Raw genomic sequence first — 144,179 nt, 5'->3', positions numbered from 1 at the left:
GAGGAGCCCCATCGGGTGATTTCACCAGTACACCAGCTGACTGACGGTTCGTGTGTCCGTAACCAGGGGAGTCCCAGCAGGATCTGATGAGACATGTGTGGGAGGACGTAGAGAGCGATGTTCTCGGTGTGCAGGGCACCGATACGTAGTTCCACCGGCTTGGTGATCCACGAGATGGTGTCAGAGAGGGGTCTCCCATCTACAGAGGCAATCACGAGGGGTTTGTCGAGTGGAGTAACAGGCACCTGGTACTTGTCCACCGTGGCCTGCTGGATGAAATTGCCTGCTGCCCCGGAATCGAGGTACGCTTCGGCCGTGAACCGCGTCTCTCCCGTTGTTACTTGAACAGTCCACGTAACCGGGTCTGAGAGAGTCCCAGCACCTAGGGTGGCCTCTCCTACCAACCCTAGGCTTTGGAGTTTCCCGGCCTCTCTGGACAGGAACGTAGCAGGTGTGTGCCCTCTCCGCAGTAGAAGCAGAGGCCCTTGGCGAGCCGTTCTGCTAGGCGTTGTTCGGACTGCCGCAAACGGTCAATCTGCATGGGCTCGTGGACAGAGACACCAGACGACGCTGACTGAAGTACGGCGGGCTTCTGCGGAGGAGAGGAATGCCGTATCGGACGTCTCTCACGGGACACCTCTTTGGATTGTTCCTGGAATCTGAGGTCCACGCGGGTGGCTAGTGCGATCAGGGCATCCAGGGTGGAAGGAACATCGCGGCCTGCCAGCTCGTCCTTAATACGGCTGGAGAGTCCTTCCCAGAAGGCGGCGGTGAGGGCTTCATTGTTCCACCCCAATTCTGAGGCCAAAGTGCGGAAGCGGATGGCATACTGCCCCACCGTCATGGTCCCCTGACGTAGCCTGAGGAGTGATGAGGCGGATGCGGCGGCACGTCCGGGTTCGTCAAAGGTGGTTCTAAACGCCTGCAGGAAGTCCTGGATGTTAGTGGTCACAGGGTCCTCCTTCTCCCACAAGGGGTTCATCCAGGCCAGTGCCTCACCCTCTAGATGGGACATCACAAACGCCACCTTGGCTTGGTCGGAGGCAAACAGGTGCGGAAGCAGCTTGAAATGGAGGGAGCACTGGTTTAAGAATCCTCTGCAGGTCTTGGGGTCTCCGGCATATCGAGGTGGAGAGGCCAAGCGGAGTTTAGAAGCTTCCGAGGTAGCCGCCACGGGAAGCGTGGCCGTGGACTGTGCAGTAGTAACCTGAGATGCCAGGGACGTGGCAGATGCTTGCAGCGTGTGCAGGCGGGTATCCACCGAGGACATGAAGGCCAGCATGCGGGACTGGGTCTCGCGCTGTCGTACGAGTTCCTGCTGCAAGGTGCCCAGCTGGGTCGCTAGTGCTTCGGCGGGATCCATGGCCTGTTCTTACTGTTAGGGCCAGGTGGACGGGCAGACCCAGGAGGTGGATCCACTGGGCTGAACACCTCACCGAAGGCAAGGTGCCCGGTAGCCGGAGCACAACGGGTAGCAGGACAGTCCGTTCGGAGGAGAGGAGTGTAGAAGTCCCTGGGACCACGGAGTCACTGAAGGTAGTCCGGGTGACGGAGCTCAGGTTCGGAGGCCGAGATGACGTCAGGCAGAGTCCGGAACCGACAGAGTGAGAAGACGGGTCACCACAGGGATCGGAGATGGTATGAACTGACGGGATGGCAGACCGTCACCGTTCGGGGTTCGGGTATCGTCAGGACCGGTTGGCGAGGCAGGAGCAGCTCTAGGAGAGAGATAGGTAAGTATACCACAAGACACAAGGAGACCTGACTCCTAGCTTAGCAAAACACGAAGAACAGGCCCCGCCCACTTGGAAAGGATCTCCCTATATACCCTGTACCTGATTCTTCAATATCCTGTTGGAGGACACTGGCCCTTTAAGAGAGGGTCAATGACCGCGCGCGTGCCCTAATGCGCATGCGCGAGGCCCGGGTGCCAGAAGCCAGAGCAGGGAGCGGTGAACAGGAGGCAGGAGAGCCGGGCTGGAGCAGAGTTGCCGACGGGCGCCGGGAGCGGGGACCGGGCTGCCTGGGGACCGCAGGTGATGGGACATGGAGGCTGTAAAGCGGGGGACGCCTGGCAGAGGAGCCGGGGAGCGAGGCAGGGGAGCCGGAGAGCGTGGCAGGGGAGCCGGGGAGCGTGGCAGGGGAGCCGGAGAGCGTGACAGGGGAGCCGGGGAGCGTGACAGCAGTTTGGGTTCAGGTGATCCAGTGACCAGGACAGATTGCTCTGGTGTGGCAGATTGAACTTGCTCCTGTACCGCCTCCTTTTAAAATCAGCCACCTGAAGAGACCTGGTGTAATGCCCATACTGGCGTCTCGCCGCTGTCCTGTCCCCCTCCTCCGGAGATGACGTCGGTTCTCTCACCTGCTCAGCAGTCCTGCCATGGTCGCCCCATTCTCGGATCATGCTGCTGTCTCCCGGGGCCTGCACACACCACACAAACTTCCTGGGAATACCCATAGAATGTGTGCACAGCCACACCCCTTTTCTTAAAGGGCCAGTGCGCTCTGACCCAGAAATGCCTCTCAGGTCAGCTGAGAAGTTTCAGGTATTTAAGGCACCTTCCCTTTTAGGGAGGTGCCTGGACAATGAGCTAATTATTTTGGTAGTTATCAGGTCCTTAGTGCTACTGTAAAAACAACCTCCACTCAAAAATATTATGTATTGCAAAGTGTGCACAGTACCAACATTCCAAGCTGTACTATTGAAAAAATGAGATTTTTGGCAAAAAATTGCAATTTTTCGAGCCACCCCGCCAACGTCACGGCAAATCTCCTGGGGCAGTCCTAACACTAAAATATTTTTATTTAAAGTGTGCCATGTGGCCTCACATATGCAAAATTAGGACTGCACAGCACGTACCTTGTGCTTTTCAGTCACCGTCTCCATGACTGATTCATGGTTGTGGGCGGGACAGGCCCGAGCACATGCTGCTTAGAATAAATAGCCAGTGGACGGGGTTGGATGGCAAGTGTGAACAGCCACCAACCGCCAAAAATCAGGACAGATGGAAAAATAAACATGAGGTGCACTGCAAGATGAGAACCAACTGGGACCCTATATAACAAGAAAAAACAGCATAAAAACAACCTCCACTCAAAAATATTATGTATTGCAAAGTGTGCACAGTACCAACATTCCAAGCTGTACTATTGAAAAAATGAGATTTTTGGCAAAAAATTGCAATTTTTCGAGCCACCCCGCCAACGTCACGGCAAATCTCCTGGGGCAGTCCTAACACTAAAATATTTTTATTTAAAGTGTGCCATGTGGCCTCACATATGCAAAATTAGGACTGCACAGCACGTACCTTGTGCTTTTCAGTCACCGTCTCCATGACTGATTCATGGTTGTGGGCGGGACAGGCCCGAGCACATGCTGCTTAGAATAAATAGCCAGTGGACGGGGTTGGATGGCAAGTGTGAACAGCCACCAACCGCCAAAAATCAGGACAGATGGAAAAATAAACATGAGGTGCACTGCAAGATGAGAACCAACTGGGACCCTATATAACAAGAAAAAACAGCATAAAAACAACCTCCACTCAAAAATATTATGTATTGCAAAGTGTGCACAGTACCAACATTCCAAGCTGTACTATTGAAAAAATGAGATTTTTGGCAAAAAATTGCAATTTTTCGAGCCACCCCGCCAACGTCACGGCAAATCTCCTGGGGCAGTCCTAACACTAAAATATTTTTATTTAAAGTGTGCCATGTGGCCTCACATATGCAAAATTAGGACTGCACAGCACGTACCTTGTGCTTTTCAGTCACCGTCTCCATGTACGTGCTGTGCAGTCCTAATTTTGCATATGTGAGGCCACATGGCACACTTTAAATAAAAATATTTTAGTGTTAGGACTGCCCCAGGAGATTTGCCGTGACGTTGGCGGGGTGGCTCGAAAAATTGCAATTTTTTGCCAAAAATCTCATTTTTTCAATAGTACAGCTTGGAATGCTGGTACTGTGCACACTTTGCAATACATAATATTTTTGAGTGGAGGTTGTTTTTATGCTGTTTTTTCTTGTTATATAGGGTCCCAGTTGGTTCTCATCTTGCAGTGCACCTCATGTTTATTTTTCCATCTGTCCTGATTTTTGGCGGTTGGTGGCTGTTCACACTTGCCATCCAACCCCGTCCACTGGCTATTTATTCTAAGCAGCATGTGCTCGGGCCTGTCCCGCCCACAACCATGAATCAGTCATGGAGACGGTGACTGAAAAGCACAAGGTACGTGCTGTGCAGTCCTAATTTTGCATATGTGAGGCCACATGGCACACTTTAAATAAAAATATTTTAGTGTTAGGACTGCCCCAGGAGATTTGCCGTGACGTTGGCGGGGTGGCTCGAAAAATTGCAATTTTTTGCCAAAAATCTCATTTTTTCAATAGTACAGCTTGGAATGTTGGTACTGTGCACACTTTGCAATACATAATATTTTTGAGTGGAGGTTGTTTTTATGCTGTTTTTTCTTGTTATATAGGGTCCCAGTTGGTTCTCATCTTGCAGTGCACCTCATGTTTATTTTTCCATCTGTCCTGATTTTTGGCGGTTGGTGGCTGTTCACACTTGCCATCCAACCCCGTCCACTGGCTATTTATTCTAAGCAGCATGTGCTCGGGCCTGTCCCGCCCACAACCATGAATCAGTCATGGAGACGGTGACTGAAAAGCACAAGGTACGTGCTGTGCAGTCCTAATTTTGCATATGTGAGGCCACATGGCACACTTTAAATAAAAATATTTTAGTGTTAGGACTGCCCCAGGAGATTTGCCGTGACGTTGGCGGGGTGGCTCGAAAAATTGCAATTTTTTGCCAAAAATCTCATTTTTTCAATAGTACAGCTTGGAATGTTGGTACTGTGCACACTTTGCAATACATAATATTTTTGAGTGGAGGTTGTTTTTATGCTGTTTTTTCTTGTTATATAGGGTCCCAGTTGGTTCTCATCTTGCAGTGCACCTCATGTTTATTTTTCCATCTGTCCTGATTTTTGGCGGTTGGTGGCTGTTCACACTTGCCATCCAACCCCGTCCACTGGCTATTTATTCTAAGCAGCATGTGCTCGGGCCTGTCCCGCCCACAACCATGAATCAGTCATGGAGACGGTGACTGAAAAGCACAAGGTACGTGCTGTGCAGTCCTAATTTTGCATATGTGAGGCCACATGGCACACTTTAAATAAAAATATTTTAGTGTTAGGACTGCCCCAGGAGATTTGCCGTGACGTTGGCGGGGTGGCTCGAAAAATTGCAATTTTTTGCCAAAAATCTCATTTTTTCAATAGTACAGCTTGGAATGTTGGTACTGTGCACACTTTGCAATACATAATATTTTTGAGTGGAGGTTGTTTTTATGCTGTTTTTTCTTGTTATATAGGGTCCCAGTTGGTTCTCATCTTGCAGTGCACCTCATGTTTATTTTTCCATCTGTCCTGATTTTTGGCGGTTGGTGGCTGTTCACACTTGCCATCCAACCCCGTCCACTGGCTATTTATTCTAAGCAGCATGTGCTCGGGCCTGTCCCGCCCACAACCATGAATCAGTCATGGAGACGGTGACTGAAAAGCACAAGGTACGTGCTGTGCAGTCCTAATTTTGCATATGTGAGGCCACATGGCACACTTTAAATAAAAATATTTTAGTGTTAGGACTGCCCCAGGAGATTTGCCGTGACGTTGGCGGGGTGGCTCGAAAAATTGCAATTTTTTGCCAAAAATCTCATTTTTTCAATAGTACAGCTTGGAATGTTGGTACTGTGCACACTTTGCAATACATAATATTTTTGAGTGGAGGTTGTTTTTATGCTGTTTTTTCTTGTTATATAGGGTCCCAGTTGGTTCTCATCTTGCAGTGCATCTCATGTTTATTTTTCCATCTGTCCTGATTTTTGGCGGTTGGTGGCTGTTCACACTTGCCATCCAACCCCGTCCACTGGCTATTTATTCTAAGCAGCATGTGCTCGGGCCTGTCCCGCCCACAACCATGAATCAGTCATGGAGACGGTGACTGAAAAGCACAAGGTACGTGCTGTGCAGTCCTAATTTTGCATATGTGAGGCCACATGGCACACTTTAAATAAAAATATTTTAGTGTTAGGACTGCCCCAGGAGATTTGCCGTGACGTTGGCGGGGTGGCTCGAAAAATTGCAATTTTTTGCCAAAAATCTCATTTTTTCAATAGTACAGCTTGGAATGTTGGTACTGTGCACACTTTGCAATACATAATATTTTTGAGTGGAGGTTGTTTTTATGCTGTTTTTTCTTGTTATATAGGGTCCCAGTTGGTTCTCATCTTGCAGTGCACCTCATGTTTATTTTTCCATCTGTCCTGATTTTTGGCGGTTGGTGGCTGTTCACACTTGCCATCCAACCCCGTCCACTGGCTATTTATTCTAAGCAGCATGTGCTCGGGCCTGTCCCGCCCACAACCATGAATCAGTCATGGAGACGGTGACTGAAAAGCACAAGGTACGTGCTGTGCAGTCCTAATTTTGCATATGTGAGGCCACATGGCACACTTTAAATAAAAATATTTTAGTGTTAGGACTGCCCCAGGAGATTTGCCGTGACGTTGGCGGGGTGGCTCGAAAAATTGCAATTTTTTGCCAAAAATCTCATTTTTTCAATAGTACAGCTTGGAATGTTGGTACTGTGCACACTTTGCAATACATAATATTTTTGAGTGGAGGTTGTTTTTATGCTGTTTTTTCTTGTTATATAGGGTCCCAGTTGGTTCTCATCTTGCAGTGCACCTCATGTTTATTTTTCCATCTGTCCTGATTTTTGGCGGTTGGTGGCTGTTCACACTTGCCATCCAAGCCCGTCCACTGGCTATTTATTCTAAGCAGCATGTGCTCGGGCCTGTCCCGCCCACAACCATGAATCAGTCATGGAGACGGTGACTGAAAAGCACAAGGTACGTGCTGTGCAGTCCTAATTTTGCATATGTGAGGCCACATGGCACACTTTAAATAAAAATATTTTAGTGTTAGGACTGCCCCAGGAGATTTGCCGTGACGTTGGCGGGGTGGCTCGAAAAATTGCAATTTTTTGCCAAAAATCTCATTTTTTCAATAGTACAGCTTGGAATGTTGGTACTGTGCACACTTTGCAATACATAATATTCCTTAGTGCTACTGTCCCTGCTGCTGTTATTGTGCTACATTCTGCTGCTGGTTCGGATCTATGTTTTAGTGCTATCCTAATCTGCTGCTGCAGTTGCTACGATCATCTACGCCGGCCGGCTACCACGATATCTGCCACTTCAAGTATCCATGCCGTTCGCTGCTACTGCATCCTTCCATCCATCCATCCATCCATACCGGACAAATCTACGACACAGGCTGCTGCTTTTACAGGAGACTGTATTGTATCCGTGGCGCCAGCAGCCGAGTTACCGCAGATCCCCTGGGGCTGCCCTCTGCCCCTTGCTAATCAGCGTGTGTAGCTGCTGCCACCTCTGGTGGCAGTACTGAAGTCTTGGCGGCTGGTCCAGTCAAGGGAACAGCACTTTCGGTCCTATGGACCCACTAAGGCTGTGCTCGCCCTGTGACCATAATATACGGTCTGCAATCGTCTTATTAATGCAGCAACTGGATCTATCCTGGAATGAAAAATGTTGGACCAACTATATGTCTCAATGTTACTTTGGTATAGCGAGGGACAGGGGGCTTGAATGCTGTCCCTTACGCTTAAGGGTCCTAGGCTATCCCTTACCTCTGGATTACTCCTAATGGTGAACCTGGGGTCCCGTGCCTTACTATACTACTGAGAAATACTTCTCTAATACCCCTCTCTTCCCAGGGAGGGATGGGGCAGGAGTGATTATGGTAAACCGATAAGTATAGACAAGGGAAAACCAAAACTCTAACACATTGCACACACACAGGATTAAACAAAGTGAAAAACAAGACCAGAAAGGTAGAAAGAAAATGGAAACAAGGGTTAACTCCACAACCACACACAGCAACAGGTATTACACCAGATAGTTGGTCTTGGGAGGTGTGGTGATCCAGACTAAGATAAACTATAGCTGTTATAGGTAGAAAGATCCAGCCAGCAAATAGGAGGGGAGCAGATGTGATTGGCTTTCCCACAACATGTGATTAAAGGAGACTAACAAGCAGAGATTAACTCTTGCTGGCCTTCTTGCAGTTCCAGCAAAGGAAATAGATTTTTGATAACAATGAAAGATAATTACCTTTCACAAATGGTACAGGACCCCACAAGAGGGGGAGCACTACTAGACCTTGTACTAACCAATAGGCCAGACCGCATATCAAATATACAAGTTGGGGGTTACTTGGGGAATAGTGATCACAAAATAATAAGTTTTCATGTATTCTTTAGTAAGATGTATAGTAGAGGGGCTACAAGGACACTAAACTTCAGGAAAGCAAATTTTAAACGGTTGAGAGATGATCTTAGTGCAATAAACTGGGATGATGTACTAAGTAATAAAAGTACACAAAGCAAATGGGAGACTTTTATGAGCATCCTGAATAGGGCTTGTGCAGAAAATATACCCTATGGGAACAAACATGCTAGAAATAGGAGGAAACCCCTATGGCTAAATAGAGCTATAAGGGAAGCAATAAAAGAAAAACAGAAAGCCTTAAAAGAATTAAAGAGGGTAGGTAGTGATGAGGCATTATATAATTATAGAAAATTAAATAAAATATGTAAAAAGCAAATTAAGTTAGCTAAGTTTGAGACAGAGAGACTCATTGCGAGAGAAAGTAAAAATAATCCTAAAATATTCTTTAACTACATAAACAGTAAAAAACTGAAAAGCGATAGTGTTGGCCCCCTTAAAAATAGTCTTGGTGAAATGGTGGAAGGGGATGAGGGTAAAGCCAACCTGCTGAATGACTTTTTTTCTACGGTTTTTATACAAGAAAATGCCATGGCAGATGACATGACCAGTGATGCCATAAATTCACCCTTGAATATTACCTGCTTAACCCAGCAGGAAGTACGCCGCCGCCTCGAAATCACTAAGGTTGACAAATCTCCGGGCCCGGATGGCATACACCCCAGAGTACTACAGGAATTGAGTTCTGTGATAGATAGACCATTATTTTTAATCTTCTCAGATTCCTTAATAACAGGGTCGGTACCGCAGGACTGGCGCATAGCAAATGTGGTGCCAATATTCAAAAAGGGGACAAAAACTGAGCCGGGAAATTATAGGCCGGTAAGTTTAACCTCTACGGTTGGTAAAATCCTTGAGGGTTTCTTGAGAGATGCTATACTGGAGTATCTCAAGAAAAATAACCTTATGACAGAGTATCAACATGGGTTTATGAGGGATCGATCCTGTCAAACTAATTTGATCAGCTTCTATGAAGAGGTAAGTTCAAGCCTGGACCAGGGAAATGCAGTGGATGTTGTGTATATGGACTTTTCAAAAGCTTTTGATACGGTGCCACACAAAAGGTTGGTACATAAAATGAGAATAATGGGGATAGGGGAAAATATGTGTAACTGGGTTAAAAACTGGCTCAGTGATAGGAAACAAAGGGTGGTTATTAATGGTACGTACTCGGACTGGGTCTCAGTTCATAGTGGGGTACCACAGGGGTCAGTATTGGGCCCGCTTCTTTTCAACATATTTATAAATGACCTTGTTGGGGGCATGCGGAGTAGAATTTCAATATTTGCAGATGATACTAAACTCTGCAGGGTAATCAATACAGAGGAGGATAATTTTATATTACAGGGAGATTTATGTAAATTGGAGGATTGGGCTGAGAAGTGGCAATTGAAGTTTAATGTAGATAAATGTAAGGTCATGCACTTGGGTAGAGGAAATAACATTTATGATTATGTACTTAATTGTAGAACACTGGGTAAAACAGACACAGAAAAAGACTTGGGTGTATGGGTGGATGGTAAACTTCACTTTAGTGGACAGTGTCAGGCAGCTGCTGCCAGGGCTAATAAAATAATGGGATGTATTAAAAGAGGTATAAGTGTTCATGAAAAAAATATAGTTCTACCTCTGTACAAGTCACTAGTGCGACCGCACGTAGAATACTGTGTACAATTCTGGTCACCGATATATAAGAAGGACATAGCTGAACTGGAGAGGGTGCAAAGAAGAGCGACCAAGATTATTAGAGGAATGGGGGGGCTGCAATACGAAGACAGGTTATTAAACTTGGGGTTATTTAGTCTGGAAAAACGAAGGCTTAGGGGAGATCTAATCACAATGTATAAATATATGAGGGGACAGTACAGAGACCTTTCCAAAGATCTATTTACACCTAGGCCTGCGACTGGAACACGGGGGCATCCGCTACGTCTTGAGGAAAGAAGGTTTAATCATAATCACAGACGAGGATTCTTTACTGTACGAGCAGTGAGACTATGGAATTCTCTGCCGCATGATGTTGTAATGAGTGATTCACTACTAACATTTAAGCAGAGCCTGGATGCCTTTCTTGAAAAATTTAATATAACCAGTTATGTATATTAGATTTTATGACAGGGTATTGATCCAGGGAACTAGTCTGATTGCCGGATGTGGAGTCAGGAAGGAAATTTTTTCCCCATTGGAACTTGTTTGCCACATTGGGGTTTTTTGCCTTCCTCTGGATCAACATGTTAGGCTACGGGTTGAACTAGATGGACTTAGAGTCTCCCTTCAACCTTAAAACTATGATACTATGATACTATGATACTATGATACTTCTTCTCAATTAGCACTCAACATGTTGACTCCTGAGTCTGCCTATGTAGATCAGACACTAGAGGAGTTATCAAGTGGAATGTCAGAATCTATAGTCTGAACAGAACCTGACACTGCTATCACAATCGGCGTAGATTGTAAAAATCTAAGTTTCACAAATGGTCACTAAAATAACTTGAAACTGACACAAGTAATTCTCAATGTAAGCTTACTGAATTATCAGCTAATGAAAATAATACATTTCTTTTGAATTGTGGTTCAACCAAAAAATAAATAAAAAAAATAGAAAAGACTGAAATAATTTGACCACAGGAACACGTTATACTAAAGTGTGTCCTTTATTTAGTATCACAGGAGTCTTTAAGTAGTCCATTTGCTGTTTGGCATCAAGGTGTGCACCACACTAATCGTGGACCAATGAAAACTAAGGAAAGAGTTGTCTCATGAGATTAGAAAGAAAATTATGGATAAACATGTTAAAGGTAAAGGCTTTTAGACCATCTCCAAACAGTTGGATGTTCCTGTTACTACAGTCACACACATTCAGAAGTTGAAAGGGAACCTGTCGGGTGCAATATACACTGTAGTAGAGCCACACTCAGCAGTAGGGGATGGATGCAGGAACACCTCACGTGTCGATTTTCACCTGGTTTATTATCAGCAGTCACTATCCATTGACATGAAGACAGCACTATTTCCTCCAGCACAGGAAATACAAAGCAAAATAGAACACCCTGAGTGTGTCCAGAGGCCTGGCTTTTACCTCTGGGACCACACCCCAAAAGTGGAGATATGGTATACAGCCATCCCACCGATCTCTTTAACTGTCCACAAAAAAAACGGCCCAGGTAATACGAATTAACCCTCTCAGCACCTAATGTGCTGGAGTACTACAACCGGGTTCACATCACTGATTGCAGAAGTCGCAGCGACACATATCTCCCCTCGTGCACATCACCAGTGATCACATCACATATTCCCCCCCTCTGCCCAAAGCCAGGGGCATGGGCACCATCAGCCACTAAACAGGGGAGTCGCGACAAGGCATCTGCATTCCCATGTAACTTCCCAGGCCTGTGCTCTACATGGAAGTTAAAGTCTTGGAGGGCTAGAAACCACCTGGTCACCCTAGCATTCTTTCCCTGTCTACTTCTCAACCATGTCAGTGGCACGTGATCAGACACTAGCCTGAATTTACAGCCTAGCAGGTAGTATTTTAGAGAGTGCACTGCCCACCTAATGGCCAGGCATTCCTTTTCCACAATGGCATAGTTTTTCTCACACGAGGAGAGTTTCCTACTCAGGTAAAGCACTGGATGTTCCTCGCCATTTATTTCCTGCAACAACACAGCTCCCAACCCGACCTCCGAAGCATCCGTCTGAGGCACAAACTCCTTTGTAAAGTCAGGTGCCACCAGGACTGGCTGCCAACACAGAGCAGACTTCAAGTCCTGGAACGCCACTTCCGCCTCAGAGGTTCATTTGGCCACCGATGGCTTCACAGCCCTGATGAGATCAGTCAGCGGAGCGGCCCTCACAGCAAACTTCGGTACAAACTGGCAGTAGTAGCCGACTATTCCCTGAAATGCCCTAACTTGCTTTTTAGAGAGTGGTCGTGGCCAATTCTGGATCGCCTCCACTTTATTGACTTGTGGCTTGATTAGGCTCCTACCAACAACATAGCCCAGGTACCTGGCCTCCTCCTTCCCTATGGCGCACTTCTTTGGGTTTATGGTAAACCCCGCCTTCCTCAATTCATCCAGCACCGCCTGGACCCTCTGTAGATGACTCCCCCGATCCGGGCTGAAGATCACAATATCATCCATATAAGCTGCGGCGTACTTCTGATGAGAAACTAGGATCCGGTCCATGGCCCTCTGGAAGGTGGCTGGGGCTCCCTGCAACCCAAACGGCATCCTGGTGTACTGGAAACATCCATCAGGTGTAGAGAAAGCCATCTTTTCCTTGGTTGCTTAAGACAGGGGTATCTGCCAGTACCCTTTTGTAAGGTCAAGGGTGGTAATATACCTGGCTGGCCCAAGCCTTTCAATGAGCTCATCGACTCGAGGCATCGGATAAGCGTAAAATTTTGAGACTTCATTTAAGTTGCGGTAGTCATTGCAAAATTGCCATCCTCCATCCGGCTTTGGCACAAGGACGATAGGACTAGACCAGCCACTTCTTGATTCCTCAATCACACCGAGGCTCAGCATCCTCTTCACCTCTTTTGAGATCACTTCTCGGCGGGCTTCGGGGATCCGGTACGGCTTCAGATGTACTCTCACGTGTGGTTCCGTCAGAACTTCATGTTCCACAACCTGTGTACACCCCGGCAATTCTGAAAAGAGATCTCGATTTTGATAAAGCAACTCCTGACACTGCTGCTTTTGGGCCCTTGACAGCGTCTCTGCCACTGTGACGTCCTCGATATCAGCGTCAACCTTGGTAGCTAGACACGGAGCTTCCACCGCTTCCCTCTCTCGCCATGGCTTAATAAGATTAATATGGTACACCTGGTAGGGCTTCCTTCTACCCAGTTGGTGGATCTTATAATTCACCTCTCCCAGTTTCTCGACCACTTCATAGGGTCCCTGCCACTTGGCCAGAAATGTACTTTCCGCAGTAGGGATCAACACCAACACGGTCGCCAGGGCTGAACTGTCTCACCCTGGCAGAGCGATTATATACTCTTGCCTGTGCCTCTTGAGCCCGGAGAAGACTCTCTTTCATGATGGGTATCACCTCAGCCATCCTCTCTTGCATCTGGGCCACATGCTCAATGACACTCCTATGGGGGGTAACCTCTGTTTCCCAGGTTTCTTTGGCTATGTCAAGCAACCCTCGGGGATGTCGACCATATAAAAGTTCAAAGGGAGAGAACCTGGTAGAGGCTTGTGGAACTTCCCTGATAGAAAAGAGCAAGTATGGAAGCAGGCAATACCAATCTCGGCCATCCTTCTCCACGACCTTCTTAAACATGGACTTTAAGGTCTTATTGAATCTCTCCACAAGGCCGTCTGTCTGCGGGTGATAGACTGAAGTCTTCAGCTGTGTAATCTGCAGCATCTTACACAGTTCCCTCATGACTTTTGACATAAAGGGGGTCCCTTGGTCTGTCAGGATTTTCTTTGGCAGTCCGGTCCGAGAGAAGATATGGACCAACTCCCTGGCTATATTCTTAGAGGAACAATTTCTCAATGGCACTGCCTCAGGGTATCGAGTCTCATAGTCCAGAACCACTAAGATGTACTGGTGCCCTCTAGCGGATTTTACCAGGGGGCCCACAAGATCCATGGCAATATGGTCAAATGGGACCTCTATTATAGGTAATGGCACAAGGTGACTTCGAAAGTGTGAAACTGGTGCAGTTAGCTGGCAGGTGGGACAGGATCTACAATAATTAAGAATCTCCCGATGACACCCCGGCCAGTAGAACCTCTGAAGAATCCGCTCCTTTGTTTTATCTACCCCCAGGTGACCACCCAGGACATGAGAATGGGCCATGTCTAACACCCGGCGTCTATAAGGCCCTGGTACCAATAGTTGCTCAATTATCTCACCTCTCAACTGGGTAACCTGATATAACAATTCCCCATTTACTGCAAAGTGGGGTATCTGGTGTCAGCCCCCGGCTCTTGAGCAACCCCGTTTATGACAGTCACATTTTCAAATGTCCACTTTAGTGTGAGGACCCTCATTTGCATTGTCCCAAAGTTCCCTTCGGAAACGGCCAACTCCGGCATGTCAACCTCCTGGGACTCGTCCTCGTCCTCATCGCCAACCAACACACATAGGTGGAATTCATCCGCCTCCGACTGAAATGAGGTCTTATCATTGAGGACTAACTGTCCTTTATCTGAGACACAGGGTTCCCCCCCCCTTTACTCCACAACTCCCAGAACAAAGCAAAGTCTCGCCCTATTATTACTGGGTGGAACAGATCTTTTAACACTCCAACCTCATGACTCCGACCCACAAGTTGTTTTTATAGTCACAGCGGCCACATGGTAGTCCTTGGCAACCCCATGAATACAGCGACGCCCACCCTCTTCCCAGGAATCAGCTGGTGTGGAAGTGTGTCCCTCACGAGGGTCACCAAACTCCCGGAGTCTAACAGTCCCACTATTCTGGTACCATTTATTTCAACAAGACATGCCTGTGGCCCCTCATTGGGTTGACTGTCCACACTGTAGGCTGGGTATGCATAATAAGAAGAGCGCAGACCCATGCTGCAGTCCATCGGCTCGGTGGTCAAGGGACAACGGGCAGCAACGTGACCCGGTCCCTGGCACCTCCAACAGATAATATTACTGACTGGGGGTTTTTGCATGCCTCCACTTGCCACTTGGGACCTTGGATTCCCCCCTCCTGTGGCTCTTGTACCCTTCTGTTGGGTGTCGCTCCCCCTGAGGAAACCCCCCAATAGGGAAATGGTAAGTCCCGTGGCTTCCCCCGGGAACTGTCTACCACCTGGTACCTCTCCACCAGTCCAACCAGGTCGTCGGCATTCAAGGGGTTTCCCTGGGCAACCCAAGTCTGCATCCGACAGGTTCACTTTAAGCTCTATGGAACTCTTGCCAACCTCCTTGGATGTGGCCGCAAGAGGAAAATTAATGACAAACAGGAGAGACGGATAATACAAATGGTAACCAAAGCACCCAGAACAACTTCCAAAGATATTATAGGTGAAATCTAAGGTCAAGGTACGGCTGGTTTCAGACGTCCGTGTTTTAGGTACGTTTGACATCCATTTTTAACACGGATGTCACACGTACCCATGTTACCCTATTATGTACTCTCACACGGCCGTGTTTTCACACGGACCGTGTGGCTCTGCTATTTCACACAGAGACGGGTGTCACACGGACCGCACACTGATGTGATCCGTGTGACATCAGTGTGACACGTACCGGAGAAAACACGGGTTTTTTTAAAAAAAAGATTTTCTATATTTGCCTGTTCCAGCGATGCTGTCACTGGCTCTGCTGCCTCCCGCTCCTGACCCCTGCTCATTATTTTCATTGATTATTCACCGCAGTGAGCAGCTGGGAGCAGGGGCTTCGCGGTGACAGCGCAGGAGACAGCACCGCCGAGGACAGCATCGCCGAGGACAGCATCGCTGGGGACATCGCTGGTGACAGGTGAGTATCCTGCCAGCAGTGTGTGCAGGGACGTCCAGGAGGTCATCAGATTTCCCAATGAACTCTGATGACCTCCTGATGACACCCCTGCAGCAACTGCGCTACAGCGAGTGTCACAATGGTGACTTCCAGCGGTTCATGAGAGTTCATTGGGAACCCTGATGAGTCCCTGGATGTCACTGCACAAACTGCTGTATTCTCACCTGTCACCAGCGATGTCCCCAGTGATGTCCCCGGCGGTGCTGTCCTCGGCTGTGCTGTACCCAACCTGTCCCCACGATGCTCCGGCTTCCAGATCCTCCGGCAGTGAATAATCAATGAACATAATGAGCGGGGGTCAGGAGCGGGACGCAGCAGAGCCGGAGACAGCATCGCTGGCTGGATACAGGTAAATATAGAACATCTTTTCATTACAGAGACACGTGTTTTACCCGGTACGTGTCACACGTATGCAAACACGGATGTCACACATGTGAAACACGCATGACACATGTGTAACACACGTATAACACACGTATGACCATAACCATGCGTGTGACTGGTACCTGATTAAACACGGACATCTGAAACCAGCCTACAACAGTGTCAGATTGAGCCATCAGTCACTGTCTTAGGCCCCCTTCACACGCACGTGAAAAAAACGAACCGTTTTTTCACGGATGTATTAAAGGGGTGGTTTGCTCCCCGTGTGCCGAGTTTGTGGCACATGCGGGTTGTCCGTGTGTTATACGTAATAAGACACGGAGAACGGAAAGTCCCGCCTTACCTGATTCTTCCGGAGCGGTCTGTGGTGCTGAATGACAGTGTCCGGCACAGGCCACGCCCCGCTGATGCTGCTTCCAGCCCCCAGTGAAGAAGATGCATTGTTCAAATTCACTGGGGGTCGGATGCAGGTGACAGCCGCAGCAGAGACTGAGGGCTGGTGGAGGTGAGTATGTGTTTTTTTTATTTTTACAATGACACGTGTGTTTCTCCGGCACGTGTCACGTGGTACTGCATCCACACTACATCCGTGTGGTACGGGTGCGGGCCGCGTGACACCCGTGCTGCCAGAGAAAAACGGACATGCCGCCGTATGGAGTACACAAACTCACGTCTGCTCCACACGAAGGCACGGGCCAATGACTGAACACGTGCGTCCACATAAACCCATTGATTTTAATGAGTATACGTGTGCCCGTGTCTCCGGAACATGCGGGAACAGACCTAGCATGTACCGGAGGCACGTGCGTGTGAAGGTGGCCTTAGCCGAAGTGGACTTCATGGAAGACAACCAAGGAGAAATTCACTGTTAAAAGCAAAGTATAAAAAAAAGAGACTTGAATTTGACAAAATGCATATTGACAAACCACAAAGCTCCTGGGAGAATGTCCTTAGGACAGATGAGACAAAATTGGAGCTTTTTGGCAAGTTACATCAGGGTTATGTTCACAGGTAGAGAAATTGAACATACAAAGAAAGTACATTGTACCCACTGTGAAATATCAAGGATGGTTTGGGGCTGCTTTGCTGCTTCCAGCAACAGGTGTGTTGATTCTATGCAGGCTACACTAATATATCAAGATTGTCGATGCTTTCTGGAGAAAATGTGCTACCAGTTAAGGCCTCTGCCACACTCACGTGTAATTCACGCACGTGCCGAGAGACACGTATTTCCCCTGCGTGTTGCGTGCAGGTAAGTACGTGTCTCTGGTACGTGCGGGACACGTGTGTTCTACGTGTGCTATCCGCGATAGCACACGTAGAACCGGTAATTATCATACTCACCTGGTCCTTCCTGCTGTCCGCGCTGCTGTCCGTGGTGCTGATCTTCGGCTCCAGCCCTCCCGTCTCCCCGCTGCTGCTGCTGCCAGGCAGTGAAGTGAATATTCTATGAGATTAATGAGCGGCGGTCGGCAGCAAGAGGCAGCAGCAACAGAGACAGGAGGGCTGGAGAAGGTGAGTAAATGTTTTTTTTTTTTTCTCTGACACGTGTGTTTTCTCCGGCGCGTGTCACACGGGACCGCATCCACACTACACCCGTGTAGTACGGGTGCGGGCCGTGTGACACCCGTGCTGCGGGAGAAAACACTGACATGTCAGCGCTTTGAAAAACGCACACACGTACAAACGCACACGGACACACGTTCCGTGTGGTTTTACGTGTGTGTGCCTGCTACCATAGGGTAGCATTGCTGTACGTGTCTCCGTGCCGCCGGTACGTGTAAAAAATGACAAACACATGCCGGCGGCACGGATGTGTGTCACAGGCCTAAGAAATCTTGATCTAAGTAAGGTCTCTTTCACACGTCCATGTTTAAACACATACAAGCCACACGCACCAGTATGGTCATATGTGTGACATCCATGTGACATCTATGTTTGCATATGTGTGACATCCATGTGACTGGTACCAATAAAAACACGCATGATACTGAAATTTAATGTTTTTTAATGTGTAAAAGATGTGCAAAGCCAGAAAAATTATAGGTAGAACAAATAAAATAGAGAGATATTAAGAAAGAACATATAAAATAGATATAATAGCTCAATAGATATAGATATACAGTAGCTAGCTTGGGCAGCTGTTTTGCAGCATTTTTATTTTTAATTGAAAAAATGACATCCCCCCCAATTTTCATATACAGCACAGGAACAGCAGCAGCTGCAGGCTGCAACCCTCAGCTCTCTGCTGTAACATGGCTGGTTATTAAAAATAGAGGAGATCCCAAGCTTATTTTTGAAATTATTTGATTTAAAAACAAAAAAATAATGTGGGGTTTCCTGCATTTTCCTAAAGCCAGCCAACGTGCAGCAGACTACTGGGAGGCTAATATTATTAGGGTGGGAAGGGTCATGGTTATTTGACTCTTACCAGCCTAACAATAGCAGCCCGCAGCCACACCAGAAGTGGCGCATCCATTCGATGCACCAATTCTGGTGCTGGACCTGGCTCTTCCCATTGATCTGGTGCAGTGGCAAACTGGGTAATATTTATGGGGTTGATAACAGCTCCAGCTGGAATAAAGCCCTGGTCTCATGCTGTACAAAGGCTAGTAAGACGTAGTACAGCACAATCCCCACTAGGTGGAAGCAGAGTAGTGAAGGAGAGACAAAGAAACACTGTAACGGAAAGACAGTTGAAGTACAGCAGAGTAACTTCAGCATGCAGTTAACAGGCAAGCCACCAGGAGACAATAGAGTAGTCAAACAGTCAAGGTCTAGCCAAGAAAGTCGAGTCACTGCAAAGGGAGGATCAATATCAAAGTCAGAAAACAGAACTGAGTCGGAGGCTGCGAGATCAGGTATGCAGAGGGAAACACAGATAACAGACAGGAGAGGGAAGTCGGGGACTGGACAGGCAGACGAATGGGGGAAGGCACAAGTCGTGGACACACTAGCAGGGAGGCAGGACAGATCGGGAACACTCACCAGAACCAGTATACAAGCTGCAAGGCAGAAATATCCCTGGCACTGAGCCATATGTAGAGAGGCAATATATAGCGTCCTGGGATCCAAAACGAGGCAAGGGAAGTTAACCCCTGACATGACCAGGCCAGAGCTGGATGTAACCAGCAGCAGAGAAAAGCCGGCCTGGATCATGACACCTGGTATTAGTAATGGGTGCCGTCTAGCAGACACCCCCATTACTAATCCAGTAGGTTAAAGAATAAAAAAGTATATTTGAACAAAACCCCCACGACAACAGGCCTCATTCACCAAATTATTTAAAACAAAACACTAGTGCTTACGGAAAAAGATGAAAGGGGACTGTATCAACTCTAAAACAAATGGGGCTTATTGAGAAGATAGCTAGTCTCACAATTTTGAAAGCTGCAAGCAGTGGACAGGGTCCGCGTGAACCTGTCAGGGTAAAAAAACAAAACGGAATTATGTATATGACTGCTGCAGGCTAGTGCTCCTGTAGATGGGCCTTAAATAGCTGTGTAGGAGCTATCCCTGATGAAGAAGGCCTGAATGCCTTTGAAACGCGTTGGATCATGCTCCTGTTTTGCCCCTTACTGGCTTCTGTAGACCTCAGCGAGTGACGTCACCCAGCTTTCCTTTGTGCGCGGTCACTGGGGGAAGTAGTTTCCTGCCGATACTCTCCTCCACGTGTATCGCGTTTCACCGCCCACATTAGAGCGCCCACTGCTCCCATCAGATTCACGGTGCCTCTAAGCACACTTCTAAGGAAAATCTGTTCCTGTGTATCCAGCGCTTACACAGCTGACTACCACTGTAAGGCAAGTGCACTATACCTGCTTCTCCTGCACCAGGCAGATCTTTAGTCATTTTGTTAAGTCTATAACTAGTCAGAATAACAGCTAAATCTGACACCAGATAGATAATGCCCAATAGTCCAATTTAAACAAGATAATAGCAGGGACTAAAACTTAACTTTTAATTATCAATAAAATGTCAATATTACATAATGATGCAATAAAATTGCCAAATGGCTACAAATTACAGTGATCTCACCCAGATGTTCTCCAGGGGTAAGAGGACACACCAATCCAAAGTTGATCACAGGCGGTGAAGAGTCGGGGCAAAGCGTTGGGAGATAAAATATAAAACCCTGTCGTGCCCCGTGAATGTACTTCCGCCCTGACAAGGGCAGCGCCCAAGTGAGCTGTCTGCCCCGCAACCATACAACAAAAGAAAGCGTTCTCCGGACACGTTTCCCTCTAAGTAACAAGAGTTCCTCAGGGGAGAATCGAGAAAATCAATTGATCAACCTGCAATGGCAGGGACCAAGGGACTAATCAACCTGCAGTGGCAGGGATCAGAGAGGTGAAAAAATTATGTGTCCAGATACAGGGTGGTGCATGGACACTGAAGCCTAAAGCCACTTTATACCCATTTGTTAAAAATAAATAAATTACCTTCAGCTGTGCATGGCAATTGCCCTGCACGATCCTCCACTAGTGCTCACATTGTCGGCGTCCGACGTCACTTCTGGTCACGTGACTACCAGACTTCCTCGCTCCAGTCTGGTACGCATAAGAAGCGATTGGATGAGGAAGACATCAACAAGTGAGGTCATATCCGGTTTACCGGACCTCACAGTTGCATGTCAACAAACCTTCCCCATCCAATCGTCCTGCAGCAGGGGCATATCGTCGCGTGTCATGTGTCTTTCCCTGTTAATGCCCGATGCTCACCGCCCACACACCACAAAACAGTCAGAGTATGTGAGCGCACCGATAACTTACGGTTTCGCCATCAGACGATTATCATGATATATACAGTATACTGGTTATCGGCTTATGGAGCAAGAGAAAGGAGGCTAAGAGAAGCCACCCTATAGATAAAGGGGTTTTTTTTATAAACATATCGGGTTTTATAAAGGAGAGGGGACTTAGATGAAAGTAGACTGTCTGCACAATTTGTAGTCAATCTTAGATATAGAGATGCACCAAATACAGGCAAAAACAATCCCCAAAGTAGCTGATAGGTAATATAAGGTAGTGAACCTAAGATCAGTAATCCAAAATACATACTGCAAAGAAAGGGGGGGAGGGGAAAGAAGGGAAGACTAAATATCATTCCCATATCGGACCATGTTGAAACTAAGGATTCCAAAGACAACAAGGGTCGAGTACCATTCCCCACTTGGGTCTCAGTTAACCTTATAATAAAGTGGAGGCCAAGCAGAGGGGCTCAATTAAGAAATTGGTCAATGGTTAAGACTACCATTCAAACAAGACAAAACACATCAATTGGCTACTACAGAAACAAGAATTAGATGAAACACCCATAATTAATCTGGTCATTGAGGCCATCTGGATAACAAGTCTTAAGGCGAAAGATCATCCTCGCCTCTTTTTGTAATAAAACGCGATCGAGGTTACCACCTCTGGGGGATGGTTTCACCTTCAAAATGCCCATAAAGAGAATGGCCTCCCTGTTCTGACTGTGACGTAAATTCATGTGCCGTGCAATGGGGGTATCCCGATCGTTTCTAATGTCCCCCATGTGCTCACCTATCCGTCTACGGAACTCGCGTGTCGTTTTACCAACATACTGTATACCGCAATGACAGGTAGCAAGGTACACCACGCCTTTTGTTTTACAATTCATAAATTCTCTGATATCCAAGGATTCACCTGTGGATGTACTGGTGTATCTTTTGCCCATCTTGATATTTTTACAGGCAACACATGAGCCACATTTAAAGCAACCATGTGGCTTGTTGGGGATCCATGTAGTTCCCTCACCGGGCGGCACAAAATGGCTATGGGTCAATCGATCACCCAATGACCGATTTTTTCGAAAAGTGATGCTTGGCTGACTCTCCCACCTGAGGAGCGAATTTGTGGCAGTAGGTTTCCTGTAGATTGTTGTCCTGAGTCTACCCTCTGAATCAATCATCACCATTAGATCCAGAAAAGGCAGGCTGACAGGGTCGATGACATAGGTAAAAACCAATCCCAAGGAATTTGCTGTTATACTGTTATATCAGTGATTGGCATGGCCGGCTTCCTCTCTACTGGACCGGACACGGCTAGTTGGCTTACAGAGGCAAAAGATATATTCTCAGAAAAATAATTTGTTCAAAAAAAGTATACTCCATCCTACACGGCTGCTTTCAAAGAGGTCACTAGGACTTATAAGGAACAGATCACTAGTTGGTGGGAGGTACAGAGCCTTGACAGTTATATTAAAAGTGGCATTGTCCCTAGAGGCCTACGCATCCCTCTTGTACCTGCGGCTAGGTGTCGGACTCCTCAATTGATGACAGTGTGGCGCCCCAGGACCTGGTCGCCACAACAGCATTGCCCTCCCAAAAGGGTTAATGCTGAGCCTGGAGGTAATTGGGAGATCTATTGGCCAGTAAGTTAACACTCAACACAGTTCTCCCTCCAGCCAGCAGGGGGAGCTCTGAACCTGGAACTTCAGGGAGCATTCCTTAAGTCTGGCTGGAAGGAGGAAGTGGTGGTTAGTCTGAAGACAGGAGTGAAAGAGTGCAGACGCAGAGTAGTGCTGCCTTGTAAACTGGGGCCTAGAGCTGGGATAGCTTGGCCCAGTGAAGCAAGGGGAGCAGAGAGGCACAGCAGGGACTCGGACATCGGAGTCTGTAGTTGCCAGGGCATAAAATCCATCCCTGGTAGCTGAATCCGGAGGGCAGGAGAGCTGTAAGCCCCTGTCCCAGAAGCAATCTGAAGGTACAGCTGCATCCCAAGGGCCCGGTGTAGACTCCAGCAGAGAAGCACCAGAGAGGGCCTGCGCAGTCTACCACACAGAAAAGGGGACGAACAACAAGTCCCAGCAGCAAGAGGGCAATTGCAAACCCAAAGTGCAGTGTCCTAACACAGCAGAGAAAGATTAAGGAGTAGGCCTCATACTCAACTGGCCAAAGATCACCCCAGGCACTTCCAGGCCGGCCGGATCATCTTTACCATCTGTGACGGTCTCCCTGGACTAAGTTTCTGCCGAGTAAAAGAGGAGAAGGTAAAGAGACTACTGTTTGTGCCTGTTTCTTTCATTGCTGGTCGGCCCTGCACCGTGTTAGTCACGCAGCACCATAGACTTCCACAAACACCAACCGTGCCCCGGGCATTGCTCCACCTGTGGGGAGCAGTACTACCATTGCTGCCATAACATCATCCCGGAGGCCTCACACAGCAGCGGCGGCTTAGTAGCCGCATACCACAGGTGGCGTCACGAACACAAACTTTAATTCAAGCCACATATTCAACTGACACCCACCAGGGCCACGGAGCCGGGCCCAGCCACCACTGACTACCACCGGACTAGTCCGGTCCGGCACCGGGTGTCCCATAGCCCTGGGGTGGGCGAGTCAACTTTGGCGTCACGAACAGGATTTCGTGCCCGGTCACACCGGGTACTGTGCGCCTGAAGAACTGTGTAAAAGACTGTGTACTGGTTGTAAATTGCCGCCGCCATTAGCCGCGCCGAGCGCAGGAAGAAGGGGGGCGTGCCTGACAAAGAGCGCGAAGGGAGCACGCCATCAGAGCAGAGCGCTGTTAACCCCGCGCGACCCGGAAGAAAATTTGAAAAGTGAACGGAGCCTGGTAAGGTTCACTAAGGGGGAGGAAGATGTCCGACTCCGAGGGAGAGCAGGTGGCTGCCATCGCCCAGGGCGCCGCAGCACCGGCCGAAGTAGTCCCAGTCGCCGTCGCCCCAGCCCCCACTGTAGCGCCGGTAATGCCGATCACCATGCCGTACATACCAGGAGCAGATTGGCTGCCGCAGTACTCCGGGGAGTCCCATACCTTGAGTGACTTCAGAGAAAGCCTGCACAGCTTGTTCCGGGTGTATCCTCTGACTGAGAGCCAGAAGGTGGGCATAGTAATGGGACAGCTAGCCGGCGCAGCCCAGCGTGAAGCGAAGTCCTGGCCTGATACAGATAAAGGGACAGCAGCCCAGATACTGGCCAAGCTAAAGAGTACTTTTGACACCCGCACCGCAGCAGAGATAAAGATGAGATTCTTTGGGTGCAAGCAACGGGCCACGGACAGCATAAGGGACTATGCCTTAAACTTGCAGGAGGCCCTGAAAGCAGTTAAACAGGTGGACCCAGAGAGTGTACGTGAAGAAGACAAACTCCTAACTGAGCAGTTCATAGAGGGGCTCCTGTCAGATGCCCACAGGACCCAGCTGCGTATCCTGGTCCTGCAGAACCCTGCTCTGGACTTTGCCAAGTTTAAGGACCAGGCCATCAGGGTACTGAGAGAATCTACACCGAATGACCCAGTACCCCTCCGGCCTCTTGCTATCACGTACCCCGGGGTGGTGCCTGCAACACGAGCCACTGCAGGGGCTGAGGCGCAGTCCCTGGATAAGGATCCCACTGCAGAGCTCAGACAGCAGTTCCAGGAGCTGACCAAGACTGTGGCTGCCCTTGCCAAGACCGTGCAGTCTCTACAAGTGACCCCATCACCTGCAAGAATCGAGTTGGCCTCCAGCCCAGAAGACGTCCCATGGATGCGACAGAGGAGGATTCCGCCGACCCGAGGCAGAGACACAGACCGGTATGATTCAACAGGACAACCGATCTGCCGCCACTGCAACCAGGCGGGCCACATTGCACGACGCTGTCCTTTAAACGGGCCGAGCCTGGGGCCAGGAGCCAACCCCCAGGTGTGAGGAAGCCCGGCTCAAACCCCAGCCGCAGCAAGTATGTGGGAGGACGCCCGGTCCTTCCCATTGTGCTGGATGGGATCCCTTTGAATGCCCTCCTGGATACGGGGTCCCAGGTAACAACCATCCCCCACAAACTGTACAAAAGATATTGGGCTGATTCAGTCATTGACCATGGCCCAGATGATGATTTAACGATTGTGGCCAGTAATGGTCAGCCCTTACCTCAAATTGGGTACAAAGAAGTAACCATTAAAGTGGGGCGGGTGGAATTGCCATGTCAGGGGATGATAATTGTAGATATAGATCGCAAAGAATCTGACCCACTGCTAACCCTTGGTACAAATGTGATAGAAAATTGTATTGCCGAAGTGATAATTTTGTTGCAACAGGCGTCTGAAACTGCCAGCTCCGGGCAGCAGCGTGTCCTACAGAGGGAGATCAGAGCCCTGATGAGGAGGCAGCAAGTAGAGCTAGCCGGAGGAGAAATTGGCAGTGTGAGGGTAAGTGACCCCCTCCCCATTGTAATACCCCCAAGAAGTGAAATGTTGATATGGTGTCGGGCAGCAATAGGCCTCAAGGGTCAGGATTACCATGCCTTGGTAGAACCAGTGTATTCAGACAGTAGGCCTGGAGTCCTGATAGCCAGAGGGGTAGCGGACGTCCGCAAGGGGAGAGTGCCCGTCCGTGTCCTGAATTGTGGGGAGGAGGAGGCCAAATTGCCCCGGTACGCCACTGTAGCAAAACTGTACACTGTCAGTAACAATACCATTAAAGCAGTGGAACCCTTGATCCCGTCCGACCAGGCGGAAGACAATGGCTCCAAGGGGCAGCCGGAAGACTGGTGCCAAAAATTACATGTAGGCACCGACTCCACCCCCTCGCACCAAAAGCATGGGGTTTACCGGGTGGTACAGGAGTACGAGCGGGTCTTCAGCAAACACCCCCTAGATTTTGGGCAGGTGAAAGGGGTTAAACATCAAATCCCCACGGGTGATCATCATCCCATTAAAGAGAGATACCGCCCTGTACCCCCCGCACAGTATCAGTGTGCCAAGGAAATGTTACGGGAAATGAAGGAGGCTGGGGTTATCAGAGATAGTTGTAGCCCCTGGGCAGCTCCACTAGTGCTCGTAAAGAAAAAAGATGGTACAATGAGAATGTGTGTAGATTACAGGCAAATTAACCGCATTACACATAAAGATGCTTATCCACTGCCCAGAATAGAGGAGTCACTAACAGCCTTAAAGTCAGCTAACTATTTCTCCACCTTGGATCTCACCAGTGGGTATTGGCAGGTTCCCGTGGCAGAGGCGGACAAGGAGAAGACTGCATTCACGACACCAATGGGCCTCTGTGAGTTCAATTGTATGCCATTCGGGCTCTGCAACGCCCCAGGGACATTCCAAAGGTTGATGGAGTGCTGCTTGGGCCACCACAACTTTGAAACCGTGCTATTGTACCTGGATGACGTAATAGTCTACTCCAAGACTTATGAGGACCACCTGAAGCACTTAGCAGAAGTGTTTGAATCCTTGTCGAAATATGGCCTGAAGATCAAGCCGTCCAAATGTCACCTCTTGAAGCCAAAGGTACAGTACCTGGGTCATGTGGTCAGCGCAGAAGGTGTGGCACCTGATCCGGAGAAAGTCACTGTAATCAAGGACTGGCCAAGACCCACCACAGTGAAGGAGGTGCGGCAGTTCCTTGGACTGGTGGGCTACTACCGAAGGTTCATTGATGGTTTCACCAAGATAGCAGCGCCCCTTCAAGATCTCCTGGTGGGCCAGCCAAAGCAGGCTAAGAAGCAGAGCCCTCCATTTGAATGGAGCAGCCAACTGGAAACATCCTTTGTCCGGCTGAAAGGGGCTCTCACGGGAGAAGAAATTCTGGCCTACCCTGACTACAGCCAACCGTTTGTACTGTATACAGACGCCAGCAACGTGGGACTGGGAGCAGTTCTGTCCCAGGTACAGGGAGGCAGAGAGAGGGTGATAGCGTACGCCAGTAGGAAGCTTCGGCCCACAGAAAGGAATCCAGAAAACTACAGTTCCTTCAAGCTGGAGTTCCTCGCTATTGTTTGGGCAGTGACTGAACGCTTCAAGCACTATCTGGCATCGGCCAAGTTCACCATCTTCACGGACAACAATCCGTTGACACACCTGGCAACAGCCAAGTTAGGTGCGATGGAACAGCGATGGATGGCCCGGCTGTCTAACTTTGACTTTACCATCAAGTATCGGGCTGGCAAGAAGAATAACAATGCTGATGCGCTGTCCAGAATGCCTCACTTGCCCGAGTCTGGAGAAGACATGGATGAACTCGAAGAGATAGAGTTAACGGCTTTCCATCACCAAGGTGTGTCCCAGTGTGAGCATGCTGTGGGAGTGAAGCGCTCAAGCCAGCACGGGGTCTCGGTCAACCCCTTACTCCACCATAATTGGGAAGAAACACAGAACGGTGACCCGGCCGTGCGATTGGTCAAAGAGAAGCTAGCGCAAGCTGAGACCCATCTTGGCCCAGACGCTCCAGAGGAAGCCCAGCAGCTGTGGAAGGAGAGGGGACGACTGTTCACCTACCAAGGCAAGCTCTGCAAGAGATATGTCAACTATCGAACAAATGAACTTGTCTGGCAGATAGTGGTTCCGCAGAGAGATGCTCCAATGGTCCTAGCAGCGTATCATGATAACGCAGGACACTTCGGGTGGAAGAAGTTGGAGGCCCTACTCCGTGATCGGTTCTATTGGGTGCACATGAGAAAGATGATCGAGAAGTGGTGCCGAGACTGTGGCCCGTGTAACCTGAGGCGGAAAGACGATGCCAGCCAAAGGTCTCCCTTGCAGCCAATTGTCACAAAGCAGCCCCTGGAGTTGGTGGCCCTGGACCACGTGAAGTTAACACCAAGCCGGTCAGGCTATGTGTACGCCCTCACCATTGTGGACCATTACTCTCGTTTCCTGGTAGTAGTGCCTGTGAAGGACCAGACAGCCAGGACAGCAGCTAGAGCGTTCCAGGCATCCTTTTGCCGACCTCACGGCTATCCGGAAAGGGTACTGACTGATCAGGGTCCTGCATTCGAGGCTGAAGTGTTCCAAGAGTTCTGTAACATGTACGGTTGTAAGAAAATCCGAACCACACCGTACCACCCCCAAACCAATGGACTGTGCGAGAAAATGAACCATGTGGTTATTGATATGCTGAAGACCCTACCGCTGGAGGAAAGGAACCAATGGCCAGAAAAGTTGCCAGATCTGGTAGACCTGTACAACCACATCCCAGTGAATTCGACCAACTGCAGCCCCGCTTACCTGATGCGAGCCAGACCAGGCAAGTTGCCTGTAGACTTTGAGATGGGGACTGTGTCGCCTGAGGCGGTTCAAGAAATAGAGGATTGGGATACAGAACGGCAGCAGCGGTACCGTAAGGTCCAGGAGTGCGTAGAGAGGAGCCTGTCTCAAGCAAGAACGAGACAAGAACAGCATTACAATCAAACAGCCCCAGCAACTCCCTTAGCACCTGGAGAACAAGTCCTCAAGAAGAAGCGGAAGGCGCATAAATTGGATGATCAGTGGGAAAGCGAGCCCTACACCATTATCCCCTCCAACTTTGACAATAGTAAGGTATGCCTCATAAGCAAAGATGAAGGCAAGACCTATCAAGCAATTTCCCGAGACCGCCTGAAAGCGTGCCCTGAACGGTGCAGAATCCAAAGAGAAATGGAAGGAGTACAAGGAAGTCCCCAAAGTCAAGAGAAAGAAGGGGAGATGATTCAAACCATCCTTGGAAAGTTCCCCAAAACTTGGACCCGAATAAACAATGCCATAGTGGTACCAGTTTTGACGTTTCCGCAGTTGGTCGAGCCAGAAACGGAAAAGGTTCCGGATCCACCTAAAGAATCGTCCGCTCCAGCACGAGATGACACGCCAGCAGTGGAACAGGAGGATCAACCCCCTGTCAGTGGTGAACCTGTCATACCCTTGGCGACTCTTAGATCACAAAGGCAACCATCACGCTTACCTATGGGGGTTAGGCCCACCTGTAGTGCTGAGATAGAAGACGCACCACGTAGTCAGGGGCAAACACCAGAGCTACGTAGGTCCCAGCGCAGCACTCGGGGACAACCCCCTCTAAGGTATAGGGAGTCAACTGTATAAGGGAAAGAGTACTTATTAGAATGTAAATAGTTATGCAAAATGTCTGTCATGTTGTGTACAAAATGTTTTCTTTTTCTTTGATTGCGAAAATGGACAATTGGGCCACTGGACTATGGGTGGCCAACACCTAAATTGTTCATAGTTAGCACCAGTGTGCTCAACACCCCTGAAGAAAAACCCGTCCGGCGTGCATAGAGTGGGGTCATCAATGCTCTGACGCACGCCCAGAGCCTACGTTGGGGGTTTGAACACGGCGGGTCCCCCATGGAGCAGTGTAATGGACACCCGGCAGGGAGCCACACTGGACTCTTATAGTAATGTTTAAGGTTGTAACGTTAAAGTATTTGCGCCTCCCATAATGGGATGAAATGTTCTAACATGTCATGTTTGTTTCTACAGTCCGGGAGTACTGAATTTAACTAAGGGGGAGTGTGGCGCCCCAGGACCTGGTCGCCACAACAGCATTGCCCTCCCAAAAGGGTTAATGCTGAGCCTGGAGGTAATTGGGAGATCTATTGGCCAGTAAGTTAACACTCAACACAGTTCTCCCTCCGGCCAGCAGGGGGAGCTCTGAACCTGGAACTTCAGGGAGCATTCCTTAAGTCTGGCTGGAAGGAGGAAGTGGTGGTTAGTCTGGAGACAGGAGTGAAAGAGTGCAGACGCAGAGTAGTGCTGCCTTGTAAACTGGGGCCTAGAGCTGGGATAGCTTGGCCCAGTGAAGCAAGGGGAGCAGAGAGGCACAGCAGGGACTCGGACATCGGAGTCTGTAGTTGCCAGGGCATAAAATCCATCCCTGGTAGCTGAATCCGGAGGGCAGGAGGAGAGCTGTAAGCCCCTGTCCCAGAAGCAATCTGAAGGTACAGCTGCATCCCAAGGGCCCGGTGTAGACTCCAGCAGAGAAGCACCAGAGAGGGCCTGCGCAGTCTACCACACAGAAAAGGGGACGAACAACAAGTCCCAGCAGCAAGAGGGCAATTGCAAACCCAAAGTGCAGTGTCCTAACACAGCAGAGAAAGATTAAGGAGTAGGCCTCATACTCAACTGGCCAAAGATCACCCCAGGCACTTCCAGGCCGGCCGGATCATCTTTACCATCTGTGACGGTCTCCCTGGACTAAGTTTCTGCCGAGTAAAAGAGGAGAAGGTAAAGAGACTACTGTTTGTGCCTGTTTCTTTCATTGCTGGTCGGCCCTGCACCGTGTTAGTCACGCAGCACCATAGACTTCCACAAACACCAACCGTGCCCCGGGCATTGCTCCACCTGTGGGGAGCAGTACTACCATTGCTGCCATAACATCATCCCGGAGGCCTCACACAGCAGCGGCGGCTTAGTAGCCGCATACCACAGGTGGCGTCACGAACACAAACTTTAATTCAAGCCACATATTCAACTGACACCCACCAGGGCCACGGAGCCGGGCCCAGCCACCACTGACTACCACCGGACTAGTCCGGTCCGGCACCGGGTGTCCCATAGCCCTGGGGTGGGCGAGTCAACTGCCTGGGAGAAGGAAGCTACAGCCAGTTCTCTCAGGTTGATGAAAATTCTTCTTACAGAGGAAAGGAATAATCTTGAGGCAATTAATAACAAACTCAAGGAACAGATTGAGGTCACGAAAACTTACCAAAACGAGGCTGATTTTTCGATTAAGGAAAATACCCTAAAAAATTCTATCGAAAAATTTCAGTTTCACTTAAAAGAAAGGAAACATAAACAATTTAAACGTGACCTCCAAGATTTTAAAGATAATAAAGTGTATTAATTTATTCCAGTTGAGGGTCCGACATCTAGGGAGCGGGAATCAGACTTATCCTCTACTGAGGCTGAACTTTCGGACACAGAGGGTAGGGGACCCCCCTTCCGGTTGCAGCAGAGGGTTAGACGCAACCGGAGAGGACCACAGAGAACTGATCATCCAAGCTATCCACCGGTACAGACTAATAATCCTTCTTTTTTAGATCGCAATTACTCCCTAAGGAGTCGCGGGGGGAAAGATTAGGAACACAAGTTATGAATTTATCTGATAGAGTCCTTATTCATATCGAGATGGCGGTCCTTAGTAAAGGACTGTCATTTGTTCCCACAAATGACTTTTCAGCGTTTGATTTTATTAAAAACCTAAACCTTTTCGCCCGAAAATTGCGCTGGAAAAAATTCTTTAAATTGAAGGATAACAAAATCTGTACAGATTTGGATATACCATTGGATATGATTGATGACGTGAGACTGTTAGCAGGTTTGGATGAATCTGTTCCATCTATCTCCGGTAAAGGTCCATTCACCTTGTTAAAAAATCCTAGTACGAAAATGCCACCTAATTTTTCTGACGTCTCGACCATTGACATTTTCTTGAACCAAGTGACTAGTGATGTTCTTGCTTTGAGTAGGACCGAATTGAATGGGACAGGTACAGCTCCTTTTCGGATGGAGCACAAGAACAATCTTTCCAAAATTGAAATGCGTGCACTTTGTGATCTGGAGAAAGATTCTACTATTACTATAAAACCCTCGGATAAAGGGGGGAATATAGTTTTGTTGAACACAAATGACTATCGTGATATTTGTCTAAACATTTTGAAAGACACCAGTACCTATTGTAAGGTCTCCGGCAATCCCTTTGTTGTTGCCAAAAATACACTGAAGGATATACTCAATAATGCTGAAATTGATGGCCTGGTTAGCAAGGAAGAACTAGCCTTTTTGATACCCGATTTCCCATTGATGTCTACTTTCTATATACTGCCTAAAGTACATAAGGGGGTGAACCCCCTCAGGGGGAGACCTATTGTCTCTGGGGTGGGCAATATCACACAGAATGCTGGGATCTATATAGACAAAATCCTTAACCCATTTGTTACCTCGTTACCCTCTTTTGTACGTGATAGTTTGGACTTCATTGGTAGAATTGAGGATGTCGTGGTGGGACCTAATACATTTCTTGCCAGTATCGATGTGGAAACCCTATATTCCTCCATCCCAGATCATTGGGGACTTAAGGCTGTGCAGTTCTTCCTTGCCACTAGGGGGAAACAGTTCGATGCCCATAACAATCTGGTTCTTTCCTTGTTGGAATTTGTTCTACATAATAATTACTTTTTGTTTGATGGCTCCACCTACCACCAGCTCAGGGGCACGGCAATGGGGAGCCCTTGTGCTCCCTGCTACGCCAATTTGTTCCTGGGCTGGTGGGAGGATACCACTGTGTTTCAAGAATCTATGACACCCTTCACTGATATGATTGACCTGTGGGTCCGGTTTATAGATGATGTTTTCCTCCTGTGGAGGGGCTCTCGTGAATTGTTTATTGAGTTTGTGGACAAGTTGAATGTGAATTCCTTGGGATTGGCTTTTACCTATGTCATCGACCCTGTCAGCCTGCCTTTTCTGGATCTAATGGTGATGATTGATTCAGAGGGTAGACTCAGGACAACAATCTACAGGAAACCTACTGCCACAAATTCGCTCCTCAGGTGGGAGAGTCACCATTCTCTACCCCTCAAGCGGGGTATCCCTAAGGGACAATACCTACGCTTGAGAAGGAATTGCTCTGATCGGGGCGAATTTGTGGCAAAGGCTGCTGACCTTCGGTCTCGTTTTCTGAACAAGGGTTACCCGGATCGCATTCTAAAACAGGCCTTTAAATATTCACTGAACCAGGACCGGACTAAATTATTGACTCCGCAACGGAACTGTGATGACAAGGTGGGTGTGGTAAGACTCATCACAACCTACACCAAGGGTGTCTCTGCCACCAGACAGATTTTGGAGCAACATTGGGGGATCCTTGGTATGGATAGGGACATTGCTGATCATATTAAATCACAGCCAAGCTTCACTTTTCGAAAAAATCGGTCGTTGGGTGATCGATTGACCCATAGCCATTTTGTGCCGCCCGGTGAGGGAACTACATGGATCCCCAACAAGCCACATGGTTGCTTTAAATGTGGCTCATGTGTTGCCTGTAAAAATATCAAGACGGGCAAAAGATACACCAGTACATCCACAGGTGAATCCTTGGATATCAGAGAATTTATGAATTGTAAAACAAAAGGCGTGGTGTACCTTGCTACCTGTCATTGCGGTATACAGTATGTTGGTAAAACGACACGCGAGTTCCGTAGACGGATAGGTGAGCACATGGGGGACATTAGAAACGATCGGGATACCCCCATTGCACGGCACATGAATTTACGTCACAGTCAGAACAGGGAGGCCATTCTCTTTATGGGCATTTTGAAGGTGAAACCATCCCCCAGAGGTGGTAACCTCGATCGCGTTTTATTACAAAAAGAGGCGAGGATGATCTTTCGCCTTAAGACTTGTTATCCAGATGGCCTCAATGACCAGATTAATTATGGGTGTTTCATCTAATTCTTCTTTCTGTAGTAGCCAATTGATGTATTTTGTCTTGTTTGAATGGTAGTCTTAACCATTGACCAATTTCTTAATTGAGCCCCTCTTCTTGGCCTCCACTTTATTATAAGGTTAACTGAGACCCAAGTGGGGAATGGTACTCGACCCTTGTTGTCTTTGGAATCCTTAGTTTCAACATGGTCCGATATGGGAATGATATTTAGTCTTCCCTTCTTTCCCCTCCCCCCCTTTCTTTGCAGTATGTATTTTGGATTACTGATCTTAGGTTCACTACCTTATATTACCTATCAGCTACTTTGGGGATTGTTTTTGCCTGTATTTGGTGCATCTCTATATCTAAGATTGACTACAAATTGTGCAGACAGTCTACTTTCATCTAAGTCCCCTCTCCTTTATAAAACCCGATATGTTTATAAAAAAAAACCCTTTATCTATAGGGTGGCTCCTCTTAGCCTTCTTTCTCTTGCTCCATAAGCCGATAACCAGTATACTGTATATATCATGATAATCGTCTGATGGCGAAACCGTAAGTTATCGGTGCGCTCACATACTCTGACTGTTTTGTGGTGTGTGGGCGGTGAGCATCGGGCATTAACAGGGAAAGTCACATGACACGCGACGATATGCCCCTGCTGCAGGACGATTGGATGGGGAAGGTTTGTTGACATGCAACTGTGAGGTCCGGTAAACCGGATATGACCTCACTTGTTGATGTCTTCCTCATCCAATCGCTTCTTATGCGTTCCAGACTGGAGCGCGGAAGTCTGGTAGTCATGTGACCGGAAGTGACGTCGGACGCCGACAATGTGAGCACTAGTGGAGGATCGTGCAGGGCAATTGCCATGCACAGCTGAAGGTAATTTATTTATTTTTAACAAATGGGTATAAAGTGGCTTTAGGCTTCAGTGTCCATGCACCACCCTGTATCTGGACACATAATTTTTTCACCTCTCTGATCCCTGCCACTGCAGGTTGATTAGTCCCTTGGTCCCTGCCATTGCAGGTTGATCAATTGATTTTCTCGATTCTCCCCTGAGGAACTCTTGTTACTTAGAGGGAAACGCGTCGGGAGAACGCTTTCTTTTGTTGTATGGTTGCGGGGCAGACAGCTCACTTGGGCGCTGCCCTTGTCAGGGCGGAAGTACATTCACGGGGCACGACAGGGTTTTATATTTTATCTCCCAACGCTTTGCCCCGACTCTTCACCGCCTGTGATCAACTTTGGATTGGTGTGTCCTCTTACCCCTGGAGAACATCTGGGTGAGATCACTGTAATTTGTAGCCATTTGGCAATTTTACTGCATCATTATGTAATATTGACATTTTATTGATAATTAAAAGTTAAGTTTTAGTCCCTGCTATTATCTTATAACTAGTCAGACTATCTTTGTATATTTGTATATTTCCAGCCTGTTAATCCTCCTTTGGACACCACATCTAATCTAATCTGAGCATTACATATTTGGATACCCCGATCAGACAGACCCCATATGCCATGTATTAGCATCACTGTACTATCCTATCTTGTAACAGTATTACCTAATCTTAACCTCCCCCATTCACTGATTTTATTCCCTTTGGCAACATTCAGTCACCCATACACCCTTGTTGCCCTTTCAGAGTCCACTATCTAGGGAACTACAAACCCTATCTCCATCCGGGAACCCAAAAAGGCAAGTTTATATCTATGATCCCACTGTAATCCATTACCCTCTCCCCCTCTCCCTTCCCCCCACTTTTTTGTTCGTATTCGTTTTAAACCTTTTTTGTTTTTGCCATACTAGTGAAACTCTGCATACTACCTTGGCTCTACATTACCTCCTTAAAGTTCACTCAATCAATCTAGTCAGCCCAGGTCACCGCAGGGGTGCCCTCAGCAGTGTGTGTGCGGCCGCGTCAGTGACTTCACGGGTTCATCGGAGTATCCAATGAACTTGATCTCCAGACCAGACCCCAGTGCACCCTCACTACCACGGGTGTCGCGGCAGTAACGTCATGGGCTCATCGGAGATCCCAATGAACTCTGATGAACCCATGAAGTCACTGTCGCGAGACCCTCAGTAGCGAGAGCGTAGCGGAGGTTTCGTCAGGAGGTCATACGAGTTCATTGGATACTCCGATAATCTTGTTACGTCACTGCACACACACTGCTTGCTGGATACTCACCTGTCTCCGACGATGCTGCTGCTTTCAGGTCTTCGGTGCAGTGAGTATGCATGAGCATAATGAGCAGGCCATGAAGCAAATGACAGCAGCACTGAAGACAGCAGCATATATGTATTGAGCCAAAGAAATAAAAGAGAGACAAATTTTATCCAAAATTATTAAGACAAGATGTATAAAAGAAGAGTTTACTAAAGTCAGAATTAAAAAAGGCTATGCACAAAAAATAAATACACAAATACCGTATTTTTCGCTTTATAAGACGCACTTTTGTTCCCCCAAATTTTGGGGGAAAGTAGGGGGTGCGTCTTATAAACCGAATGTACGGGGGGGTGTATATATAATATATATACTGCAGGGTCCGCTCTGGAGCGGTGCTGGGGGCAGGTGAAAGCTGCGGGCAGCAGCGTTAGATCACTTACTCCCACTCATATAATATGCACAGCCGCTGTCCTTCAGCGTGGTGCTGAAACCGCATCGCGCTGATGGGCTGGGGCAGCGGGGCATATTATATCTGCCTGTGCTCCCTTTGATCGCACATGATCCCCCCTATGTTAGATATGGCCCCCATACTGCTGCCCATAGTAAAATAAAAAAAGCTTTACTTACCTCCAGCGCTGATCTCCCGGTCTCCTGCTGCTGTCTGTGATAAGGCACGCAGAGATGATATCACTCTGCCGTGCTGATCACATGACCGGCAGCAAGAACCAGGAAGTGGAGGAGGAGCTCAACCCCACGGAGGGAGACACAGGGATTACAGTGCTGAGAAGGTAAGGAAAGAGTGTTTTATTTTATTATGGGCAGCAGTATGGGGGGCGGGCAGCAGTATGGGGGGCATATCACAGGGTAGGTGTGCCATCTATAGTGGCCATGGGCAGCAGTATGGGGGGCATATCAAACACAGGGGAGATGTGCCATCTATAGTGGCCATGGGCAGCAGTATGGGGGCCATATCAAACACAGGGGAGATGTGCCATCTATAGTGGCCATGGGCAGCAATATGGGGGCCATATCAAACACAGGGGAGGTGTGCCATCTATAGGGGCCATGGGCAACAGTATGGGGGCCATATCAAACACAGGGGAGGTGTGCCATCTATAGGGGCCATGGGAAGCACAGGGGGATGTGTCCCAGCACAAGAGGGCTATATTCAATATAAGGGGGCCATATCCAGATTAAGGGGGGCTAATTTTAGGATGGGGGGCTATGAGGGACACATACCCTATATGATTTGTTAGACGGACACTGGCATTATAAGATGGACCCCATTAACATTAAAAAAAAAATCTCTTTTCCTTCACCAAATTTGGGGGTGCGTCTTATAATCAGGTGCGTCTTATAAAGCGAAAAATAAGGTATATGCAATTTGCAATACAAAAATGTGTGTGTATGTAAAATCTGTATGCCTCCCACAAAAAAGTGCTAAACAGGAATAAATCAATGAAAACTTCAAGGGCCTAAAGGCAAAAATTGGTAGAATTCCATGGCACCTAATTCTTAGACACAAAACGGCACACGAAGGATGGGAAAACGTCCGTAAGGTAATCCTTAATATACAAAAACTAACAATACCTAAAGGGAAGAAAAATGGGAAAGACCTAAAGAAACCAGGATGGATGAACAAAAAATTACATCACCTGCTTAAAAACAAAAAGGAAACATACATCAAGTGGAAAATGGGGGTTATACCTAGGGAAGAATACATGGCAGTTTGCAGACTGTAAGATAAGGAGGTAGGCTTGCAAGAGAGGCCAAGAGTAAGGTAAAAGGATTTTGGGGGTATGTTAAAAGCAAGAGAAAAGTGAAGGAGACCATAGGAGTCCTGCAGAATTAAAAAGGTGAAACAGTTAACAAGGTGGAACAGAAGGCGGAGATACTAAATTCGTATTTCGTATCTGTCTTCTCCCAAAAAAGTAGTCCAGGGGCGTCACACTTGCATTATCAGGTAGTCACAGGGTACTGCACGCTCTTTCCCCTTAGTGCAGTATTCATATACCTCGTGGTTCTGGGTCCCCATCTTACAGTGCTGTCTCCAACAGCAAATAAAATCCTAGGAACACCCTGCACAACACCCACCAAACACACCAGTGGGCGGCTTAAGCGGAATAGGGTCACCCACATAGGGGTCAGGAAGGCAGGGTCAGGAGAGTGTCAGTGAAGTGAAGTGGAGGAAGCAGGGAGCAGTGGCTCCCCAGAGAAGCTGTCTAGGTTGCAGACGGTGGTCTGGACCTAGAGGAGTCGGACCCCTGGTTGCAGGGGATTGAGGCAAGGTGCCTGGACCTGTTGAGTGAATGGTTGGCAGCCTGGTCCTATCACTGGTCTGGGACCGAAGGCACGGCAGGGTACACAGACCCTAGGTCGGGGAGAAGCTTCAGGCAACCCGGCAATTAACTTCCAGAGAGCGGAGCCTATATGAACTGTTCCCACTAGCTCCAGAATCTGGGCACTAGCGCAATGAGGGGGATAGGGCCTTCCTTATACGCAACCCACTGAAATCCCAGGCGTGAGCCCTGAGAGCAGGCTCCCACACTTATCCACAGAGGGGAACGGGGCCCAGCAAGTTCCAGACTACCGGGCCACTACAGTGAATCTAAACTTTGTGCCAGGAGGAAGGTCACGGATCATCAGGCAGCACTGCAGGGGACGGGACCCGGACAAGCTCCCCTTGAGAGGCAGCAGCACCCAGAGACTTGGTTTAACCGGTTGTCATTGTCTGCTTACTGGCTGAGTGAGTACATGAGTGATCTCCCCATCACGGCACCCAGTATCATCTTCCAGAGCCTTGGGGAACAACCCTACTCGTGGAGGGTAACAACACCTTGCTGCCCCATTCCATCACCCCGGGTACTCCCAACAATGGCAGCGGTGGTTCTCCCAATTACCGCACATCACGGGTGGCGTCACAAACTATAATTTCCCTGTAAATATCCTCTTTTACATTAGAGTGTGGCCCCTAAGCCCCAGGGTCCGGAGACCCTCGAGCCTCGAACAGACACTGCTCATGGATCCAAGCGGTTCGATCTGCTCCTGGGGCGGCACACAAGCATCAACAATAATCATGATAGAAGTGATGGTCAATATGTGCCACCCCCGTGCCAGCAGCCGAGCTGCTCGGATCCGGGTTCTCAGTGGCTCGAGGGTCTCCGGACCCGGGGGTCATGTGGCCACTCAAATGAAGGGGGGTATTTACAAGAGACTTTATAGAGTTCGTGACTGGAGTACCACCGCTGCGGTTGGGAGTACCCGGGGATGATGGAATGGGGCAGCCAGGTGGTGTGACCCTCCACGGGTATGGGGGGATGCCCCGGGACTCGGTGTTTTAAGGGGAGTGCCGTTGGATGCAAAGGGGTCACTTGCGTACTCACTCAGTCCATTAAGCTGACACCGACAACTGGATAAACCAAAGTTCTGGACACCGCTGCCAGTGAGGGGAGCTTAGTTCGGGTCCCATCCCCAGTGGTGCTGCCTGGTGAACCGTGACCTGCCTCCTGGCACTAAGTTTACTTCTCTGGTGGTCCTGGTAGTGTGAAACTTGCCGGGTCCCGCTCCCCACTATGGCTTAGTGTGGGAGCTTGCTCTAAAGGTTCACACTTGGGATTTTCTGGACCGTTTTGAGTGGAAAGTCCTATCCCCCTCGTTGTGCTAGTACCCCGATTTTGGAGTGGTTGGGAACTGATCTTGAAGGCTCTGTTCTCCTCGGGTAAATTATCGGCTTGCCTGAAGCTACTCCCCGACCTAGGGTCTACGTACCCCGTCGTGCCTTGGTCCCAGCCCGGTGATGGTGCAAGGCCGCCAGCTGTCCTCCTCGACAGATCCGTGGCCCTTGCCACGATCCCCTGCGACCGGGGGTCCAGCTGCTCTAGGCCCAGACCACCGTATGCCACCTAGATTACTTCCCAGGAGCCCCGCTCCCGACCTCCTCTCACTTTCACTTCTCAAACTCAACTCTCTCCTCTTGACACTCCTGACCTCCCCTCCCCAACCCCCCAGGTGGGCGACTCTATTCCATTCAAGCCGTCCACTGGTGTGTTTGGTGGGTGTGGTGCAGGGTGTATCTAGGATTTGATTAGCTGATGTAGGCAACACCATGTAGTTAGGACCCTAAACCAAGAAGGAGGTGGATACTGCACGGGAGGGCAGATTGTGCAATACCCTGTGGCGACCTGATAGTCCAGGCGCGTCACAAATAGAAATCCAAGTTGACAATAAGCAAAGAATTGATATTAGAACACTTAGCCAAGTTAAAGGAAACCAAGTCCCCAGGTCCAGACAATTTACACCCTAGAGTTCTGAAAAAGATAGCTGAGGAAATAATAGTACCGCTTGCAATAATCTTCAATAAGTCATGGGAAACAGGAGAGGTCCCACTAGATTTGAAAAGGGGCAAATGTGGTTCCTATCTACAAAAAGGGGGAAAAGGAGGATCCAGGGAATTACAGGCCAGTAAGGCTGACCTCTATTGCAGGAAGAATCTTCGAGCAAATTGTCAAAGAACATTTACTTAGGTACAGTGGAACCTCAGTTTACGAGTAACTTGGTGTGCGAGTATTTCGCTATACGAGCAAAGCCTGCTGTAAATTTGTAACTCAGTTTACGAGCATGCTTTGCTGTATGAGCAAATACTCACCGCACACACTTCTGGTTCCGCGCTCTGACCCATTCTTGCAGTCTGCACAAACACGCACAAACACACACAAACACGCATGCACACACACACACACATATTATGCTCACCTTACTTTCCGTTCCATCGCCGGCCTCCCGGTTCTTGTAGTACGCTGGTACAGGATGTGTATCAGGTAACCATTGCAACGATGGAGAAACTTCCGCTGTCAGCTGCTTCTCAAAGGCAATGTGCTGACCAATCAGAGGCAAGCTGCTCCTGCCTTTGACGTCAGAGCTCTGTTGCGATGGTTACCCAATACACATCCTGTACCGGCGAACTACAAAAACCGGGAGGCCGGCGATGGAACGGAACTTAAGGTGAGCATAATATGTGTGTGCGTGCATGTTTGTGCATGTGTGGAATGGCACAATAGGGGACACTGAACAAGTTGTGGAACGAATTGCCTGAGCTTACATTATTTCCTATGGGAAATTTTGCTTTGCTAGACGAGTAACTTGGTTTACAAGCACACTCCCAGAACGGATTGTTCTCGCAAACCAAGGTTTTACTGTACCTGGATGGGAAGGCATTAATCAACCAAAGCCAGCACGCCTTTATGACCAATAAATCTTGTCAGACCAACCTGATTTCCTTCTACAACAAAGTCACTGAATGGTTGGACCAAGGGAATGCTGTGGATATAGTATACCTGGACTTCAGTAAGGCATTCGATAAAGTATGACATAACATCCTCACTGAAAAAATGATCAAGTATGGAATTGACAAAAAATCAGTTAGATGGATTCACAACTGGCTTAATGATCGGGTGCAACGAGTAATACTAAATGGATATACATCATCCTGGAGAATAGTCAAAAGCAGGGTGCTGCAAGGCTCTGTCCTGGGCCCAGTGGTGTTTAATATCTTTATAAAATATCTGGATAACGGAATTATTGGGAAACTCATAAAATTTGCAGATAATATTAAGATAGGAGGAGTAGCCAACACTAGAATGGAAAGAGAGCGCATTCAAAAGGATCTAGACACACTTGAACAATGTGCTGAGGAGAACAGAATGGTTTTCAACAGAGACGAATGCAAAGTCTGTGCTGTTCCTACCTGTTTTCTTTAAAAACTTTAATGACATATCTACTGTTATTTAATTAATGTTATTCAATGTATATACATTCATGCCTGTCCTTTGCTGCCATTTACTGGTCAGACAATTCTGTTCCCCTGGTTCTTTTTAGTCCAGCCTGTGGGAGTGTTTTCAGCCTTACATGTGACCTCACATCCTGACTCCAAGTTACTTTCACTTTTAGTCAGTGCATCGTGAGGAGCACATCTCTGTCCTTTGGGCCTCAGAAACGAAAGGTTTTTGACCAGTAGCGGTCTAGGACAACCATCACAAGACTACCACAGTACAGCCACTTGATCACGGTACTGCTGCACGTTTTTCTTCATAGAGGATAAAATAAACCACCGTTGCTTTATCTCAGCGTGTGTACATTTGAATCCATCTACCCTGGAGCGCTCTGGTCATGTCTGCCGCACCTAGTGGAAAAGAAGGTAAGACTCCTCACACCTCTACCCAATTATCTGCCTTCAATCGCCTCTAAGTGGGGACAGAACAGTCAAACACTTCTTTACAGCCCTAATCAGTCAAAAACTACCTTAAGGGCCCAAAGTCAAAAACTTCCTTAGATCCCAATCAGTCAGAAGACTTATTATCAGCCCAATACCCCGGCTACAGATCCCTAAGGACCTTGTATCCCTCTCTGTAATGTGCCTAAGGGTACTGTCACATTTTAGCGACGCAGCAGCGATCCGACCAGTGATCTGACCTGGTCAGGATCGCTGCTGCGTCACTACATGGTCACTGGTGAGCTGTCAAACAGGCAGATCTCACCAGCGACCAGTGACCAGCCAGCAGCGACGTGCAAGCGACGCTGCGCTTGCACGGAGCCGGCGTCTGGAAGCTGCGGACACTGGTAACTAAGGTAAACATCAGGTATGGCTACCCGATGTTTACCTTAGTTACCAGCGCACACATCTTAACTTAGCGTGTGCAGGGAGCAGGAGCCGGCACTGGCAGCGTGAGAGCTGCGGAGGCTGGTAATGAAGGTAAATATCGGGTAACCACCTTGGTTACCCGATGTTTACCTTGGTTACAGCTTACCGCAGGCTGTCAGACGCCGGCTCCTCCTCCCTTCATATTCAGGATTGTTGCTCTCTCGCTGTCACACACAGCGATGTGTGCTTATCAGCGGGAGAGCAACAATAAAAAAACGAACCAGCACTGTGTGTAACGAGCAGCAATCTCACAGCAGGGACCAGATCGCTGCTCAGTGTCACACGCAGCGAGATCGCTAATGAGGTCGCAAAAACGTGACTCAGCAGCGATCTCAGTAGCGATCTCGCTGTGTGTGAAGTACCCCTAACAGGTCTCGTGCAGTAATCTGCCTGCAACAGTGCATGCCTGGACAAGCCTACCTAAGGGGAAGCTCTCCCATCTGCCACATCCTGAATCGCCTCTGCCTGCATTGTAAAGGAACAGTTTATGCACCTGCTGTTTCCCTCTAGCCATACCCCTTATATAGACTTGCAGTATATTATACCTGATCGCTGCAGATTGTCGGACTGCAAACCCCCAAGATGCGCTAAAACCACCTTGGGAATCTCATCAGGGAGTCCTTACAGAGCTGCACAGTGATTTTCGGACCCCTATTCAAAAGTCACATTTCTTAAAGAGACAGTACACCTTAAATCAAAATGGCCGAAAAAGACCTTGGACAGTTCCCCACTGCTGAAACAGAGAGAATACAACCTGATGCAGTCCATTATGAAGCCCAGGAGGCAGATCCCACGCTTCCAGCAGACCAAGTTGTCCAACCAAGACGCTCTTCCAAACAAACGATAAAGGCCATTAAAAACTACCACACTATGAAAGATGAGCTATGTGAATAGCTGGAAGAACAATGGGAATGAGTCTCCTATCACATGTCAAGTCTTGAATCCTCTTCAGGTAATGCCGCAAGCTTACAAGCCACTATTGAATGGCTGAACACAGCTCAAGAAAGATACAAGAGACTGTAAACAAGGTACATTACCTTTCTAAAAGACTCTAAAATTGAGGCAGCTCTTTCAGACCTAAGCATGTCAGAATCAGTGGACAGGGAAAGAGACGCCGAGGTGCAAGTCGCCATAGACAAAGCAGAACACCTCATCTCTCACCAGCAAGAAACCAGATCACACAGATCAACCTCATCTAAACGTTTTTCTTGATAATCCAGATCATCATCCTCAAGAAGCTCAGCCCTGAGCGACAGAATACTAGAGGCCCGCATAAGAGCAGAAGAATCCAAGGTGAGACATTCCTTCACAGAAAGAGAAGTAGAAGCAGAAGTCAAGAGGGCAGACGCAGAAGCCCTTGCAAGAGCAGAAACATCTAAAGCAGAAGCCCTTGCAAGAGCAGAAGCCGAAGCCAAGAGGGCAGAAGTGGAGGATCGGATAAAGATCACTTAGCTGCCAGTGCCGGCTCCCTGCCAGTGCCGGCTCCCTGCATACGTAGCTGGAGTACACATCGGGTAATTAACCCGATGTGTACTCCACCTACGTATGCAGGGAACATGGAGCCAGCACTGGCAGCGTGAGAGCGGCGGACGCTAGTAACTAAGGTAAATATCGGGTAAAGAAGAGATGTGCTTTCCTTGGTTACCTAATATTTACCTTAGTTACGCTTCCACGCGTCGCTGCTGGCTGGGGGCTGGTCACTGGTCGCTGGCGAGATCTGCCTGTTTGACAGCTCACCAGCGACCATGTAACGACGCAGCAGCGATCCTGATAAGGTCAGATCGCTGGTCGTGATCGCTGCTGTGTCGCTATGTGTGACACCACCTTTAGGAAGACTAAACTACCATCACCTACAACACCCTCCGATAAACAGTACATCACCTCATCGGAGACACAAGTCTTTCAATCGAGAATGTCCCATCCATAAAAAACCACACTCACTGAACAAGTGCAGAGGGTTTAGATCTAACACCTTCAGGAGCGCAAGAAAGTCCTCACCGAGCTTGGGGTATGTTTCAAATACTGCGCATCCCTGGAGCACATGGCCAAGGTCTGTAAATCCATCAAGTGTGAGAAGTGTCATAGTGAAAAACACACCTCAGCCATGCACCTGACCCCAGTCGCTAAAGACACACTGGATGCAGTCATCACTGCTCCCACCCAAAGTCATGGCGGGGAGCCCAAGAATCAGACTGGCACCACCACAGCCATCTCCTGCTCATGCTCAGAGCTATGTGGAGAGGGCCAAATGGAGAAATGTTGTGCCCGAATATGCCTAAAAGGTTTATCCAGAGGGACATCCAGAAAAGGCAATTAAGGTGTATGCCATCATAGACGACCAAAGCAACCGGTCCCTAGCAGGATCCAAATTCTTTGAAGCCTTTGAAGTTAAAGGACCATCAGAACCCTACACCTTGAACACCTGCTCGGGTCGCATAGAAACAAGTGGCAGAAGAGCCCAGGGATTCATCGCTTCTCCTATCAACGGGAAGACTGAAATACCTCTACCAACGCTCGTTGAATGTGACCAAATACCCAGCCACAGGAATGAGATTCCAACCCCAGAAGCTGCCCTTCATCAACCACACCTAACGCACCTGGCTAGTGTTATCTCACCTATGGACAACAATGCAGAGGTTCTACTCCTGCTCGGCAGAGACAATCTAAGGGTACACAAGGTGCGACAACAGTGTAATGGGCCTGACTATGCACCATACGCCCAGAGACTGGACTTGGGATGGGTAGTGTAGCGCCTGGTCCCACCAGACCCCGTGGGGGGCGCTCTCCCTTACATGTGCCCAGTCCCAGCATGGCTCCCACTAGCATTCCCAGTCATAGCCCTAGGCAGCGACAGCCTTCCTCTTACCGGTCCCATGGCTCTGCAGGCGCTGCTCCTGCTCCCAGGCATGCTGCAGCCTCTTCCTGTCTCCCTTCCTTACACAGAGCTGCAGTAAGTGACTCTAGGCTGCGCACGAGGCCATGCCCCCTTTCTTAAAGCGGTATGCCCCGTTTTCTGGAAGTGACCTCAGAGGTCACCTGTTACCTAATGGGTATTTACGTTCACCTCCCCCAGCAGCAGGCGCCCGAGCAACGCTTCCATTAGAGCCTTGCCAGAGTCCAGACCCCTTGTGCTGTTATCTGTTTTCTGTGCATTGATACCTGGTTCTAATCCCTTGTCTCACCGTAGTGCCATCCGTACCATTCCGGCTGGGGACGTCACCGCTCATACCGACAGTGGACGTCACCGTGCCCTACCTACCGTGGACATTATCTGTGCCGTACCTGCTGTGGACGTCACCGCTCATACCGACGGTGGACGTCGCCGTGCCCTACCTGTCGTGGACATTATTCGTGCCGTACCTGCGGCGGACGTCACCTGCTGTGAACATCTCCGGTGCAGTTTCCATGTCCTGCCGGCTGTGGACGTCACAACCTTGCTACACCTGGCCCTACAGAAACTCCTACTACCGGTTCCTGGCTGCCGTGCATTTAGGCCTTCTGGGGAGGCGCCGCACAGTCCCTGTATAGGGGTTCGCTGCTGGTCGCCTTTTCAGGGGAGTCCGGTGCACGGTCCAGTGGGTCCACCTCCGGACGCTCTCCGCTCCTCGGTGAGCGTAACAGGTAGTCATTGGAAACGTGTGCGTTGATCGATCAGGAATTGACTCCTTCAAGACTTATATGTGTGAAGATGGCCGCACAACCCGCTTAACACTAGAAGACCCAGAGAGGGGTCATTTAACATTTATACCTTGGGAACCCAGAGACGGGTCGAATGACCTGAAGGATTTTAGCTAAGTTCCTATAATCACCGTCTTTTGTTCTGTAATTAAGGCCATTACTGTCGCACCACAGGAGGTTGTTGTTTTCCATTGAGTTTAGCCATTTGGTTTCTAGTTAGTTCTATTCAGTTTATTGTATGTCATTTGACCCTCTTTCGGGACTTCAGGGGGAGCTCGAAATTTCTGGGACTTCTAGTGTTAAAGCCATGTCCTCATCACTATGGAGTGAAAGAGAAGTCTCCAGACTCCATACAGCTACCTGACATTGCTTCTTCTCTGCATATCGACAACTTGGGAAGATCAGTCTTGTACAGAATCAAGGACGACGATAAAGTAGCCTTGTCAGTAGAAGACAGAGAATTCATCAAAATAATGGCCTGTGAGTTTTCTAAAGACAAAACCAAGTGGCCTGGACGGCAATGTGAGGAGACCTGTCTCTGGAGCTCTCCTGAAAACACCCGCAATGGTACCTGATACACCGCTATTACCGCTGCCTCAGCCGGCTGACTGGATAGTACGGTGGTGGGGATTTGTCCGGGGTGAGTCTGGTGGATCCGGAGTGGTGCCATGGTCCGTCGCTGGCAGAAAGACACTGGGGGCGGGAAAGTCCCCAGCTCCCAAGATGGTGCCATAAGGGAGGATGCTGAGAAAGCCAATGCAGCCTGTCAGCAGCGGATCCAGGTCGCAGCAAAGATGGCGAAGTTTGCTTGGATTTCAGAGGGATCCCTGCAGCATACAGATAACGGAGGTGAGGAGGAGGATGGGGAAGATGCTGCAAGCTTTGATGAGATGGGGGATGGTGAAGAGCAGCAAGATTGGGCACGGGAGGTGGAGGTGGAGAAAGCTCATAGTGCAGAGGAGGCTCCAAAAAAACCCACTTTAAAGGACGTTTTTACAGTGATGTCTTTCTGTAAACAAGCCCTGAGTACCCTGACAAAACAAGTTAAAGGAATACAGGCAGAGGTGGCTGGCATTAAGAAAGACTTGAAAAAAGATGACCTGAGAACAGGAGCTGTGGAGCAAAGAGTGGGGATAACAGAGGACCATATCACAAAATTACAAAAGTCTGAAAAAACATTTGCACAGCAGATGGCTGAAGTCAGGGCCAGCTCCAGGTTTTTGTGGGCCCCGGGCGGAAGAGTGCCAGTGGGCCCCATAAACACACAGACTCACACAGATACGTACATATACATATTTAGAGACAAACTCACAAAAATATATATAAACAGACAAATCTATACAGTCATATACACTGACATACATAGATACACATCATACATGCAGACAGACACACACAGCTCTGTTGCATACATGCAGAGACACACTTCTCTGCTGCATACATACAAAGGGACAGACACACACACACACACACTGCTGCTGCATACATACATACATATACACACATACTGCTCTGCTGCATACATACAGACAGACACACACACTGCTCTGCTGCATACATACATAGGGACAGACACACACACTGCTGCTGAATACATACATACATATACACACATACTGCTCTGCTGCATACATACATAGGGACAGACACACACACACTGCTGCTGCATACATACATACATACAGACACACACACACATGCTGCTCTGGTGCATACATACATACATACAGACACACACATACTGTTCTGCTGCATATATACATACATACACTTGACCATAAATGGCACTCACTCCAAGGATATATATAAAGAATTAAAAATTTATTTTATTATAGCATATTAAAAACAATAACAAAAAGTAATAAAGTGCACAAATTGTAAAATAGACACCAAAGACAGTATATAATACCCAGTTTGTCTTCCTAAAGGTATACATAGTTTGCCATAACAATTCACAAGGTTGGACCTGTATAATATCTAAGAGTAAAGCAACTGAATACATATCAAATAACCATTAGGGTTCAGAGGTATAATAGTTAAATATAAATACAGCAACCTAATAGTCAAACTACTCTGGTACGCCAGTATCTACACAACCATCCTGAGCAAATAGCTGGAGGATGACCAAATGCTTGCTAAGGGTAAAGGAATAAACAAAAAATCCAGCTCAATGGTCATAAAAATCTAAATCCACCAATACAGTCCCTATTGTGGCAAATACTTAACTCATAATAGAGGAGGAAGACCTGGCCCGACGCGTGTCGCTAAAGCAGCTTCATCAGGGGCAAGGGGTGTCATAAGCAGTAGTGAACATAAGCAGGCATTTTATATCAGTGCACACAAATCATTAAAAACACATGTCCAACCGGTGTGGTGCATGATCCTCCATGGCGTTTACAAACAGGAAGTGTTCAGAGTAAAGAGGAGGTTACCTCAGAGAGTTACTATAGCGCTTGCGCTGGTTTACGCATAAATCCTATCTAAATAATTTGGAGAATAAGGAAGAGGAATGACTCTACGTGCATAGCGCTAAAGATACATACTGCGCATGCGCTGGTTTAAGCAAAATTCGTACGTAAAGTGATTTGAAGAATAAGTAAGTAAGAACATCCAGTGTTTAAAAGCGCTGAGAAGCGATTCAAAGTAGAGAAGCCAGGAAAGCGTTATGCTGACATTAGATGGCTTAAAGTGCAGGATATGTTAAGAAATATGTAGATGCAAAAATAGTATAACTCCCCAGTAGACTAATAGCTACTGAGGAGGTAGCCATATATGCAAATAATAATGATCATTATGAAATAGGTATATAGAACAATGGCAAGAATTATAAATATTCATTTCTTTTAATGATCAGGACTACTAGAGATTAATATAAGTTGTGAGCAGAGCCGACACAAGATCACTGCATAGTCAACAAAAAGTTTTATATTACTCAGATGGCAACCTATCATACACAGAATAATAATACTGCAGTGCATGTATTTATAGAATAAGTATAGAGGTCCATTCAAGATTTACATTGTAAGCTGCAATCAAGTGTATTATTTGAGAGATATTCCTGGACATAAGAATGGATTTATAAAGAGGGGATATAACAAACTAAAAGGCATGCTTGTATGATACCAATAGTACCCATTAAAAACTTCATATATACCTCATATAGGGAAATACCTCCATCATATATATATATATATATATATATATATATATATATAATATATATATATATATATATATATATATATATATATATATATATATATAGTGTACTGGGAATGTTCACAAACTTTTGTCAAAAGATTTTTTTTGTATGTAAACATAGTGAGACCCATAAGAGTCACCCAAGGCACTATATACTGTTAATGATGTCAACTATGATATACAGGACTGCAGATATAAATGTCCCAATCATACATAACCAGATATCCCCATGTAGAGTTATCAATATCAAACAATACCATGTTGCTTACATTAAGGCTGCTTTCACACATCCGGTTTCTGCAATGCGGCACAATCCGGCACTTTGCAGGAAAATCGCAACCGTTTTTTTATGCTGCCGGTTGCGTTTTTTCTGCATAGACTTTAATTAGTGCCGCATTGTGCCGCAAGGCCTTGCGTTCCATCCGGTTTTTGCCGCATGCGGCAGATTTAGCCGATGCGGCAGCTGGATGGAACGTTGCCTGGCACGTTTTTTCGTGCGCCAAAAAAACCCGCAGCGCGCCGCATTCGGCCAAAGCGGCGCATTTTTCAATGCATGCCTATGGCGGCCGGATGCGGCGCGATGCGGCAAAAACCGCATCCGGCCGCCGCATGCGGTTTTTGCCTTTGCGCATGCTCAGTAGCATGCCGCAAGCAGCAAAAAACCGGACGGGCCGCATGGGAAAAACTTATGCAAAGGATGCGGTGTTTTCACCGCATCCGTTGCATAGGTTTCACAGCCGGATTGAGCCACAGAGCTCAAGCCGGATGTGTGAAAGCAGCCTTAGAAACTCTGCATATAAAAATACCAAGAAGGTCCTTACATGCGACTTGATAAAGGCTAACCACTATTAGATCAGAAAGTTATGAAGAACCAAGGATTCTACAGCCCATTCTCAATAGGTCATTTCATCCCAGAGAAATACTCCAAAGGGCCTCAGAAAATAAGCGACGAAAGTCAAAACAGGTAATGCCAATAATACACATCCCCATACTAACTCACAATAATAAGGTAGACAGCATAGGAGATATATATAGAGATCATGCACCACACCGATCAAGGGAAATGGTCAAAATCTGATGTAAGAACAGAGCGTATATTTTTTGGACAGAGGATCAAGATACATCAAAACAACTAGTGTTCTGTCTCCTATTCATTAAATAGGATAAGGGTAATATCGTTTGTTGCCCACAAGAGGTCACTGTTGGCTTTCTTATGTTTTCCTCATACCTCTCTACAGTATTTCTGTGGTTTTGAGCCTGTTGCTTTAAGGAAAAGATACTTCCTTGGACTGCCCCTTTTTCCCTTCCCTTACTGAGTTGGAGACGCAGATGTCTTGATGCCTCCATAGGATTCAGAGGTGCTATGGTTGGCTCCAGTACCTTTTCTTCAATCGTTCCTCCTGACTAATGGATCCCGGTAGGAATCATTGTACTAGACTACATATTTGTGTTGGAATATGTGTACAGTTGTTATGTAGGCACTGTGAAGTGGCAGTGGATCTACTCAGATTGCATAGGGTGTGATACATGCAGAGCAGGTGTAGGGCAGCTTCAGCAGTGTAAATGTTGTGTTCAGTCATATGCATTGCTCTCTATGTTATGCAGATTCTGTAAATACCAGTACTACTATGTATGTCATTCTGTTATTTGTGATATGCCTGTACTGATATGGATTTGTATCCTTTGTTATAGTTTTTACCAATCAATCATCCATTTCTTATGATCATCCACCTATCCATCATCATTTAATAAATAAAGACTTAAAGGCAACAGAGTCTGTTTATTGAAACAGTGGATGAAGGTTAGCTGTATGCCGGAGTCCACACAGCTCACACGTGGACGAAGGCAGAACAGTAAAAACGGGCTGCTGGTCGCAGGCAGCAATTGTATGAACTGTACGGGACAGCTAACACCCACGCTACACGGCACACGGGTATTACAGCAGCCGCCATACAGCTACATAGAACAAGAGCGCAGTCCAGCTCCAGTAAAGATAGCCGGTCGCAGGCTGTAGTACGGGACCGCTAACATCCACGCTGTACCGCATATGGATGTCGCAGCAGCCACCATACAGCCGCAGTGACTAGACCGCAGTACGCCAGAAACCACCATTCCACTCCCACCACGTGGAAGGCCGTCCGCAAATAGACTTTGTTTCCCGCTAAAATAGTCTGCAGCCAAGTGCACAATGTCTGTCAGCCGAGCGTCTTCCCTGAAGACAAGGTCACGGGCAAGCTCTACTAAGTCCTCAATTAGGGAGCTTGCTGCCGTCGCCCGCGCTGAGGCCGAAGCAGCTAAAGTGAGGTCCTCCTTCGCCGAACGGGAAATGCAACTCAAACTAAAGCAGACAGAGAGTGCACGTCTGCAAGCGGAGCAAGAAGCAGAGAATGCACGTCTGCAACTGACTTTAGAAAGACTTGCCGTAGAAAAGGAGACAGCGGCCGCAATAGCCAAGGCAGAGTTCCTGGAAGCGACAGAGCACCCCGAAGAAAGACGCAGCGATGTTCTTAGGCCGGACCTAGACCAGCAGGATCCAGCACAGCGCGTCACAGAATACGTCTACCAATACTCCAGGATAGATGACAGCTCAGATGTGCTTCACCGAACAGACTACGCAGACGGCCAGCCATCCAACCTCGAATTACACCGCTTCAAGCAAGAGAGTGTACAGCACGAGGAGGTTCACCAAAACTACTATTCCACAGGGCGGAAGGTACAACCACCATTTTACCACAAAGAGACACCTTCCTCTCCGGGGAGGTACTATGCTGACTTTCCGAAGGCGGAAACACCCTACAGGTATGGTGATACACCACACAATAGACATGACCATACACCGGCTCGCACCAGCACTGACCAAGCCACCATGGACTTTGCAAAGTTCTTTGCTCGTCGAGATCTGGTCACAAAAGGACTTGTAAAGTTCAATTATCGTGCCGAGAATTATAGGTCGTGGCGAGCCTCGTTCCAGAACACCATAAGAGGTTTGGACCTTTCTTGTAGTGAGGAGTTAGACCTCCTGGTAAAATGGCTTGGTAGTGAATCGGTAGAACACGCCAAAAGACTAAGAGACATTAACATTAAAAACCCACCCAAAGGTCTACACTTGGTGTGGAAGAGACTTGATGAATGCTATGGGTCCATAGAAGTTATTGAAAATGCTTTGTTTAAAAGAATTGATGACTTCCCTAAGATAGGACCCAAAGGCTTTCAAAGGCTAAGAGAGCTAAGTGATCTGTTAGTGGAGTTACAGGTTGCCCAAGAGGAAGGAGATTTGCCCGGATTGGCATTCTTGGATACCGCTAGGGGTGTCAATCCGATAGTGCAAAAACTTCCTTACAATCTACAAGAAAAGTGGGTCTCACACGGTTCACGGTATAAGCAAACACATAACGTGCCATTCCCTCCTTTTGTTGTATTTGTAGATTTTGTAGCTCAGCAAGCTAAAATCAGAAATGACCCTAGTTTTGATTTTACTCTGTCGTGTACCACTGCCCCCGGTGTCAAACCCAGTAGGACACCCGTGGCAGTCCACAAAACTAACATTGTCTCCTCAGGTCCTGCTCACAAAGAGAGTAAGCATCCTCCAGAAGAGAACAAACCCCAGGATATCAGTAAACAGTGTCCTCTACACCGGAAACCACATCCTCTACTAAAATGCAGAGCCTTCAGGGAGAAGTCTCTAGAGGATCGCAAAGGCTTCCTCAAGGAACACAACATCTGCTTCAAATGCTGTGCTGCAACATCGCACACGGCCAGGAACTGCGAAGCTAGCGTGAAATGTGCAGAATGTGACAGCACGGATCACAATACAGCCTTACACCCTGGACCACCTACACGAGTGTTGCCGCAAGCAGAAGAACACGATGGAAAACAGAAGAACACTGATGAAGACACCACGGTGGTTACCTCTCAATGTACGGAGATCTGTAAAGGACTCACAGGAGGAAGGTCCTGTTCGAAAATCTGCCTTGTCAGAGTCTACCCAGCAGGCCGCAGGGACAAAGCAATTAAGATCTATGCGATCTTGGACGACCAGAGCAACAGATCTCTTGCCAAGTCCATCTTCTTCAGCAGTTTCAACATTGCGGGCCCCGGTTCTCCCTACTCCTTGAAGACATGTTCAGGCACCGTTGAGACGGCGGGGAGGAAGGCAACCGGATACAAGGTGGAATCCATAGATGGCCAGACCTGCCTATCATTACCCACCATACTGGAGTGCAACCAGATTCCTGACAACAGGTCCGAGATACCTTCGTCAGAGGTAGCAGCTCATCACCCCCATCTGAAGCGTATAGCTCACCTGATTCCAGAACTGGACTCAGAAGCTCCAATAGCCTTACTCCTTGGAAGAGACATGCTACGTGTGCATAAGGCTAGAGAGTCCATTAACGGCTCCCAGAATGCTCCATATGCGCAGAGACTTGACCTAGGATGGGTCGTAATAGGAGATGTCTGTCTAGTAGGAGCACACAAGCCAGCCTCAGTCAACAGTATGCTCACCAACACACTAGAAAATGGACGTCCGTCTTTCTTCCGACCATGTCACAACAGTCTGTTGGTAAAGGAATTACCAAGCAGTACTCCTCTGCCATGTCCTTTCGCAGTTCCTTCCAACGAAGACCACACTTGTGAGGGCGAACAAGACCACATAGGCTGTACAGTCTTCCACAGGACCAAAGAGGACAACAAAACAGCAATGTCCATAGAAGACAGGATGTTCTTGGATATCATGGACCAAGAAATAACCAAAGACAAGTCGAACAGCTGGGTGGCACCCTTACCATTCCGACCACGGAGACAACGCCTACCCAACAACAGGGAACAGGTCTACAGTCGATTTGTCTCCCTCAGACACAAGCTCAAGAAGTCTCTCGAGGCCTTGACCGATCTTCATGTGAACCGACCATACGCTCCTGTGCCATCCACAGAAGTCAAATCTCAAAGACTTTGTATCTTCTGCGATGCATCAGTCAAAGCAATCGCAGCGGTAGTATACCTTAAAACCACTGATGTGAATGAACAGATCCATATTGGGTTCGTCATGAGTCGGACAAAACTGGCGCCACTCCGTGAACACACGATACCTAGACTGGAACTCTGTGCTGCCGTCCTTGCAGTAGAGCTGGCTGAACTTATCTCAGATGGAATGAATCAGGAGATCAAAGATGCAGAGTTCTACACTGACAGCAAGGTGGTACTAGGATACATCTGCAATGAAACACGACGCTTCTATGTCTACGTCAGCAACCGGGTATTGAGAATAAGAAGATCAACTCGCCCTGATCAGTGGCATTACGTATCTACTCATCACAATCCCGCCGACCATGCGACTAGATCCGTTGCGCCAAGTCACCTTAAGGACACTACATGGTTCACAGGCCCTGCCTTCCTGTACCGAACAACATCCTACATCAGCAGGCCCGATACATTCGAACTGGTGGATCCAGATGTCGATGAAGACCTTCGTCCTCAAGTGTCAGCTCTTCATACAGTGGTTTCAGGACGTCACATCGGATCTCATCGGTTCAGTAGATTCTCAACCTGGAACTCACTTGTTAGAGCCATCGCTTTTTTACTACACGTGACTCAGTTTTACAAGTCCGAACTACCAACAAATCAGAGATGCAGTAAAGGTTGGCATCACTGCAAGCATGCGTTTACTGCTCCCAACCTAGAGAAAGCCAAGATTACAATACTCCATGTTGTACAAAATGAAGCCTACAACAAGGAGATAGACAATCTCGACAAAGGACTACCCATTCCAAGAGACAGTGCGTTGAGGAAACTCGACCCGTTCATTGACAAAGATGGGCTGCTGAGAATAGGTGGCCGCATTCAAGAAGCTAAGGTAGAAGTCTCAGAGAAACACCCGGTAATAATTCCCGGACGTCATCATGTCACAACCTTGCTTATTCAACATCATCACATCTTGGTGAGACATCAAGGTCGTTTGTTTACCGAAGGGAGTCTACGAACGGCTGGACTATGGATAGTCGGAGCGAAGAGAAGCGTGAGCAAACTCATCTTCAACTGCGTTACGTGTCGCAAACTTCGTGGCATGTTTCAAAACCAGAAGATGGCTAATCTTCCACCTGACAGGCTCAGTACTGAACCCCCTTTCACCAACGTTGGACTGGATGTGTTCGGCCCCTGGTCCGTAGCTACAAGACGCACTAGGAAGGTCCATGCCGAAGCAAAGTGTTGGGCAGTTCTATTCACCTGTTTGTCTGTCAGAGCTGTTCATATCGAAGTAATAGAATCTATGGACACTTCAAGTTTCATAAATGCACTTCGACGCTTCATCGCTATCCGAGGCCCTGTGAAGCACATTCGTTCTGATAGAGGCACGAACTTTATTGGAGCAGCAAGAGAACTCCAAATCCCTTCCAATCTAGACATTACAAATGTAGAGAGGTACCTAGGTGAGCAAGGATGCACCTGGACCTTCAACCCGCCACACTCTTCGCACATGGGAGGCACCTGGGAAAGAATGATAGGAATTGCACGCAAGATTCTAGATTCTATCCTCTTGCAAGCAAAAACCAGACTTACCCACGAAAGCTTGACTACGTTCTTGGCCGAAGTTACAGCTATCATGAATGCTAGGCCATTGACAGCTCTTTCTGGAGATTCTGGAGACTCAACAGTTCTTACTCCTGCCATGTTACTTACACAGAAAACCTGTGTCCCAGGAGCTCCACCTGGAGAATTCACCGAGAAAGACCTCTACAGAAGACAATGGAGGCAAGTACAAAACGTGTCCAATGCCTTTTGGGACAGATGGAGGAAACAATATCTCTCCACTCTGCAAACCAGAACAAAATGGCAGAAAGACCATCCAAACATCAGACTTGGCGATGTGGTACTTGTAAAGGACAGTCAATCACACCGAAATGAGTGGCCACTCGGCCTAGTCACCAAACCCTTTCCCAGCAAGGATGGGAGAGTACGCAAGGTAGAGGTCAGAGTGAGCAAGCTCGGAGAGAACAAACTGTTCACCAGACCAGTCACTGAACTTGTGTTGTTGTTATCCCCTCAGGAGTCCAATAGTGGCATTGGTTAACGCCAAGCGGGGAGTGTTCTGTCTCCTATTCATTAAATAGGATAAGGGTAATATCGTTTGTTGCCCACAAGAGGTCACTGTTGGCTTTCTTATGTTTTCCTCATACCTCTCTACAGTATTTCTGTGGTTTTGAGCCTGTTGCTTTAAGGAAAAGATACTTCCTTGGACTGCCCCTTTTTCCCTTCCCTTACTGAGTTGGAGACGCAGATGTCTTGATGCCTCCATAGGATTCAGAGGTGCTATGGTTGGCTCCAGTACCTTTTCTTCAATCGTTCCTCCTGACTAATGGATCCCGGTAGGAATCATTGTACTAGACTACATATTTGTGTTGGAATATGTGTACAGTTGTTATGTAGGCACTGTGAAGTGGCAGTGGATCTACTCAGATTGCATAGGGTGTGATACATGCAGAGCAGGTGTAGGGCAGCTTCAGCAGTGTAAATGTTGTGTTCAGTCATATGCATTGCTCTCTATGTTATGCAGATTCTGTAAATACCAGTACTACTATGTATGTCATTCTGTTATTTGTGATATGCCTGTACTGATATGGATTTGTATCCTTTGTTATAGTTTTTACCAATCAATCATCCATTTCTTATGATCATCCACCTATCCATCATCATTTAATAAATAAAGACTTAAAGGCAACAGAGTCTGTTTATTGAAACAGTGGATGAAGGTTAGCTGTATGCCGGAGTCCACACAGCTCACACGTGGACGAAGGCAGAACAACTAGAACAATTTGATGAGGTCCAAATCCAAGAGTATTATTTCTTTTCTTTCTTCTTTCTTTTGATTTCAAAAGGAGACTTAGGAGAGCACTACATGTTTGTAGATCCAGGGCGTTTATTCAATGATGATAGAACCGAAGAATAACATAAAGAAACCCACATTCTCATAGATGGAATCTAAATTCAAACAAAAGAGAGCAAGGGTTAGGATTTTATAAGGTAAAGCTACAACTGGGGGAATTCTCAGTTAACCCAGGAAACCTGTGAAGAGAAGCTCTTCATTTAAACCCATTGGGGAGACTGATTCCAGGTGACAGATCCAACGTGACTCCAACTGCAAAAGACGTTTTTCGAGGTCACCACCTCTGATATTTGTCACCAAATTTTCAAAAAAAGTTCCTTCCCTTTGGGATTGAGGTAGTATGCAGGGGGAATGCGAAGGGTTTGATGCGAGCTTCGCAGGACATGGGGACTGCCTAATTAGGCGTGGTAGTGGTGTCTACAATTTGAGATTCCAGTTTAATTACTGTTCGCCATTTTACTGTTTTATTGGTTGAGTGGAATATGATTATATAGAGAAAGGGTGGGAGTGGAGAACTGTTGGAAAAGGGCCGAGTTTCAAAATGTGTCTAAGAGGGGAAGACGGGGGAGGTGGGAAGGAATTTAGCAGGGATTATGGACCACGTTTGGAAAACCCGATGCTTCATGGGAGTACTCAAGAACAGGAGGTGACGGGGAGCAGGGGGGGAGGGGAGCAGGGGGGAGCGGGGAAAGAGGTAGGGCAAAGGCAGCATGGGGAGGTACTACAAGGTTTGATGGTTTTACTGGGTGGGATCATGGGGGATAGAATTAATGTGTTGAGTTGGAATATTAGAGGTTTATCAGATAGGTCTAGGAGGGCGGCAATAATTAAATATATTCAAGACCAGAATCCGTCAGTAATATGTCTGCTAGAAACGCATCTAACAAAGGAGACAACACATGTTTTAAACAGGAGATGGGTGCAGAAGGCCTATCATTCCACCTTTTCCAACTATGCAAGGGGTGTATCACTGCTGATCCATAACTCTGTGCAATATGAAGAAATAGAAGTGTATGTGGATAAAGAGGGACAGTGTGTGGCCGTCAAGTGTAAAATATTTGGCAGACTCATGTGTATAGCTGCAATATATATACCACCTCCATATATGTGCACCAAACTAAGGGAGATAAGGGAGTTCTCTGAGAAGGGGGGAGTAATCCCTTTTTTACTGGTGGAGGACTTCAATAATGTGATAGACCTGTACTGGGATTGGAGTAGTAGACCTCCAGGTATTCAGGATAGTTGTATGACTTCGTTTGGCACTCTTATTGGGGAACTTGGAATGGTGGATGCCTAGCGAGTAAGGGGTACTTTACACGCTGCGACATCGCTGCTGATATATTGTCAGGGTCACGTCGGTAGTGACGCACATCCGACGCCGGTAGCGACATCGCGGCGTGTGAAACAAATGAGCGACGATCGAGTGCAAAAACGTGAAAAATCGTTGCTTGTTGACACGTCATTCATTTCCTTAATATCGTTGCTGTTGCATGTATGATGTTGTTTGTCATTCTTGCGGCAGCACACATCGCTACGTGTGATGCTGCTGGAACGACAAACATCTCCTTACGTGCGTCCACCAGAAAAAGAGGAAGGAAGGAGGTGGGCGGCATGTTCCGGCCGCTCATCTTGCCCCTCCTTTTCTATTGGGCGGCGGTTTAATGACGCTGCTGTGACGTCGCTGTGACGCTGAACAAACTGCCCCCTTAGAAAGGAGGCGGTTTGCCGGTCACTGTGACGTCGCAGAACAGGTATGTGCGTGTGGGGCTGCCGTAGCGATAATGTTTGCTACGGCAGCGATCACCACATATCGGCTGTGGGACGGGGGCGGGTGCATTCGCACTCGACATCACCAGCAAATGCTAGTGATATCGCAGTGTGTAAAGCCCGCCTAAGGAATGTGGGGGGTATCATGCTTCTCTTGTTACTCGGCTTCACATAACACCTTGTCCCGCATTGACATGGCTCTAGCTAGTGATCTGATGGATGCAATGATAGGCGAAGTGCAATATCTGACAAGAGTGATTTCGGATCATAGCCCGATTTTAGTGTCTATGCAACATTTACAAGACATTTACAACGCTTCTACCCAGATGTTTTCAAAGCCGTGACTGAGAAAAATAACAGCAGCACCAAGAAACCAGTGCCCAGCACTTCCTGCCAGACAAAGGTAGAGGAAAGAGCATCTCAAACATCATTAACAAGATATTTTGTAAGTGACAAAGTTACTGTAACAATGATAGCAGATATGTTTAAAAGACAGCTCATACAGCTTGTTGTGAAGGACGGTGTACCATTATCATTATTTGCATGACCAGCTTTTACAGCTCTTAATGGAGAAATGGCCTGCAAACTTGGTGTTTCTCTGGAAAGAGAAAGTATTAGAAAATTAGTGATTGAAGAAGCCCTTAAACAAGGAAGATCTTAAAAAGACTCTCAAATAACGCTTCATATTTCTTAAAATGGATGCCTGCACATGTCACAGAGTGAACTATTTTGCCATCAATGTTCGATATGTTTGGGACAACAAAGAAATTGTTACCAAGTCACTGGCAGTAAAAGATACTAAAGCTCATCACACCAGCCAGTTTCTCCAGGCCTTAGTGGAAAAAGTTCTGCAAGATTACGAACTCAAAAAAGAACAGGTTCTTGCTATTGTAACGGACAATGCTTCAAACATAAGTACAATTAAACTGATGAATGAGAGTAAAGGTGGCTTTACACGCTACGAGATCGCTAAAGTGATCTCGTTGGGGTCACGGAATTTGTGACGCACATCCGGCCGCTTTAGCGGTGTCGTTGTGAGTGACACCTATAAGCGATTTTGATTCGTCGCAAAAAACATTCAAAATCGATCATCGGTGACATGCCCACGCTCTTCCCAATTATCGTTGCTGCTGCAGTAACGATGCTGTTTCTCGTTCCTGCGGCAGCACACATCGCTATGTGTGACGCCACTAGAACGACAAACATCTCCTTACCTGCGTCCACCGGAAAAGGAGGAAGGGTGGCGGTTCAGTGACGCTGCTGTAACGCTGAACGAACCGCCCCCTCAGAAAGGAGGCGGTTTGCCGGTCACTGTGACGTCGCTGCACAGGTATGTGCGTGTGACGCTGCCGTAGCAATAATGTTCGCTACGGCAGCGATCACCACATATCGTGCCAACGATGGGGGCGGGTGCTATCGCACGCTACATCGCAAGGCGATGCTAGCGATGTCGCAGTGTGTAAAGCGGCCTTAATGAACAACAGCTGGAAGAAAATTTAGGATTCAGTATGTTTGAGATGGAAGGCCACAGTGCTGTTCATGTAACTGAGGAACAAACCGATATTACAACAGAAGAACAGCAAAATGATACTTTAGAATTGATGATCTTGTTGAAGCTGCTTCAAAACACTTTCATATTCATCACATGCGCTGTGTTGTGCACACGCTGCAGCTCGCCATAAGAGATAGTCTGCAAGAAGGGCATGCTGGAAATCTGATTGGAAAAGTGAGGAAATTGGTTAGTGCCGCCAGAACCTCTAAAATTGATTCCATCTTGAAAAGACATGCTGGGGAAAGGGGCAATTGTCGATCAAGCCACTCGGTGGGGCAGCACTTATTTAATGATTGAGCGATTGCTTGAACTAAAACCATTTCTTATAGATATGGCGAACCCTCAGGTAACCCTAAATGAAGGTCAATGGAGAAAGGTGGCTGAATTGAAGGAATTGCTTAATCACCCATTTACCGTGAGTAAAAAATTACAAGCTGAGGATTTAACTCCTGGCATTTTCACAAGGGAGTGGAAGAACTTGCTATTTTGCCTGTCCTAAAAGGAGGTTTAATCGCAGATGGCATTTCTGCTTCAATTAAACAGAGAGAGACACAGCTATTGGAAAATAAAATTCTTCTGGCAGCTGTTTATGTGGACCCAAGTCATCGTATATTGCTTGATGATCAACAGCTTACAAAGGGAAAAGAAGCTCTGACTGAGGTAGCAGTTAGGATGAGTGGCCTACAGGACTGTCAGGCGCAAGAGGACTTGGGTCCTGACAATGCTATTGCTGCCATATCTTCATCCTCATCAGATGAGGAGTTTAACTTTGACAAGTATTTGGATGACATGGAGCAGGCAAAGCATTGCCGTAAGGAAAATAATTTCACTCCGTCTCCTATAGCAAGCAGATTGACTATATTTCAGCAAAATTTTTCTCTTGCTCTCAAAGAAATAGAAAAATAAAACGGTTCATCAAAACTGACTGTGTATGAGGCAATTCCTCTACACACGAAAATTGTTAAAGATGTTGCCTATGTGGTTACGGCTTTGCCTCCAACCCAAGTTAGTGTAGAGAGGTTGTTCTCTAGCCTTAAAATTATTAGGTCAGATTTGAGGTCATGTATGAAGAAGGAACTGATGGAGGCAATTCTATTTTTTAGAACAAATTTATAGACCGCACAAATGTTATTTAGTATGTTTTTGTTGAAGACTGTTTTTTGCCACTTACATAGTTTATTACATAGTGTTATATATACAGCCTTACGAAAGTATTCGGCCCCCTTGAATTTTTCAACCTTGCCCCACATTTCAGGCTTCAAACATAAAGATGAAAATTTTAATGTTATGGTGAAGAATCAACAACAAGTGGGACACAAGTGTAAAGTTGAACGAAATGTATTGCTTATTTTAAATTTTTGTAAAAAATTAAAAACCTGAAAATGATTCGTCCCCTTTAAGTTAATACTTTGTAGCACCACCTTTTGCTGCGATTACAGCTGCAAGTCGCTTGGGGTATGTGTCTATCAGTTTTGCAGATCGAGAGACTGAAATTCTTGCCCATTCTTCCTTTCAAAACAGCTGGAGCTGAGTGAGGTTCGATGGAGAGCATTTGTGAACAGCAGTTTCCAGCTGTTTCCACAGATTCTCAATTGGATTCAGGTCTGGACTTTAATTTGGCCATTCTAACACCTGGATACGTTTATTTGTGAACCATTCCATTGTAGATTTTGCTTTTTGTTTGGGATCATTTTCTTGTTGGAAGACAAATCTCTGCCCTAGTCTCAAGTCTTTTGCAGACTCCAACAGGTTTTCTTCAAGAATGGTCCTGTATTTGGCTCCATCCATCTTCCCATCAATTTTAACCATCTTCCCTGTCCCTGCTGAAGCAAAGCAGGCCCAAACTATGATGCTGCCACCACCATGTTTGACAGTGGGGACAGTGGGGATGGTGTGTTCAGGGTGATGAGCTGTGTTGCTTTTACGCCAAACATATCATTTGGCATTGTGCCCAAAAAGTTCGATTTTGGTTTCATCTGACCAGAGCAACTTCTTCCACATGTTTGGTGTGTCTCTCAGGTGGCTTGTGGCAAACTGTAAATTACACTTTTTATTGATATCTTTGAGAAATGGCTTGTGCAGTGTACAACTGATTGTTGTCCTATGGACAGACTCTCCCACCTCAGCTGTAGATGTCTGCAGTTCATCAAGAGTGATCATGGGCCTCTTGGCTGCATCTCTGATCAGTCTTCTCCTTGTTTGAGATGAAACTTTGGATGGACGGCCGGGTCTTGGTAGATTTCCAGTGGTTTGGTACTCCTTCCATTTCAATATCATCGCTTGCACAGTGCTTCTTGGGATAGTTAAAGTTTTGGAAATCTTTTTGTAACCAAATCCGGCTTTAAACTTCTCCACAACAGTATCACGGACCTGCCTGTTGTGTTACTTGGTCTTCATGATGCTCTCTGTGCTTTAAACAGAACACAGAGACTATCACAGAGCAGGTGCATTTATACGGAAACTTGATTACACATAGGTGGCTTATATTTATCATCATCAGTCATTTAGGACAACATTAGATCATTCAGAGATCCTCAGTGAACTTCTGCAGTGAGTTTGCTGCACTGAAAGTAAAGGGGCCGAATAATATTGCATGCCCCACTTTTCAGTTTTTTATGTTTTAGGGTACTTTCACACTTCCGTTGTTTTCCTTCCGTCACAATCCGCCCTTTTGGAAAAGAGCGGAATCCGTTAATGGATTCCGCTGTTTCCCATAGACTTGTATGGATGACGGATTGTGCCAAAAGGACCTGCGTTGCTTCCGCTGGGCGACGCTGCGTTGTTTCCGCCCAGTGGGAGGAACGCAACATGTAACGTTTTTTTGAGCAGCGGAATCCTTAGGATTTCACTGCGCATGCTCTCTCTGGCTCCCTGCACCCATAACTAAGGTAAATATCGGGTAACCAAGCAAAGTGCTTTACCCGATATTTACCCTGGCCACGTGTGCAGGGAGCCCGACACTTCCCCGCTCGGCTCCGCCCCCTCCCGCACTCCACTCCGCATGTATATATATACACACACACACATAGACATACACACACACACTCACACTCACCTGTCCTCAGCGCCATGGCCCCGCTCGGCTCTACCCACTCCGCACTCCGCCCCCCGCACACATTCTCGACGGCCGAGCGATCAGCTGATCACCCGGCGCTGGGAGTGATCAGTTTACCCCCCCGTGCTGGGAGAGATCAGCTGATCACCCGGTGCTGGGAGCAATCAGCTGATCACCCGGCGCTGGGAGCGATCAGCTGATCACCCGGCGCTGGGAGCGATCAGCTGATCACCTGGCGCTGGGAGCGATCAGCTGATCACCCGGCAACCGGCTGCTGGGAGCGATCAGCTGATCACCCGGCGACCGGGGCTGCTGGGAGCGATCAGCTGATCACCCGGCGACCGACTGCTGTGAGCGATCAGCTGATCACCCGGCGACCGGCTGCTGTGAGCGATCAGCTGATCACCCGGTGACCGGCTGCTGGGAGCGATCAGCTGATCACCTGGCGACCGGCTGCTGGGAGCGATCAGCTGATCGTTAACAATAGTCTGCCGCCAGTGAAACTGTGTAAAAAAAAAAAAGACTGATTCCGTTGTTTTGTACGATTCGTTGCATCCGTTGTGCTACTATATGCAACACATCCGTTGCATCCGTCACACAACGCAATGCAACGTATACCGTTCAACGCAAGTGTGAAACTAGCCTTACAAAAATTTAAAATAAGCAATAAATATCGTTCACCTACACAATTGTGTCCCACTTGTTGATTCTTCACCATAACATTAAAATTTTTTATCTTTATGTTTGAAGCCTGAAATGTGGGAAAAGGTTGAAAAATTCAAGGGGGCCGAATACTTTCGCAAGGCATTGTGTGTGTGTGTGTATGTGTGTGTGTGTGTGTGTGTGTATATATATGTGTGGAATCTGTATTACATAGTGTATTACATATCTACAATTTATTACAGTTTGTGTGTTCTAAAGTTGTATTCCAATAAATACATTTTATGTTCTATCTAAATATCTTGATTATTATATCATAAAAATGATTAAATGTCTGATCTTCACATTGTACTACAATACATTTTTCACTTAAATATAAGCAATATACAGTATAAACCAAATGTTTGGACACATCCTCTCATTCAAAGAGTTTTTAATATTTTCATGACTCTGAAAATTGTAGATTCACATTGAAGGCATCAAAACTATGAATTAACACATGTTGAATGAAATACTTAACAAAAAAGTGGGAAACAACTGAAAATATGTCTTATATTCTAGGTTCTTCAAAGTAGCCACCTTTTGCTTTGAATACTGCTTTGCACACTTTTGGCATGCGCTTGATGAGCTTCAAGAGGTAGTCACCGGAAATGGTTTTCACTTCACAGGTGTGACCTGTCAGCTTTCATAAGTGGGATTTCTTGCCTTATAAATGGGGTTGGGACCATCAGTTGTGTTATGCAGAAGTCTGGTGGATACACAGCTGATAGTCCTACTGAATAGACTGCTAGAATTTGTACTATGGCAAGAAAAAAGCAGCTAACTAAAGAAAAATGAGTGGCCATCATAACTTTAAGAAATGAAGGTCAGTCAGTCCAAAAAATTGGGAACACTTTGAAAGTGCAGTGGCAAAAAAACATCAAACACTACAAAGAAACTGGCTCACATGAGGACCGCCCCAGTAAAGGAAGATCAAGAGTCACCTCTGCTGCGGAGGATAAGTTTATCCGAGTCACCAGCCTCAGAAATCGCAGGATAAACTTATCCTATGCAGCAGAGGTGACTCTTAATCTTCCTTTCCTGGGGCTGTCCTCATGTGAGCCATTTTCTTTGTAGCGTTTGATGGGTTTTGCCACTGCACTTGGGGACACTTTTAAAGTTTTCCCAATTTTTCGGACTGACCGACCTTAATTTCTCAATGTAATGATGGCCACTCGTTTTTCTTTACTTAGCTAGTTTTTTCTTGCCATAATACAAATTCTAACAGTCTATTCAGTAGGATTATCAGCTGTGTATCCACCAGACTTCTGCACAACACAACTGAGGGTCCCAACCCCATTTATAAGGCAAGAAATCCCACTTATTAAACCTGACAGAGGACACCTGTGAAGTGAAAACCATTTTCCGGTGACTACCTCTTGAAGCTAATCAAGAGAATGCCAAGAGTGTACAAAGCAGTAATCAAAGCAAAAGGTGGCTACTTTGAAGAACCTAGAATATAAGACATATTTTCAGTTGTTTCACACTTTTTTGTTAAGTATTTCATTTCACATGTGTTAATTCATAGTTTTGATGCCTTCAATGTGAATCTACAAATTTTAGAGTCCTCAAAATAAAAAAAAACTCTTTGAATGAGGTGTGTCCAAACTTTTGGGCTGTACTGTAGCTGGGATGATATAGGAAAGCTTGCACTCACAGGGGGTTGGACTCGATGACCCTTAAGGTCCCTTCCAACCCTACCATTCTATGATTCTATAACAAAGATGAATAAACAATCTGCAATACTTGCAATATCCACAAGATGGTAGTATATGTCCAAATGAAGGTGCAGAATGCATGGAAAAATGCTGCCATATAAGTACAAAAAATTGTTTAAAAGAACTGAAGTCCTCAGTAGTTGATACCTTTTTAATGGCTAACTGAAAAGATGGTAATAATAACATCTCTACTGGATAACATGGTACAAAGATATATTTTACCGCTATATAAGTATAAAGCCGGGTTGCAAATGGAAAATCAACATTTGACCATAGAAAAGGTGTTTATCACCCTGAGCAATAGAAGCACTGCACAATGTTAGTGACATATAAAAGTGAACAAAAAAGTCAGAGGATATGAAAGACGAGCTCTGAAAGAACACAAGCAAAAAAGACATGATGGGAAGGACATACAGCTCTGGCAAAAATTAAGAGACCACTGCAAAATTTTCAGGTTTTCTGATTTTTCTCTTTATAGGTATATTTTTGAGTAAAATGTAAATTGTTCTTTTATTCTATAACCTACTGACAACATGTCTCCAAATTTCCAAGCAATACATTTTGTTTTTATTTTCTGAAAATGAGAAATGGTCACAACAAAAAAATGCATTGCTTTCAGACCTCAAATAATGCAAAGAAAACAAGTTCATAATCATTTAGAAACAACAATACTAATGTTTTAACTCCGGAAGAGTTCAGAAATCAATATTTTGTAGAATAACCATGATTTTTAATCACAGCTTTCATGCGTCTTGGCATGCTTTCCACCAGTCTTTCACACTGCTTTTGGTTGACCTTATGCCACCCCTGGTGCAAAGCTTTAAGCAGTTCTTCTTTGTTTGATGGCTTTTGACTATCCATATCCCTCTTGATTACATTCCAAGGTTTTCAATGGGATTCAGGTCTGGAGATTGGGCTGGCCATGACAGGGTTTTGATGTGGTGATCCTTCATCCACACAATAATTGACCTAGCTGTGTGGCATGGCGCATTGTCCTGCTGGAAAAAACAGTCCTCAGAGTTGGGAAGGAACTGTTTTTGCAGGATTAGCTTGTATGCGGCTTGATTCATACGTACTTCCCAAAGTTTAATCTGCCCAATTCCAGCCTTGCTGAAACATCCCCAGATCATCACTGATCATCCACCAAATTTCACAGTGGGTGCAAGACACTGTGGCTTGTACGCCGCTCCAAGTCTCTGTCTAAGGCCCCCTTCACACGCACGTGTCTCCGGTACGTGTTAGGTCCGTTCCTGCACGTACCGGAGACACGGGCACAAGTAGGCCCATTAAAATCAATGGGTCTGCGCACACGTGCGTGTTTTCCAATGGAATGTGTGTACGTGTGGAGCATACGCGTGTCCGTGTGTTCCACACGTAGACATATCCACGTTTTCTCCGGCATCACGGGTGTCACACAGCCCGAATACGGAGTACACGGCTGTAGTATGGATGCGGTCCCATGGACACGCGCCAGAGAAAACTCACGTGTCAAAGAAAAAAATAACAAACCTTTACTCACCTTCTCCAGCGCTCCTGTCTCTGCCGCTGCTGTCACTTGCTGCCGACCGCCGCTTATTATGCTCATTTAATATTCACTTCACTGCGGCCGGAAGCAGCAGCAGTGGGGAGTCGGCAGGGCCGGAGACCAAAGTTCAGCACCATGGACAGCGACGCCAGGAACAGGTGAGCAGAAAGTTCTTGTTCTCTGTGTGTTATCACGGATAACACACGGAGAACACACGTAGTGCCATAAACACAGCTTACGGAGGGGAAAACGCACCTTTGACACGTCCATGAAACACGTGCGTGATTTTCACGGACGTGTGAAGGGGGCCTAACCATTAGACGACCAGGTGTTGGGCAAAGCTGAAAATTAGACTCATGAGAGAAGATTACCTTACTCTAGAAATTTGGCAGATTAAACTTTGCGAAGGACGTATGAATCAAGCCTGTTCGTTTAACCATACACAGTGCTTTTTTTGCGGCAGTACGTGCCGGTACAGCGTACCGGAAAATCCGAAGACCGCTGAGGGAAAGCACCTCTGGCTCTGTCCACATGGCTAATTTGTAAACTATGCAAATTAGCCATGTGTGGAGTGGAAGCACAAGCAGAGCAGCTACTGGAGCTGCAGGACCTGCGATGATGTCACGTACACAGCGTCTGTCTGGTGTGCCAGGGTAGCGGGGAAACCCCCTGTAGGCCCTGACCTTGTGTTCAATCTAAGCTGTCCCCGGCAGCCTGCAGGGGCCCCCGCTGGGTGTATTAACATGACCTGCGGCCGCGGCTCCTTAGACCGTCTGGCAGCCGCCGCAGGTGATAAAAATACTGCACTGGGGGGGGCAGAGCCAAACATGCCTAAGTAAAGACGCTGTTTCCTTGAGCTCCTGTCTACAATCCCCCATAAAGCCGGTTTTTCTATCTAAAAGGGGCAAATCTTCAGCCAAAAAGGTCAAGCCTCACACCCCAAGGTGACCACCCTCTTCTCAAAGCGAGATTGGAGCCTATCTTACCCGATCTCGGGAGACTCGGACGATATCACAGCCAGGACAGGTGTTGGGGCCTGCAGATTCTGCTCCTGTATTAGATCCGATGCCCGAGACTACAGCAGCCCCGGTGATTCGGAGGAGGGGAGAAGCAGCGGGGAATCCCCGTGAAGTAGAGGGACCTACAGGCAGCCCCATGGCAGCGGCCGGAACCAGCGGACGTTTCACACAGAAAGAAGCGGTGAGGCCGGCGGCGCCATTCCAAGATGGCGGCCGCGCACATGGGGAGCGGGCCGACGGTTCAGCAGCAGAGGAAGGGACACCCGCAGCCATACCCCCACCTGCCACACGCCCCGCTGCGACTCTGCAGGGACTGGAGAGCTCCCTCAAACCGCGTGGTAATCGAGCGGTTGCGGCCGGTGAGAGCAGGGCGCACATGTGCTCAGGCGCGGGCACGGACTCACCGCTGCAGCCAAAGGCAATGGAGAAGGTGTCACCGCGCCGAGCAGCAGAGGAGAAGATGACATCATCCCTGCATTCAGGTGCTATAGATAGAGGGGAGGAAGGGGCCGCATTTAACCCCAATAGACTGCCTGTGGGCACCCCACAGGCGCTGAACCTGCAGGGGGAACTGGTGGAGGGGGCCAAAACCAGGGACTGTGGCACCATCTTCAGTACTTCTCCCCTATTAGAGGCCTCAGGGTCCACAGGGAGCCTTGGATATGGAGAGAGGCCACATAGTTCCCTAGTGGCGACTAATTAGTCCTGGGGAATCCCCCAGAGGAAGACATCCCCTACCCATTCAGAGAGCTGTCCACGGGCTCCTCCTGGGTAGAGAGCCTGATGGGCCCAGATGGGGAGCCGGATAGGGGCAAACTGATGCCCGCGATCAGAGGGCCCAAGGCGCTGGGATCCCCCCACTCCGACTTGCGGCAATGCCACAGGCATGGGAAAGTATAAACAACCCCCAAGGTTCGCAGAAATTGATATATGGTCCATCTCTACAGGACTCCTTTTGTGCATACCCCAACATGTCCCATACTGCCGCCTCCATGGGTGAGGAACGTCCGGCATCCTTGGCAGATCTGCAGTCACTGCTACAGGCGATTCCCACCAAGAATGATATAGCAGCGCTGGCCAATCAAGTGGTAGTGGAATGTAAGCAGGAATTTATCCAACTGCGAAATGAACTTTCCTCACTTACTCATAGGGTCGATGCCCTTGACGAGCGGCAATCAAATTCTCAGGTTTCTATTCAATCTATCCAGGAGTCAGTAAAAAAACAATCTAAGCAATTATTTGCCCTCCAACAACATGTGGATGATTTGGAAAACAGAAACAGAAGGAACAATCTACGTGTTAGAGGCCTCCCTGAGTCCATTGCCGCTCCTGATATTCCCGCAGTCCTCCACTCCATTTTTAATAGCTTACTAAAGAGGCCACCTGGAGCCCTTCTTGAACTTGACAGAGCCCACAGGGCCCTCCGCCCTCCAGATCCAGAGGACCCCCGCCCAAGAGATGTCGTGTGCAGGGTGCACTTTTTCGCCGCCAAAGAGGCCATCTTACAGGCGGCTCGGAGGAAGCAAAACCTATCATACAATGGCTCTGCAATCCGCATAATGCCGGATCTTTCACGGCACACCCTAGCTCAGCGTGCTACTCTTAAGCCCCTTCTGGATATCTTAAAAGAAAAGGGTCTACCGTTCCGGTGGGAATTCCCATTCTCCTTATCGGTATAGAAGGACTCGCAGTAGTGGGTCTTGCGTTCCCCAGAGGACTTGCCGGCACTCATCTCAGGCTTGGGTCTGCCTCCAATATCCATCCCAACATGGCCTACCACCCTGCTCCAGTCTTGGGTCCCCAGGGGGCGAGCCGGCACCTCCAGGCCGACCCCATCTGCAGAGCCCAGTGGGGGGCTACCCCCGAGAGGAGAAAGGGGTCGTAGATCAGGCCGTCCACGGCCGACGACATAGAAGAGCCCAGTTGCGGCACCTGCCTTTTTGACCTACAGTTAGGTCCAAAAATATTTGGACAGTGACACAAGTTTTGTTATTTTAGCTGTTTACAAAAACATGTTCAGAAATACAATTATATATATAATATGGGCTGAAAGTGCACACTCCCAGCTGCAATATGAGAGTTTTCACATCCAAATCGGAGAAAAGGTTTAGGAATCATAGCTCTGTAATGCATAGCCTCCTCTTTTTCAAGGGACCAAAAGTAATTGGACAAGGGACACTAAGGGCTGCAATTAACTCTGAAGGCGTCTCCCTCGTTAACCTGTAATCAATGAAGTAGTTAAAAGGTCTGGGGTTGATTACAGGTGTGTGGTTTTGCATTTGGAAGCTGTTGCTGTGACCAGACAACATGCGGTCTAAGGAACTCTCAATTGAGGTGAAGCAGAACATCCTGAGGCTGAAAAAAAAGAAAAAATCCATCAGAGAGATAGCAGACATGCTTGGAGTAGCAAAATCAACAGTCGGGTACATTCTGAGAAAAAAGGAATTGACTGGTGAGCTTGGGAACTCAAAAAGGCCTGGGTGTCCACGGATGACAACAGTGGTGGATGATCGCCGCATACTTTCTTTGGTGAAGAAGAACCCGTTCACAACATCAACTGAAGTCCAGAACACTCTCAGTGAAGTAGGTGTATCTGTCTCTAAGTCAACAGTAAAGAGAAGACTCCATGAAAGTAAATACAAAGGGTTCACATCTAGATGCAAACCATTCATCAATTCCAAAAATAGACAGGCCAGAGTTAAATTTGCTGAAAAACACCTCATGAAGCCAGCTCAGTTCTGGAAAAGTATTCTATGGACAGATGAGACAAAGATCAACCTGTACCAGAATGATGTGAAGAAAAAAGTTTGGAGAAGAAAGGGAACGGCACATGATCCAAGGCACACCACATCCTCTGTAAAACATGGTGGAAGCAACGTGATGGCATGGGCATGCATGGCTTTCAATGGCACTGGGTCACTTGTGTTTATTGATGACATAACAGCAGACAAGAGTAGCCGGATGAATTCTGAAGTGTACCGGGATATACTTTCAGCCCATATTCAGCCAAATGCCGCAAAGTTGATCGGACGGCGCTTCATAGTACAGATGGACAATGACCCCAAGCATACAGCCAAAGCTACCCAGGAGTTCATGAGTGCAAAAAAGTGGAACATTCTGCAATGGCCAAGTCAATCACCAGATCTTAACCCAATTGAGCATGCATTTCACTTGCTCAAATCCAGACTTAAGACGGAAAGACCCACAAACAAGCAAGACCTGAAGGCTGCGGCTGTAAAGGCCTGGCAAAGCATTAAGAAGGAGGAAACCCAGCGTTTGGTGATGTCCATGGGTTCCAGACTTAAGGCAGTGATTGCCTCCAAAGGATTCGCAACAAAATATTGAAAATAAAAATATTTTGTTTGGGTTTGGTTTATTTGTCCAATTACTTTTGACCTCCTAAAATGTGGAGTGTTTGTAAAGAAATGTGTACAATTCCTACAATTTCTATCAGATATTTTTGTTCAAACCTTCAAATTTAACGTTACAATCTGCACTTGAATTCTGTTGTCGAGGTTTAATTTCAAATCCAATGTGGTGGCATGCAGAGCCCAACTCGCGAAAATTGTGTCACTGTCCAAATATTTCTGGACCTAACTGTATACCTTTTACAGTCATTTAAGTTAACCGACGTTTTCATGTTGCCTTAAAGTCTACTCATTGCCCATATTGCATAAGCATTTGATACATTTGCCGGTGTTTATGGTTATCTCTAATGTTTTAAGCATATTTTGAGCTCTGCTCTGTTATGTCTGACTTCTTTTTCCTCTAAATAGGTTGGGATCCTCTGTTTTGCCTAGTGGAGGCGGATATGTTTCCTTGGAACGTTTGTTCAGTCTTAGACTATTGTGCAAGGTCTTTATGCCTGCTGTTCTTTTTGTTTTTCTCCCTGCTACACTTTTCCCAGCTCAAGTCTTTGCTTCTACCTACCTCTGGCGGCCGGGCTGATCGTGTTCGATCCCTTTTCTCATATATCTCTAATATTCTATCCCTTTATAGATGGCGGACCTAACCATCGCTTCTTTTAATGCCAAGGGCCTCAATGTTTCGGAGAAACGGACACAGATTCTCTACCACCTTCATAAGCGGAAGGTGAGCATAGTATGTTTCCAGGAGACCCATTTCAAACAAGGTCATGCCCCCATTATTAAAAATAAGTACTACCAGACATGGGTATCCTCAGATAACCCAGACTCCCGTTCTAAAGGTGTGGCGATAGCCATTCATAAATCCCTCCCACACCAAATCTTAAAGTGCATGTCAGATAGTCTTGGACGATATATTGTCCTCTCGCTGAAGGTGGGGGACCAAACATTCACAATAATCAACGCGTACGCCCCAAATCAAAAACAGGACAGCTTTGTTGTTCGCTTGGTCGACGCCGCAATCCCCTTGAAACAAGGTACTGCAATTTTATGCGGCGACCTCAACGTCACTCCTGACCCCACGTTGGATAATTCCAGGGGGAAATCTAGCATTGCATACCCTACCATTAAACGTATCAAGAAGGCTTTGTTGCGCATCCAGTTGTTCGACACTTGGAGACTAACACACCCGTCGGACAGAGACTATAGTTTCTATTCCCACACACAAGACTCATATAGTCGTATAGACTACATACTACTACAGCACAATGCTCTTCCCTGGATTCAACATACTGGCATGGATAACATACTGTGGTCAGACCACGCACCGGTCTATTGTACAATTGAAATCCCTTCTCTCTCGGCCCCTAGAGGGTCGTGGCGGCTGAATGAGTCGTTGCTGCTGGATGAGCTCTGTGTTACCGATGTTCAGACCTCTATCACAAGGTTCATAGAGGACCACTCACTGGATGACACAGCCCCCCCTTATAAGTGGGAAGCATTGAAGTGCGTCCTACGAGGGATTTTTAGTAAACATGGGTCCCGAATTAAAAAAGAAAGGGCCCAAGACATAGTAAAAGCTCTCCATAGGGTCTCTGAACTGGAGCTCCTCCACAAGCGATCCTTATTGACCGCAAACTTACAAGCTCTTCTACAAGCTAGGATAGAGGTTAAAAAACTGTTAGATTCTTCATATAAGCGCTTACTACAGTTGGGGAAGGGGAGGTTCTATGAGTTTGGGGACAAGCCAGGTAGATTGCTGGCTAATGCGCTGAAAGGAGAGCCCATACTCTCATTCCTTGTATCAAAAATTCACTCGACAAACTACTTTATGCCACCCAGGACATCTCAAATACCTTTCACGACTTTTATTCCAAGCTGTACAATTTACCTGTCGAGTCCCCTGGGTCGAGCGATGGATGTCCTTCAATGCCCTCACCTTTTAAACGTCTCAACAGTTCTATAATTGAAGACCTAGAAAGCCCATTCTCATTGGAGGATATATTGGCGGTGATTCGTGACACACCGGGTAATAAGAGTCCTGGGCCCGACGGGCTTCCCGCCAAGTTTCACAAATCCTTTTCAGAACAGTTAGCACCCTTAATGCTTCTCTCCTTCAATTCAATTTCAGACTCTGTCCCTTTCCCGCCCCACTCCACCATGGCCCATATCTCTCTGCTCCTTAAGGCTGGAAAAGACCCCACGGTGTGTAGTAGTTTTAGACCTATATCACTCCTTAATGTAGATTTAAAAATATATGCCAAGCTTCTGGCAAATAGACTTGGCCCTCTGCTCCCAGACCTGATTCATTTAGACCAGGCCGGATTTGTTCCGGGCAGGGAGGCGAGGGACAATACCATAAAGACACTGGACCTAATTCAACACGCACATACTAAGAAACTTTCTTTGATGTTGCTATCTTTAGATGCTGAGAAGGCTTTTGACAGAGTCTCCTGGCAGTTACTTTCACGGACACTGGAACATATAGGCCTGGGACCAGTTTTTTCGTCTAAGATCATGGCCTTATACCAATCTCCAACTGCTTATCTCAAGATTAATGGTATTCTGTCGAAACCCTTCTCCATCCAGAATGGGACCCGACAGGGGTGTCCCCTGTCACCTTTATTATATATCTTAGTCATGGAATACTTGGTGTCAGCCATTAGGAACAACCCAGATATTCAGGGAATCAGGACCGCTAGCCAAAAGCATAAATGCGCCGCTTTTGCCGATGATCTCCTTGTGTATCTATGTAACCCCCTTATGTCTCTCCCGTCTCTAATGGTGGAACTGAACCGCTTTAGCAGGTGGTCCAACTTTAAAATTAATTTTGATAAATCATAGGCCCTAATTATTTCTTTGCCCCAAACAACAGTAAATGCTATAAAATCAAACTTCCCTTTTAGATGGCCACCCCACGGCAGTATCGGTTACTTAGGCATTAATATCCCATCCGATCTGACCAGACTCTTTTCATTAAATTATCAAAGTTTTCTGTCAAAACTTGAAGTAGACTTAAGCCCGCTTTACACGCTACAATAAATCTTACGATGTGTCGGCGGGGTCACGTCGTAAGTGACGCACATCCGGCATCGTAAGTATGATTGTAGCGTGTAAAACCTCAGTTCAATTGCGATTGAACGAAAATCCGTTCATCGCATGCACGTTGTTCATTCCTCAAAAAATGAACGTGAGGTTGTGCAATGTTCCCGAGGCAGTACACATCGCAGTGTGTGACACCCCGGGAACATTAAACGACAGCTTACCTCCGTCCGCGGCTCCCGCCGACAATGCGGAAGGAAGGAGGTGGGCGGGATGTTTACGTCCCGCTCATCTCCGCCCCTCCGCTTCTAATGTCCAGCTGCCGCGTAACGTCGATGTGACGCCGAAAGTCCCTCCCACTCCAGGAAGTGGACGTTCGCCGCCCACATCGAGGTCGTATGGTAGGTAAGTACGTGTGATGGGGGTGAATCGTCTGTGCGGCACGTTCAACAAATTGAACGTGCCGCACATACGATGGGGGCGTTGCAAATCGCATACGATATTGTATGCGAAATTGCAACGTGTAAAGCAGGCTTAAGCCTCATTGCAAAGAGGTACTCTTTCTTGGTTTGGTAGGATTGGCACTCTCCGGATGACTGCTCTACCAAGACTGTTGTATTTGATACAGACGGTCCCGGTTTATGTCCCGGCAACCTATTGGGCCAGGATTCAGCGCTTATTCAGTCAATTTGTTTGGTCAAAGAAGCGCGCCCGTCTCAGAAGCAGCGTCTTAACAGGACCAAGAACGCAGGCGGAGTGGGGTTGCCCATGCCAGAGTATTGGATCTTTTGCATAGCTCAGGATCCAAACTTTGGGTTTGTCTGGCTCAGGATTTATGCCCTCTGTCAGTGCTGACCCTGCCGTGGACCTGGCCACTCCTCACCAAACATAAGGTTGAGATGTCATATAGCACTAAACAAACCTTGAAAATTGTACACTCTACACCACCACGCAATCGCTTGCTTCAGCCTGGGGGTCCCCTTATACCTCTAACTGACAATCCAAATTTTTTATCGGGGGCATCCTCCAATAATTTTTTGGGTAGCACGAAACAGAACCCCTTGAGATTGAACCAGGTGGCCCTGGATGGAGGGATCCCTCCTACCGCTCTTAGAGATTGTAGAAAATCGTAATTTTAAAATGCGGTTCCACTTTGAATATGCCCAACTCAAACACTTCATTACCTCACAAGATAATGTCCTGGCCCATCCCTCGCCCCAAACACCCTTTGATAAGCTCTGTACCGCGCCATCCGACACACGTCACGCGATATCAAAAGTGTACAAGCTCATAATAAGCGCAGCAGAGTCGTTTCTTCCTCGCTTCTGCGCAGCATGGGAGGCAGAGCTCAATCAGACGTTCCTTGGGAATCAGTGGGAGCGTTGTTTCCACCTGACCCACAGGTCCGTGGTTGCTACCAGGATGCAAGAAACCAGCTATAAAATACTTTCTAGGTGGTACAGGGTCCCAGCATCCCTCCATGCGTGGTGCCCAGAAGTCTAATACCTGTTGGCGTTGTGGAGCGCAGGGGGGCACCATGTCCCACATCTGGTGGCATTGCTCGAGCCTGGTGGTCTTTTGGAGCAAAATACTAGCAGCCTTAAAAGAGGTCACCGGGATCACAGTCCCTAGTCGCCCAGAGGCAGTTTTATTGTACATCTTTAACGTACCGGAAAAGGCCTACAAAAAGTCCCCCTTAGGCCACCTTCTTCAGGCGGCTAAGACAGTGATTCCACGGCGTTGGAAGGACCCTGTCCCCCCTACACTAGATGAGTGGGTAATGGAAGTGAATGTGATCCACCGCATGGAAATGGTGATGGCCCAGTCGCGTGGGCAGACGGTAGAGACAGCCACTAAATGGTTTCAGTGGGAATCATTCCTGTCTGGTAAGAAATTTCTTGAAATAATTTAATCTCCGGAAATTAGGTACTTTGGTCCTATCCCCCTCAGACAACATACTTCACTTTCCCGATACGTCATGATCCAACGGACAATGTATCAGACCCGGCCGACGCGTTCTATTCTTTATCTCTTTTTCCTTTTCTCTTTCTCTCTGACTTTTTCTCCCCTCTTTACATAGTTTGACAGCCACTCTCCTCAACCTCTCCTTTTTTGTTTTTATTTATTTATTTATATATATATATATATATATATATATATATATATATATTTTTTATTTTTTTTTTTGTGGCTTAAATTGACTGCCTATGTATCAACTACCTGCATACTACTACGAAGTCTGCGAGGATGTTGTATCTCATAGACTTTTGATTCGCATCATTTGTTATAACATGGATCTTTGTTTTCTTAATGTATTCTTTTTTCAAAAATTCAATAAAACTTTAAATTGGAAAAAAAAAATACTGCACTGCAGGCAGCCATCAGAAGACAGCACCAGTAGCTACACGGGGGGGCAGAGGGGGCGGTCCTGACCTGGAGGAGAGCACACAGAAATTATGAGCAGCAGCGCGGCAGGGGCAGAACAGAAAGTTCCTTCCTACAGGAAGAAGATGCATGAGAAGAAGGACCTGCGGTGATGTTATGACCATGTGACTGTGTAGGAGGAGCCGGGCAGGAGCTGCTGACCGAGGAAGATGTGAGCACAGTAATTAGGGATGATGGTGGTGGGGGGGATGCAGGGTGAGTGGTATATGGGTGGGGGGGGGTCCAGACTGTGACAGAGGAGTGTTAAGGGATACTATATCTGTGTGGGACATGGGGCTTCAGTGTGTTTTTGAGAGAGGGGTAAATTTGTGGTACAGCCAGGCTGTGAGATATGCAGGACATGGAGGTGCTGGGTGTGTGTGAGATATGCAGGGCATGGAGGTGCTGTGTGTGTGTGTGTGTGTGTGTGTGTGTGAGATATGCAGGGCATGAGGATGCTGGGTGTGTGTGTGTGTGTGTGTGTGTGAGAGAGATATGCAGGGCATGGGGGTGCTGTGTGTGTGTGTGTGTGTGTGTGTGTGTGTGTGTGTGTGTGTGTGTGTGTGTGAGAGAGATATGCAGGGCATGAGGATGGTGTGTGTGTGTGTGTGGGAGAGAGATATGGGTGTGTGTGTGTGAGATATACAGGGCATGGGGGTGCTGGATGTGTATGAGATATGCAAGGCATGAGGGTGCTGGGTGTGTGTGAGATATGCAGGGCATGAGGGGGCTGGGTGTGTGTGTGTGTGTGTGTGTGTGTGAGATATGCAGGGCATGAGGGTGCTGGGTGTGTGAGATATGCAGGGCATGAGGGTGCTGGGTGTGTGTGTGTGTGTGTGTCAGAGATATGCAGGGCCTGAGGGTGCTGGGTGTGTGAGATGTGCAGAACATGAAGGTGCTGGGTGTGTGTGAGATGTGCAGGGCATGAGGATGCTGGGTGTGTGTGAGATATGCAGGCCATGAGGGTGCAGGGTGTGTGTGATTTGGGGGTGCTGGATGTAATTTAAGGGTGCACGGTGTGTGCACCAGTCCCTGCTGTGTGACATGGGTAAAGTCCACACAGTAACCATATATCAGTAGGGATTAGGGAAAGAGGGATAGCAGCAGTCAGAGCATGGGATGGGATTGGGAAAGCTGGGTGCTGAGCTGAGAGAACGAGGCTCTTTTCCTCATCACCCAGAACATAGAAAAGCTGGGAGCTGAGGAAAAGAACCGAGTGTCCAGAGTAACTATCCTGTATCCCATGTGGCTTATCCTGTACCGAGTATCAAGCGGCAGTATCCTGTAACCCCAGTGACAGTGTCAGTATCCAGTACCCCCAGTGTCAGTGTCATTATCCTGTACCCCAGTGTCAGTATCCTGTACCCCCAGTGTCAGTGTCAGTATCCTGTACCCCAGTGCCAGTTTTATTATCCTGTACCGAGTATCAAGCGTCAGTATCCTGTAACCCCAGTGACAGTGTCAGTATCCAGTACCCCCAGTGTCAGTGTCATTATCCTGTACCCCCAGTGTCAGTGTCATTATCCTGTACCACCAGGGTCAGTGTCATTATCGTGTACCCCCAGTGTCATTATCCTGTATCCCCAGTGTCATTATCTTGTACACCCAGTGTCATTATCCTGGACCCCCAGTGTCATTATCCTGTACACCTAGTGTCAGGGTCATTATCCTGTACACCCAGTGTCATTATCCTGCACCCCCAGTGTCAGTGTCATAATCCTGTACACCCAGTGTCATTATCCTGGACCCCCAATGTCATTATCCTGTACCCCAGTGTCAGTGTCATTATCCTGTACCTCCAGTGTCAGTGTCATTATCCTGTACCTCCAGTATCAGTGTCATTATCCTGTACCCCAGTGTCAGTGTCATTATCCTGTACCCCAGTGTCAGTATCATTATCCTGTACCCCAGTGTCAGTGTCATTATCCTGTACCCTAGTGTCAGTGTCATTATCCTGTACTCCCAGTGTAAGTGCCATTATCCTGTACCCCCAGTGTCAGTGTCATTATCCTGTACCCCAGTGTCAGTATCCTGTACCCCCAGTGTCAGTGTCATTATCCTGTACCCCAGTGTGAGTGTCATTATCCTGTACCCCAGTGTCAGTATCATTATCCTGTACCCCAGTGTCAGTGTCATTATCCTGTACCCCAGTGTCAGTGTCATTATCCTGTACCCCCAGTGTCAGTGTCATTATCCTGTACCTCCAGTGTCAGTGTCATTATCCTGTACCCCAGTGTCAGTGTCATTATCCTGTACCCCAGTGTCAGTATCATTATCCTGTACCCCAGTGTCAGAGTCATTATCCTGTACCCCATTGTCAGTGTCATTATCCTGTACCCCAGTGTCAGTGTCATTATCCTGTACCCCAGTGTCAGTGTCATTATCCTGTACCCCCAGTGTAAGTGTCATTATCCTGTACCCCCAGTGTCAGTGTCATTATCCTGTACCTCCAGTGTCAGTGTCATTATCCTGTACCCCAGTGTCAGTGTCATTATCCTGTACCCCAGTGTCAGTGTGATTATCCTGTACCCTCAGTGTCAGTGTCATTATCCTGTACCCCAGTGTCAGTATCATTATCCTGTACCCCAGTGTCAGTGTCATTATCCTGTACCCCCAGTGTGTCATTATCCTGTACCCCCAGTGTCAGTGTCATTATCCTGTACCCACAGTGTCAGTGTCATTATTCTGTACCCCAGTGTCATTATCCTGTACCCCCAGTGTCAGTATCCTGTACCCCAGTGTCAGTGTTATCCTGTACCCCCAGTCTCTGTCATTATCCTGTACCCCCAGTGTCAGTGTCATTATCCTGTACCCCCATTGTCAGTGTCATTATCCTGTACCCCCATTGTCAGTGTCATTATCCTGTACCCCAGTGTCAGTGTTATTATCCTGTACCCCCATTGTCAGTGTCATTATCCTGTACCCACAGTGTTAGTGTTATTATCCTGTACCCCAGTGTCATTGTCATTATCCTGTAGCTCCAGTGTCAGTGTCATTATCCTGTACCCACAGTGTCAGTGTTATTATCCTGTACCCCAGTGTCAGTGTCATTATCATGTACCTCCAGTGTCAGTGTCATTATCCTGTACCCCAGTGTCAGTGTCATTATCCTGTACCCCAGTGTCAGTATCATTATCCTGTACCCCAGTGTCAGAGTCATTATCCTGTACCCCATTGTCAGTGTCATTATCCTGTAACCCCAGTGTAAGTGTCATTATCCTGTACCCCCAGTCTCTGTCATTATCCTGTACCCCCAGTGTCAGTGTCATTATCCTGTACCCCCATTGTCAGTGTCATTATCCTGTACCCCCATTGTCAGTGTCATTATCCTGTACCCCAGTGTCAGTGTCATTATCCTGTACCCCCATTGTCAGTGTTATTATCCTGTACCCACAGTGTCAGTGTTATTATCCTGTACCCCAGTGTCAGTGTCATTATCCTGTAGCTCCAGTGTCAGTGTCATTATCCTGTACCCACAGTGTCAGTGTTATTATCCTGTACCCCAGTGTCAGTGTCAGTATCCTGTACCCCCATTGTCAGTGTCATTATCCTTTACCCCCATTGTCAGTGTCATTATCCTGTACCCACAGTGTGTCATTATCCTGTACCCTCAGTGTCAGTGTCATTATCCTGTACCCCCAGTGTCTGTGTCATTATTCTGTACCCCAGTGTCATTATCCTGTACCCCAGTGTCAGTGTTATCCTGTACCCCCAGTCTCTGTCATTATCCTGTACCCCCAGTGTCAGTGTCATTATCCTGTACCCCCATTGTCAGTGGCATTATCCTGTACCCCCATTGTCAGTGTCATTATCCTGTACCCACAGTGTCAGTGTTATTATCCTGTACCCCAGTGTCAGTGTCATTATCCTGTAGCTCCAGTGTCAGTGTCATTATCCTGTACCCACAGTGTCAGTGTTATTATCCTGTACCCCAGTGTCAGTGTCATTATCCTGTACCTCCAGTGTCAGTGTCAGTATCCTGTACCCCCATTGTCAGTGTCATTATCCTGTACCTCCATTGTCAGTGTCATTATCCTGTACCCACAGTGTCAGTGTTATTAGCCTGTACCCCAGTGTCAGTGTTATTATCCTGTACCCCCATTGTCAGTGTCATTATCCTGTACCCCTATTGTCAGTGTCATTATCCTGTACCCCCATTGTCAGTGTCATTATCCTGTACCCACAGTGTCAGTGTTATTATCCTGTACCCCAGTGTCAGTGTCATTATCCTGTACCTCCAGTGTCAGTGTCATTATCCTGTACCCCCATTGTCAGTGTCATTATCTTGTACCCCCAGTGTCATTATCCTGTACCTCTAGTGTCAGTATGCGATCTGACATATTAGCAGACGCACATTTGCCCTAATAGATGCTCCCTACCCATACCTGTGCTCTAAAATTGTGTAATATGAAAGTAATAAAAAACATTTTATTACTTTCATATTTCCTATGTAGATTACAGAGCCGCTGGCCCCATGGGCGGCGCCTTGCCCTATGGACGTCTGCATACTTTCCGTGGTATCACGCCCCTCATTCTATCCTGCGCACGTTTATACTTACCATTGCGGCAGACTTCTCTTCCGGGTTCTCTTTGTCAGTTTCAGACGCGCACTGCGCATGCGCAGTGCGCGTCTGAAGCCAGCGAGTGAATCCTCCTCAATCTAAGCCGCCGGCGCCTGAAAACACCCCCCCCTCGCTTCTCGCCTCAGAGAGATGCGTACCAGCAAATATTTTTTTACAAAAGAAGCACTGACCATACATATTATATGAGCATTTAATATATAGGTCACTCCCCAACCTTATTAAGAGTGCCAGGACACCACTGTGATACTATATTCAACAGAGAAAGAATGTGGCACAAGTCCAATATTGATAAAATACAAAACTTTATTGATTATACTTAAAAATCATAATAGAGCAAGGAGCCCTCAAGGGGTTAACAGAACTGTGTGCAGAGCAATTCAATGATTACAATCAATATAGACTATGATATACAGAGTGCAGACGGTCAAATATTTTTTAACACTTTCTGCATGCATGTGTAGATAAAAATGCAAACAAGGTGTATACATAAATAGCATTGCTCTATTATGATTTTTAAGTATAATCAATATTATGAGCAGTCTTTTACATGCTTTTTAATATGCCTTTGATATACCTGTTATATAATGCAGTTGTCATCCATATTCACATCGGGCATTTGCCATATATTTTATTTTATTTTTATTTTTTGGTGTGACCTGCTTGACATACTGTATGTATTCCTGTAGATTTTGATATACTTTTGAGGTGTTTATATACGATTTTGATATCTTTATGCTCTTTTTGCAATTTATGAAGTGCCTATAGCTGCCGCCGTTCTCAAGTTAATGGCGGTGCACAGGATATAGGTGGACACACTGTATACCTTTTTGTATATCTTCATAGCATTTTTGTAACTGCTTGTATTGTCACTGCTGTGCTGTTTGTGGTGTTTTATGCACTTTTTTCCATTACTTTCACCTTGCTGTTTTTCATTTATTTATTTCTTAATTTTTCAGATCAATAAAATGTATAGAATCTAAATGTTGTTGGCTATTTTCTTTAATTGGTTGTAGTTACCATATAGCGAACACCATGAATAAAATACCCCCAAAACAATGGGGTTTTTTTGCAATTTTTCCGTACTTTGATTTTTTTTTTGCTGTTTTCCGGTATACTGTATGGTAAAACTCATGGTTTCCTTTAAAAGATCAACTCATCCCGCAAAAAACATGGCAAGAATGACGGAAAAATAAAGTTACGGCTCTCGGAAAATGAGGAGCTAAAAACCCAAAAAAAAAAACGGAAAATCCCCCCGGGGGTGAAGGGGTTAAGCTTTTTTTCTTCAACATTTTACGGCAGTTGACATTTTATTTTATAAGAAATTGTATCATTCAAGACGGCCATGGACAGTACAGCACACCGTGCAGGAAAATCAGCAAAGGCTTCGTCTCAGCACATCAATATTGCTTTTCTCCATCTTCAGGGCATTTAATCCCGGACACCCCCTTTAATCTGGCCATAAATGATATATATAGCCGGGTATCTAGAGGACACAATGTCCAGCCTCGTTGCACACACGATGACTTCCTTCATATAAGGATAGGAAACCCCCATAGCTCGGTGACCTGTGCAGTCATTGGACCACGCCCTCTGCTGGCCACGTGTGCTGCACCTACCAGGACACTTCATGACCTTCCGCTTCCCGCCTTCTCAGCACAACCCATCACCTGAATATCCTCCAATGGTCGCCTTATTGGCTAAATATGGTCCATGATAGACAAATACATCAGCCAATGAACACACCGCTACAGGAACAGCCTACACTGCGTAGCCAATCAGATGCTAGAGTGGGTGTGCCGTACTTTTGGTGTCAGTTGTAGGCTAGAGGGCTGTCGGCTCTGTTGCATGAAACATGGCTCCCAGGGAAGGTACAGAACGGAGCTCTGTAATGGAGGGGATCAGAGCCATCTTGCTGGGGCCCCCGGGAGCCGGTAAGGGCACTCAGGTAAGGCACCGTGCACGGTTTACCTCACACGTCCCGTCCTTTACCTCACACCTAGTGTGCCGGACACCAGAGGCTGCGTGTCGTGACGTGTGCACCTGTGATTGGATGTCAGGGAGCCACGTGTGTCCGTAGCCTGAGCTCTTGCGGTCAATGAAGCGCTGAGGCTCTTATGGGGATGGCGCCCCCTGCGGTGACCACTGTGGTTGTCTGTGGTAACTGATGTCTCGCCCAGTAATTAGTCTCCTCACACTGGAGTAGGAGGCGCTATTCATGTGTAAGCCCATAGTGAGCAATAACTCCATAGTCCACTATACAACGTGCTAACATGGGTGACTGAAGCTGGAGGGCCAGGGAGTGATGCAAAACCATAGTATCCCTGGCTGTGGCCGCTGCAGCTCTGGGATATGGCCACTTCTGTACTCTGCAGTAGGATAGTGGAGGGGCTGAGACCTGACTGACCCGGCGGAGGGCACAATCCTGTAATCAAGGACTATGCTATATATAATTCACGTCATATAATCGCCAGCAGCCAACACTGCCATATGTAGGAGGCACTTGTTCCTCTGAGCGCTCCCTTGTTCCTTATGAGAAAGCTGCTCTTATTCCAGAGAAGTCCACTTGTTATATGTAAATGAGCTGTTAAGATTTAAGGGCCGGACACTGACCTCCCCGAGAATCTGCCTAAAGAGCATATTTAAAATGAAAGGGGAGTTACCAGTGTGAGACATGTGTTGACCGACAGTTTGATCTCATCACATACTGCGCTACAGTGATGTTACGGCTAATAATATAGTAGAGCTGAACTTTGTCTCCTTACAAACACATCTGCAGCAGTACTTGTCCTCCCTGTGCTGGCAGATCTGCTACAGAGCGGTGCCTTATTATAACAGACAGTACAGCAGAGCTGATCCTTGTCTCATTACAAACACATTTGACGTCTGACAGTGCTGTCAGCTTTGCTGTACTGCCCCCTCCCTCCACATGAGGATAGAAGGTGCTGCAAATGTTTTTTTTTTTTTATGTGAGAAACTTTACTTCTATTTTACTGTGTTCGTTCTGATCTCACTGCAGAGCTGTGTGTGATTGAGATCAGTCAGTCAGTACATGTCTCAAACTGGTAGCTTGCCCTATAATTTAAAATAAGCTCTGGTGGCAGATTCTCAGGGAGATCCATGTCCGGCCCATAGTTCTTAATAGCGCATATACATATAAAGAAAAAAAACATGGATTTCTTTGGCATAAGACATCAGATAACAAGGTATCGTTTTATTCCGCTTTCTGTGACCTGCATGTCCTTATACATGGCGTAGGACGATTGAGCCCATTGAGGGTATATGCGCACAATGTTTATCAGGTGCACTCTGTCTGAAACGGCACTAAAAAACAGCAGACATTTTGAACAATGTTAAAACAACTTGCTGTTCACATGTTCTGTAACTTATTTTTTTCAGACTTTGAAAGCTATGAAGTGGCTAAGGCTGGAGCCCCACTTGTGTGTCACGGATCGCATTGCTCGGACTGGCTGGCGGATCTCCTGACAGGAGCGGGTCAGCTTCGTGTATTTCTATGCAGCTGCACGCTCCTGTCAGGTCAGCAGGCTGGTCTGGGCAGTGCAGTGCAATGCGATGCAAGTGTGACTCCAGCCTGACAGGGATAACCTGATCATTCATGTCACTGAAGAGGGGGAGAAACAGTCCTCAAAGATACTCCCAGAAAAAAAACACTTTTTTTTTTTTTTTTTTTACTTCAAAGAGCTATGGATAGACTAGCATCTAAAAGCCACCAAATGCATATGCCATAAATATCAGAGTGTCAATGTAGCGTTAAAACGCATCACTACTCCATTTAATGGGAACCTAAGAATCTTATGCATGCTACCCAATCCATCCGCAACATATATTGGACACTGTGTGATCTCAGCCAGGTATGTTTGATTCTTATGTGCTGCAGTATTCCTGAGAGAAACAGACTTTTTATAGCCATCGGGGACTGAGCTCCATGGCAGACTAGTCGGACAGGTGGCTTCTCTCTGACCGCTGTCCTGAAGTGATAAGTCTCTGCCTACTTACACTGCTTGGGCTGCATGTATCAGATATCACTTTCTCTATACTTTTTCTAGCTATAGTCTTGCGTGGTCCCCTGTTTCGGTGATCATTGGGAGTCCCAGCAGCTAGCCCTCCACCAATTTAGTTTTTATCACCTAACCATAAAATAGGCGACTAATTCTGAGTAAAATAGAACTTTAGAGAGGGCCTGTCATAAATGTGTTCATTTTGTTTTAATCTGGGGTAAATGCTGCTTCTCTGAATTTAGTAAAATGGGTTTGGAGTGCACACAGGAGTAAGGCTTTGTGCACACTGGAAAATGGAATTTTCTCAAGAATATAACGCAAGCACTGAAAGATTACCGCACCCGCGGTAAAAAACCGCGACAAACCGCACCCGAAAACCGCATGCGGTTTGCTGCAGTTTTACCGCGGTATTGCCGCGGTTTTGCCGCGTGTGCTTTATTGCATTCAATGCAATAAAGCACATTGGAAAGAAAAAAGTCATTTCCTTCTTAGCAGACAGATAAATAGAAGAATAGATAGAGAGATAGTTAGAAGGATAGAGAGAGAGACAGAGAGTCCCTGTGAGCACACGCTGCATTTCTCACGGTCGGTAGTGAGTTCACATTACCGGCCGTGGGAAATGCCCTGTGGTTACCTCTGCTGTCTCGCTGCGAGGCTGCATTCATTCAGCGCTGTGTCAGTGTCGGTCGCGGCTGGATGCAAGCATCGCAGGACGTGGATTACGCCGGAGCTGTGTGTTTCGGGAGGGTGGGGGCGGGTAATAAACGGGTGAACCAGGGGCTTTTTTGTGTTTTATTTAAAATAAAGGATTTTTCGGTGTGTGTGTTTTTTCACTTTACTTACGGGTTGATCATGTCAGCTGTCTCATAGATGCTGCCATGATCAAGCCTGGACTTAGTGGCGGCGATCCGCCGCCATTAACTCCTTATATTACCCTGACTGCCACCGCATCACGGCAGCAGGAAGAGCTGGGGACACTCCGGTACTGCCGCATAATGGATGCGACAGTCCCGGTGCAGCTGCGGCTGATATTCTCGGCTGCGGGAGTTAAGAGGGAGGCGGGGGACATTAACCCTGCCCCTCGCCCTCCCCAGCCTGAGAATACTGGGCCGCCGCTGTGTGCTTACCTCGGCTGGACGGTAAATATACAGCGGAGTCCACGTGTTTTGTTTTCTATATTTCCGTTTGATTTCTCTGTGTATTCTATGTGTTCTGTGTGTGTTCTGTGTGTGTCTACTCTGCTCCTCTTCCTGTCATAATGACATCACTTCCCTGCAAACCGCAGGCAGCGATGTACATTACCGCAGGTAAACCGCGAAATACCGGAGGGAATAACGCAGGAAAACGCAATGAACCGCACAGAATTTGCTGCCTGCGTTATTCCCTGCGGGATTTCACGATTACATTGCAGTCAATGGAGTGAAATCCCGCAGCAACGTGCGGAAAAGAAGTGACATGCAATTGTTTTTGCTGCGGGAATCCCGCAGCAAAACATGCAGCTGTCAAATTCCGCATAGTGCGCACAGCATTTTTTTTTTCCATATGTTTTGCTGGTGATTCACTGCAGAGATGGTATGAACATTTTCTGCAGAGAAACATGCAGCAAATCCGTAGGAAATCCGCGGCAAAAACCGGCAAGTGTGCACAGGGCCTAACTGTGAGGTTTCAGGAGGAAGGAGTCCTGAGCCCCCTGTATCATCCAGATATAAGCAATTGTTGTGGAGTGCAGATTCTCTCTCTGTAGAATGCACATTCTTTTAATAATAATTTTCTTCAACCACGTGCAAATTTATAACAGTCTTGTGCATACAAGTGAAAGCACCTTGGCTGATGTTTTGACCCTATAGGGTCTTATTCATACAGTCGCTCTGGACGTGGAGAACAATTCATATGGCTAGTACGTCTTAAGCGGGCTTTACACGAGACGATAGATTGTGCGATATGTCGTTGGGGTCACGGTTTTAGTGACGCACATCCGGCATACCGCACGACGTGGTTTCGTGTGACACCTCCTAGCGACGCAGTATCGCTCACAAATCATGAGTCGTGTACTCGTCGCTAGGTTTCATATAATTGTTTAATTAAAATGGCGGCGGTTGTTAATCGTTTCCGTGGCATCACACGTTGCTCTGTGTGACACCACGGGAACGATGAACAGCAGCTTTACCTGCCTCCCGCGGCACCCGACGGCTTAATGGAAGGAAGGAGGTGGGCGGTATGTTTACATCTCGCTCATCTCCGCCCCTCCGCTTCTATTGGCCGCCTGCCGTGTGACGTCGCTGTGACGCCGAACGTCCCTCCCACTCCAGGAAGTGGACGTTCGTCGCCCACAGCGTGGTCGTCCGGAAGGTAAGTACCTGTGACGGGGGTTAAACGAGTTTGTGCGCCATGGGCAACTAATTGCCCGTGACTCAAAAACGAGGGGGGCGGGTACGATCGATTGTGCTATCGCACAATCTATCGTCTCGTGTAAAGCAGGCTTTAGGCTGCTTTCACACATCAGTTTTTTGGCATCAGGGACGATCCGGCAAAAAAACTGATGCGACGGATCCGGCGAAAAACGAATCAGTTGCATCAGTTCCTTCAGTTTTTTGACAGATCCGGTGTGATACTGAGCACGTTCAGTTCAAAAAACGGTTCCGGTGTCCGGATCAGTTTTTTGCCGCATCCGGCGTCCATAGGCTTCCATTATAAAACACGCCGTACAGCGCAGGATCCGGCACGATACGTTTTTTTGCCGGACACAAACGTTCACTTCAACGTTTCATCCGGCCGCAGGACAAGTACATTTTGCAAAAAACGGATGAAACGCAAGGCCATCCGGCACAATCCGGCGCTAATGACAGTTTATCGGTGAAAAAACGGATCCGGCGGCAACAGATGCCGGATCCGTTTTTTCATGTTTTTGCCGGATTGTGCCTGATGGCAAAAAACTCATGTGTGAAAGCAGCCTTAGAGAGATAAGGGAGACAAGATGTTTCCCTGAGGTAAGTTTACATGGAATGAAGCCTGGTAAGTTAAGGAGCGCCTCTGTACTTAAGTGTTGTACTGGCCAAGCTGTAGGGTTAGGCTGGGGTCACACGGCGAGTAAAATCCGACAATTGGAATGCGATAAATCGCATTCCACTTAGACCAATGTTACTCTATGGGGCTGTTCTGATCTGCTTTTTTTTTTTTTTTTTTCGAGGCAGAATCGCACTGAGAAAAGAATCACAGCATGCTGCGAGTGTCAGCGAGAAATGTATCACTCGCATCCATATAGGTCTGAGTGTGAGTGAAACATCGGACTGCACTCAGATGTCAGTCGAGTGCAGTGCGATATGCGCAAAGGCTGACAATGGAAGATACGGAGAGATTACTCCCTCGCAAGATCAGATCACAGTATAATGACACTCAGCTCACACTCGCAGCTCTCGCATTAGGTGCTAGTATGGCCCCAGCCTTATAGTAAGGTAAATGTAACAGGAGGACCTCAGGTTAGAGAATGACATGTCAGCAGACAGCACCTGTGCTGAGAAAGGCTGGCCGTGCCGTGAGGCTGAAATGGCAAATGAAGTAGTGCGTCTGCACTCAGGTGTGTGCTGGGCAAGCTGTATGGCTATAGTATGAGGTAAAGGTAACAGGAAGCCCTCAGGTTAGAGAATGACAGAAGTCAGCAGACAGCACCTGTTCTGAGAAAAGGCTGGCCGTGCCGTGAGGCTGAAATAGCAATTGTAGGAGTGTGCCTGTGTAGCACCCACGAGGCAAGGGGTTAAGTTGCTCATCACCGGGCAGTTGATGTCGGGTCAGGGGGATGTCACGGGGTGGCCCTTTTGCCCGGTTTCGTGGTCCCGAGGTGTACAATAAAGAAGGGGGTGATAATGGAGGTTTGATCTCATGACTCCACCTGCGGTACGCGGCCTAGGGCATTGCCGCCGCTGCTGTCGCTGTCCTCCGGGGCGGATGGTAATAGCAGCTATGAGGTTTCTGCTCCCCACATGTGGAGCGTGCCCCTGGGAGGATGATGAGGGGAGTAGTAATGGCGGGCGCTGAAGCACAGGGCGCCAGTGCTGGCAAAGACAGGCGGACACAGTCTCTGCAGGTTCAAGGTTTTCTTTTTACTCACAGTCCTGGTTTACCCGGGAGATGCTGGTCACCGCCGTGATGGGCCCCAGTTGATCCCGAATCCGTTGGAGGTTACAACTGGTACAATGGACAGTGGGCCCTTCCTCCTTGTGCTTGGTGTTGGATCCCCGTGGCCTGAAGCTTCTTGGGGACCCCGGTTCTTGAAAAGTGTTTACTCCCTTCCTGTATGCAGGTGCCGCGGGTCTGTTGTGAGGCCTGCTTTGGAACACGACCCCGGACCCTATGTAGAACTGTGCTCCGGGAACTGTGGGGGCCGCAGGGACATGCAATCCCCCTAACCTGCAGATTTTGGTGAACAACCTGAAGTATGATCCACTCTAGGATTCTGCACCCTTCTCTGCGCTGCTCCCGAGGGAGCAATGAAGCTCTCCCCTTGGCGACCGTATTGACTCCTGCGTCCCTCCGGAGCCACTGGTAAAACCCGACTGCTCTCTTCCTCTCCTGCTCGAGAACTCTAACTGCTGTGTTGCTCCTCACTCCCCCTGGTGGCTGTTTCTCCCCCGGTTCCCTGTCGCTAGTGGGTTGCTGCCCCCCATGTTTGGTGACTGCCTTAAGACCCAACCCTAGCCGGTCCCCAGTGGAGAGGCCAACCAGGTTGTGTGTGAGATTGTGTGTGGTGAACCGGTACGGACCTCCTCTGGATTCTGGAAAAGTACTGCACCTTAAGTGAGGTGCAGTACCCTGTGGCGACTGAAGCCTCAGGGGCACCACACCTGCACTCAGGTGTGTACTGGCTCGGTGCACAATTGCTTATATCTGGCTCTCCTGAATCTTGCAATTCTTTTTTTAATTTTTTTTATTATTTTTTTGCTTCTGCACCTTTTTATTCCTCAGAGAGGGCCCTGTATAGAAATCTAGTCTTTTTAGCCAATTGGGTGAAGAAGACTCTCATAAAGAAGAGGACTATATGTACTTGGCAAACAAGACTACATATACATATAGCAAAAGCTACTTATTTAGGCTCAGTAGATTGACAGCTTCTTATCCCAGTGTTCCTATAGCAGCAAACCCACAGGCTGGGCTTGTCCATGTTTTCATTTTAAGGCTATGTGCGCACTAGGCCGTTTTACCCTCGGATTTGCCGCGGAAATTTCTTGAGAAATGTCTGCAATCTTTGTGCAGACATTTCCCAGCAAATCCTATGAGAAAAAAAAAATAGCTGTGCGCACGCTGCGGATTTTTCTCAAGAAATTTCCTTGAAGATTTTCTTGAGAAAATTTCTTGAGAAAATGAGTATGTCAATTCTTTTCCGCAGGTACCTGCGGATTTCTGCAGTACAGCCTGCATAATTAGCAGGGAACAACCTGCGGGAAAATCGCGGCTAATCCGTGGTAAATCCGCATGCGGATTTGGTGCGGATTTTTTCCGGAGGTCCGGAAATCTTCCACTCCCAGAAGTTTCTCAAGAAATTTTCTTGAGAAACTTCACATTTCTAGTGCGCACAAAGCCTTAGTGCCATTTAGGTGGTCCCATCTGTTCCCACAATTAAAGGTACAAGACCTGCATAAGTTTCATCAGTGCCTCAGGTGCCAATCGTCCCCCAGGGCACAGCCTGTGTTCACCTTTTGGTTCTTGACTCTACCTCTGATGTGTAGCGCTCACACCCACACAAGTACATAACTTGCCTCCGCTCTGGTGTCAGTTACGTTAATAGGACCAGGAAGCGTGTGACAACCAGAAGGCAGATTGATTTTCTTTGAGCAGATTGATTTGGCCGAACTGAGAAAAATCAGAAATAGTGTCTATTATAAATGTCCTCCAGTGTAGTAAGTGAGAGGTGACTACAAGAAAGTGTGAGAACATGAGACCTGTTGGGAAACTTGTGAATTAGAGCAAAGGGTTGGCCAATCAGGCTGCATCTGTCATTTTCCAGCATGGATCAGAGTGACCGCTGCCATCTGCTTGGCTGCTGCCGAATCTTCACCTCTTTACCTTTGAACTACTTAGAAATCAGAAAACTGAGCTTCTGACTTTTGAGATATGATGTGTAAAGTTTGTCAGGGCAAGGATACAAGCAAGCCGGGCATGCGTCTGGGCTGTAGTCAAATGTTTGACCTTTTAGAGGACATGACATTAAATCTGGCGCGTCATACGCCTTCTCGGGTTAGTGCACGTACTGCTGATCACGCTATTGTTGTATGCAGTATACTTTATCATTAATGCTAAAGAGGGCGATGCTGACATTTTTGGACTATTTCTAACATGAGTGACAGGACTCAGTATGGTGGCATGTGAATGTCAGAAAACGGCTGCTGTAAGTAGCCCCACTAAGCCACCATTCTGCCCTAATGTATTCCAAAGATAATGTGTTTAACTGGACTTATGGAACATACCCTTATGCTATGTTACATTGGGATTAAACCTCAATAATATCTGTTTGTGAAGAATCACAACTGCCCATGAAGATGAATAGCATGTGATTGTAGCTGCCCCGTTCAGATCAGGGCTACTCTCACAAAAACTTTCTCTTGTTTAAATGACATTCACCACTAATGAGACTTTCTTCAGCGCTCTATTGGGAGACCCAGACGATTGGGGTATAGCTACTGCCCTCCGGAGGCCACACAAAGCACTACACTAAAAAGTGCAAGGCCCCTCCCCTTCTGGCTATACCCCCCCGTGACATCACGGGTTCTCCAGTTTTAGCTTTGTGTGCGAAGGAGGTCAGACATCCATGCATAGCTCCACAGATTTTAGTCAGCAGCAGCTGCTGACTATGTCGGATGGAAGAAAAGAGGGCCCATATAGGGCCCCCAGCATGCTCCCTTCTCACCCGTGGATGGTGTTGTAAGGTTGAGGTACTTATTGCTAGTACAGAGGCCGGAGCCCACATGCTGTTTTCCTTCCCCATCCCCATGAGGGGCTCTGGGTGAAGTGGGATCTTACCGGTCTCCAGGCACAGAGACCGAGCTCCATCCACAGACCCAAAAGAACCTGCTGGATATGGAGCTGAGTATCGTCAGGGACAGGGCCCTGCTACATCAAGGTACTCTGTGTCCCCGGGCAAGCGCGCACACACACACCAGCATTGCTGGGAGTGTTAGTGCGCCGGGGACAACAGCGCGGAGCGCTGGTGCTATTATTCACTGCAGCTTTGCTGAGTGAATTTATGTATTGAAAACGGCCGCACCGGCCGCTGCTGGTTGTTTTTTACATTGTGGCGCGGCTGGGACTTGTGGTGCGCCGGGGGACTTCGGCGTCGGCCGTGCACATAGGACGGCCGCGCTTATTACTCGAGTCCCCGGCTTTGCGGCCTAGCTTTCGTTTCGTTCCCGCCCCAGCCCTGCCAGTCAGAGGAGGGGCGGGACGCTGTACAGAAGCTCAGCGCAGGGAGCTGGAGTCTGCTTTGCATTCTCCAGCCCCCTCTCACTGAACACAGTGAGACGCCGGGTTCCCGCTCTTGGCTGGGGCTCGCCCACGGCCCGCCCCTCTGCACAGGACGGGGAAGAGAAGCCGGCAGCCATTATGGTTTCCACTCTGGGAGAACGGAACCAGTCACAGGTTTTTGGGCGACCTCGCACCCTCTCTTGTGCGGGCGGTAAGCAACTGACACCACTAATGCTGAAGTGGGCTTTTGGGCTGTGTGCTGATATGCTATGCACTGTACTGTACTGTCGCTATTCTGAGCAACAGCAGCAAATAAGCAATGCTGCTGAGGCACAAGCTTTCAATGCTTCTTCGTTTGCATGTGCTGCAGTGTTTACTGTCAGATTGGGCAACAGCAGCAGTAGAGCAATTTGTGCTAAGGCACAAGCTTTCAATGCTGCTTCGCTTGCATGTGCTGCACGGTTTATTGTTATGATATACATTCACTGTATGTCGCTATTCTTGGCTAATGCGCCCAGATAAACAGACAAAAGCAGCAGTAGAGCAATGGTGCTAAGGCACAAGTTTTCAATGCTGCTTGACTTGCATGGGCTGCAGTGTTTACTGTCATGCTTGTATGCTATACATTCACTGTATGTCGCTATCCTTGGCTAATGTTCCTGGATAAATAGACAACAGCAGCAGAAAGGCTAGGGTGCTAACGCGCAAGCTTTCAATGCTGCTTGGATTGCATGGGCTGCAGTGTTTACTGTCATGCTGTATGCTATACATTCACTGTATGTCGCTATCCTTGTCTCATGCTCCTAGATAAATAGACAACAGCAGCAGAAGAGCAAATGTGCCAAGCCACAAGTTTTCAATGCTGCGTGTACTACATGTACTGAAGTGTTTATTTGTACTTCATGCTTGTATGACTATTCACTGTACGGTCGCTATCCTCGGCTAGGCTCTTAGATAGCTAGACAACAACAGCAGAAAAAGACAAGTTGCCAATGCACGGGCTTTCTATGCTGCTTGTACTGCATGTCATACGGTTCCAGGACCCCCAGTGCGTGCAATTGCTCAACCGGGGTCTCTGCTATATGTGGCCAAAAGAACCACCTGTGATCTCTGTCCAGAGACAGGGACGAAGTTGCAGTTTTTCCGCTGATATATTGTCTGTGACTATGACTGACATCTTACAGACTTTGCACCCCAAGCAGACCGTGGGCAATATGGTTGCAATGACCCTGGCCGCCCTGATCTGGAGCATCTCAAGGCGCCAGAGTGATTCCAGGCATCCCAGAGAGCAGGCATCCGACACGGTCGACAGTCCCAGATGGCCTAAGCGGGCTCGCTGGGATTAGCCCTCGACTCCATCACTGGTCAAGGTCCCAGCTGGAGTACTCTCTGTACGTTGAGGCAGACGTAGCTGTTCAGGACTCTGATCCTGAGACCGCTCTCAATCCGGATACACCGGATGGTGACGCTATAGTGAATAATCTTATTGCGTCCATCAACGAAAGGATGGGTATTTCTCCCTCAACTCCTCCAGTGGAGGGGTCAGCTTCACAGCAAGAGAAATCTCTATTTCAGTATCTCAAGCATATATTGAGTACTTGTTTAGCACTCTGACTCCAGAGAAGCAGTCCAGAAACGACACGCTTATCACGATAAGCGTTTCTCCGACCGTATTAATGAGACACGTGTCGCTCCCCCCTGACGTGGTCAAGCGCTAGACCCAGTATCCAAATGTGGATTCCCCAATCTCCATGCTTGCAGCTAGATCTATAGTTGTAGTGGTGGATAGGACTTCACTTCAAAATGCCATTGACAGGCAGATTGGCCTCTGGTTGCAATCTGTCTATGAAGCTATCGGCAGGTCGGTTGCTCCGGCAGTCGCAGCCGTGAAGGCACTCCAAGCTATTTCAGCTAGTATTGCGCAGGGGGTCGCTGTCACAGGTACTCTCGGTCCCAGCAGCGTCTTTAACTCGCAATGTCGGCATGGCGAATCATGCTGTTATTGCTGTCCGAGACTCTACGAGCCGGACGTCAGTGGCACCCGCCAACTCCGTGTTTTTACGCAGAGGCTAGTAGTTGAGAGATTGGAACAGAGGCTGCTTCCAACGAAGTGCTTAACCAGGTTGCCTTTATCTAGTGATAGTCTGTTGGTAAGGGTTGAATGAAATCATTCAACTATCCAAGACGACTCAAAAAGCCCAGAAGGGCATAGATTCCTAGCGGGCTCAATCACGCCCGGGGAAGGCAGCCGGAGGACCCGCTACCAAAGTGTTTTTCCTCATAATTTTCAGCCCTCTCACTCCGCAACCGCGGGGGGGCAGACTCCCCCGCTTTAGCGGCATTTACCTACCGCAGGTCAAGGGCCTGTGAGTGAGAGTCAGTTTGTTTTCAAACTACCGCACCGACCGAGCCGAGGCTCTTCTGCAGGCGGAAAGAGCGGTAATCCCTGTTCCTCTTCAGGAACCAGATACGCATTTTGCTCCGACCTGGTCGTGGTGCCAAAATAGGACGGCTCCTTCCGTCCCGTTCTGGCATTTATACTGCTTAACAAGCACGTGAAAACCAGGCGGTTCCGGATGGCATCACTCCGCTCCGTCATTGCCTCTCTGTCTCAAGGAGTTTTCCTAACATCAATAGACATCAGGATGCTTATCTACACGTGCCGATTGCTCCGAGGCACCGGCGTTGGCTACGAATCGTTAGTAAAGACGAGAATATTTCGTTTCGTAGCCATACCCTTTGGCTGGCGACAGCCCCACGGGTGTTCACCAAGTTCGTGGCAGCAGAGGGAGCAGTCCCGCGCTCTCACGGTCACTCTGTGATCCTTTACTTGGGCAATCTACTGGTCAAGGCACTCTCCTTTAGAAGCATGCCAACACAACCTGAACATGGCGCTGGACCCTTCCCAGAGTTTCGGGTGGGTCTTCAACTTTTCAAGGTTGAACCCAATCGCTGGCATCTCCTGGAGAGTTTTCACACTCTCTCAGCGATAGTGAAGCTTCCGCTGGACAAACAGCGTTCACTACAGACGAGGGGGCAGTCTCTCCTTCAAGGAGGCGCCTCATCCAGAGGCGAGCTTTTTTCACGCAGTTTCATCTGCGTCCGCCTCAATAGCACATTCTTCGCTTATGGGAGGGAAGTCGATGTCCCTACACAGGAACGTGTCACTTTTCCAGATGGTCAAAGACCGTCTTCAGAGGAGTCCACTCTTCAACTCAGTGGTCTGGAGCTCTGGGCAGTGTATCTTGCACTGCAAGCCTTCCTGCAGTGGCTGGAATGCAAATAGATCCGAATTCAGTCGGACTATCCACAGCGGTGGCATACACCAACCACCAAGGCGGACTACGCAGTCGACAAGCCTCCCAAGAGGTCCGGCGGATTCTGCTATGGGTAGAAGACAGAGCATACACCATATCAGCTGTTCATATCCCGGGCGTACAACACTAGGAAGCAGACTTCCTCAGTCGCCAGGGCGTGGACGCAGGGGAATGGGCTCTGCACCCGTTTGTTTTCAAGAAACCTGTAGCCGCAGGATGAAGACGGACGTCGACGTCATGGCTTCTCGGCAACAACAAGGTCCCGATTTTCATGACGCGGTCTTACGATCAAAGAGCTCTGGCGACAGGCGCCTTGGCTCAGGATTGGTCACAGTTCCAGCTACCGATTGCTGCCACACCATCCTCGTCGCCCCAAACTGGCCGGGGAGGTCGTGGTACCGAGATCTGTGGCACCTCACCGTCGGTCGACCGTGAGCACGACGTCATTGCCACCATGAGACGGGCTAGCCAGCCGCGGTCTGCCAAGATCTACCACAACTCGTGGAAGATATTCTTATCTTAGTGTTCTGCTCAGGGAGTGTCTCCCTGACCATCGGCATTGCCTACTTTGCCTTCCCTCCTGCAATCTGGTTGGGAAAGAGGTTGGTCGCTCGGCTCCCTTTAAGGGCAAGTCTCGGCACTATCCGTGTTCTTTTCAGAAGCGTCTAGCACGTCTTCCTAAGGTGCGCACGTTACTACAGGGGGTTTGTCATATTGTGCCCCCGTACAAGCGGCCGTTAGATCCATGGGATCTGAACAGGGTACTAGTTGCTCTCCAGAAGCCGCCTTTCGAGCCTCTGAGGGAAGTTTCCCTTTCGCGCCTGTCACAGAAAGTGGCCTTTCTGGTTGCGATCACGTCGCTTCGGCGAGTGTCTGAGCTGGCGGCTCTGTCATTCAAGGCTCCCTTCCTAGTATTCCACCAGGACAAGGTGGTGCTGCGCCCTATTCAGGAGTTTCTCCCTAAGGTTGTATCCGCGTTTCTTCTTAATCAGGATATATCCTTACCTTCCTTTTGTTCTCATCCGGTTCTCCGGTATGAAAAGGATTTACAGTTGTTAGTTCTGGGGAGAGCACTCAGAATCTACATTTCCCGCACGGCGCCCATGCGCCGCTCTGATGCATTTTTTGTCCTTGTCGCTGGTACGCGCAAGGGGTTGCAGGTTTCTAAAGCCACCATGGCTCGATGGATCAAAGAACCAATTCTTGAAGACTACCGTTCTGCGGGGCTTCCGGTTCCTTCAGGGCTGAAGGCCCATTCTACCAGAGCCGTAGGTGCGTCCTGGGCATTACGACACCAGGCTACGGCTCAACAGGTGTGCCAGGCAGCTACCTGGTCGAGCCTGCACATTTTTTCACCAAACATTATCAGGTGCATACCTATGCTTCGGCGGACGCCAGCCTAGGTAGAAGAGCCCTGCAGGCGGCAGTGGCTTCCCCATAGGGGAGGGCTGTCTTGCAGCTCTAACATGAGGTATTTCTTTACCCACCCAGGGACAGCTTTTGGACGTCCCAATCGTCTGGGTCTCCCAATAGAGCGCTGAAGAAGAAGGGAATTTTGTTACTTACCGTAAATTCCTTTTCTTCTAGCTCTTATTGGGAGACCCAGCACCCGCCCTGTTGTCCTTCGGGATTTTTTTGTTGTTTGCGGGTACACATGTTGTTCATGTTGAACGGTTTTTCAGTTCTCCGATGTTACTCGGAGTTAATTTGTTTAAACCATTTATTGGCTTTCCCCCTTCTTGCTTTGGCACTAAAACTGGAGAACCCGTGATGTCACGGGGGGGTATAGCCAGAAGGGGAGGGGCCTTGCACTTTTTAGTGTAGTGCTTTGTGTGGCCTCCGGAGGGCAGTAGCTATACCCCAATCGTCTGGGTCTCCCAATAAGAGCTAGAAGAAAAGGAATTTACGGTAAGTAACAAAATTCCCTTCTTCTGTAATGCCTTTGGCCAACTTTTGCTTCTATTGGAGTCGGTCCTTTACATGACTGTTGCTGTGGGGTAAATTTACACATACGGTATATATTGGTTGATGCCATTCAGCACAAAATCTGGAGCATAAAGCGATATCAGCATGGAAATACGCTGTGACGTTTCTTATCAAAGTACAGTCTTTACAATTCAGAGGGACAAATATGAATGGGATTTGTTAAGTGCTGTGGAATATGTTTTAACTAAATAAATAAAAATTATTATTAAAGTGCAAAAATCCAATGTGGATGTTATGCATACAGCATATTTCATCCAACATCACTAACGTCAAACAAAATTCATATGTAAATCATGTCCGTATCAAACATCAATGCATGGACTACGGGTCTTCTGTTTTGAACTATATGCCCATGAGGCTTTGAGTCGGGAGACCCTCGGCCACTCCGTGCATCATGGTCTGAGTTTAGACTACGAGTCTCGAATCTGTGAAAATAACATAAGTATGTTCACATTGTGTGTTTTTGGCGTTTAAAAAACAGTGAATTTTCTAATGGAGCTGCTTCAGAAAAACTGCCTTCATTGGGGAGTTTTTAGAGGCGTTTTTCACTTCATAAAGCATTGGAGTTTTTTTTTTTTTGGGGGGGGGGAATAAACTTGGATTTTTTTTAAGTTGATCCACTTCAAATGACCTCATTTTTCGGACTACAAGACGCACTTTTTTTTTCCCCAAAATTTTTGGGGAAAGGGGGGGTGTGTCTTATAGTCTGATGGCTGCTGTGCGGTGGTGGTGGAGCGGGTCATCAGAGGCAGGAGCAGACTGTAGCAGCGCTTACTGTGACCACGTGGGACCACTCATTATCTCTTTTCATATGCACTGCATCCCGACGCCCTTCATCTCTCAGCGCTCAAGCCGGCGCTGATAGGTGGGCGGGGGATGCGCGCATAATTAACAGCCAGCCCGCGCGATTATCCTTGGCAACTACAGCTTGGAGTGATCATGTGTGGCTATATTCACTGCCCCCCGCGCTGATGATGATCAGGTATGATTATGGGGCAGTGAATAAGTACGGTATACTCACTGGCCACCGATCCATGCAGCATCGATATGTCCTCCTGTCTGCTTGCCCGCTGATGTGTGTGGAGAGCGGTACGCAGAGCGATGATGTCATCCCTGTGCGCACGGCTCCACACAGGTCAGCAGCGCTGCTGCTGGCACAGACAGGAAGACGAGTGATGCTGCGTGGAGTGAAAAAAGGTGAGTATATAGTGAGAGTCCTCCACTTGTGACCACATATCAGGCCGTGGCTGATGTGAGCGCGAGATCAGCAGTGACTTCAGCCAGGGGATGTGTGGTGACAGCTGAAGTCCCCGCTGATCCCGGTGGCTCACTTCACTTGCGGCCTGACCCTCACAGAGAGCAGTCGTGCGCTATAGCCGCTCTCTGTGATTGTCAGATGTAGCAGAGCTGGATGCGTCATGGGACCTCGTGTGGATTACGTCAGACTTTTTTTGTGTTTTTATTTCAAATAAAGGATTTTGTGTGTTTGTGTTTATTTACTTTCACTTACAGTTTAGTGATGAGGGGGTGTCTCATAGACGCCTGCCATCACTAAGCTACAACTTAGTGGCAGCTATGGGCTGCTGCCATTAACTCCTTATTACCCCGATTGCCACCGCATCAGGGCAATCTGAATGAGCCGGAAAGAGTCCTGGGACTATCGCATCTAATGGGGGGGCTCCCAATAACATGGGTCTCCCCAGCCTGAGAATACCAGCCCCCAGCTGTGTGACTTTATCTTGGCTGGTTATCAAAATTGGGGGGGAACTGCACGTCGTGTTGTGGTTTTTTTTTTGTTTTTTTTTTTAAATTATCTATTTTAATTTACTATACGATATAGACCCGCCCACCGGTGTCTGTGATTGGCTGTAGTCAGACAGCTGTCACTCAGTGTGAGAGCGGGTCTGCCTGCAACCAATCGCAGCCACCGGTGAGCAGGGAAGGAGTGAATATGTTATGAGCCTAATGTGCAAACAACAAAAATGAAATCTCATAGACTTTGCTGGGGAAGGAAATTCATGCAGTTTTGAGACCAAAACTGCACCCAAAAAACGCTCAAAAAGCGGCAAAAAATGCAGCGTGCACACATAGCCTAAACGTTTGTTTTTATGTGATTGGGGACATATATACAAGCTGGGGATAATATACAAGGCAGGAGGGTCATTACCAGGATGGGGTACCTTAGTAGAGAATTTGGGGACATTACCCCCATAATAGTGTCAGCAGCAGATTCTCGCCCCATAAGTGTCATGACCACATTTTTTGCATAAAATTTTATTTTCCTAGTTTCCTCCTCTAAAACCAGGGAGCATCTTATGGTCCGGTGCGTCTTATAGTACGAAAAATTTGGTAATCTTGAAATACTCTTTGTAAGGTTTTAATGAGAAATCCACATTGCTGCTTATGCAGTGAGTTTTCTGATGTTATTTTTACTTTCAGACAACATTTTAAAAACCTCCCCAAAGTAAAAAAGTGGCTTGTCTCTTTGATGCGGATTAATCTTGAAATTTGAAATTGTCAAAAAGCTGCAATACAGAAAAAGAACATTCCTTAACCCAGTTATATCTGAAAACCTTGTCAAAACCTACATGAATTTCTGATGTGGCTTTTTCTTGAAAACCATATTGGACTTGTCCATTTGATAAACTGCGTCAACATACGCTAAAGCTATACGCACGCAGTGCATAATTTCTGCCATAAATGACAGATGATTTTTCTGCAAAGTATGCTTGAAATCTGCAATGCAGTTCTACAGGAAAATTGACCAGCTTTGGACTTAAAAACCTGCCCTGTGTGGCATAAAAAACCCATTAGAGCCTGGAAATGAGGGTTGCTAAAATATAACCTGCTTTGCTGACATATTCTAACGTCTGGTGTTTCTGATATCCACCTTTTGTGTATCCATCGTATGCAGCTTTTGATATCCGTTCTAACACACTGCTTTTGGGTAAAATTTCTGTTGCGCCTAATGAAGTACTTGTATTGGCTTTACTAGCCACATTAACAGAGATGTGTTTACTATGGAAACATGTTGTTTTTATGTTAACAGGCTCCCAAACTGGCCGAAAAGTACTGTGTGTGTCACCTTGCCACAGGAGATATGTTGAGGGCCATGGTGGCTTCAGGGTCTGAGTTGGGTAAACGTCTGAAGGCCACAATGGATGCTGGAAAACTGGTCAGTATGTTGAGATCAATTATACCTATCCACAAGTAATATGGGGAATGACTGTTATATGCATGGGAAAGATGAATGCTAATTTTTCTTCTGTTTTTAGGTCAGTGATGAAATGGTCGTAGAGCTGATTGAAAAGAATCTTGATACACCACCTTGTAAAAAGGGATTCCTACTCGACGGATTTCCTCGCACTGTGAAGCAAGCAGAGATGGTAATTTCTGTGTAGTTGCAACGTAAGGCCAGGGCCACACGGGGATTACTGCGATCCCCTCGCATGACACTCGGCTCATGCTGGCAGTACAGCAGAGCAGAGTGTCATGCGAGTGTCCCTGCGACTGAGGTCCGATCATGCCAGCGGACCTCAGCTGCAGGGGGCAGGCTGGTGCTGAGGAGGGGCGGTGGCTGACGCTGAGGAGGGGAGGGAGGGATCAATCTCCCTCTCTTCTCCGTAGCCGGCTATTGCGATCTTCGCCGAGCACTTGCGGGGTTTTTTTTTCTCTTGCCCCATAGACTTTAATAGCTGTGAGAGAAAACAGGATCGCATTACAGTTGCAGCATCCTGTGATTGCTTTCTTGGTCCGATTAGTGCTGACACATAGGCTAATATTGGTCCGAGTGGAATGCGATTTTTATTGCACTTCACTCTGATTTTCATGCTGTGTGGCTTAGGCCTTATTTGTATTTTCCTTCTAATGGTGGGTCAGGTAAGTTTACTCATTTTTACAGACTGGTGTGTTCCAATATTTAGGTGAGTTTGTTCTTTGTATTTCCACTCTTCATATTAATGTTAAACATGAACGAATCGAAATTTTAGGACCTTTTTCCAGCGACTCTTGTCAGTAGTTCCATGGCCATTGGACAGGAGCCCTACGAACCTTCTACCTGCTGGCATTCCTGGTGCCTTTCCTGATTTCTAGGCCTGACTTGTCATCGTTGGGGCAGAGGACGCATTTTAACTTACTAATCGGAACAGGCGCCAAAGATGTCTGCAAGTACGAGGGGGCTCACAGTTCTCCTGTCTGCCAACCACAGAAATGTTGATGTATTCACTGGACCCAGGGTCCTGCAAATTAAATTTGCTTACCTCTAACTAATAGCAATGAATGTGATGGCTAATGCAACTCCTAACCTGAAAATTCAGATGTGAATTTAATAAGTCCACTTAGTGGTTAGAAAATCTTGGATATTGGGGGTTGATTGGTAGTGGAGACTTTCTTCTGTTAGCTCCGCCCCCCCAATCTCTAAGCTACTGCCTCATAAGTATATATGAAGCAGTTGTGTCTGGGGTATACATTCAGCAGCATATAGCACTACTCTTTTTTTTTTTTTATCCAATTAGTTTTTATTGAAAACACGGCAGATACAAAATCATACATGGTAATTTAAGAGAACAATTGTCAACTGCCCGCACATGAGGGCTCCATACATTAATATACTCTGAGACAATCCAGTTACAATTCCTCTGCCTTACACTTTAACCACACAACAACATGGGGAGGGAGGAGAGGGGAGGAAAGATGGGGACTTCATTCAAGTAAGGGGGAACAAGAACAAAGGGGGAGGGGAAGAAGGTGGGGGGGGGGTTAGTAGGGGTACAGGGTTAGATGCCTGCCTGCATTACCAACCCCAGTCCACCAGCCGGGGCCATCAACTCCTCCTAGATTTCTCTCATAAACTGCTGCCTCAGTCAGGGTCTCAATGCTTTAGCCCCCTGGCTAGCCGAGCCAGGGCTATAATTCCATCGGCTCTATCTCAACTAGGTGCTCTTTGCCCGGGGAATAGTTGTGTAATAGGTGTTGCATGGCTGGATGAAAGCCAGGGTTCCCATATTGTAAGAATTCTAGTTTGTTTTTTTTTAGGGAGTGGGCAAGGCAGTATTCATATTGGCATTGTTGGTCGATCCTACTATATAACTCTGCTCCAGAGGGAGCTTCAGTGGCCTTCCACGAATGGCTCAGACACTGTCTGGCAGCTATTAGAATTTGCACAATCAGTCCCCTAAAATTCTGCGGGTACGAGTCTGTGCCCAAATTCAGAACTGCCAGCCCTGGGTTGGGGTTGGTGTGCACACCTGTTATTTCACTAATGAGTCTGAAAACTGCTATCCAAAAAGGTTGGACCCTCGGACAGTGCCACCAACAGTGTCCCAGTGATCCCCTCTGGAGGCAGCCCTTCCAACAGAGCGGTGAGTAGTTGGGAATGTAATGCACCAATTTTGCCGGCGTATGGTACCAACGTAGATGCACCTTTTTCAGCTGTTCCAAATGGTTAATGCATTTTGAGGATCTTTGCACCCACTGTGTCGCAGTATGCCACGCCGAGGGGGAGGTGTTAATGCCTAAATCTGATTCCCATTTAGTCATGTATGGGAGCTTTTGCTCGTCAGAGGGGTTGTTCACCCATTTGTAGGTTAAAGAGATTCCCGGTTGCCTCATTAGTTTTTTAAACCATAGTGCCTTAACAGTGGGTAAGGTCGGGTTTGATCCCGGGGGGAATTTTGTGCTTAGAAAATGGCGAATCTGCAGGTGTTGATAAAAACACCCCTTTAGGGAGGGGTGCTCCCGAAGTATATCGTTGAAGGGCCTAATCTCTGCACCATCGTAAAAGTCCGCCATAACTCCAAAACCCGCTGCTTCCCATCTACTCAAATTTGTATATGGAATGTGGGATTCTATTGCTCTGAGCGAAATTTCTGACAGCGGGACCTGGATCTTAGGGATCATCTCACTGCGCCATATGGCTATCGATGCTGTCATAGTAGGGAGACACAGGGTGGACCTAGTACGTTTTAGATATTCCACCTCCATCAGTTTCCTCGTCGAACCCTGGTCTGTCAGAGAGTTCTCAAGTTGAACCCACCTATGGGAGCTCTCCGTGTGCCACCATTCTTTGAGTGATTCTATAAGAGAAGCTTTATAATAGGCCATCACATTAGGCGTACCCAGACCTCCCATTCCATATGGCAGATGCATAATCTTACTAGCAACTCTAGCTCTTTTATTACCCCAAATAAACTTATTGGTCATCGACTGCAGTTTTATCAAATATCTATATGGAATTTTAAGAGGGAGACACCTAAACATATACAGCAGCTTAGGAAGGAACGTCATCTTAAAGGATTGAATTCTCGCCATCCAAGATAGTGACAACTTCTCATACCTGCCTAGAGCCTGACCCAAGTTTTTCAGTAGGTGATCGAGATTGGATCTGATGAGGGAATGGGTTGGTGTCAAACGGATACCTAGATAAGGGATACTGTCTTCGCACCACTGGAAAGGAAAGGCTGCCTCCAAAATCCTTCTGGACCTTGCGGGTACATTAAATGGTAGTACAAAGTACTTAGTGGCATTCAATTTGTAATAAGACACCTCAGAAAAGGTCAACAGGGTGGACATCACTGCTGGAAAGGAATATTCAAGGTTAGTACATGATATTATTACATCATCCGCATATAGACCCAATTTATGTTCATGCTCCCCTACCCTTATACCAGTTATGTTCGGGTTCACCCTAATTGCCTCCGCCAGAGGTTCCACCACCAGAGCAAAAACAATAGGGGACAGCGGGCACCCCTGGCGGGTGCCATTGGTTATAGAAAATTTTAATGAGCGAAAACCCGAGGCTAGAACTGAAGCATTTGGGTGAGAGTACAAGGCCAAAACAGATGACTTAATTCTTCCTTCAAAACCAAATTTCATAAGCACTCTTTCCAGATATCCCCAGTGCACCCTATCAAAGGCCTTTTCGGCGTCGAGTGACAAGAATACACCAGGGACACCCGACTTCTCCATCACCCCAATTAAATCCAGCATCCGCCTGGTGCCATCTTTGGATTGCCTGCCCGCCACAAAACCCACCTGATCCGGGGCTACCAAGGAGGGGATTATTTTATGGAGTCTGGTGGCTACCATTTTTGAGTAAATTTTTAAATCACAGTTGAGCAATGAAATTGGTCTGAAATTCCCAGGGGTATCTGCCGTTTTCCCCGGTTTGGGTAGTGTAGTGATAACTGCTTCTAGGTTCTCTGAGGAAATAGTCCCGGCCGTTTGCCACAAATTAAAGGTCTTTAGTAAAAAAGGGGTTAGAATAGAGGCAAATTGCTGATAATATTCATAGGAAAGCCCATCCGGGCCTGGGGCTGAGTTTCGTTTAGAAGCTCTAATCGTGTCCAAAATTTCCTGTATAGAAAACCGAAGATTTAAAGATTCTAATTGCCGGTCTGAGACCCGAGGCAATTCCAGACCGTCCAAAAACTCCTGAATTTTTTCAGGTGTTGGCTGAGGGGTTTGCGGGTCATCCTTTAAATTGTACAGGGCAGCATAATACTTGGCAAAGGCGTCTGCTATCCCATTAGGGTGCCTTATAAGTGATCCGTCTGGGCCCTTCAAAAATTCAATTTTAGATTTAATTTCCCGTTTTTTTGTTCTTCTAGCTAGTAAGGTGCTGGCTCTATCCCCCATCGCATAAAAAGTTGATTTACTCTTTTTAAGATTATGTTCATATCTATACAACAGGAGGGATCGCAGTTGAAACCTGCAAGTAAGAATTTCCCTGGACAGTGTAGACGACGGGGAGGCCTTGTTGATAGTTTCTAAGTGTTGAATATGGGCTATAATTTCTTTAATTTCTGCTTCTCTTTGCTTTTTCAAGAATGATGCAGTTTTTAAAAACTGCCCTCTAATAACTGATTTGTGTGCAGCCCATAAGGTCTCGTCAGAGACCTCCCCATTGTCATTATGTCCAAAGTATTCCAACAGGCCTGCCGCAACCTGCTCCTGAACGTTCTTTTGGTTCAGTAAACTAGTATTAAGTCTCCACTGAGGCACCATAAATCCGCTAGTAGAGTCCTGTACAACCAAAGTTATCGGAGCATGATCCGACCATGTTATCAGACCCACTTCAGCACCCGTACACTTGTGAACAGTCTTACTATCCGTCAGGAAGAAGTCGATCCTGCTGTACGACCGATGCCTTGGGGAAAAGAAAGTATAGTCTCTTTCCGATGCATGAAGGTATCTCCATATGTCATGTAGATGAAACTCCGCAACCAACTGTTTCAGTTCCTTTCCTGACTTAGCGGACCCCGCCGAGCAGTCCATAGATCGAAAAACTGGAGTGTTAATGTCCCCGCAGATTATCTCTGACCCCTGTGCGGTGCTCCTAAACATCTGGAAAAATTTCCGGGCAAATGTTAGTTGAGATGAGTTTGGAGCGTAAATCGATGCCAAGGTATACAAAAGCCCATTCAGGAGGCACTTTAGAATAATATATCTCCCGTCTGCACCATAGGTTACATGAATCATTTTGAAAGCCAGAGTTTTTAATCAGGATAGCCACTCCTCCTTTTTTTTTTTTTTTTTTTTTTTTTTGAGTCATTTGCAAAGTACATATGTGGAAATCTTGGATGTAGTAGCCTTTTATTGTCATCAGTAAGAAGGTGAGTTTCTTGAATACATGCTATATCACATTTGGATGCTATAACTTCTCTCCACAGCATGGATCTTTTTGCAGGAGAATTGAGACCCTTCACATTGAGAGACAGAAACTTAATACTCATGGCGGATCCCAGAAAGGATGATGTTTCCAGGCAGGCCGACTGAGAGGCATAGGGCAGGCAGAGGCAGGCAAGGAAGACCAGTTAGGGACGGTGCACGGGTGGAGGGAAAAAACAACAAAAACAAAAAAACTTGAATACTTCAGCTTCATCCTTACCGGACAGCTGGGAAGTACTTGCTCGCCATAGGCGAGAACAACAGAGGGCTTAAGTGACATCACAGGTCACATGAGAGCTACACACGCCTGCGGCTGGCGAGACTCCCTCAAGCTGGTTCCCACTCAGGATTGATCTTTTTCTTCTGAGCATCCCCCTGCTCCCGGCGTGAGTCTGAGTGCATTGTAAGGGGTAATCCCCAGGACTCAAGTAGTTTGCTCAGTTGAGGAGGGGACTGGCATACATGTATTTTAGAATCCCTGAAGATAATCAATTTCACCGGGAATCCCCATTTATAGTGTATGTCATGCTCCCTCAGGATTCTGGAGAACTGGGAAAATTCTCTTCTTTTTGCCAGAGTTGCAGCAGACAGGTCCGGGAACACCTTTAAATCATTAAATTCATCTGGGAGGATAGGGTTATCCCTCAGTATCTGGAGCACTGCTTCCTTTGTTTTATAAAAATGCAGTCGTGCCAGCGTGTCCCTGGGCAGAGTGGGGTCGATACCTTTAGGTGTAGGGATTCTATCTATTCTATCCACTATGAGATCTCTTTCTGTGTGTTCTGGGAGCAGTAGTTGGAGAAACTTGTGAAAGAAATCTGGCAGCTCTTTATCAGCTACTGACACAGGAATGCCCCTAATTTTAAGATTGTTCCTTCTGGATCAGTCTTCCAGATCCCCAAGCTTGTTTTTCAGTATTCCCACCTCCTCCTCTAACGCTGTGTTAGCATCAATCAGATCATTGTGTGACTGAGCAAGTTCGGCCATTTTAGACTCCACATGGTCTGTACGGTCCCCCAGTGATTTGATTTCCTCTTTAACTTCTTTAATCATGTTCTTAAGATCCCTGAAATCCTCCTGCAGTGATGACCTCAGAGAACTGAGCATGGCTTGCAGCCTTTCCTCTGTGAGAGGAGTGCCTGTGACACTGCTTCCCCCCCCCTGTCTCTTCCTGGTGTAAGGGAGACACTGCAGCAGCAGACATCTTCTGAGGAGAGGGGGATCCCCTATCCCTGGGATAAAAGTCAGTAAGCTTGGCTGGGGGGGCCAGATTTCCGGGGTCTACCCTTTGCCATACTGTGCAGGGGGGATTACTCACTGTTTCAGAGGAGAGTTCTCAGCGATTTGAAGCAGCTTTGAGCCAGTTTGTACAGCCACAGCACAGAGCTTCTCTCTTAAGCAGCCATTGCCTTCAGCATGCAGGCCACACCCCCCATAGCACTACTCTTTGAAGGCTACATACATATTTGCGCAACATTTTTATGTCCTAAATGCAGAGTTAAGCAACTGCCCAAATGGTTTTTAATAACTCCTTTTCTACCAATTTGCAGCTGCAGATAGATATCAAATCTATCAGGAGCTCCTGGTCTCCCTCCCTTCTCTCATTTTCGGGCTACATTCACTCATCCCTCTGTTTGTGCAGTCTGAGGAAAATGAAAAAACTGGAAAAAAAAAACACACGGTGACCCATAGTTTAATTGATCTTTACACAGATGTTTTAAAAACTGCCCCATTTATCTGTAACTAGAAGCATGTCATATTCTCATCTGTCAATGGATAAATAGGAGTTCAGACAGTTCATCTCCTTGAGTAGAAAGCCTCTCCTGTAGCTTCATTGTTTCCCTGCTGGAGGCTCACAGCACGTGGGTTTCATAGCCATAACAGCAAGTCCTGCTGTGACGCCCCTGACCTTATCAGGGTGTCACAGGGAACTGCACTCCTTTTTGTGATTGTGCAGAACTCACCCTCCATGGTTCTGGGATCCTAACTATTGGTATGGCTTCCATCAGCATTCAAATCCTAGCCACTCCTCACACCACCCTGTCAGGCACACCAGTGGGTGGTCTAGCTGCAAAAGGGCCACCCGCCTAGGGGTCAGGCAGACTGGTGGGAGGGACATAGTTGAGAGTAGCCCTCAGAGAGTGAGGAGCTGAGGGAGTTGTAGCTCCCTGGGTGACTTCGGTTAGGTCGCAGACGGTGGTCTGGGACCGGAGGAGTTAGAGACCCGGTCGCAGGGTATTGGAGAAGGGTGCCAAGACTCTGTTTTGGAGAACGGTTGGCATCGGAAAATCTAGTAACCGGACCGGTACCGAGCACGGCAAGGTACTGGACCCTAGATCAGGGAGCAGCTTTACACAACCTGATAATTAACTTGTGGAGGATAGTCACTTTATGAACTTTCCCCAAGAGCTCAGAGATCGAAGGCACCAACACAACTAGGGGGATAGGGCTTTCCAGCTTATGCGGCTCACTGAAATCTCAAGTGTCCGCCATCGAGAGCACAGCTCCTCTATTTAACTATAGGGAGAGGGACCCTGACAGCTTCAGGCCGAGGGGTCACTCAGAAACGTCTCAACACAAGTGCATGGAGGCAGGCTCCAGACCTCCAGCAATACCAGTGGGGATGAGAGTGGCAGCGGCACCCAGAGACTTGGTTTACTCCTGTGTCAGTCTGCTTAATGGTCGCACCAACATCCATATGGCCTGAGTGAGTATGCTGCTCTCCCCTGAGTACTGCTTGCCCACCTGGCATGCACCACGCTTCCCTACACCTTCACCATCCAGAGTCCTGGGGCCTCCCCTACCCGTGGAGGGAACGTCATCTGGCTGCCCCACTCCATCTCCCCAAGTACTCCCATCATCAGCGGCGGTACTCCCCTTATCGCGAACCACGGGTGGCGTCACAAATACTTATCCCCTGTAAATAATAGTGGCCGCAAGTTCCCCGGGTCCGGAGACCCTCGAGCCACAGGAACCTGGGATCCGAGTAGACCGACTGCTGCAGGGGCGGTACACTGCCATCTCTCAATAATACTTTAACCCCTTCACGACCGCGGGCCGTAAAATTACGTCCTATTTTAACGTGACTTAACGACCAGGGACGTAATTTTACGGCCTAAACTTCATTTGATTGCCGTGGCCATAGCAACGGCTTTCAAATGATGTCCCCTGCTGTTTCTTACAGCAGGGGACCTTTGCTTGACCCCAGGGGGGGCGGCATCGCCACCCCCTATCGACGATCGATGTGATTGGCTGTTCAAATCTGAACCGCCAACCACATCGATCGCACTAATTTCGGCAAAAATAATGCCCGAATTAGTGCGATCCTGTGAGATCCAGCTATGAGATGCCGCAGCTGCAGCAGCATATCATAGGTGGACCTCAAACATGCCGCCCCCAGCCCCTGCAGCACTGATTGGAGCGATCGTGCTATGACGCGCAATCGCTCCAATCAGTGTGAAGTGGGGCGGTCTGATCTGCCGGTGGCCGCCCTCCCCAGGCCTGTGCTGGCCTGTGAGCCCTCCCCCAACATGTCTGCAGCGTGGAGTGGCTGGTACTTTTGGTACCACGCCACCGCTGCTGCTGCCGCCGCCGCCTCTGATGTCTCCGCCGCTGCAGCTCTAATGGTAAGTATTCCGCTCCCTGCGCGCTCCCGTGAAGGCCCCTGCGCGCTCCCGTGAAGGCCCCTGCGCGCTCCCGTGAAGGCCCCTGCCCGTGCCCCCCCGATCTGCCCCCCTACGCCCCGATCTGCCCCCCCCGGCATCCCGATCTGCTACCACCGCTGCTGCTGCAAAGTGAGTACTGTGCTCACTTTGCAGCCCGTGCGCGCTCCCGTGGTGCCCCTGCGCGCTGCCGTGATAGCCCCTGCCGTGCCCCCCCCGCGATCTGCTCCCCCCAACCACCCCCCCCCCCCTCCCCCGACATCCCGATCCGCTCCCCCCGCGATCTGACTGCCTCCCCCATTATTTCTATTCTGCTTCTGCAGCTCCCTCTCCGGTCTCCCCCTCTGCTCTCCCCCCCTCCCCCTCTGCTCTCCCCCCCTCCCCCTCTGCTCTCCCCCCCTCCCCCTCTGCTCTCCCCCTCTGCTCTCCCCCCTCCCCCTCTGCTCTCACCCCCCCCCCCCCTCCCCTCTCCCCCTCTGCTCTCCCCCGACGTCCTCTTACCTGTCTTCACCGGCCTGATCACATCTGCGTCCATCGCTGGGTCCTTCCTGGGCATTCTGCTGATCTGCCTGCTGCTCCTGTAAAGCTGTCCATCTCTCTGCCATCTGTTCCTCTGCAGCTCTTCTGGTCAGTGATCCTCCTGCTAGTCCTGTGGGTACTGTGAGTATAACTTTTTTTTTTTTTTTTCCGTATCCCCTGTCCATTTTTACACCTCATCCGTCCGTGCGTCCCGCCAAGCGCTGATCAGGGATGCAGATAACGGATCTGCATCCCTGCTCAATTTTTGGCGTGACTTTTTTTTCCGTATCCCCGACGCTTTTTGTATCGCATCCGTCCGTGCGTCCCGCCAAGCGCTGATCAGGGATGCAGATAACGGATCGGCATCCATGGTCAATTTTTGGCGTGACTTTTTTTTCCGTATTCACGACGCTTTTTGTATCGCATCCGTCCGTGCGTCCCGCCGAGCGCTGATCAGGGATGCAGATAACGGATCGGCATCCCTGCTCAATTTTTGGCGTGACTTTTTTTTCCGTATCCCCGACGCTTTTTGTATCGCATCCGTCCGTGCGTCCCGCCAAGCGCTGATCAGGGATGCAGATAACGGATCGGCATCCATGGTCAATTTTTGGCGTGACTTTTTTTTCCGTATCCCCGACGCTTTTTGTATCGCATCCGTCCGTGCGTCCCGCCAAGCGCTGATCAGGGATGCAGATAACGGATCGGCATCCATGGTCAATTTTTGGCGTGACTTTTTTTTCCGTATTCACGACGCTTTTTGTATCGCATCCGTCCGTGCGTCCCGCCAAGCGCTGATTAGGGATGCAGATAACGGATCGGCATCCCTGCTCAATTTTTGGCGTGACTTTTTTCCGTATTTGCGACGCTTTTTGTATCGCATCCGTCCGTGCGTCCCGCCAAGCGCTGATCAGGGATGCAGATAACGTATCTGCATCCATGGTCAATTTTTGGCGTGACTTTTTTTTTTACGTATCCCCGACGCTTTTTTTTATCGCATCCGACCGTGCGTCCCGCCAAGCGCTGATCAGGGATGCACATAACGTATCTGCATCCATGGTCAATTTTTGGCGTGACTTTTTTTTTACGTATCCCCGACGCTTTTTTTTATCGCATCCGACCGTGCGTCCTGCAGCGGCCGATCAGTGCACTGCGTCTGTGCGTTTGAAAAGTCAAATGGCGCTCCTTCTCTTCTGAGCCCCGCCATGCGCTCAAACAATTACTTTCCACCACATATGAGGTATCTGCGTACTCAGGAGAAAATGCACAATACGTTTTATGGTGCATTTTTTCCTGTTACCCTTGTGAAAAAAAAAGCTACCTAGTTGAAGCAACCGTTTTGTGGTAAAAAAAAAAAAAATTCTTTTCACGGCTCAACGCTATAAACTTCTGTGAAGCCCCCAGGTGTTCAAAGTGCTCACCAAACATCTAGAAAAATTATTTGAGGGCTCTAGTTTCCAAAATGGTGTCACTTGTGGGGGAGCTCCACTGTTTAGGCACCATAGGGGGTCTCCAAACGTGACATGGTGTCCGCTAATGATTCCAACCAATTTTGCTGTCAAATGGCGCTCCTTCTCTTCTGAGCCCCGCCATGCGCCCAAACAATTACTTTCCACCACATATGAGGTATCTGCGTACTCAGGAGAAAATGCACAATACATTTTATGGTGCATTTTTTCCTGTTACCCTTGTGAAAAAAAAAGCTACCTAGTTGAAGCAACCGTTTTGTGGTAAAAAAAAATTTTTTTCTTTTCACGGCTCAACGCTATAAACTTTTGTGAAGCCCCCAGGGGTTCAAAGTGCTCACCAAACATCTAGAAAAATTATTTGAGGCCTCTAGTTTCCAAAATGGGGTCACTTGTGGGGGAGCTCCATTGTTTAGGCACCTCAGGGGGTCTTCAAACCCGACATGGCGTCCGCTAACAGGTGCAACTAATTTTGCACTCAAAAATTCAAATGGCGCTCCTTGCCTTCCGAGCACTGCTGTGTGTCCAAACATTTGATTTCCACCACATATGAGGTATCTGCGTACTCAGGAGAAAATGCACAATACATTTTATGGTGCATTTTTTCCTGTTACCCTTGTGAAAAAAAAAGCTACCTAGTTGAAGCAACCGTTTTGTGGTAAAAAAAAATTTTTTTCTTTTCACGGCTCAACGCTATAAACTTTTGTGAAGCCCCCAGGGGTTCAAAGTGCTCACCAAACATCTAGAAAAATTATTTGAGGCCTCTAGTTTCCAAAATGGGGTCACTTGTGGGGGAGCTCCATTGTTTAGGCACCTCAGGGGGTCTTCAAACCCGACATGGCGTCCGCTAACAGGTGCAGCTAATTTTGCACTCAAAAATTCAAATGGCGCTCCTTGCCTTCCGAGCACTGCTGTGTGTCCAAACATTTGATTTCCACCACATATGAGGTATCTGCGTACTCAGGAGAAAATGCACAATACATTTTATGGTGCATTTTTTCCTGTTACCCTTGTGAAAAAAAAAGCTACCTAGTTGAAGCAACCGTTTTGTGGTAAAAAATTTTTTTTTTCTTTTCACGGCTCAACGCTATAAACTTTTGTGAAGCCCCCAGGGGTTCAAAGTGCTCACCAAACATCTAGAAAAATTATTTGAGGCCTCTAGTTTCCAAAATGGGGTCACTTATGGGGGAGCTCCATTGTTTAGGCACCTCAGGGGGTCTTCAAACCCGACATGGCGTCCGCTAATGAGTGCAGCTAATTTTGCGTTCAAAAATTCAAATGGCGCTCCTTCCCTTCCGAGCTCTGCCGTGCGCCCAAACAATTGATTTTTACCACATATGGGGTATCAGCGTACTCAGGAGAACATGCACAATAAATTGTAGGGTGCACTTTCTCTTTTCTCCCTTGTAAAAATGAAAATGTTATGGCTAAAGTAACATTTTTGTGTTAAAAAGTAAAATTTTCATTTTTTCCTTCCACATTGCTTTGGTTCCTGTGAAGCACCTAAAGGGTTAATAATCTTATTGGATGTGGTTTTGAGCAGTGTGAGGGGTGTAGTTTTTAGAATGGGGTCACTTTTGGGTATTTTCTGTCACCTCGGCCTCTCAAAGTCACTTCAAATGTGATGTGGTCCCTAAAAAAATTATTTTGTAAATTTTGTTGGAAAAATGAGAATTTGCTGATGACCTTTGACCCCTTCTAACTTCCTAACGGAAAAAAAATTTGTTTCGAAAATTGCGCTGATGTAAAGTAGACAAGTGGGAAATGTTATTTAGTAACTATTTTGTGTGACATATCTCTCAGATTTATGGGCATAAATTTTCAAAGTTTGAAATTTGCGAAATTTTCAAAATTTTCGCCAAATTTCCTAAATTTTCACAAATAAACGCAAAAAATATCGGCCTAAATTTACCACTGACATGAAGCACAATATGTCACGAAAAAACAATCTCAAAATCGCCAGGATCCGTTGAAGCGTTCCAGAGTTATAACCTGTCAAAGTGACACTGGTCAGAATTGCAAAAAATGGCCCGGTCATTAGGGTGTTTTAGTGGCCGGGGGTGAAGGGGTTAATAATTTTAATTTACGAAGGATGATAATACATTGCAATATTTACCTCTTAGTGATGAGGCCAAGTTTTTCAAATCTCACATGTCACTTTTTGCCAATAACTCTGCAATGTTTCAACATATCCCAGTGATTGAAAGTCTTTTCTAGACCATTATATTTTATGATAATGGTGAATATATGTCAATATGTTTTTTCATTTTATTTATAAAAAGATCAGAAATCTGACAAATTTCTAAACTGATGGCCTACCACGATCTGGATTCGGCTCCTCCGGTCATTGGGGAAAGAGTTAATACCGTACTTTGATTGGAGAGGGGGGTATACCGAAATGCACTAAAGAAGTTGTACAAGATCTGGGGGGCGTGTTTGGATCAGGGCTGTGGAGTCGGTAAGCCAAACCTTCGACTCCGACTCCGACTCCGACTCCTCAAATTCTCTTGCACCGACTCCGACTCCGACTCCGACTCCTACATATATTGCTTATAGTTAGGTGAAAAATTTCTTGTAGTACATGAATATGTGTATGTGAACATCAGACATTTAATAATTTTTATGATACAATAATCAAGATATTTGCATAGAACATAAAATATATTTATTGGAATACAACTTTAGAACACAAACTGTAATAAATTGTAAATATGTAATAAACTATGTAATATACAGTAGATTACATATATATCTTGTGTGTGTATATACACTATATATATATATATATATATATATATATTATATTACATATTTACAATTTATTAGTTTTTTGTGTTCTAAAGTTGTATTCCAATAAATATTTTATGTTCTATCCAAATATCTTGATTATTGTATCATAAAAACAATTAAATGTCTGATGTTCACATTGTACTACAATAAATTTTTCACTTAAATATAAGCATTATACTAAATGTTATTATTTAGTAAAATATTCAGCACATTCTGCATTGCACTCCTGTCCCCAATTTATTATATATTTTAGGAGTCGGAGTCGGTGCATTTTATACCGACTCCGACTCCGACTCCACCAAAATGAGCTCCGACTCCGACTCCACGACTCCGACTCCACAGCCCTGGTTTGGATACTCCGAGCCTTCCCCCCTCAGCACAGCTGCAAGACAGTATGGTTTCCTTCTCATAACTGGATAATACTTTGCTAGAACAGGGTGAACTGCGAGTGGCTGTGATTTGTGTGGTTGTTTTAAAAGATGTTGGTTACCTCGTATATTGAAATGAATACTTACTGTGTGACCTATACTGATGTGGGCTATAGACTGCAGGTGCACTGTTTAATTTAGGTGTTTTTGTGACTGAATACGGTCCCTTTCTTTCTTTTCTTTGTACTGTTTTTGTGAGGAAATAGGCTGTTATCTATGTAATTTTGTTTAAATAGAAATGAACATGATTTAATAAAGAAATATGAAAAATTTCTAAAAATTAGCAATTTTCAAACTTTGGTCATTCCTTTAATCTGGACAGTCACATCTCACAAAATAGTTAATAAATTACATTTGCCTGATGTCGGCTTTTCATCAGCACCCTCTGTAAAATGTTTTTATTTTGTTACGATGTTAGGTGCTGTAAAATTGTAGCAGTCCTTTTTTTTTTTTTTTTTTTTTTTTTTTTTTTTTTTTTTTCCCTCAAGGAAATTTACACAACTTTTTCTTTCAAGGAGCTACTCAGTATTTAAGTGACTTTGAGCAACTTATATATTGGAACCCCCCAAAGTGATACCATTTTAAAAACAGCCCCCTCAACATATGCAAAGCTGCTGTCGGGTAGTTAACTGCTTTTCAGGAACTAACGCAAAGTGGCATCACAGGAAAGAAAAATGTTTATTTTTTTACCACCTACATGTTGCTAACTTCTGAACAGGTCACTATAGCTGGCAGACTCTAAGGACATTATTTGGCCATGAATTACCAATTAGGACCATGTTTTCGTGGTCTCAGATTGCCATATAGTTAAAGAGGAAGTCCCCATACTGTTAAGAATGTAGATGCTATAGTCACTGTTGACAGCAGCATCTAAGGGGTTAAACGGCCATGATTTTTGCCAACACCGATCGTGCCTGATGCAGCAGGGTGTCAACTATAGTGTTCAGCCGACAGCTACAGCATCTTCACCCATGGGGGATGCTATTCACCTATTTCAGGTCCGTAAAAAGACGTATTGGTGGTCATTAAAGTGTTAAACCTTTAATTATATTGATATACAGCCCCTCTTTATGCAGTCATGCCAAAAGCACAAGTAGCGTGCCTCGCCACCCTGGGAGCAGATACTGCGATACTGCAGTGATGGGTTTTCCCATTACCATGTGTATTCAGCCTGATGGCTTGAAGCCCTGTCTGAGTCCATACCTAGCATTAAAGCAATGTGCTACTGTGCAGTCTGAAATGAACAGAATGTGATTTCTACAGAGACTAAGATCCCTCTAGATTTTGTAATTGTTACATGATTGTTTTCCATTTTTGTATTCACACAGCTTGATGGTCTGCTGGAAAAACGACAAGAAAAGTTGGATTCCGTCATTGAATTTAGTGTGGATGACTCTCTGCTTGTGCGCAGAATCTGTGGGAGGTAGTGGCACTTCTTCTTTTACATTTTTCATCACTAATTTAGCACTGTTTATATATATATATGTAAGGCTTTTTCTAATTCTTATTCTACAGGCTGATCCACCCTTCAAGTGGACGCTCATACCATGAGGAATTCAATCCGCCTAAAGAGGACATGAAGGATGATGTAAGTTGTTAGTGAGCATTCCTGTACATAAAGGTACTGTCACACATAACGAGATCGCTAGCGAGATCGCAGCTGAGTCACCGTTTTGGTGACGCAGTTGCGATCCCGTTAGCGATCTCGTTATGTGTGACACTTACCAGCGATCAGGCCCCTGCTGTGAGATCTCTAGTCGTTGCAGAATGGTCCAGGCCATTTTCTTCAAAGGCGATGTCCTGCTGGGCAGGACACATCGCTGTGTTTGACACTGTGTAACAGGATCACAGTGACTGCTGAGATCGTTATACAGGTCGCTACTGCGATCTGTATTGTTCTGCATCGCTGGTAAGATCTGACTGTGTGACATCTCACATGCGACCTCCCAGCGACTTACCTGCGATCCCTATCAGGTCGCATCGTTTTCGGGATCGCAGGTAAGTCGTTATGTGTGAAGGTACCTTAAGGCTGTGATTGTGGAGGCAGAGCTTTCCTGTCTGTAATCCCATTGAAGAACAATTATCCTTTTCCTAGCCTGTAAAAGCAGCCATAAGACAATATCTAGCAATTCAGCTGCACAAAAAGATAAGGCAAACTTTGCGGTCACGTTGGTCTTTAACCCTTTTATAGAAGTATAAACATCTTAGCAAGTGTTGGCATATCCTTAGTATCAACTTCTGTGGCCCCCTTGACATTAACTTTTTTTGCAACATCCACCGTATTTATACGGGTATATGGAGTTGATTCACAGCCAGCATTAGCCTAAAACAGCAGCTTTGATCAAATCACTTTTGTTATATTTTGTGGGTTTCAAAAAGTGTTCAGCTATAGTTTGTTAAAAAATAACAAATCATAATTGTACTCTCCTTCCCCAGCTCCACCAGTGAGGCTATGTCACTGCTCCCAATGTCTGACACTGGCTTTACCACTAATGTCATGTTGACAGCAGCAACGGGAACTCACTGGTGTACTCGGGGAAGGTGAGTAGAGCATTTTTTTTTTTTTTAACATAATTCAGCTACAGCTAAAGATTATCTGAACAGGAACAATCCCTTTAAACCCTTAAATACTGCTGTCATTCTTACAGCAGCATATAAGGTGTGCAATCCCAGGGAAGCACCATTCTTTATTCCAATCAGTCCTTCCCCAGCAACACGTGTGGTCAATTCTCAGAGAGCAGATGGACAAACAAATCGTGATAAACTCTAAGCACTGATTAGGCCACAGGGGGTTGCCATTAGCGAGTGTGATTACTCGATCGAGCATCTGGGTCCACTCAATACTCAGCCAAGTATCATGGGTGCCTGTATGTGCCGTCTGTGAAACAAGAACACAAATGATGCGGCTCCATTCACTGAATGAAGAAAGCTGGGACCCCAGTGATAGCCATTTGCAGTATCTGAATGGCTCTCCCCAGGGGATAAAAAGAACATTTTTGGATGTAGTGTGCCAAGATAAAAATAATTCTGCCCTCCCTGCGAAAATGTTCAGTATATGGCTGAATGTGGTGGAGAGCTGAACTGACCAATTATTGACTTACACTATACTCGTTACTCGAGTTGAGCCTTTTCAGAGCGTCAGACCTGATCAGCTCGAGGATCGTGCACTCGAGCATTTTAGTGCTTGCCCATCTCTTGTTCCCATCAGTCACGATTTAGCCAAGAAGCGGCTATCCATCATGTTAAGGCGCTCAAAGAAGCCTTTAAAAATAAGGGACAACACTGTAAATATTTTACATAAACTTGATGTGTCTGTCAAAAGTTTAAAAACATCTGAAATACTCTTATCAGTATTTATTTATTTTTTTTTTCCGACCTTATGAAAAATGCTGTATACATTACACACATTTGACAGTAACATCCTGCAGCTTTACATCGCGCCACACCTCAAAAAAACCCAAAACAAATAGTGTCAGATGACCTCCTGAATTCAGGTCCTGGTTCCAGATCCACCGCTCGGCTGCCTTGACATGTCAGAAACTCTAGATTTCAGTGCTGAAAGAACCAAGCCAGATATGTGTGTCATAAAACTTCACATTTATTTACGTCCTGAAAATTGCAAGGAGGTCAAACATACGGAATTAAAACCTGGGGAGGGTTGGGGCGTTTTGGCCTATGCCAATATCACGAGTATATCAGCTCAAAAAAAAAACGTAATCACATTAAAGCACTAAGTGAATATTTTAAAAAATCTCACTTTACTGCTGCTGTAATGCCACTTTTTTTCCCCACTTGGAAAAAGCTCTGCAAAAAAAAAAACTGTCAAGTCCGAAATGTACTTCAAAATACAATAGAAACATCTGACTAAGGCCCGTTTCACACGTCAGTGAAAAACACAGACGTTCTTCACTGACGTGTAAAACACGCACATGTTCCTCCGTGTTCCGTGATTCATGGCACATGTGGGTTGTCAATGTGCAATCCGTGATTGCATATGGACATTACTCACCTGCCTTCACTGCTGCTGTCCATGGTGCTGAAGTCTCCAGTTCTGCAGCGTCCGCCCACCGCCCTCTGCAGCTACTTCCTGGTTGGGTTTTCCTGCTCTCATGAATATTCATGAGCCAGGCAGAAGCTGCCGAGAGCAGAGGCTCCAGAGCGAATCGCAGGCAAGGTAAGTTGAAAATATTTAATATGTCCGTGATTTTCTTGTACGTGTTTCACTGATCACACATGGATCACATCATAGTGTGCTCCGTGGGTCATCAGTGATGCCAGAAAAAAACTGACTTGTCTCCGTGCAGAATCACGGCCACGCATGCACGCTGCACGGAGACACGTTAAGTGAAAAATCACTGATGTGTGAGCAGACCCATTGATTATAATGGGTCTGCGTATGTCAGTGATTCTGGTACGTTTTAAAAAAAAAAGCTCAAATGTACCAGAATCACTGACGTGTGAAACAGGCCTAAAAGATCTAAAAACACTGGAGGAGCAAACTTTGTGAAAACCAAAATGAGTCTGTTTCCAAACTTAAGGCCACAAATGCAGAATTTGCCTGATTTTATGTAGGCACTGTAGATGAACTAATCAACCCATTCACACAAAATAAGCCATTACAAAAAATATTTTTTGTAAAGTATAAAATATAACTTTTATTGAATAATAACATTTTAGTAAGGTGAGAAACGGGATTTGTACACAAGGTGGCAGCGCATAACAGGAGGAGGTGAGGTATGCATTAGCAGGTTAGTAAATGTGGAATTGGATTTACTGATGTCCTCTAATTTTATGTGCAGCAAGTCCAAGAATAAACAGTAAAGTGTCAATATAAGGTGTAAGTCACTTGGGCAGGACTAAAGACATAAAATAGCACACAGATGTGCGGGCCTCCCCTTGGAATGGTGCCAGGACCCGATACGTGTTTCTTTAGCACTTTTAATAAAGTCTGTATTTAGGATTTTTTTTTTTGCCTGTTTTTTGACATTTTAAATATTTTTTACTTGTATGTTGGCTCTTTGCTTGTAATTTGCATGGGTTAAATAAAATGTATTTGTTCTGGGTGATCCCTCTGGTATGACACGAAGGGAATTTTGTTACTTACCGTAAATTCCTTTTCTTCTAGCTCTTATTGGGAGACCCAGACGATTGGGTGTATAGCACTGCCTCCGGAGGCCACACAAAGCAATTACACTTAAAAGTGTAAGGCCCCTCCCCTTCTGGCTATACACCCCCAGTGGGATCACTGGCTCACCAGTTTTAGTGCAAAAGCAAGAAGGAGGAAAGCCAATAACTGGTTTAAACAAATTCACTCCGAGTAACATCGGAGAACTGAAAACCGTTCAACATGAACAACATGTGTACCCGCAAACAAACCAAAAATCCCGAAGGACAACAGGGCGGGTGCTGGGTCTCCCAATAAGAGCTAGAAGAAAAGGAATTTACGGTAAGTAACAAAATTCCCTTCTTCTTCGGCGCTCTATTGGGAGACCCAGACGATTGGGACGTCCAAAAGCTGTCCCTGGGTGGGTAAAGAAATACCTCATGTTAGAGCTGCAAGACAGCCCTCCCCTACGGGGAGGCAACTGCCGCCTGCAGGACTCTTCTACCTAGGCTGGCGTCCGCCGAAGCATAGGTATGCACCTGATAATGTTTGGTGAAAGTGTGCAGACTCGACCAGGTAGCTGCCTGGCACACCTGTTGAGCCGTAGCCTGGTGTCGTAATGCCCAGGATGCACCCACGGCTCTGGTAGAATGGGCCTTCAGCCCTGATGGAACCGGAAGCCCAGCAGAACGGTAGGCTTCAAGAATTGGTTCCTTGATCCATCGAGCCAGGGTGGCCTTAGAAGCCTGCGACCCTTTGCGCTTACCAGCGACAAGGACAAAGAGTGCATCCGAACGGCGCAAGGGCGCCGTGCGGGAAATGTAGATTCTGAGTGCTCTCACCAGATCTAACAAATGTAAATCCTTCTCATACCGATGAACTGCATGAGGACAAAACGAAGGCAAAGAGATATCCTGATTAAGATGAAAAGAGGATACCACCTTCGGGAGAAACTCCTGAATGGGGCGCAGCACTACCTTGTCCTGGTGGAAGACCAGGAAGGGAGTCTTGGATGACAGCGCTGCCAGCTCAGACACTCTCCGAAGAGATGTGATCGCTACCAGAAAAGCCACGTTCTGGGATAGTCTAGAAAGTGAAACCTCCCTCAGAGGCTCGAAGGGCGGCTTCTGGAGGGCATAGTACCCTGTTCAGATCCCATGGATCTAACGGCCGCTTGCACGGGGGAACGATATGGCAAACCCCCTGTAGGAACGTGCGCACCATAGGAAGGCGTGCCAAACGCCTCTTGAAAAAAGACGAATAGCGCCGATACCTGACCTTTAAGGGAGCCGAGCGCCAAACCTTTTTCTAACCCAGATAGCAGGAAAGAAAGAAAGGTAGGCAATGCAAATGGCCAGGGAGACACTCCCTGAGCAGAGCACCAGGATAAGAATATCCTCCACGTTCTGTGGTTCTTAGCGGACGTGGGCTTCCTAGCCTGTCTCATGGTGGCAACGACCCCGTGGAATAATCCTGAAGACGCTAGGATCCAGGACTCAATGGCCACACAGTCAGATTCAGGGCCGCGGAATTCCGATGGAAAAAACGGCCCTTGGGACAGCAAGTCTGGTCGGTCTGGTAGTGCCCACGGTTGGCCGACCGTGAGCTGCCACAGATCCGGATACCACGCCCTCCTCGGCCAGTCTGGGGCGACGAGTATGACGCGGCTGCAATCGGATCTGATCTTGCGTAGCACTCTAGGCAAGGGTGCCAGAGGTGGAAACACATAAGGGAGCCGGAACTGCGACCAATCTTGCGCTAGGGCGTCTGCCGCCAGCGCTCTTTGATCGCGAGACCGTGCCATGAAGGTTGGGACCTTGTTGTTGTGCCGGGGCGCCATTAGGTCGACGTCCGGCCTTCCCCAGCGGCGACAGATTTCCTGAAACACGTCCGGGTGAAGGGACCATTCCCCTGCGTCCATGCCCTGGCGACTGAGGAAGTCTGCTTCCCAGTTTTCTACGCCGGGGATGTGAACTGCGGATATGGTGGAGGCCGTGGCATCCACCCACATCAGAATCCGCCGGACTTCCTGGAAGGCTTGCCGACTGCGTGTCCCCCCTTGGTGATTGATGTATGCCACCGCTGTGGACTTGTCCGATTGAATTCGGATCTGCTTTCTTTCCAGCCATTGCTGGAAGGCTAGTAGGGCAAGATACACTGCTCTGATTACCAGAACATTGATCTGAAGGGTGGACTCCTGCTGAGTCCACGGACCCTGAGCCCTGTGGTGGAGAAAAACGCTCCCCACCCTGACAGACTCGCGTCTGTCATGACCACCGCCCAAGACGGTGGTAGGAAGGATCTTCCCTGTGATAATGAGGTGGGAAGAAGCCACCATTGCAGAGAGTCCTTGCCGTCTGTGAAAGGGATACTTTCCTGTACAGGGATGTTGACTTCCCGTCTCATTGGCGGAGAATGTCCCATTGAAGTGAACGCAGATGAAACTGCGCAAACGGAACCGCCTCCATTGCCGCCACTATCTTCCCGAGGAAGTGCATGAGGCGTCTTAAGAAGTGCGACTGACCTTTAAGGAGAGTCTGCACCCCAGTCTGTAGTGACCGCTGCTTGTCCAGCAGAAGCTTCACTACCGCTGAGAGGGTATGAAACTCCATGCCAAGATACGTTAGTGACTGGGTCGTGACAGGTTTGACTTTGAGAAGTTGATGATCCACCCGAATGTCTGGAGAGTCTCCAGCGCAACATTCAGGCTGAGTTGGCATGCCTGTTGAGAGGGTGCCTTGACAAGTATATCGTCCAAGTAAGGGATCACAGAGTGTCCCTGTGAGTGCAAGACTGCTACCACTGCCGTCATGACCTTGGCGAACCCCCGTGGGGCTGTCGCCAGCCCGAATGGCAGAGCTACGAACTGAAGCTGGTCGTTTCCTATCACGAAATGTAGAAAAACATTGGTGCTCTGTAGCAATCGGCACGTGGAGATAAGCATCTTAGATGTCTATTGATGCTAGGAAATTTCCTTGAGACATTGAGGCAATGACGGAGCGGAGGGTATCATCCGGAACCGCCTGGCCTCCACGTGCTTGTTGAGCAGTTTTAGGTCCAGAACGGAACGGAAAGAGCCATCCTTGTTTGGCACCACAACCAGATTGGAGGAAAACCGTGTCTTGTTCCTGAAGAGGAACCGGGATTACCACTCCTTCTGCCTGCAGAAGAGCATCTGCTCGGTGGGGATGTGGGGACGTTCTGAAGAATCGAGTCGGAGGACGAGAACAGAACTCTGTCCTGTGCACGTGGGCACACTGTCCCTCACCCACCGGTCTGTGACCTGTGGCAGCTAAATGTCGCCAAAGGCGAGCGAGTCTGCCATCAACCGCGGATGCGGAAAGATGAGAGAGCTGAGAGTCATGAGGAGACCGCCTTGGTAGCGGTTCCTCCGGCTGCCTTCCTTGGGCGTGATTGAGCCCGGCCGGCAGCTGAGCCCCTCTGAGGCTTTTCAGCCCTTTTGGACGAGGACAATTGGGACCTGCCCGAGCCTGGGAAGGACCGAAACCTCGGCTGTCCTTCCAGGACAGCATTAATAGGGTAAGTCGCAATGCAGACATTGCGAGGTTACGGACGCCCCTGCGGCACAGATGTACTTGTGCTCAAGACCAGCTGCACAAGAACAGCTGAAAAGCTTAGGGTGCCCATACGGCTGTGAATGCCGGAGCAACCGACACGCCGATAGCCTCACAGACAGATTTCAACCAGAGTCCATCTGTCTGTCAATGGCATCTGTAAGTGAAGTCCCATCTCCACTGCAACTGTGGCTCTAGCCGCAAGCCTGGAGATTGGAGAATCCACCTTTGGACCCTGGGTCCAACGCCTGACCACGTCAGGGGGAAAGTGATAACGTGTATCCTTAATACGTTTGGAGAAAACGCTTATCTGGTAAGCGTGGTGTTTCTGGACTGCTTCTCTGAAGTCAGCGTGGCCAGAACACTACTCAATATACGTTTGAGTTTGAAATGGGACTTCTCCTGCTGTGAAGCTGACTCCTCCGCTGGGGGAGCTGAGGGAGAAAAGATCCAACATTCCATTGATGGACGCTATAGGATCATTCCTTATGGCGTCACCATCCGGTGTATCCGGAGTGAGAGCGGTGTCAGGATCAAAGTCCTGATGAGCTACGTCTACCTCATCATACAGAGAGCCTCCTGGGACCCCCCCGGAGCACCGATTTTTAATCCAAGTGAGGGTGGCCAGGGAGCAATGATCCAGATTGCCCATGGCCTGTCCGGACTGCAAGTCTCTATCCCATTGCAACTCCGTCCCTGTCCTTGGACAGGGTTGAGAGGTGATTCTTTTGGCCACGTCAAGTAGAGACCCCGGCTGACCAAGTGCTACAGGGGAGCATTGCACCCAATGGGGAGCAGTGCCGTGGAACAGTATCACATGCAGCAAAAACAGCATCGAAAGCCTGTGTTGCTTATATGCTGCTGCCGACTTATAGAGCCAAGAATGGCGACCGTACAGTGCAATGTATATCATACAAGCATAAAGTACAAATGAACACTGCAGCACATGCAATACAAGCAGCATAGAAAGCCTGCTTTTCTGCTGCTGTAGACTAGCCATCTAGGGGAATAGAGCCCAGAATAGCGACCATACAGTGCAATGTATAGCATACAAGCATAAGTACAAATGAACACTGCAACCCCTGCAATACAAGCAGCATAGAAAAAAACCTGTGCCTCAGCACCCTTGCTTTTCTGCTGCTGTAGTCTAGCCATTCTATGGCGAATATAGCCAAGACTAGTGACCGTACAGTGCAGTGTACAGCATACAAGCATAAATACACCTGAACACTTCAGTACGTGCAATACAAGCAGCATAGAAAGCCTGTGCCGTAGCACCCATGCTTTCCTGCTGCTGATGTGTCGCCATCTAAGAGGGCATATAGCCCGAAATAGCGACCTATGCAGTGTACTTAAATACAAATAGACAAAACTGCGGTATTTAGTGTCAGCACCCCAGGTGCCGCTTACCGCCCGCCTATAAGCGGGTGTGTGGTCGCCCCATTCCTGTTGGTTGCCCAGAGTCCGTTCTCCCAGCTCGGGCTGCAGGAATGGCTGCCGGCGTCCTTCCCCAGCTCGTGTGAGTAGGGGCGGGCCGTGGGCGTGCCCCGAGTCAGAGCGGGAAACCTGGCGTCCCACAGTGTCTAGTGAGAGGGCTGGAGCATGTAAATAAGGCTCCAGCCCTCGGCGCTGCTGAGTGTACAGCGTCTCTCCCCTACCCTGATTGACAGGGTGGGGGCGGGAACGAAGCTGAGTTAGGCCGCAAAAGCCGGGGACTGGATTTATGAGCGCCGCCGCCGTAAAAGCGCGGTCGGCGCTAAGTCCCCGGCGCACTACAAGTCCCAGCCGCGCCGCCGCTCACGGAGCGTCTGGCGCGGTAGTTCCCAATAAATAAAGTCACTCAGCTAGGCTGCAGTGACTGTAACCCTTTACTGTCCCCGGCGCACTAGCACACCCAGCAAGTCTGGAGTGTGCTGTGCCTGTGTGTACGGGGACACAGAGTACCTGAATGGTGCAGGGCCATGTCCCTGAACGGCACTCCCGCTCCACATCCAGCAGGTTCAATGGGTCTGTGGATGGAGCCCGGCCTCAGGGCTTTGGGGCCGGTAAGATCCCACTTCCTCAGAGCCCCTCAGGGGGATGGGGAAGGAAAACAGCATGTGGGCTCCAGCCGCCGTACCAGCAATAGGTACCTCAACCTTACAAACCACCAGTGGGGTGAGAAGGGAGCATGCTGGGGGCCCCATATGGGCCCTCTTTTCTTCCATCCGATATAGTCAGCAGCTACTGCTGACTAAACAGTGGAGCTATGCGTGGATGTCTGACCTCCTTCGCACAAAGCCGAAAACTGGTGAGCCAGTGATCCCACTGGGGGTGTATAGCCAGAAGGGGAGGGGCCTTACACTTTTAAGTGTAATTGCTTTGTGTGGCCTCCGGAGGCAGTGCTATACACCCAATCGTCTGGGTCTCCCAATAGAGCGCCGAAGAAATTTCATTTTCTTCCAGTCAATGTATACTTTTTGATGTGCCTGTGGTGACTCCTAAAAGGGAGTGATGCCCTCAGTCTTCCATTGATTTGCATCCAAATATATCAGTCAGCCAATGAAAATAGTTTGCAGCATAAGGTCCTGATTGTAATCGGCACATGCGCAAATGCCTGTGGAGACGTGTCATCCACAATATCCAAAAGAGGTGACGTGACTGCTCCCAGGTGAGTCACATGACAGAATGAATCACATGACAGAGTAACGCAAAACAGAGAGGAGCTAAGCCGGTAGGATGGAGACTCTTCTATTAATGTCGCCGCAACCTGAGGATTGCGCAGGTGCCAAAATTGAGGTACCATGGTGTAAATAATAAATACATAAACAGATATTTTATAATATTATTTAGAATGTTACTGAGCACATAATATACATATTACTTTGTACAAAAGGTGTAAAACATATTAAAGTCGTGGAAAAACAGTGTACATAAATTGATTAATCCAAACAATAAATTACCATGAACTAATTATATGTACACAGAATGTGTAGAAATAATTCGTAAAGATGGTAATAAAAATTAGTCCATGTCACAAAAGAATATAATAAAGGTAAGTGCATTTGAATATTTAATGGCATGTCTCTTAAAGGGAACCGGTCACCAGCTTTTTGCCACTTAATCTGAGAGCAGCATAACAAAGGGGTAGAGATCCTGAGTCCAGTTGTGTGTCACTTACTGGGCTGCTTAGAGTAATTTTGATCTACTGCTGATTAAACAGTGATTATATCATTGGAGAACTACTTTGCCTGCTGCCAGGTAGTCCAGCATATTCATGAACTCTGTATAACTGCTAGATCTGCAGCAGAAAAATCATTGATTTTATCAAAATGACAGCAAACAGCTCAGTAAGTGACACATCACTGGAATCAGGGTCTCTGTCGCTTTCCATTTCCCATGCCAAAACGCGTCTGGTCCTGGCACCATTCCAACAGGAGCAGATGTCCACAGGTCTGTATTCTATTTTATGCACGGTCTATAGTCCTGCAAAAGCACCTTATATTGATACTTTTATTCTTGGAGTTGGATATACTGATCTTTGTATTTTCTCCAATTCCACATTTATTTACCTGCTTAGAAATATCTCATCTCCTCCTGTTATGTGCTGCCACCTTGTGTACAAATTTGGTTTCTCACCCTACTATATTTTTATCATTATTCAGTAAAAGTCATATTTTATAAAAAAAAATTCTGTAATGGCCCATTTTGTGTGAATGGATTGAATTATTTAATGTACAGCCATTAATCACAGGGATACTGCACATTGTTGCAGTATTTTTTTGGACACATTTGTCCTATTTTTTCTATTTTCTCTGTTATGGTTCAGTTCCACTTGTGCATAGCTCCGATGTGAGAGCATCAGAGGAGATGTGCTAATGACCCTCTGCTGTGAGCGTCAGCCACAGATCATGCGACTGTGATCTTGCGATCAGATCATAGCTGCACTGAGTGAGCACTTTCTCCCCATCTCCTCCCAGGCTTGTCTCTGTGTACATCGCACTGCAGTCGGATTACATGCGAGTGCAGTGAGTGAGCTCAGACTCGCTGCCAAACGCAGCATGCTGTGATTCATTCTGCATTCTGCATGCCGCTATGGCATAAGAATTCAATTGCAGATGGACACTGCCCTATAGCTTTGCACTTGAGTGAGAGCAATCTGATGTTTTAACGGATTGCACTCGTCTGCAAAACGCAAGTAGAACCGAGACCTTAGGCTGAACCTTTGGTATTTAACTATAGATATGCTGTAGTCCTAAAGGCCCTGTCACACATAAAGATAAATCTGCGGCAGATCTGTGGTTGCAGTGAAATTATGGACAATCAGTGCCAGGTTTGTGGCTGTGTACAAATGGAACAATATGTCCACGATTTCACTACAACCACAGATCTGCCAAAGATTTATCTGTGTGTGTGACGGGGCCTTTACACTACCGTAATGGAGTGGAAAGGGGAAGTCTGGATTACAGCTATATATAAGCGAGCTAGGACTTGTTCTAAATGGTACCCAGTGCAAAATTGCCCCTTGGTGCCCCCAAACAATTGAGGGGGTTTTTTTGTTTGTTTTTTCTTAATTTGTCTCTGTGCACCTTTCCTGTGATGGCCGATGGACTGTGCGCTTATAGGTAAGGATAGGCCATGGATATATTTTTTTATAAATTAAAAACTTGACTAGAAGAGACTTGATCTCATTCTGCAAAAGGTAAGTCAAAACAATATTTTTTTTTTTTTTAATTTTTGCATTATTTTTTCAGATTCTGAAGTTCCAGTTTGTCATGGATTACTCTTAATGCATGTTCCTCACTATTCCCCAGGTGACTGGTGAACCACTGATCAGACGCTCTGATGACAATGAGGCTACTCTGAAATCGCGACTGGAGGCCTATCACACTATGACCTCACCACTGGTGGACTACTATCAGAAACATGGAATCCACACAGCGGTGGATGCTTCCCAAGCTCCAGATGTTGTGTTTGCAAGCATCCTGGCAGCTTTCTCCAAAGCACGCAGTAAAGACCTTGTTATATTTCTCTGATAATCATATGGAAATAGTACAAATAATTTATAGATATTTGCTCTGCAGTGACTATTAATTCTGAAGGAACTTGAGCATCGAGCTGCTGTCCTTGCTTATGTCTGCGTTGTCCATAACCACTGTCTTTTCTAAATAAAAGCTCTTGTAAAATAATGATTTATAGATGTTATTGAGCACAAATGTTTAATCTGTTTCATATTCCTGTACAGTGCTGGCTTGTTACTGCTGTTCTGTTCTTTTTCCATGTGCAGCTGTCCTTCTGTGGTGTCATGTTTTTTTGTTTTTTTTTTTCTTTTGTTTATATTACCATTCATTTTTGTTTCTGTCTTCATTCATTTCAGTGCACTGATCCCCAGCCATCCCCGGAGTGTGTTGTCTACAGGCCCCAAATCCTGTGTACAAGAGTAGGGCACTGCATTATAAAACTGAGGACTGAGTAGACTCGCTAATTCCTCTGCTGCTGTTTTGTCCCTGTGTGGTGCTCATCCATTTCAGGAGAAAAAAAAAAAAGTTTACTGCACTCAACATGTCATTAAAGCTTCTAATTCTGCAGAAGCTAGAGAATATTGGACCTCATTGAAGAGGTGTGTGGCGAGATGGTAACACATAGGCAGTGCTTACTTTTTCACTCATTTGGTATTAAACAGAAAAGGAACAAAGTAGGTCTCAAGAAATTATGCTGAACAAATTAACTTATGATGAAACACAATTTGGACTCATTTGGGAGGGGAGGGGTTGGTTTCTCTCTTTTTACATTCTATCTACATAATTATGAGCCTGATGGCAAGAAATCCAAAACTGACTGCAATAAGAGATGCATAAAAAATAATTTCTATTTAATGATAACATGAAAACCACAATGACCCCCTTTTCTAAAACGTTTGTGCTCTAATTGGACAGTTTGCTATATTGTACTCTTCTATCCACACACAGTGCCTTACATTAAGAACATAGCAATAAAGGATGTGAAGGAGTCAGCAGTTCTTTGATGTATTTATTTTTAATATGTATGTAGCCACATTCAGACATCTGTGAATCACGTACATATTATGTGTCACCTACAGATAAAACACTACAAAAAAAAAAAAATCATCGAGGACATGTCCGTTTCAGAACAGTAGCACAAATCAAAATTTCCCACCCAAGTCTGTCTGTGAAAAATCATTAATAAGACGCTGGGGATGATTATATAGAATTTGTGCTCTGTCCAAAATTACTATATTATATATATATATATATATATATATATATATATATATATATATATATATATATATATATATATATATATATATATATATATATATATATATATAATAATTATAGTAATTTTGGACAGAGCACAAATTCTATACAATCATATAAATATTATGCATGCGGCTGCTGAGTTCTGGTTAGGAGAAATGTGGCCATTCTATGCATTGTGCTTCATGCGTGTACCGATTTTTTTTTTTTTTTTTTTTTATTTTTTTAATATAAATATTAGTGTATAAAATTAAATTGTGTAATGGTAGTTGTACTTTTTAACTGAGGTGCTGGGGGCTTCCATTTTTATTTGTTGGTGTGTAAAGTGTCTCAAGGCAGTCCCTGGCCTTTGAAGAATAGGGTTGGATACTGACTGCAATCTTCTGTGCTATGGCCATATTATTTGTAAACTGGGCATGCCACCCTGATGTGCCCAGTTCACAACTGTAGATGGACCTCTGAATCCATTTTGCTATAGCCCAGCGCTGGCTAAAATTTCCCTCTATCATCTGTAATGTGATCTGAGCAGAGCTGTCATGTGATTTGTGGCTGATGTGCTCAAATCAAAATGAGCAGTGAGCACAGCAGTCCAGGCACCAGCAATGCGGAAGTAATTTCATGCAGTGACGTACTGGATGAACTTACCGCTGCAACGCAGGTGAGTGATCTCTTATAATTACTGTGCTCTGAACAGTGCCAGCATGTCATTGAATGCTGGCTCAGATCACAGTAATAAGTGAGCAAACTTGCAGACAACAGCGTTGTGGGGGTGGACTCCATCCAGGGGGGAGTACACATCACTGGATGAAATTATTGCCACAGTGCTGATGCCTGCACCCTGTCCTCACTGGTAAATACTGTGATCTGAGAGGAGCAGTCATGTTTTTAAAGCTGCTCAGGACAGGTCACAGTAACTGTTCATAGAGCCATGCACCTAAGGCTATGACCGCACTTTGGGTCGTCCTACTTGCAGTTTTAAATGCACGTTTTGGCCTTAATTGATTCAGCCAAAGTTGCTTTTGACCAAAAAATAGTGCTAAAAACACATGCGTATTTACCGCGTTTCAGCCGCGGTTTTTACATGCTTTTCCATTGCGTTTGGAAAGATGCGTTTTGAACATAAAGACACTGCTAAATAAAGTTTAAACAGTCAAACACAATGAAAAAAGGACACATATTTATTGAAATTATAAAGAATAAAGTTCTCATAATTATAGCGGTTTTATACTATTTAGTGGTAAAATAGCATTAAAATTATATTTTTCATTATTATAATTGTTGGTGTGTGTGTACATAATCCATTAATTTAATGTCAGAAAAGCTTGCGTTTTGATAGTCAAACGCATTGTTTCTGCTGGTAAAAAGCAGGTAAAACACTGGAATTTTGATGATTCTTCCTTTTTGCTACTTCTCATTGACTTCAATGTTAGCAAAATGCAGCCCAAATGGCAAAAACAATTGACATGCTGCTTCTTTGAACGCATGGTTTTTGCCACAAAATATGCAAATTAAACGCAGCGTTTAGAAACGCAAAGTGCGCACAGGAAATACCCATTTTCCATAGACTTTGCTGGATAATCAAAACGCATGCCTTTTGGCATGAAAAGGTGCAGTTCAAAATGGACCTAAAAAGCAGCTGAAACACAGGTGAAAACGGAAAGTGCGGTCATACCCTAATACAATCATTGGTGATGTTGTCTACTGAGACCTGTATCAAGTCTGATGATGCATGATACCGTCCTCTGAACTGTAAATACTGCAATCTGAATGCTGCAATAATATCACTGCTGCTCTCCGATATCTAACAACCAGTGCAACGCCATCTAACCAAATCGGCACTGACAGTAGTTTTCAGTGTTGGTTTGCAAATCCCAGTATCACATTGCAGTCAAAAACAAAATTGCTCTACAATGATCCTAAACCTCATCCTCCATTATCCTTTTGCAAATACCCAGAAGGGTAGGGGAGGTGTTACATCGGATATATGAATCAGGTCCCACCCACATTTACAGCCGTTGTAGTGCAAGCTAGCAATACACTAGGTTTTCATGGAAATTTTTTAGCAACTGCTATCCTAGTATGTAAAGAGTTTTCACTATTTTTTCCATTTTAAACTGGACACATGATGTGGTAATGGCTACAGAGCATCATATAATACATTTTTTTTTTTAAACCTCTGTGTGGTGGAGATATGAGCAATGACCGTATTTGTCACCTAATGAGTTCACATTTGTTGCATGCACTGCACCTATCATGAGTTACTCAATGGTAATTTGTCAGCAACGCACCAGAAAAGGAATAAGCCTCCACAATAACTTAGATCTCTGTGTGTGAGTTGAAATGATACCATGCAATATGATTCCCAAGGTCTGTACGAGTTTATAGACAAGAGTAAAACTATGCATCTTTGTAATCTATGTGGTTAAAAAAAAAAATTGTTTGTAAAAAAAAAAAAAAATGCGCTTTTTTTCGCCATTTTCCAAGTCCTGTAACGTTCTCATATTTTGGATCTGGGCTCAGTGATAGCTTACTTTTTGCTTCTTGATCTGACGTTTTTAATTATAACACTTTTGGGTGATGTTTTGATCGCCTGTTACTGCATTTTAATGCAATGTAGCAGGAACTAAAAAACGTAATTCTGGCGTTTTTTGGTGTTTTTTTTTTTTTTTTCTTGCCATGCCCTTTCCTGATCAGATTAATTTTATATTGTGATAGATTGGGCATTTCTGAATGCTGCAATACCAAATATGTGCTGTTGTTTTTTTTTTATTTTTTATTATTTTATTTTCAATGGGGCAAAAGGGGGCGATTTTATCTTTTGGGTTTATTTTTTCATATTTCTAAAAACCTTTTTTTTCTTTACATTTTTATTGATTTTACTAGTGCCTGCACTGTCTGATAGCTTCTGCTTTAGCATCCCTCTGATCAGTACAAATGTTAATTTTCTATAAGTGTCGGAACTCTGCCAGCATTCACGGGAGGCAACCCATTGATGCTCCGTGATCGGATCATGAGGCTGCCAATGGCGGCAGGGAATAGCGCGATTCCCAACGGTGTCTGATTGCAGTAGCAAAGGTTGACAGCACAGTCTAAGGGGTTAACGTTTGTGGGTGGATCAGAGATCTAAACGCACCTATTAGCTGCACATATCTGCTGATGTGATCACCAGACATCTGTAGGGAATAATGGCGCGGCGAGTCTGCATTAAAGGTACAGACACAGCCAAGGATGTGTGTGTGTGTGTGTGTGTGTATATGTATGTATATATATATTGTGAGGCAGCACGGTCGGCTGCGCAGCAGAAGACACGGGATCCAGGCATTAAGGTTCACAGCACACGGTTTAATGTCCAAACAAAAGTCCATAACACAATACATGTGCCTCTCCAGCAGAAAACTCAGGGAGTTGTGATCACTCCCTCACACCCGGCACACCTGCCCTCGTTCCTGATTCTATTTAACCCTTCCTTCAGCCTGTAGGGAAACAGCATTAACCCTAGAGTGGATTTACTTTCTATCATGGAGTGAGCACAACCGGGGCGAGACATACCGGCCGTCATAGATAACCCCGGTCACAGTCTCACATACCCCCCCCCTCAGTTCAAGCGTGCGGGGTTGAACTCCCGCCATCAAACACGGGCCGCGGGACAAGGCATCGGCGTTGCCCTGCAACCTACCGGCCCGGTGTTCAACCGTAAACCGGAAGTTCTGCAGAGAAAGGAACCACCGGGTAACCCGGGCATTCCGTTCCTTGGCGGACCTCATCCAGACCAGTGGAGAGTGATCCGTCACCAAGCGAAACTGCCGTCCCAGCAGGTAATAGCGTAGGGACTCCAAGGCCCACTTAATCGCCAGGCACTCCTTCTCCACTACGCTATAATTCCGCTCGGGAGGGGTGAGCTTCCTACTCAAGAAGGTGACGGGGTGTTCCTCCCCCTGAACCACCTGAGACAGCACTGCCCCCAGGCCGATCTCCGAGGCGTCAGTCTGTACTATGAACTCCTTCCGGAAATCAGGGTTGACCAGAACGGGCTGTCCGCACAGGACCTCCTTCAGGGCCCGGAAGGAGTCCTCGGCCTGCGGAGTCCAGCGCACCATGACGGACTTCTTGCCTTTGAGAAGGTCCGTCAAGGGGGCTGATAGTCCCGCAAAATCCTTTACAAACCTCCTGTAGTACCCCACGATACCCAGGAAGGCCCTAACCTGCTTCGTGGTCAGGGGTCTAGGCCACTTCTGGATCGCCTCAACCTTGTTAATTTGGGGCTTAATCACTCCTTGGCCTATCACATAGCCCAAGTAGCGGGCTTCCGTGAGTCCCAATGCACATTTCTTGGGATTGGCTGTCAATCCGGCTGTTCGAAGCGCGTCCACCACCGCTTGTACCTGTTCCAAGTGGGTCTGCCAATTGGAGCTGTAAATAATGATGTCATCCAGGTACGCTAATGCATACGCCTGGTGGGGTTCCAGCACTAAGTCCATCAACCTCTGGAACGTGGGGAGCGCCATGTAACCCAAAAGGCAAGACAACATAGTGGAAGAGACCCTCCGGCGTAACAAAAGCGGTTTTCTCCTTGGCGGACTCCGTTAGTGGCACCTGCCAGTACCCTTTGGTCAGGTCGAGCGTGGTAAAATATCGCGCCTGTCCCAGCCTATCAATCAGCTCATCCACTCGGGGCATGGGGTAGAGATCGAACTTGGATATTTCGTTCAATCTCCTAAAGTCATTGCAGAACCTTAAGGAGCCATCGGGTTTTGGTATTAGGACAATCGGACTAGCCCATTCACTCCGGGATTTTTCGATGACCCCCAGGCGTAACATTGTCTTTACTTCCTCCGATATGGCTTGTCGTCGAGCCTCCGGTACCCGGTATGACTTCAGGCGTACCTTCAGGTGGGGCTCGGTGACAATATCATGTCGTATCAGACTGGTCCTACCGGGCAGCTCGGAGAAGACATCGGGGTTCTGCTGAACCAACCGTCTGGCCTCTCGCCTCTGTTGCTTGGTGAGGGCTTCTCCAATCCTTACTTCCGGTTCGTCCTCTCCGGAGGTCGCTGGAGCCGGATGTGAACGACTCGAAGAGGAGGGAGGTGGGGAAAAAACAGCCATCAGGCTTTCCCGTTCCTGCCAAGGTTTTAATAGGTTGACATGGTATATTTGTTCAGGTTTCCGCCTACCGGGCTGCAATACTTTATAGTTAACCACCCCGACTCTTTCCTTTATCTCGTAGGGGCCTTGCCACTGAGCCAGGAATTTACTCTCCGCCGTGGGAATCAATACCAACACCCGATCCCCGGGATTAAAGGTCCGCACGGTGGCTTGTCTATTGTAGCGGCCGCTTTGCGCAGCCTGAGCCTCCTGTAAATGCTCCTTCACAATTGGCATGACCGCGCTTATGCGGTTCTGCATACCCAAAATGTGTTCAATCACACTTTTATGGGGGGTGGGCTCTTGTTCCCATGTTTCCTTTGCCAGGTCCAACAATCCCCGGGGATGTCGCCCGTATAACAATTCAAAAGGCGAAAACCCCGTGGATGCCTGTGGCACCTCTCGTATGGCAAACATCAAATAGGGAAGCATCATATCCCAGTCTTTCCCGTCTTTTGAAATCACCCTTTTGAGCATGGTTTTCAGGGTTTTATTGAATCGTTCCACTAAACCATCCGTCTGAGGATGATACACAGACGTACGCAACTGCTTGATCTGGAGTAGCCGGCATAGCTCTTTGGTCACTTTAGACATGAATGGGGTCCCCTGATCCGTAAGGATCTCCTTGGGCAATCCCACCCGGCAGAACACAGCAAACAACTCCCGAGCTATAAGCTTTGCTGCAGTATGTCTGAGAGGTATCGCCTCGGGATACCGGGTGGCATAGTCAACGATCACTAGGATGTGTTGGTGCCCTCGAGCGGACTTTACGAGGGGCCCCACCAGATCCATCCCTATCCGTTCAAAAGGGACTTCTATAATGGGTAACGGTACCAACGGACTGCGAAAATGGGTCAGGGGTGCAGTAAGCTGACACTCCGGGCAGGTTTCGCAGAACCGTTTTACCTCCCCAAAGACCCCGGGCCAATAGAACCTTTGCAATATTCGCTCCTGCGTTTTCTTGACCCCTAGGTGGCCACTCATCAGGTGTTTATGAGCCAAGTCGAGGACCCGCCGGCGATGCGGCTGGGGCACCACCAACTGTTCTACCCCTACGCCCCGTATTTCATCTACCCGGTAGAGTAAATCCTGCTTAAGAGCGAAATGGGGGTACCTTACCTGGGCACCGGGCAGCTGTGCCACCCCGTCAACTACTGTCACCCGACTCCGGGCATGTATTAACGTAGGGTCCTGGAGTTGGGCTGTCCCAAACGTATCCGGGGACGCCTCCAACTCCAGGATGGGCTCGACCGTCTCAGCCTCTCCTGCCAATACCTCTAGGGGCGACCTATCGGGTTCACACTCTGTCCCTATCATGGTGACCCCTACGGCAGGTGTCCCGGATTCAGGATTGTAGGGCTCAGGTCCCGGACCGACCAATATCTGAGGGGACTTAGGGGGTCCCCTCCATAAAGTCCAAAAATAGGGCAGATCCCTTCCTAGGATCACGTCATAAGGAAGAGTGTTAAGAAGTCCCACCTCATGTTGCACCTGACCGCAAGGTGCTGTGATGGTGACAATCCCCGTGGGATAGTCGCGGCGGTCCCCATGTATGCAAACCACCCCCACGGTGCGTCCTGTGGCCTTTACTTTAGCTCTCAAGGTGGATCGCACAAGGGTCACTAAGCTTCCGGAATCCAACAATCCTGTAACCGGACATCCATTCACCTGTATTTGGCACAAGTGGGGCTCCGTCTCTGGGGAGACCAGGTCAGCGGTACACACCACCTGAGCATACATTGAACCCCGCCGGGTAACCCCACAATCCATGGGCTCCGTGGTGAGTGGACACTGGGCTTCCATATGTCCCACCCGCTGGCACCGCCAACATCTAATGGGGACGGAAACCCCCTTGACGGGTTGTCGTTTAGGGTACAGAACCTTCCGGACCTCAGGAATGGCGGCCGCGGCCTCAGACGGGACGGTAGGGGACTCCTGTACCGTTGTCAGCGGTGGGTCCTTGGCCCTAGGCTTGGAGGGGCCGGACCGACGGGCGGTACGCAAAGTCTCAGTGTCCCGTATCAAGTCCTGCGTAGCCACATGCCGCTCTACCAGGGACACTAATTGGTCCAGGGTACTCGGGTCACCCTGTCCGACCCACCGTTGAACGGTGACGGGTAAAGTGCGCACAAAACGATCCACTACTACCCTTTCCACCATTTGCGCCGGGCTCAGAGTGTCAGGCTGCAACCACTTTTTTACAAGATGCAACAAGTCATAGGCCTGCGAGCGTACGGGTTTGGCTTCCTCATAGAACCACTGATTTACCCGCTGAGCCCGTACATAGGTATTCACCCCCAACCGAGCCAGTATTTCGGCTTTCAGGGTCACATAGTCAATGGCGTCCTCGGCACAGAGGTCCAGGTACGCTTTTTGGGGTTCCCCCGTCAGATAGGGCGACAATACCTCAGCCCACTGCGGGGTCGGCAGCTTTTCCCGCTCGGCCACCCGCTCAAACACCGCCAGGAACGCTTCCACATCATCACCCGGGGTCATCTTTTGCAACGCTTGTCTCACCGCTTTCCGGACGCTGGCGTCGTCACCCGGTCCCGGGGTTGTTGCTGCCGGTCCGGCACGGATCGACTTGGCCAGGAGAACCATCTGTTCTTGGTGCCTTTTTTCCTGCAATTGCAAGGCTTGCTGCTGACGTGCATTGGCCTGCTCCATCTGTTCTTGGTGCCTTTTTTCCTGCAATTGCAAGGATTGCTGCTGACGTGCATTGGCCTGATCCATCTGTTCTTGGAGTTTTTTTTCCTGCACTTGCAAGGATTGGAGCAGGTGTGCATTGGTCTGTTGTTGCTGTGCATTAGCCTGTTGCTGCTGTGCATTAGCCTGAGCCAAATGCTTTAGTATGTCCTCCATGGCGTCGCCGGGTTTGGGCTGTAGTATAGCCGCTTGAATCCAGGACATGCGCAGCTGGGTCACCAGGGATGGATGCTACACCTCACCGGCTGTCATGCCCGCCGATTCTCCACCATATGTGAGGCAGCACGGTCGGCTGCGCAGCAGAAGACACGGGATCCAGGCATTAAGGTTCACAGCACACGGTTTAATGTCCAAACAAAAGTCCATAACACAATACATGTGCCTCTCCAGCAGAAAACTCAGGGAGTTGTGATCACTCCCTCACACCCGGCACACCTGCCCTCGTTCCTGATTCTATTTAACCCTTCCTTCAGCCTGTAGGGAAACAGCATTAACCCTAGAGTGGATTTACTTTCTATCATGGAGTGAGCACAACCGGGGCGAGACATACCGGCCGTCATAGATAACCCCGGTCACAGTCTCACAATATATATATATATATATATATATATATATATATATATATAATATGTATGTATGTATATAAAAATAGATATATGTGGAAGGAAAAAAAAAAATTAACATTTTACCTTTTTCCCCTAAAAATGTTGCTTTAGCCCCAAATCTTCATTTTTACAAGGATGAAAAAAAGAACATTTCAATTTGTTGTGCAATTTCTCCTATGTGGTGGAAAACTACTGTTTGGGCACACGGCAGTGCTTGGAAGGGAAGGAGAACCATTTGACTTAAGTGCAAAAGTGGCTGAAATAGATAGTGGATGCCATGTTGTGTTTGCATAGCCCCTCCTGTGCTTAAACATTGCCAACCCCCCACAAGTGACCCCATTTTGGAAACCAGATCACTCAAGGAATTTATCTAGAGGTGTGGTGAGCCCTTTGACCCCCAGGTGCTTCACTGAATTTTATCACATTGAGCCATGAAAATAAAAAAATGTTTACCACAAAATTATTGCTACAACCAGATAGCTCTTTTTTTGTCACGAGGGTAACAGGAGAAAATTCACCATACAATTTCTTGTGCAATTTTTCCTGAGTACGCTGCTACCTCACATGTGGTAGAAACTTACTGTTTGGCGCACGGCAGGGCTCGGAAGGGAAGGAGCACCACTTGAATATTTTAAATGCAAAATTAGCTGGCATAGTTAGTGGACGCCATGTCGTGTTTGGAGAACCCCTGACGTGCCTAAACAGTGGAGCTCCCCCACAAGTGACCCTATTTTGGAAAGTAGACCCCTCAGGGAATATATCTAGATGGTTGGTGAGCAGTCCTGGAACCTCTGGGTGCTTCACAGAATTTTATAACATTGAGCTGTAAAAATGAAAAAAATAATTTTTTGGCACAAAAATGTTGCTGTAACCCCAAATGTTTCATTTTTACAGAGGAAACGGGACATAGTGGACCATAAAATGTGTTGTACAATTTCTCCTGATAACGGTGATACCGTATATGTGGTTGAAAACTTCTTTTCAGGTACAGTGCAACGTGAAAAAGGGAAATAGCGCCATTTTGTGCTCAGATTTAGCTGGAATGGTTTGTGGGTGCTATATCACATTGCCAGAACCCCTGAGATGCCAGAGCAGCAGAACGCCCCCCCTTCTTCCCACAAGTGACAACATTTTACAAACTGCACCCCTGAATGAATTAATCTAGGGAGTGCAGTGAGACTATTGACTCCACAGGTGTGTCACAGAATATTATACTATTGGACAGTTAAGAAAAAAAATAATTTTATCACTAAAATATTTTAACTCCAGATTTCCAATTTTCACAAGGGGGGATAGGTATAAAAGGCCCCATAATGTGTTACACAATTTCTCCTGAATGTGAGGATACCCACATGTGACTGTACAGTACTGTTTTGCTGCACCACAGGGCTCAGGAGGGAAGGAGCGCCGTTTGATTTTTGGAGCACAGATTTTCCTGGAATAGTTTGCGAACACCATTCGCAGAACCCCTAAGTGCCAGAACAACAAGTGACCAACTTTGAGAAATTACGCCCCTCTGGAAATTCATCTACGGGTGTAGTTGTAGTGACAATTTAGTTGAAGAATTAAAAATTGCAGATAAGCTCTTGTCATACCCAGTACATTAGTGCCCGTCCATTGCCCACTGGCTTAGTGCCCAGTGTAGTGCCCGTACATTGTCCCCAGCTCATACTTCTGGAGACCTACACCCTGTAAATTAAGCACCACAATATTGCCAAACATGTGGACGCTAACTGTGGTTTAGACACATTGGGCATTTGGATTTGGGAGCGCAGATTCTGCTGGATTTCTTTTTTGAGGGGGAGCCATAGCGTTTTTCCAGGGCCTTTGTGTTGCCAGTAATATGGAAGACTCTTATATTTCCGTTATTAGATGACAGACCTAAGTGGGGACTTGTGTTTTCGTGGGTTGAGTTGAATGCTATTTGGTGGCGATTTGGAACATTTTGGATCAGTTCCCATTTATCCTGTGCTCTATGCTGAGCACTTACATCAGGGTTTCCATCTACATCTCCGAAATACGTGATTGAGGTTAAACCTGCAACTGATCCATTCACTCATGAGGCAACAGTTACTCCAGACTCTGGAAGACTCAGCAGTGTCCGTCTTTTCAAAAGTGAACAAAACTGTTGTTGTTGACGGCACTTTTGTACATGCATAAGAAGACGCATAGAAAGATGGACAAAGCCGGATCACAGGCCAGACATGAGGAAAAAGGGACTCCCTACAGTGAATTTTCCATTGGGAATTTTGTCTGAATCAAGTTTTTCAGAGTTATACACATAATCTTCTGTGTAAATTCTCAGGGCAGGATAAATATGAGCTGTGCCATACTGCGATCTTTGGGAGGCAGAATAAACAAAACAACAGTTGAAGTATTGGCTTTATTTTTTTTTTTTACACCGTTCATCTTGCGATATGAGTGATTTGCCGGGTTTATGCCTTGGGTCCGTACGATTACAGTGATAACAGGTTTATATTTTTTTACAGGTTTAGCTGCTATCACACTACAAAATGTTTATTTGCATCACTGAAATTTGAAGGCTATAGTCTTTAATTTTCTGAAAACAGTTGTGAGGGCTTGTTTTTTGTGGGATGAGTTGCAGTTTTTAGTGGTATAATTTGGGGTTGCATAATACTTTTTGATTGCTTTCTATTCCACTTTTTGTAAGGCAGAATCATGAAGAAACAATAATTCAGGAATTGATTTTTGTTTTGTTTCTTTTTACGCTGTGCCATAAGTGGTAAGACAGCTTTAGTCTTCAGGTCAGTACAATTACAGTGATATCACATTTTATATAGTTTTTTTTTTTTTGTTTTGCCGCTTTTACTCCATAAAAACAATTTTACAGAAAAAAAAAAGGTTTTGCAGTGCTGTATTCTGAGAGCTATAGTGGTTTTTTTTCTGCTGATGGAGTTGTATAGCAGCTTGTTTTTTGCGAGAAAAGATTACGTTTTCAGTGGTATCATTTCAATTTGTATATGACCTTTTGATCGCTTTTAATTCCATTTTTTATGTCCGCTATATGATGAAAAGACATGTTTTCTACTTTTTTTTTTTTTTACTGTGCTCCCTGAAGGGGTTAATTAGGGGTTAACTTTTTTTATTTTCAGATTTTTTTTATATTTTTACTAATTTTTTTTTACTTGGGTCAAAGCTGCATTCGCAGCACTGACACCTCACCTCACACTCTGCATTCGGCATGGTCTGTGAGGCTCTAAGTAGCAGGGTTACCATTGCAGCGATCGGATCCCTGTGGTCGCATTACAGGGACCCGATAGCCAGGGAGAAGTAAATGATCCTCTCCCTGCCTCCTCAATGCTGCAGTCACTATTGATCGCAGAATTTAGTGGGTTAAACTGCAGGGGGCGGCACGGGCACCGCTTCTGGCAGTGAGAGCCGGGTCTTGGCTACAAGATAAGCCAGAGACGTGGTGATCGCTGGGTTACAGTGCAGGAACCTCTTTGATCGCCATGACGTACTGGGTACGTCTTTGGTTGGAATGGCGCCAACTTTTATGACGAACCCAGTACATCCAATGTCCTAAAAAAATTAATAAATAGAGGACACATCAGCTGGCTTATTTTAGACTTTGATATAGTAAAAAATTACATGTCATAATCTGATGTAGCTATATTAGTGATGATTTGGCATAAAGTGAAGATGCACAAGGACGCCTGGCTTTTAAAAGTTTCAGCCCTCTGTCCATGACACCAGCCCAAACCAGTCAATCCTTAACCCCAGCAGAGCAAGCAGATCGATCATGGCCACATCAGCTCAGGTCCTCCTCTTAGTATCATCGGGCTCTGGGACGTTACTATGGTAATATCAAGGCTAAGACTTCCTGGAAAATACAGGAATTGATGCCGATTCTGTGGTGAAGTTTACAAAATTCATCCCAACTAATAATTACATTGCATTTGATAACAGATATTTACAGGAGACTGGAACAGCAATGGGAAGCAAAATTACATCACAATATGCAAATCTTTTCATGGCCAAGCTTGAAAGTGACTTTTTATCCTCTTATCCTATCAAGACTGGTCTATTACCGGTATATCGACGATATTTTAATCATCTGGATGGAGTCTAAGCAACAGCTGAAGACCTTTCATGACCACTTTAATCAGTATTATCCCACAATAAACTTAAAACTCAACTACTCCTGCACTGAAATCAACTTTTTGGACACTATCATCAAGTTACAGAACAAGGAAATAAAGACATCCCTGTACCAGATGCCAATTGACTGTCCTACACACTTTAAATGAGACAGTTTTCATCCAAAACACATAAAAAAAACTACTGTCAGGCCATTAGATAGAAACATATATGTTCTAACTAAGGCTGAGCGGATCCAAATTGTAAAAGTCTGGATCCACACGGTTTCAAGGATGCCCGGACCCGGGATTCTGGGTGCACGATCTGGATCCGGCACTGGAGAAATGAATTGAAAAATAAAGAAAATGAGAATTAAGTGAGTTTCATACTTACAAGACTCGGTGTCATAGCGGCAAACTGCTTCCAGGTCACGCATTCACTTCCTGTACTGTGCAGAACAGCTTTCCGTGCTTTCCCCGCCCACCGGCCATCCTTTAGTCTGTGATTGGTTTCAGTCAGACGCGCCCCCAGCCTGTGACAGCGTTTGCCGGCAGTCATTGCTCAGCGTGGCTCAGTCACTGT

General features: G+C 47.0%; 1 protein-coding gene across 2 annotated transcripts; it reads left to right on the top strand.

Moving 5' to 3' along the window:
• The first annotated feature begins 83,586 nt into the window (after positions 1–83,586).
• On the top strand, positions 83,587–130,775 carry AK2 (adenylate kinase 2). Of its 2 annotated transcripts, XM_075334148.1 has the most exons (7): positions 83,590–83,746; positions 101,622–101,747; positions 101,848–101,958; positions 117,430–117,524; positions 117,617–117,689; positions 129,574–129,769; positions 130,137–130,775. In XM_075334148.1, exons 1-7 carry the CDS (start codon positions 83,654–83,656, stop codon positions 130,142–130,144), a joined length of 702 nt encoding a protein of 233 aa, XP_075190263.1. In that variant the 5' UTR covers positions 83,590–83,653; the 3' UTR covers positions 130,145–130,775. The 2 variants fall into 2 exon arrangements, with proteins under 2 accessions (XP_075190262.1, XP_075190263.1); XM_075334147.1 differs by lacking the exon at positions 130,137–130,775 and having other exon boundaries at positions 83,587–83,746; positions 129,574–129,948.
• Positions 130,776–144,179: the final 13,404 nt, after the last annotated feature.

This window comes from Anomaloglossus baeobatrachus, chromosome 2 (assembly GCF_048569485.1).
Source record: "Anomaloglossus baeobatrachus isolate aAnoBae1 chromosome 2, aAnoBae1.hap1, whole genome shotgun sequence".
In the NCBI taxonomy this organism is placed as follows: Eukaryota; Metazoa; Chordata; class Amphibia; order Anura; family Aromobatidae; genus Anomaloglossus; species Anomaloglossus baeobatrachus.
Note: the sequence above shows the minus strand (reverse complement) of the source record. Positions and strands in the feature narration are given on the sequence as shown.

Bases quoted from the DNA above. Each gene is read 5' to 3' on its own strand.
- AK2 (XM_075334147.1), top strand. From the start codon at position 83,654: ATGGCTCCCAGGGAAGGTACAGAACGGAGCTCTGTAATGGAGGGGATC. The intron at 101,748-101,847 runs GTCAGTATGTTG...TTCTGTTTTTAG, and splicing joins CAATGGATGCTGGAAAACTG to GTCAGTGATGAAATGGTCGT. The intron at 117,690-129,573 runs GTAAGTTGTTAG...ACTATTCCCCAG, and splicing joins AAGAGGACATGAAGGATGAT to GTGACTGGTGAACCACTGAT.